General features: G+C 37.2%; 2 protein-coding genes across 8 annotated transcripts; one reads left to right on the top strand and one right to left on the bottom strand.

The window, feature by feature from the left end:
- Positions 1-40,037: 40,037 nt before the first annotated feature.
- On the bottom strand, positions 40,038-41,828 carry LOC128591151 (skin secretory protein xP2-like). Its single transcript, XM_053598475.1, has 2 exons — positions 41,280-41,828; positions 40,038-40,895 (listed from the first exon to the last, which is right to left on the bottom strand). Exons 1-2 carry the CDS (start codon positions 41,826-41,828, stop codon positions 40,830-40,832), a joined length of 615 nt encoding a protein of 204 aa, XP_053454450.1. The 3' UTR covers positions 40,038-40,829.
- Positions 41,829-41,853: 25 nt separating this feature from the next.
- SATB1 (SATB homeobox 1) lies at positions 41,854-139,709 on the top strand. Of its 7 annotated transcripts, none has more exons than XM_053598469.1 (12): positions 41,854-42,122; positions 66,619-66,853; positions 70,452-70,628; positions 71,396-71,522; positions 72,291-72,414; positions 90,735-90,846; positions 93,220-93,674; positions 101,179-101,391; positions 109,514-109,669; positions 135,439-135,642; positions 136,233-136,328; positions 137,953-139,709. In XM_053598469.1, exons 2-12 carry the CDS (start codon positions 66,643-66,645, stop codon positions 138,466-138,468), a joined length of 2,391 nt encoding a protein of 796 aa, XP_053454444.1. In that variant the 5' UTR covers positions 41,854-42,122; positions 66,619-66,642; the 3' UTR covers positions 138,469-139,709. The 7 variants fall into 7 exon arrangements, with proteins under 7 accessions (XP_053454444.1, XP_053454445.1, XP_053454443.1 ...); XM_053598470.1 differs by lacking the exon at positions 41,854-42,122 and adding an exon at positions 62,026-63,989; XM_053598468.1 differs by lacking the exon at positions 41,854-42,122 and adding an exon at positions 62,027-63,978.
- Positions 139,710-144,179: the final 4,470 nt, after the last annotated feature.

The following is a 144,179-nucleotide window of genomic DNA, read 5'->3' as shown; positions in this document are numbered from 1 at the left end:
TTTCTTGGTTGCAGTTTGGCCGAGGCTGGGTTTGAACCCGCCACCCTCGGTATATGGGGCCGGCGCCTTACCGACTGAGCCACAGGCGCCGCCCCAAAATTAATATCTTATGAAAAACTGAGTACGAATCACTGCACCTTACTCAGTACAATCAGATTGAACCTGCCATCTGACTATAAAGCTATCATTGCAGAGGCATTTATATCCTCAGGAAACAAATATTATTCAGGTAGGAAGATGAACACATGTGGAAGAGAAAAACATGCACATATTTCAAAAGGAAAACTATATTTTGAACGAAAAAAAACCACTTCAAATTTTTGCCTTACTTTCATTCAAAAATCCTTATATCACCTTGTATCATTCTTAGAAACCAAGAAGTTTTATGATTTCAAATATAGTCTAGGTTGAAATGTGAGTAAAGATACATGTCATCTTTTCAGAAGTATAATACCTGGTTTGTTGGTAATTTTATATTTATATAATTTCTTTTTCTATTAAGTCAAATACACATAAATCATGAATGCATTCGCGCATATGTGGGATACAAAGTGCTGATTTTTTTTTTTATACAATCTGACGTGGTTTGATCAAACCATAAAATTTCTTTTTAAAAAGAAGGGTACCTATATCTCGGATTCTGATATAAGCATAGACTAATGTGTTGATATAAATTATTCCAAAAGAAGAAGACATTCCTAGGAAAAGAACTTCAGTATATGTTAGGGAATACTTGTGGTGATACTACAAAATAATTTACTAATTTAAGTAGAAGACAAATTCAAATTTCCCTATATACAAATTTCCTTTGGTAGGACACTTAGGGGACTATTTCATAACCTTATTCTATGGTTTCATCTCCTTCTTGTCTTCATTCAAATGCTTCTTACTCAATGAGACCTACCTAAAGACCAATATAAAATTTAAAATCAAAATACCCCACTCACATTCTCTATCTCCTTCACCTTAGTTTCTTTTTCTTGCTTGCTTTTTTCATAATACTTCTTTCTAACTATTTAATTTATATGCTACATTTATTGCTTAATCTGTCTCCCCACGTGAAAATATTAGTTCTTCAAAAAAAGGAAGTTTTGGCTTGGTACCTGCAGCTTGGAGGTTAGAGTACCAGCCACATACATCAGGGCTGGCGAGTTCAAACCCGGCCCAGGCCTGCCAAATGACAATGACAACAAAAAAATACCCAGGTGTTGTGGCGGGCACCTATAGTTCCAGCTACTCAGAAGGCAAGAGAATCGCTTAAGCCCAAGAGTTTGAGGTTGCTGTGAGCTGTGACATCAGAGCACTCTACAGAGGGTGACATAGGACATAGTGAGACTCTGTCTCGAAAAAAAGGAAATTTGATCAGATTTGCTTAGTGTTGAATCCCACATGTCTAGAAAAGTGTCTAGTACATGGTAGGCACACCATAAATATTAGACTTTCAATTAATTTGTATACTGTTTGATAAAATAAATATGTCTTAGTAAAACCCATTTTTATCATTTTATAGCAGTTGCACTTAAGTATTATTTGACATCAACACATGGTATACATTTCAAGCAATTTTTAAATCCTACTACAATATTCAAAACATTTTTCACAAATACAGAGGGTGCCCAAAAAATGTATTAAAGAGTACACATTTTAAGAAAGAAAAAAACTGTATTAGAATTATAATACTAAGGTCACATTTGACTCCTGCAATTACTAGAGGTGCTCAACATGACTTGTATTCATCTTTTGTTATCAGAATATAACAATTTTAACAATAGTTATAGACGCATAATTTTAATACAGTTCTCTCCTTTCTTAAAAGTGTGTATAGCTTTTTTGGCACCTTATGTATACTTTTAATAAAATGAATATGCCTGAAATTTCTGTAATTTATACTATCAAACAATTTTGTTTGTTGTATAGACTTAGAGCTATGTATCTAGGGGGAAACTCACTTTCACAAGAATATCTTAACAAAACATACAAGTCTGACAAAACTGAAGTCAGGGATTCACTTTATGGTCAAAATTTTGAATCTGACAACTTTGCCTTAAATCTGACATTTTAGTCAGACTAAAAGGCATTTTCCTAATACATCATTTTACACCCATTTCCTGGATGGTCTAATCCATCTCCACTACTGATCGACTGCCTCTCTACTACTTATGCCTCCATTAAATTTCAACACCTGCTCCTCCTGTTCTGTCTTGTCAAAATAACAAGCTTTGTCATACATAGGACTATGCGTAGAGTAAGTACTTTTGTTGCTATACTTTTATTAAATTTTCCCATTGTCTATCTTTCTAGTTAAAGAGTATGAATTTGTAAATTTTACTGTAGTGATAGGATTATCCTTGACCTAAAATTGTCCTTGCTTTTCTGGGAACACTTTGGTCTTCAACCATGCAGTCCATATTTAGAAAGGAAAATTTGGAATATACCTTGGAGTTTATGGATGAATTGTTTCATCCTCTCAATATTACATCTGGCTACTTCAGCTTATAATTTTATTTTATTTATTTATTCATTTATTTATTTTATTTTATTTATCATTATTATTATTTTTTTTTTTTTTTTTGAGACAGAGCCCCAAGCTGTCGCCCTGGGTAGAGTGCCACGGTACGAGCTCACAGCAACCTCCATTTCCAGGGCCCAAGAGACTCTCCTGCCTCTGCCACATAAGCAGCCGGGACCACAGGCACCTGCCACAATGCCAGGCCATTCCCTGGCCTCAGGCGTCACTGCCATCAGGCTGGCCCGGGCTGGACTCGAACCCGCCGGCTCAGGTGTACGTGGCCAGCGCCCCAGCCACTCTAGCCACAGGCGCTGAGCCTCAGTTTATAATTTAGAATTGATGCTTCCTCACTACCAATATTCAAGTACCTGGACAACCCTAATACAGCTTTACCTAGTGGCAGCCCTTGTAGCATCTGCAGTAACAATGGAGACGTTAATCATGCGCAAAACAGCCTACAGTTAAGCAAAATCCTCTACTACAAAGCTCATTTTATAACAAAGTATTGAAGATCTCTTATAGTTTATTGAGTACTGCACTGAAAGTTTAAAACAGGATGGATTTATGGATACTCAAAGGATGGTTTCTACTAAATGTGTATCATTTTCACACCATCATAAAGTAAAAAAGTCAGAAGTTGAATCATTATAAATCGGGACCATCTGTATATCACTTTTCAGTTGGTACAGAGATGTGAAAGTATCAGTTATGAAAGTCACTGGATAATTCCACATAATCTCTGAGTTCTCACGTACAGATGCTCCTGCAAATGAGCTGACCATCCATCAGGTAAATGTGCGTACTTACCTACTATGTTCTCACATTGGTGACACAGCCACTTATTTTGCTTTCCAAAATTTTTATCTACCTCTATTCATCAATATATGAAAGGAGGTGAGTTTTTCCATTATTTTTTAAAGTTTTACAAAACAGTACAGTTGAAATGAAAAATTTTAACTCTCCATAAGGCGATCTGGTTTTATAATATAGATAACTGGTGAGCTAAAAGTATAAGCCTTGCAAGTTCAAACAAATCACATGATTGAGATAACTGTTGAAATACTATTTAAGGTAACATTATTATGGCTGGGTGTGGTGGCTCACGTCTGTAATCTTAGCACTCAGGGAGGCTGAGGCAGGCAGATCACGTGAGCTCATGAATTCCAGACCAGCCTGAACAAGAGTGAGACCCCGTCTCTAAAAATAGCCAGGAATTGTGGTGGGCACCGGTAGTCCCAGCTACTTAGGAGGCTGAGGCAAGAGACTCACTTGAACCCAAGAATTTGAGGTTGCTGTGAGCTATGATGCTAGGGTACTCAACCCCAGGGCACTCAACCCCTGTCTCAAAAAAAAAAAAATCAGATAAAATAAAGTGACATTCTTATTCACAGATTGGAGTGATACAGACCAGGTGTATTGCAAGTTCTATGAGTAGTAGAGTTTCTTTTCTTCATTTGACTTGCTCTTCAATTCCCTTTCTGAACACTGTGTTATGAGGTAAAGGCAAGAACACAGAGCATATTATGCAAGCAGGTTTTGTGCATTTTTATTCCATGAGCTTACCGATAATAGCATTATGAGAAAATCATAAATATAATCAGAAAACACACACACAAACACACAGAAAAAGACATAGAAAGTCATGTTACTCTACTCACAAGAAGTCTATTTTTCTTTTCTTGAGACAGAATCTCAGTTTATTCCCCTCAGTAGGGTGCTATGGCGTCATAGCTCACAGCAACCTCAAACTCTTGGGCTCAAGCCATTCTCTTGACCTAGCCTCCCAAGTAGCTGGGAGTACAGGTGCCTACCACTACGTCCCTCTGTTTTCTTTTTTTTTTTTTAGAGACAAAGTCTCTCTCTTGCTCAGGCTGGTCCCCAACCTGTGAGCTCAGGCAAATCACCCACCTCGGCCTCCTGGAGTGCTGGGATTACAGGCGTGAGCCACCTTGCCTGACAAGAAGTCCAGTTTTAAAAATGATTCTAAGAAGAGGTCCATAGACTTCACCAACTGCACAAAAGATTCCACGGCAAAGAAAAGAATGATCCCTTATCTAGATGAAGTAGATGTTTTCTATGAGAATAAAAATTTCCAAAACTAACCTAGAAAGTGGGAGAAAACTGAAATAGACTGATAATTACAGGAGAAACTGAAAAGAAGTATAATTAAAGATTTATAGACATACACATACACCCCTGTCACCCTCACTACTTCCTAAGAACCTATAGCAAAATGCTGCCACCAAACTTTCATTAAACAGATCATTTCTGTTATTTAAATTCTTGAAGCATCTAGAAAAGGGAAAAAAAAGAAAATTTTCCATTCATTCAACAATTCAAGAAGAATAACCCTGATAATAAAACTAAGAAAATCACATATATAGATATATGAAGACTACTAACATAACACTATATAAAAATGTGTACAGCGTTCCTAAATAAAATAAATAAGTTTCCTCCAGTGTAGCAAGAAGTAAGAAAGAGATAAAATTTATACAATTGAGAAGGTTTAAAAATTGGTATATGGAAGTTGAGTTTTCAATTTTCTCTAAATTGGGAGACATTATCAACCTGAGAGGAAAAGTTGAAGGAAATCAGGGGAAATCTGACTGTTGAAGGGAATGGAGACAGTTTGAAATAATCGTGGCAGGCGATGGGAGGGTGAATGAACCAGAGAAAGTGGCAGGATTGCCAGGCTGTGCCTAGTGTCTATTTAAGGTGGGACAGAGCTGCTTTATGTCCAGGTTTCCTTCAACAGAGTTTATCTGCTAGATTACAGGGCATCGAGACTGGTGGTTTTGCAGATAGTGGAAAACAGAAAGAGACTATGAAATATGCAAGCTGAATATGCCCAGCTTACATACTTGAGCTGGAAGGAAGAGCAGTAAAGAGCAGAAAGGAAAAAGGTCAATAATCTATTGTTGGAACAGAAACATTCGAAGGGTAGGAGTGGATAAGGAAGGAAGTTATATGACTCTATTGTGGAATACTGTGCAGCAGTTTAAAGAGTAAAGTAGATCTCTATGCACTAAAATGTAAAACATCCAAGATATACTTTTTTCTTTCTTTTTTTTTTTTTTTTTTATTGCTGGGGATTCATTGAGGGTACAATAAGCCAGGTTACACTGATTGCATTTGTTAGGTAAAGTCCCTCTTGCAATCATGTCTTGCCCCCAGAAGGTGTGGCACACACCAAGGCCCCACCCCCCTCCCTCCGTCCCTCTCTCTGCTGAGCAAACAAGACAGAAGTGAGTGTGTGTATGTGTGTGTGTGTGTGTGTATTTTCTACCAAATGATGCAATTGAAGGGAGAAGAGATTGTAATTTTTAGTTTATTTTCCTAAAGCTTGAGATTTCTATACCTACTATGCATTTCAATTTTAAGGACACACGAATCATTTGTGATCTATAGATCACATCTATTTCCACTTTAGAAAAAAATGGTAAGCATAATTCTGTGAACATTCTACTTGTTTTCATCCAATTTAATGTTTTTATGTAAATGTCTTCTTTTTCTTACAAAAGGGAGTCACATTGTGGATACTGTTTTAATTAGCTTTTGTAAACCTGCTTTTTCTATGACATTAAATATTTTTCTAGTATCATTTTAAATGGCTGACTAGAGCCCCCGAAGTTAAATATTTGTATTTTATCCAGTTCTTGTTTCTACCAAAAACACTTTCATAAAAATATTACAGCTATCATTTTTCCAAACATCTATGACTATTTTCTTAGTGTGAATCCTCCAAAGTAGAAAAATGCTGGTTTAAAGGTTTTCTGCAAAATTCTGAGGCATTCAATAGATATGGCCAAACTGCCTTCCAGAAAGATTTTAAAAATTTACACTCTCACCAACAGCATATGACAGTGGTACTTTCTATACTATTTTGCCAACACTGAGAATATGATTTCCTTAAAAATTTAGTATTTATATCAGGTACCTAATACTAGATTTATCATGAAGAAAATGAGTATTTTATTCTAACTCTATATTAAATTATATTTGTAAACTCAAATACTAGAGTGATAATGATCTGAAAGTCAGTTTGATTCTGTTGGATACAGAAATCAGGAAAATATTTGTGTACCAATTGCAGGCTTTTTCCGCTTAAGCTTCTGTTCTTTGCCAGTCAGTTACATTAAAAGATTGAGGATTAGGTTTTGAAAGTCTGGTTCTAACTGCCTCTGATGAGCAAAATTATTAAAATTTAAAGAACTTTAAAAACTATGCATTGGACCTTTGTGCCATGGGAGAAGGTCAAGTTCAAGCCCCTTATTTAAAAAGACCTCTTCCTAAGAGATCACAAAAGGAAGCCTATTAACATTACATCTTTCCCCTTTCCTCTTTGTTCTTTTTAAAATACAGCTAATACTGATTGAAAGGGAAAATTGGAGAAAACAGTCATGGCTTATATTATGCTGATGCCATGTCAAAATTGAGTATGCTTTCACTGAATTTACTGGACACGATTATTAGTGGAAATCCTCAATGAATTATCCTTCTAAACAAAGCCTCGCTGTTTTGTTTTCTAAACAATGCTGCAAAGGACCCGTTAAATATTGCCATCTTTGCCATTTTGTGCTTTTATTTTCAAACAAGAAATTCAGAGTTTGGTATGGTTAGAGTTTGGTTATTAAACATTCCTTTATTCCTACATAAGACAGTGATAAGTTTTCAAACAGGACCGCCACTTGAAATGCTTCAAAGCTAAATTTCAAGACACGAAATGGTCTAATTTTTAAAAAATTATTTTTTGGGAGAGACAATTGTGCCTGCTCCTGCTGTGGTTATGCTGAATACATGCACACAAAAAAATAAACTGAGAAAAAGATGAAGATGATGGTTGCAAATGGTTTTATTATATCAACACAGGCTTATGCTTCAAATTAATTATGACAGTGTTAACTTTTATTGTTTTCATTCTCACGTAAAAATTTCAAAAATGCTACAATGCTGAGAAAAAGAGTAGCTCAGGGAGATCAAAGAGGATCAAAAACAATTGAAACCTCTGGTGTCTTAGCAGTTATCAAAGAAAATCACACAGCTCACAAGACATTCAATACTTACTTATTTCACTAAAAACACTCAACTGAAGAAAAAAACAGGGGGAGAGAGAAGATACCGCAGTAAAACACTATTTTTGCTCTGTAGTTTCACCCAGGATCTTTTCAAACATGTAAAGACCTGCTTATCTTATGTAAAACATAATTACAAAACCCTAAAACTGAACTTTCACTTTTTCTACTACTTCCCTGGCCATTGGCCTATTTCTTTCTTTCACTGCCAAGCTTCGATTATACACAGTCCACATTAACTATTTCTATTTCATTTTAGTCCCAGCACAACATTTTATAGTATATCAGCTCTATGAAAGTTATTAAGTTGGTAGTTTCAGTTGAGTTACCACAATAGAGTGCTGCCTTGAGATGAAGGAGGTGCTAGACCTTGCGGAAATCTGCAAAGGCAACGTGCTGAAACCCAGTTACAAATTTCCTGGAACCCCTCACCCACCTCAAGGATACAAAAACGTCAGGTTTGGGAAATGAAAGTGGAATTTGTGAGGAAGGTACCTTCAAAACAAATTGCTCTGGAGTCCTGCCTTCAAGTGGGAGGGGAAGACACTGCTACCTCCTTCCCCAAACCCAACTGTGGGACTTCAGTGGGGCCTGTTTAGCTGATGTTTGTCATGTGTTCCTAGCAGTTGGGGAGCTCCAGGTACCTGTGTCTTATTCCCATGAGGGAAAGTTGAAGGAGGTTGGGCTGCACAGTAAGAGAAAGTATGGCTAGTGGGGTGGTGGTGGTGGTAATTGTACTCCCCATTAACAGAAGGTAAAAGGTGCATGAATTCCCTGCGACAGAGAGTTGGACTAGAGGACCTCAGAGAGTCTATGCGAAGCCAGGGAGCCAGGACTGAGGACCAGTGGCTGCCAAAGGAGACACCACCACCACAAGGGAGTTTCTGTGACAGAGGCCCAGCAAGGAGCACCAACCAACCTACCAGGATGTCTGTAAGAGACAGTGTCAGTTTTCTAAGTCTGTAGGGCATAGAGAGGATGTCACCATTTTTAAATGGTGACAAGTAAATGGGTGCCTGGCTTCCCTTCTGCCTCTCTGCTCCCTGCTGTGTCGTAAGTGGCTGTGGCAAGGTGGAGGCTAAGAAGTGGGGAAAGAAGGAAGAGTTAACTTTAAATCAAGTTTGATTCATATTAATTTCTCAGAAGAAATTGTGGCTAAAATTGACCAGAGAGCTTTCCATTATATAAAGACCAGAAAAGTCAGAAGCCTTCCCAAGTTTTTAGCCAGGGGCCATGGAAGGCTACCACCTGAGCATGTAGAGAATAAACATCTGAGTGCTCCATTGCTTTGCTAAAGCTATTTTCCTAAAAATTGCCACTACTCCTCAAAAGGCAATGTAGTTCATTGGGAAAATGAATGGACTTAAGAGCTCTGAAATCGAGTTCTAAAGTCATACCTAAATAGTTGACTAAGTCATTGTGCCTCTCTGACCCTCAGTTTTGTTTTTCTGTCTATAAAGTTAACAAGTTAGAAGAGTTAATTTCTAAAATTCTTTCCTGTTCTTAATGATACTTTGCTTGGTTCTCTGAAAACAAAATGTGAGACAAGATTCTAGTGCAAACCTGGGAGGTGATTGCAAGAAACCTAGCAGAAAAGCAGAAATATAAGACAAGAAAGGAAGCCAATCAAGAGGGTATTATCCATCCAGTTGCCCGTCTCAGCTGCAGCAGCTCAATCTCTGTGAGGAACCAGGGAGTCCATGTAGATAGGAGCTGTCCAATAGAAATACAACCTAAGCCCCAGCTACTTGGGAGGCTGAGGCGAGAGAATCACTTAAGCCCAAAGAGTTTGAGTTTGAGTTGTGACACCATGGCACTCTACCCAGGGTGACATAGTAAGAGTCTGTCTCAATAAATAAATAAATGCATACATACATAAATAAATATATACATACATAAATAAAATAAAATAAAATTTCTGGTGGACACATTAAAAAAGTAAAGAGAAACAGGTGTAATTAATTTTAACCTGTTCTATTTTATTTAACCCATTAAATTCAATATATCACATTTAAACATATAATCAATGTAAAAATGATTCAGATAATGTTCTAATTTTTTTTTTTTACTAAGTCTTCAAAATCAGCTGTGTATTTTATCCTTACAGCACAACTTGGACACTCAATTTCATCTTGATTTGTATTTACTTTTCATAAAATTTACAGTGGAAAAAATTCACATAGCTGAGATTTTTTTCGAGAACACTTAAAAGTTTTTTAATAACTGAAACAAATACCATTTTTAACATTAAAATTAGTTAAAATCAAGCAACCTTTGGAATTTCATTTTTCGGTCACACTAGTCACATTCCACATGCTTACTACTGTTCTGTGGCTAGTGGGGACAATATGGCACTGCACACATGGAGAATGTTTTAGAGCTACTCGACCCAAGGAGCAAAGAAGCTGGGGCATTTATTCTTCTCATGGACCATCCTTGATTAATGGTTATTTCTGGGGCTGTGGACAGCTGAGCACATGACCTTCATGCAGATGGGTGCAGGTGTTCACAGTAAGCAGCCTGTCACTCACAGAGGCAAGTGCCTAGGGCATGTGGCCAGAGTCTGCTGCATCATGTAACCTCCGTTTTGTCATATATTGTCATTCTTATTAAGTCTCTTCTCCTTGATTTCTTGGAAGCATATGACAAATCAAATTTTGTTTCAAATATCTCTCATAGTCAACTCTGTCCTTCCGGTGCCGTGGATGACATACTGTGTGAGAGGCCCTGCCTTACCTCACATATTGGCCACATTTGCAGCAATTCCCTTACGGCTTATGTCCAGTCATTCAGGCATGCTGCCAGATTTAGAGGCTGGGTATTTGTTACGTGGCTGTCCTCACCCTAGTCTTTAGAATTAAATACGATTTTGGGTAGAAAGCATAATCTCCAACTTAACATTGTAGAATCTGACATTTAAATATCTCTGCACCTAGTTCAGAGTTTGATCCTCAGACCGTTGTGTGCATGAGACCCGTTCAAATAAATGCCACAGTTTGTCTGATTAGTGTCTCCCTCCTAAGCCCAGGTTAGCTAATGTCTCTATTTCCTACTTGGAGGCAGAAGCAGTCCAGTCAGCAGACTTCCCTGGGCACTCTTCTTTACCTGCTTGCCCCATGGTCCTCTAAGTGCCTGTGCTCATGTCCCCACCCCTTTCTCTCTTAGTGCTCTTTTATCTCTACTGCCCACTGCTTTCTGGGTTGCATGAGGCCAACCCTCCTGAGCACCACATTCTGCCTGCCAGAGTGAACTTTCTCCCGTCTTCTTCCTCCTGGTCTATGCCACCTAACTGGGAGGATCTTTTTCCTGCGCCTTGTCTCTACCACCTTACGCTATACCACTGCACTTAACCAGGTCATATAATATCACAGCCCCAAATAGCAGAGCATCTATCTACAAGCCTACATTAATGCATAGAAGCTATTACCATTCTTCTTTCTTTCAGATCTGTTCTTCACTATGAAGTCAGATTTGTTTCCTAAAATTCTGTGTTTGACACATCAAAATTTGCTACAGAAATAATTCATAACTGGCCTACATGGAGTTGGATGCCAAGGATGCAAAAGAAGTCTAAACCCGACAAGGTGCCTGGCTTCCAGACATTTTCAAGCAAATGCAAGGAGCAAGATTCATATGCACGACAGAGCTAGCAAATAGTGTAGCACAAAGACTGGTGAACTTCATATGCAAAGTCCCAGGTAGTAAATAGTATTTCAGTCATTGTGGGCCATATGTTTTCTGTTGCAACCACTCTGTTGTAGCAGGGAAGCAGCCATGACAATACCCAGATAAATGACCATGGCTGTGTTTCAGTGAGACTTTATTGGACACCGAGGAGGCAGAAAACTTTGAATTTTTTGCCCTTTTTACCTGCCACGGAATATTATTATTCTTTTGATTTTTTCAACCATTGAAAAATATAAGCATCATTCTTAGCATGTGGGTTATTCAAAAACAGATAGAGGGTTTGTTTGGCCTTCATAGCTCCCCTACCCGGGGTATAGAACCTCATTTAGTCCTGAGCCAGGAAGTTCAGATCCAATGACACAGACGCAAGACAGAGGAGATCATCTCAGAGAAAAGTCAAAATGCAAACCAAATCTGGGAGATAGTAAAAGAATGTGGACAATGACAGCAGGAAAGTTTTATTTCCAGTCAGAGACAGCGTAATCCCAGAGAGATGAGTTGAGTGTGATAGTTAGTAAGTGATGAGATTGCACTGAATGGAGCAGACGGTCCTTATTATCCACCAACTGTTAGGTATCTACATCTATATCTATCTTTATCCATCTACATATATATGGCCATCACGTGGAATAGATAAAATATAAACATTGCTTCTCATTCTATCCTCTTCTTGTAGAATTGCTTTTAGAAAAATATTGAGCCTTCTTCTAGCCTCCATGACTCTTAAACTCTTTTCAAAATTTTCTCCTCTGTATTTCTTTGATCTTTATTCTGGACAATTTCCTCAGATCTGTGTTCTAGTATCTAATTCTTGTTCTTAATTATGTCTTCTCCACTGTGTGACACTTCCATTGAGGTTTTAATATCAATTATTATACCAGTTCTTCCTAAAATTCCGTTTTCCCCCAAATATTCCACTTCTAGTTTCATATACACTGATTCCTGAACTATAGTTCTATAATTTTCAACATTAAACAAATTAAACATACTTCATAGTGTATTTTAGATTGTTTTATTGTCTGTACCTTTTAGGGTGCTAATTCTCTAGGTTCATTGCTCATGACGGTTTTTTTAGGGGGCTATAAATTTTGATACTAAACTAATATTCAGTGGGGATTTTATTTAAGAGACATTGTGCTGGCTCGGTGCCTGTAGCTCAAGCGGCTAAGGCGCCAGCCACGTAACACCGGAGCTGGCAGGTTTGAATCCAGCCCAGGCCTGCCAAACAGCAATGACAACTACAACCAAAAAATAGCCTGGCATTGTGGCGGGCGCCTATAGTCCCAGCTACTTGGGAGCCCGAGGCAAGAGAATCACTTAAGCCCAGGAGCTGGAGGTTGTTGTGAGCTGTGATGCCACAGCACTCTACCCAGGGCAACAGCTTGAGACTCTGTCTCAAAAAAAAAAAAAGAGAGACATTGTGCTCAGGATTATGAAAGCATTATTACAAAGCAGTTTTGCACTTGCTCTTTTTAAGGATTCAGTATGTTTACATAAAACATTAAAATGATGATTTAATAATTATCCTTTATTAATATTTATTTCAAGTGAAAATTGGACAAGTGCTTAAAAGAAATATATACATCTTCCCATTTCTGCAGATAAAAGTCAGAAGAGCAAGGTAGACTAAGACTACCTTCAAACAACTTTTCAAACCAGTGATTAGGCTGCAGTTGAAAATAGTAGCCTACTTTGCTCTTCAAAGATCTGAAAGGCAGAGGATAAAATCAACCTACATTTTTTTTTCTGTACTCGCCCAGCATCAATCATGGGTGACTGAATGTCTACAGGGTTGCTTTAAATTGAACAGTCATTTAAACTAATACTGAATTCTTAAAGGGAGGTGAAGTTGGCATCTAGGAAAAAACAAACAGTTTATTGATCCCCAAAGAGACATTAAAAAAGCCACAGATCGCATAAGCAGTGCGTTTGGCAGTGGCAATCGCACAAAGAAAAGCTATTACTAAACACAGCGGCGCCCACCAGGGTCCAGGGATCTGCACACACAGTCTCATTTTGCTATTTGTAATATTATTTACATTTTTGGCAAATTAGACAAGGTATATTTGGTAAAACAAGCAAAGTTGGTCATGGAGGATGTGAGATTTCTAAAGTGTTCACAGGACTCTTGGGCAAGGCTTGCACTTCTGGAAAAATGCCTCACAGTTTAAAGGCTAAGAGAATGGTACTATAAACGCAGGTTGCACCTTGAAAGCTCCTGATAACGTGAAGTAATGACACACAGACACAAAATGCTGTATTCTCTCCTCATAATTTTCCAAATTTTAAAATGTGTCTTTTTGATTGGCCTGTTTTTCTAGCTTAAAGTTGTTTTTCGTTTGTTTGTTTGTTTTTGAGACAGAGCTTCAAGCTGTCGCCCTGGGTAGAGTGCCTTGGCATCATACCTCACAGCAACCTCCAACTTCTGGGCTTAAGTGATTATCTTGCCTCAGCCTCCCAAGTAGCTGGGACTACAGGCGCCCGCCACAATGCCCAACTATTTTTCGTTGCAGCCATCATTGTTGTTTGGCGGGCCCAGGCTGGATTCGAACCCACCACCTCAGGTGTATGTGGCTGGTGCCTTAGCTGCTTGAACCACAGGCTCCAAGCCTAGCTTAAAGTTTTGAAAGAGTTTTTGTTTGTTTTATAGATTATGTGTTGAAAATGTGAAATGCTATTTTTCAGGAACCATGATCTTTAGAAACTTTTGAAGAAAGGAAACTTTTGACATGAAACATATTGATGTAAATTGGCACTGTGCAACTCAGTAATTCTGAGAGCTCTAGTTCCTCCTTACTAGAAAATAAACTTTTCTTCTGAAGTTAAAGGATGTGACTAAATACAGTGACTCTTATTGAGAAGTTAAAATTAAACTTCAAAAGCAGCTTCAGTGATATCCTGTGAATGCATGGGGCGTCCATCCTTCCCTCCAACTCAGTGTGTGCACTAATGTCATATTTTGATTAATGTATTTCTTCATTGTTTTATTCATTAATTTTGTTTCTGGTCTTGTATTGTGCATTTCATGTCTTTTAAGTCTCTCACCAGTCAGTATTTTCCTTTTGCTGACTGAAGAGAGAGAAGATGCTTCTTCTTCTTACTCAGAGACCAGCAGCATAACTTTATCTGGGAACTTGTTAAAAAATCAGAAATTGGAATATTGGACCCAATTCCAAACCCACTAAATCTGAATCTGCTTTTAAACACGGTCCCAAAGAGATGCAAAATAAATCAAAGTTTAAGAAGCATTGTCTTAGAGTGCTGTTACTCCTCCTTGTTTAAATATTTTCTCCCTGACTATTCTTTCATTTAGAAAGAGATGCAGGTATGTGAATAGTGGTTCCTTTTCAGATAGACAATAAAGGTAATACTTGTAATACTTGTAATTTATATTAATCTACTTGGTTTGTGACCTCTTTCATTGTCTGGACATATCTACCTTCTGGGTAAGGGGATAAGAATTACTATAGCAGGACTGTGAAAATAAATAAAGGAAAGAAAAAAATAATGTTCAGCCTACAACATCCTTTTTAGATTGTTTTATTCTGCCAAAACATAAAAGGCTTGAAAGTCAAGGTTTATTAAGAGAAATAACATTTCTACCATCCTTATCTTCTCCCATTTATCGTATCACAAAGCAGATGATTATATTTTTTCTATGGAATAGAAAAGATATTCATTTCACCTGTAACCCAAGCCATAAACTTTTTACTTCATTAGTTTTATTTTGAAATAATTTTACATTTATAGAAAAGTTGCAAAGATAGTACAGAGAAAGTTCCTGTATACATTTGTGTAAAGTTTGTATCTTGTATGATCATGAATACAATGATTAAAATTAAGAATTGATATTCTTACAAAACTCAGATTTTCTTCTGATGTCCCCATTTTTTTCTACTAAAGTCCTTTTCTTTTCAGTTCAATCCACGTTTCATATTGAATCTAGTGCATCAGTCTTCTCCAAGGTGTGATTGCTTCTTGGTCTCTCCTTGGCTTTCATGGCCTTGATTGTTTTGAAAGAATTGGTTAGAAATTTCGTTCCTCAATTCTAGTTTGTTTAATGATTTACCATGGTTAGATTATGCTTCTAGACTTAGGGAACAAAGCCAGAAAGACCATGAATGTTTATCCTTAACCTATGAGGATAAGCTAGGGAGGAAATGAAAAGCCAAAATGTTTCTCCTCTGCTCCCTAGAGATGGTCAGAAGAGAAGGGAGACAGAAGTAGGGAGACAGAAGTAGGGCAAAGTAGATAAGAAGGTCTCAGTTTTCTGGTTTTCACTCCCTCCTCCATTCACACCTTTTGGGGATTAACCCTCAGGGAGAGAGCAGCTTTGTAACATCTGATAAGTGTTGGGTGACCTGAGGCCACTAGGTTAGTGGCTCACTTTCTCAGATGCAGACTCTAGGCAGGAGTATACCAGTAAATGTTTAACAAATGCTTTAGGAAGAGGGTTGGTGGTGGAGGTAAGGGAGGGTGGAGCCCTTACTTGTAAGGTGGTGCAAATATTCCTACCTCGGCTGATGTCAAGCTACCAAGTGACATCACTGAATGCAGAGTTGGGAAGAGCTGTGTTACCATGATACATGTGTAATATTTCCACCATACAAGCACAATAAACAAAGTGTAGAAAATAAATAAGTGATCATTTTTAATTATTATCTTTGTTTTTAATATAATTTGTTTGAATGTAAGTTTACATCATTTAATTTTCAAAATGGCTGTGTTTACTGATTCACAAAATTTCTGGAAGCTGCCTCCAGCACTCTACTGCTTCTAGAAGACTGGCCCTTTGCTTCAGCGCCATATACTGTATATCTCAGGGCGTGGCAGTGAAAGGTGTGTAGATATATAGGACTTAGAAAGCATTCTGGTCATGGCCCCTGTGTGGGAAGCAAGAACCCCTGGGGTTTCTCACTTTCCCACTGAGAGTGCTGGTAGACTGGCAGAGGAGGTCTGGGTCTTTGACCCCAGGGGAAATGTTCAGGAGCATGGTAGTAATGGTAAGAGCCAGCATTATCACTACAAAAGATTGCATGGGACCTAGTTTACATTTCAGTGGTTAGTTTATATTCAGTCTTTCTATAGTAGAAACCATTGTCTATTCAGAGGACAGCATATGATCCCAGGGTGCCACAGGAATACAGTAAGAAGCCCATCATGTACCCAGATGCTATCTTGGGAATGAGAATGAAGAGGGAGATAGAGAATCGGAGGAAGACGTATTTTCAAGAAAGGGGGAAAAAGAAAAAACTGGATCATCTGTACAATGGTACTCCAAATGTGGTCCAAGGGCCAGTGCCAGGACACAAACTGTCACTGGTCTTAGAAGAGACAAATAGGGTGAGAGTTAGTGTTCAGAAACTTGTACTGTAAACTGACATTGTCGTGCCATCCTAGTTGGTGACCAACAGACTGTTCTTGTTGAACAGGGTATAGACCAGTTCGGGTGTGTTGAACTGGCATGGTGAGCTGCTGGCTGTACAAGCTGAGTCGTGGTCATGCACAGTAGGACTCTGTGTTCAGTGCCTGATTTGAAAGATCAATTAATTTGAGAACTACTACTCTAAAAGATTTTTATTTATTTATTTTTTGAGGCAGAGTCTCAAGCTGTCACCCTGGGTGGAGTGGTGGAGTGCTATGCTGTCACAGCTCACAGCAACCTCAAACACTTGGGCTTAAGCAATTCACTTGCCTCAGCCTCCCAAGTAGCTGGGGCTACAGGTGCCTGCCACAATGCCTGGCTATTTTTTTTTTTGTTGCCATTGTTGTTTTAGCTGGTCCAGGCCGGTTCAAATCCACTGGTGCCCTACCCACGGAACTATGGGTGCCGCCCATCTAAAAGATTTTTAAATCCTTTCTCTTTTGCATGAGAAACCTGAATAGTTTGATTCAGAGGTTCTCAGAATGTGGTCTGTGGGCCAATTATACTAAGTATCAGCATCACCTGGGAACTCATTAGACCTGTAAATGCTAGGCCTCCACCCTAGATGTCCGAATCAGAAACTCTGGGGGTGGACCCAGTAATCAGCCCTCCAGGTGACTTTGATGCATGTTTATATTTAAAAACCACTGGGTTTAAATGTTTAAAATAAAAGAATTATGTTCAAGCTAGAAAAGAACGCAGCACTATTAGTTAAGTGTGAGGTTATCCTTGCTGAAGTGCAGAGCTGAAGCCAATGAAGAAGACCAGACCAGGGAGAGAAAAGGAAAGACTAGAGTTGATCAGCATATTGTATGTGAATGACACCAGAGGTAGTGAGGCCAAGATCTAAAGTTGAAGACTTTTAATGAATGAACATCTTTTATTCCTCTGCACCTTTGCTGCTTGTGGCCCTTATTGCTGGGTTTCCTCATAGTCCCTACAACTACTACTACCATTAATAGTTCAGGAGCCCTCCTCTTGCCTAATTTGTGTCATCCATCCTTTCTCTGTGCCTGGGGTGCTCTCCCTACCTTGTATAATCTTCCTCAGGACGTATGCTCCTTCCCTGATGAGGCTGATCTGGTTTCAACTTAGAATATGGTCGACCCGGATGTCAGCCCCATTATAGCCAAGAAGATATTCTCTCTGCTTTCTAGCTGTGCTAGCGCTACATTACATTACTGGAGGATGCCGCTCAAGGCATCTTCTAAGCCTGGCTCGTTCTTAAACTCTAAGATGTATACAATCACTCAGGTCTCTCATTGACGTGCAAATTCTGACTCAGTTGGTCAAGGGCAGACCTGAAGATCTGCATTTCTAAGGAGCTCCCAGGTGAAGCCTGTGTCCGCAGTTTGGCATGATATTTGAGAAGCAAAGTTGAGAGCAGTGGTACTTCTATTTTTTTTGTGGCTTCTCCCAGATATTGAACACAGGTAAGTGGGTATCCTTTTAGCATAACCAACTGCCCTGGTTTGACAAGGATGGTCCTGAAAATCCTGTATCTCAGGATACTTCTCAACAGTGAGCAAACCAGCATGACTGGTCATCCTAACAGCCTGAACAGCTCACATCCTGACCCTTACCTGACCTCCTTCCCAACTGACCTACTGTGCTTTGGTGTCCGGATTCTTTTCCTTTAAGATAAATGTTTCCCTTGACATTTTTTCTTTCTCCTCCATGTAAAGTTCTTCCTTTTGGCAGACTCAGCTGTGTTTGTGGCCATGCAGTTTGCCTAGTCTTAGGAAGAGCTGCCCTCTCAAATTGGTTTGGAAGGTTCCATTTCATGTTTTCCCACATGTGGTCAGAATTAAGAAGCCTACTCACTCTTCTGTCTGCAGAAAGGTTGGGGTCATTATTTGACAATTTGCACTCATTTTTTCACATAAACACTTTCATCATGTCTGGTCTCTGCCGACCAAGTGGGTTTCCTTAGTGCTTGGAGCAATGCCTTTCCTCTTAAGTGGACATCATCTGGAGTTAGGAGAAACCCAAATCTTCAACTCTGGAGCTTGGCAAATATAGTGGATTTTCCAGTATTTCTAATTATCCTTTCTATGCTGGAGTTATACGTTTTTTCAGGTACAATATCTGTCCTCATCATCCTGGAGATATGTCTCTGATTATGTCCGTCCACAGTAGAAAACATTCATTAGCACAGAATTTACAGCAGAAAAATTTTCCAAACTCACCTTACTACAAAGTCTTTGCTCTCAAAACCTTACTATATATCAAACTGACCTAGACAGATGGTTAAAAACACAGCTTCCTGGGCTCCACCCTGAGTTTCAGATTAGTTGGTCTGGGCTGGAGGTGGAGGTTTGGGGAGGCTTTTGCATTTCTAGCAAGTTTCCAGGGGGCACCGATGCTGCTGGTCCCCAGAGCGTGCAGGGATAACCACTGGCTTGATGCACCTGTTCCACTAGCCACACTCACATTGCCAACACTCAGTGCTGGTCTGTTCCCTGTTCATATCATATGTCTTCCTGCTCCATGCCTACAAAATGTTTTGTTTCATTCGTTTATTTGCTCATTCACTTGATCAATGATTTATTATTATTTTCATCAGACATTCTTTAAACACTAAAATGTCTGGCTTTGGCAAGTACCATCAAAAAGTTTATGGTACAAGGGAGAAAAGAAAAAAATATATCCTTTTCATTTAGAGTGTTTCATGGTTTCCAAAGAACTTCGACAAGCAAACTCCCATTTAATCTTTTCCAGGGTCCAGAAAAACTGAGAGGCAGGGATTATTTTACTCCTCTCACAAGTAACGGATGGAGGCCAGGGAGGCAGAAGGGATTATTTAAGGTAATGCCAACCCATCTTTCTAAACCCAGGACAATGTTTTCCTACCCAGTCACACTACAGTTGTCCCTCCCTTTGGCAACTATGGGGACTTCGTTCCAGGACCTGCACAGTATACCAGAATCCAGGCATGCGCAAGTCCATCCGTCAGCTCTACAAAGTCACCTCTACAAAATATTGGCCCTCGCTATCCTCAGGATTTGCATCCCAAGAATACTGTATTTTCCATCAGTTATGAAAGGACCTTTTCAGTTCCTCTTTCCTTACTGTCCAAATTACACCCTTTCTTTAAAGTCCAATAGAACACTACCTCCTCCATGAAACCTTCCCTGCTAACCCCAGTTATCATAGTTTTTCTTGCTTGTAAGTTACAACAGCACATTGTTCTGTCCCTTACTGATTTGTAAAAATGACTTCCCTTTCTAGATGCCAATTTTCTTGAGAATAGGATTAATTCTCCTTTTTGTCTTCCAAAGCACCCAAGTTCTTAGTTTACAGGAGAAACTTGATAAAGAAATGAATGAAAGAATAAAAGATACAGAGGCGAGAATTTCACCTCTTTCCTGAATTTTATGCATAAGACAGTCAAATAAAAGTGAAGTTGTCTGTTAACTCTTTCCTTTCTATCTCCATGAATAGGAATAGGAAGAACCAGTAGAAATTGCTTGTGGGATGCCGGTTGTTTTATGTTGTGATATTTTTACCCTCATAACATAAAAGGTAAATACTGTGATTTCAATTTTCAAGTGGAGGTACTGAAGCCCAGAACTGTCTAGAAACTTGTCCAATTTAGACAGTGAAGTCATGTGAGAATGGACCAAATCCAATTCCATTTATGTGTAGCAACAAGAACACATGAAACTGCATAAAATTACACTGTGACAAGAAGAAACTGTGCAGTGTCTACCTGCATAAGAAAGTAATTCACATATAATCATCACCTTGAGCTCATCTATCAGTAACATTGTTTCTCACCTTGTTACGGCTTGTCATTGATTCACCACTTGATGACTGAATCCTCTGATCTGTTTTTTCCAGAGAGAACAGGAATTTCACTACTGTCTTACTCTTCATGTGACTAGTTCTCACTGGTTGTGAAATGCTGACTTGAGTCTTAGGTGGTAAATCTGTCCTAAGGAGCAGTATTGTGTCATAACATAACAGGCCTGTTAAAAAAGAGAGCATAGAAAGTTGGGGGTAAATCCTGAAACAGGGTGGAAGATAAACCCAGAAATGCCTCCACGATCAAGGCTGAAAGGAATAATGACTTGACAAAAATGGAAAACTCATATATTCATGTGTTAAACATTTATTACATGATAGAGCAGAGAATTATTAGGGAATTTAACCAAAGGACTTTGCCAGTGGGTGTCAGATGGACTGAGAAGAAGCAGTTAAGAGGCTGAGAGCATCAGGGAAGTGGTGAACTCACCTCAGAGGACCCAGAAGTCCTACCCCTGCCCTCGCAGAAGAACAGAGGCCTGCAACACCCTGAAAAACAGAGGACCCAGGAGTCCTACAACTGCCCTCGCAGAAGAACAGAGGCCTGCAACACCCTGAAAAACAGAGGACCCAGGAGTTCCTACAACTGCCCTCACAGAAGAACAGAGGCCTGCGACACCCTGAGAAACAGACACACCATAATGGATTGTTTTCACAAATGGATGAAATGCCAATTCCTGTCTTTGTATCTTTTCCTCTTACAGGTATTGCCGTATCCTACCTGGTGAACACTTTTCAATCTAACTGGCAGGGATTTTTACAAGGTCTCATCATTTCATTAGCCATTAAGACAGCTAACCAAGTATCTTAACAGATTTTAAAAATATATGTATTTTATCTTACAATTTTAATGAAACTATTTCAAGTAATGAGAAAATTCAGCAAAAAGCTTCCAAACGTTTTGGATGGGACATGTGGCAAAAAAAGGTTTAAAGAACATTTTCTGGCTCTCGGGGAGCAGTGGGAGGGGAATGGATAATTCAGGAAAATCCCTTCACAGTAAATGTTCTATTTCTTAAATAGCTTTCTATTGTTATTCAGTCTGTTAGATAAAAAAATCATGTGGAATCAGGTGGAATTGGTAAAGTAAATAAATACATTTTCTCATTCAGTACTGACGATGTTCATGTAGTATAGCTTCAATGGGCAGCTTCAATCATTCATATCAGAAATGTGACACAAGCAGGGAGTCTGAACTTCTTGAAAGTAAAAAAAATGCATCTGGTACTTTAGTTTTGTCACTGCTTCTGGGAAAGAATTCAGAAGTGATTCCTCAACCAATAACAGTAAATTCCTAGAAACCTCTGTATTGGGGAATTCATTGAAAGAACTAATTAAGGTATACACTTAAAAACAAAACTCATTGCTAATGGGTGTGTCTTTCTGAGGACCAGCTGGAGGGAAGTGTCATTTTGCCCAGTTGCCTCGTCACCTAAAAGCTCTAAAACAATGAAGTCTGGTAGTAAAATAAGAACACACAAGCTTGTGCTTGCATATTTTCCAAGGATTGAGTACTATTCTAAATAACATTTAAAGCATATTCAATCTTCAGAATCATCTTATTAGATTATTATAACTACCTTTTATTTTATTTATTTATTTATTTTTGAGACAGAGCCTCAAGCTGTTGCCCTGGGTAGAGTGCTATGGCATCACAGCTCACAGTAACCTCCAACTCCTGGGCTCAAGCTAGTCTCCTGCTCCGCCTCCCAAGTATCTGGGACTACAGGCACCCACCACAACACCCGGCTGTTTTTTGGTTGCAGCCGTCATTGTTGTTTGGCGGGCCTGGGCTGGATTCAAACCTGCCAGCTCAGGTGTATGTGGCTAGCGCCTTAGCCACTTGAGCCACAGGCACCGAGCAAACTACCTTTATTTTACAGGATAAATATAGAAACTTATAGAAAGAAAAGGTAATAACTTACCCAAGGCCATGCATCTGAAAGAAGTGACATAGGCAGTCCAGCTTCTGAACCCATGTTCTTAGCCAATATACTCTACTGCCTTTTTATATATGGATAATGATATACATTTTTGACATTACTAAAAATTTGAGAAAATGAGAAAAAAACTATTATGCTACTAACACATAATTACTCTTAGTCTTTTGGGATATTTGCTTTCAATCATATTTATATGCATATTTTTTCCAATCATTGTAGTTCTATGATTTTGATTTTTTTTCCTCTTCACATTATATCAGAAGTACTTCCCATGTTGCTAACGTGTGTAGAATGTTCACTTTTAATACCTGCAAAATATTATGTAGACCAAATATACTATACTTATGTGTATTTAGCAGGTTTCTAGTGTTAGTTATTTATGTTGCTTCCAAATGCCTACAACAGGTTAAAGTGAATGTGGAACCAGAGAGCCTGGTTAAAATCCTTGCTTTATAATCTTGAGCAAGTTACTTGGTGTCTCAATGTTTCAGTTTTCTATAAGCAGAATGGGGATTTTTTTTTTTTTTTTTTGTAGAGACACAGTCTCACTTTATGGCCCTCAGTAGAGTGCCGTGGCCTCACACAGCTCACAGCAACCTCCAACTCCTGGGCTTAAACGATTCTCTTGCCTCATCCTCCCTAGTAGCTGGGACTACAGGCGCCCGCCACAACACCCGGCTATTTTTTTTGGTTGCAGTTTGGCTGGGGCCGGGTTTGAACCCACCACCCTCGGTATATGGGGCCGGCGCCTTACCGACTGAGCCACAGGCACCGCCCCAGAATGGGGATATTAATAGTAACTACCACCTTGGACTGTTGGGGGATATTAATAGCAACTACCACCTTAGACTGTTCGGAGGATTAATTGAAACAAAGTACTGAAAACATTGCCTGCAGGTTGTCACTACTATCAGAAATAAGTCTGTAGTCAGTATTTCTACACATGTCCCAGAGATGACAAAATATTTCCAAGAACTGTTATACAGATATATATGTCCCCAGTTATGTAAGAAGAAACCATTTTCAAAGCACCCTTTAAAAGTCCATTAGGTATTAACATTGTATTTTCTATTGCTTTGCCTTCCAGTTCATAAATAAGTTCTTCCAACTGTTTCTAATTTGCTCTGATCTCCATCTATTAAGTTTTAATTTTTGTCAGTTTATTTCTCAATTCTGGAACTTTTATTTGATTGTTCATCATAGTTACCAGTAATCTGCTGAAATTTAATATCCTCTTATCTAATTTTTAACTTATTAATAATCATAGGTATTTTAAAGTCTGTTACTCCTATATTTGAATCTTCTATAGCTCTGTTCTGAGTCATTTTGTCTTCTGGTATGCCTGATAATTTTATTGACTGTTAGACATTGTGTATAAGATACTGTAAGGGCACCCTGAGTCTCTAGATGATCATATTTTCATCAAGAGATATTTTATTTTCACTTTCGACAGGTTGTTAGGTTGTCTTGAATTCCCTGCTCTGAGGCCCTCTCCTACTCGGAGTCTCTGATGCCTTTAAACAAATTTTTACTAAATTTTATCCAGCTTTTCTTTCCTTTCTTTTTCCAAATAAAAAAAGAGTCTTGGGCAGCGCCTGTGGCTCAAGGAGTAGGGCACGGGTCCCATATGCCAGAGGTGGCGGGTTCAAACCTAGCCCCGGCCAAAAACCAAAAAAATAAAAAGAAAAAAAAAAGAGTCTCTCTATGTTGCCCAGGCTGAAGTGCAGTGGCTATTCATAGGCAAACGTGGTGTGCACTACAGCCTCCAATTCCTGGGCTCAAGTGATACAGCCTACTGAGCAGCCCCACCCAACTACCAGCTTTTCTACTTGTCCTTTGAGTGTGCGTTGATCTGAATGTAATAGCTAGGAGTGTTCGTCCTTGACATGAATTTAAAATAAATGATTAAATCTAAATATAACTTATTTATAGTCATTTGATTATTTAAGGCTAGGTGTTTTTATGTTGGCAAATGTGTTTAATCTTTTGTGAAATGTGATTCTATTCTTTTTTCACGTATTGGTTAAATGTGATTCTATTGTTATTTCATATGAGGGTTGGATGCTATTATAAGTTTGTATGTGTGCCTGTGAAATAATCATATTAACTCTGTTATTAAGTTCAAATAATTGCTCCTAGGCTACTGTTTGCTTTTTATATTGTTGTTTTAATATAATCAAATATATTTTATTATTTACTTTGCAATTTGTTACAATATTCTAACCTTATAAAGTAAAATCCTTTTATACTTCCTATGGTTTAAGTTTTGGTAATTTGTTATGTATGTATAATGAGTGTAAAAGTAGATTTTTCCTCCAAACTATTAACCAGTCCATATGTTGCAAAAAGTTTTCTCTTTTTAGTGATTTGTGCTGAATTATCAAATAATTTATTTTACATTTTTTATTGTTTGGGGTTCATTGAGGGTACATAGAATTAGGGTACACTGATTGCATTTTTACGTAAAGTCTCTCCAAATATTTTACTTTTATCTATAATGTAGTTTGACCATATATTTTGTCTCATTAATCTATGTATCATTGATTTTATTTATTAATCAGTATCTCTAACTTTATTTATTATAACTTTATAATTTATTTGATACGACTAGTCTCTTCTCATTACTCTTCTTTCTGAAAATCGAATTTTGCTATTCTTGCCTACTCTTTCTTCCAGATTTATGATGAAATCATGACTACCTCAAAATATAAAATACAAAAGAGAGATTGCTATTAGATTTTCATTAAACTTATACTTTGAAAAGAGTTAACAATATAAAAATGTTATATTTTAAACTTTAAACCAGTCTTTTTATTATTAACTTTAGATTTTTTTTTTTTTTTTTGGTTTTTGGCCGGGGCTGGGTTTGAACCCACCACCTCTGGCATATGGGACCGGCGCCCTACTCCTTTAGCCACAGGTGCCACCCTTAACTTTAGATTTTTAAAGCTCTCAAAAAGTTTTGTTTAGATAGGTCATATTTTTCTGGTTTAAAAACAATAATATATCGCTACATATTTTGTTGCTCTTGGGAAATGAATCTCTTTTAAAAGTCTATGTTTGAGTTAATGTTTGCTAATATTTAGAAATACTGTTGATTTATGTTGCTTTACAATATTTTACTAATTTATTAAGTTCACTCGTGTTTTCATTGACTCTTTTGGGTTTTCAAACTATAAAAATATTTTTCCAATACATTCTGATAATGTTGTGTTCTTTCCTTTTTTCATTGTATGTATGTATGTATGTATTTAATTTTGAGACAGAGTCTCACCCCATCACCCAGGCTGGAATGCAGGAATCATAGGTCACTGCTGCTTCAAACTCTTGGACTCAAGCAAGTCTCCCACATCATCCTCTCGAGTACCTGGGACTATGAGGCCTGTACTATCATGTCTGGCTTTTTCCCACTCTTTATAGCTCCTTTTTCTTTACTATATATATATTATTATTTTTTTTTTTTTGTAGAGACAGAGTTTCACTTTATTGCCCATGGTAGAGTGCCAAGGTGTCACACAGCTCACAGCAACCTCCAACTCCTGGGCTTAGGCAATTCTCTGGCCTCAGCATCCCGAGCAGCTGGGACTACAGGCGCCCACCACAATGCCCGGCTATTTTTTTGTTGCAGTTTGGCTGGGGCTGGGTTTGAACCTGCCACCCTCGGTATATGGGGCCAGCGAACCACAGGCGCCGCCCTCTTTACTATATTTTATTACATTAATCATGGTTTTAAAAGTACTATTAAAAAACATCATTAAGGCACCAACATTCTAGCACTTTTCATCTAACCCTGTTTTTAAATATGTATATGTTTATATTTGACATCAAGTTCAATGTTAGTATAAAATATTTATTATCATATTGAAGAAATATCTTGTTTTTGCTATATTTACCATTTTATCAGGAACAGGTATTACATTTTATCTAGTTTTTTTTGTTGTTGTTGTTTTTTTGTAGATACAAGGGTTTCACCTTAATGGCCACAGTAGAGTAATGTGGTGTTACAGCTCACAGCAACCTCCAACTCCACTGGGTTTAGGTGATTCTCTTGCCTCAGCCTCCCAAGTAGCTGGGACTATAGGCGCCTGCCACAACACCCCGCTATTTTTTTGTTGTAGTTTGGCTGGGGCTGGGTTTGAACCTGCCACCCTCAGTATACGGGGCCCGTGCCCCGCCCACTGAGCCACAGGCACCGCCCTATCTAGTATTTTTTTTTAAACCTATTAAATTAATGATTTACTATGAACTATTTAATCAACTAATGTTAAGGAATCCGTAATGTTCCTGATTTTGTAAGCTTCTGTACTGAGATACACATTATTTTGCTGTGATAAGTTCTATACGAAAAAATAGAATATTCATATTAAAGTTATTCAATTCATAATCTTTCAGTATCGATTATTTCCTCAGTACTGTTATACTAAGAATGGTTATAAAATACTCCTTTTTGTCATGTTTAGTGCTTTTTGACAAAAGAAATTCTGCCTTATTTAATATTCACAACACTATATCTGATTTGGACATGAATATGTTAGACTGGAAAAATCTTTGCCATTAAAGAATATTTCTGAGTCATTTTTCTTTAAGTGTGATTCATAGGCACCACCAAATCATTAGACGTTCATTCTAATTTAATCTGAGAATCTTTCTATTTGAATAAGAAATTATAAGCCATTTATATGTCATCATTTTTAAGCATAATTGGACTTATTTTATACTTCTTTCCTTTACTAGTTTATTGTTTCCTTCCATTTTGTCTTTTGCATGAACTGTTTTGCTTATTTTTTATCTCTGACAATTATTTAGAAAATAAATATTCTGTTTCCAATTCAATTAGTGCCTATGTTGAATAGTCCACAATTATCTTGATATGCGTATTTGTCTAATGATTTAAAAATAAAGCAACAATGCATCATCTTCTAATGAATTTGTTTTCTTCACCTCCTCTTCCCATATTGTGATCATTAGGCACAGATACTTTATTTTAAAGTATAAAACCCCCCTTTTCAGAAATCTTATTGAAAACACTGCTCCCTAGCAAAAAAGTATTTATCTATCAGCACCAATTCTTAATTCACTTGTACTTCACTATATTTATTTATTGCTTGTCTTTGCCTTCAGTGCTTAGTACTTATTTTTTTCACTTAAATTTCTTTTTTTTTTTTTTCTTTTTTTTGTAGAGACAGAGTCTCACTGTACCGCCCTCGGGTAGAGTGCCGTGGTGTCACACGGCTCACAGCAACCTCTAACTCTTGGGCTTACGCGATTCTCTTGCCTCAGCCTCCCGAGCAGCTGGCACTACAGGCGCCCGCCACAATGCCTGGCTATTTTTTTGTTGCAGTTTGGCCGGGGCTGGGTTTGAACCCTCCACCCTCCGCCCTGGCCTCCACCCTTACTCACTGAGCCACAGGCGCCACCCTCACTTAAATTTCTTATTCTTGAGTTTTTATGCCTCATCTCTAAGGGATTTGGACATATGTTTCTGCAATTTTTGCAGAAAAGTCTCGATTGTCATATTTTCTGATACCTGGAAGATTTTATTATTCTGTTGCTTTTATGTATAAGCCAATAATTGGTAGGCATAAACCTTTTTATTCCTGCATAAATAGCCCTAGGTTTAAATGTGCCATCATTTAAAACTCATAACGATTGGTACAATGCAAATGATGCAATTTAGCGTATCAATGGTGTTATCTGCAATTCTATCTATCAAACCTCAGGAAGAGAAGTTATCGAACTCTGATACGAAAACAATCAGAGTTTCTGGTTGTCCTTTCTTCAGATCTGTTTCTCCTAAAATTTATGTAGAAATCTACCTTTTTTCCTTTTTTTAAGTTCTTTTTCTATGTAACAAATATGAGAATAATCTATAAAAGTACATGTACTTTCTTTCACCTACATGAAGAAATTTTATTTATCCTAAAAATTGTAAAACTTATAAATCTATGTCTGGCACTTCTTTCTGTTCCTTAATTTTTCTCAAAAGAAAGTTTACAATGTCAGGCTTGGCGCCTGTAGCTCAAGCGGCTAGGGTGCCAGCCACAGACACCTCAGCAGGCGGAATCCAGCCCCGGCCTGCCAAACAACAATGACAACTACAACCAAAAAATAGCCAGGCGTTGTGGTGGGCACCTGTAGTCCCAGCTACTTGGGAAGCTGAGGCAAGAGAACGCTTAAGCCCAAAGTTGGAGGTTGCTGTGAGCTTGTGAGCTTGTGAGCTGTGGTGCCACCGCACTCTACCCAGGGTGATAGCTTGAGACTCTGTCTCAAAAGAAAAAAAAAAAAAAGAAAGAAAGAAACTTTACAATGTCAGTGTAGTTTTCATATATGAAAAGTTTTCTTCTATTATAACTTCAATTTTTACTTCTGATCCATCTGCTTTATTTTTTAGAATAACACCCATTTTATTTCTAAATTCAGGAAGTGTTTTCAGGAAGTGTTTATTTAATACTGTAGTATAAAATATGTTAAGCCCTCTGTTAGAAAAAGGCATATAATAAGATATTTATTGCCCTTAAGAAGCCTACATAATAAATTATAATTCTATAATTTCTCCATTCAATTTCTTCTTAACCATTTAACTCCTATCCATTTATTTAGATGTTTAGACTAATTATGGAGTTTTACATCTGTGTCTCTGATTTCTATTTCTGCAAATCAGAAATTTCAACTACTGCATTTTTTCACTGGCCATGATCCATTCTTATTTTCACATGTTCTAGTATAATTAAAAACAATATAGTCTGTCCTGCCATATTTTTACAATTACATTCCTAAGAAGACTCACTCATATTATCAAAAGGTTATTATAAAAACAATTATTTCAAGGAGAAAAGAAGGCTGGGGCTAGTTTCACATGAACAACATAAGATAATTTTTATTATACTACATTAATCTTAATGATAGATGTGTTTTTATATCTCAAGGTTTTTAACTCAAATTACAACTTATAAATTGGTCTATCAAAACCAATCAATACAATCCTAACCATTGCTGATCAAGTAATATAATATGAAGTAAAGTTAAGATCAACTCTTAGACAAGGAGTTTCTAGGATCATAAAATACATTACATCAGGGCTTGTAGCTGCCCATGCTAAAGAAAAGAGTATACACTAATTGAGTAACCAGCCATTCAAACAAATCAATTCCATATTTTTAAATGGAGGAACTTCACTGTTTCACTGAGTTGTTTTGTTTTGTTTTTGAGCAGAGTCTCATTCTATTGCCTCGGGTAGAGTACAGTGGTGTCATTATACTCACTGCAACCTCAGACTCCTGGGCTGAAGAAATCCTCCTACCTCAACCTCCCCAGTGGCCCAGACTACAGACATGCATTTCAACACCTGGCTAATTTCAGGTCTTGCTATTACTCAGGCTGGTCTCAACCTCCTAGCCTCAAGCAATTCTCCCACCTCAGCTTCTCAAAGAGCTAGGATTACAGGCATAAGCCACCATGCCCAGCCAGAATCTCATGACTATATGAATGGCTCTGGTTCTACATATGCCATCATGTTAAAACTAGGAATAGCTGGCACAATGCAAACAATGTCTGTTAATCTATCAATGGTGTTATCTCCATCTCTAAAAACCTCAGAAGCAGAAATGACTGAACTTTCACATGAGAAGAAAAAAAGTTTCTGGTAAACTTTGTGTATTGAAGAATGTTAATTGCTCCACCTCTAAAAACTGCAAGAAGACTCAAACAAGTGGAAACACAAAAGTTGCGTGTTTTGGGGTGCTTCCATGAAACATCCCTTTTCCTATAAGCTCAGGGAGTCAGCTTCTAGCACTTAGAACTAGAAAGCAAAGGAAAAACAAAAGACCCAAGAAAAATATATTTTTGTGGTGGTAACCTATATCTTTTTCTTTCTTTCTTTTTTTTTTTTTAAAGACAGAGTTTCACTTTATCACCCTCCATAGAGTGCTATAGCATCACAGCTCACAGCAACCTCCAACTCCTGGGCTTAGGTGTGTTTGAACCCACCACCCTCCGTATATGGGGCCAGCACCCTACTCACTGAGCTACAAGCTCTGCCCATCCTATTTCAAGTCACTGGTGCACAAGGCTCAAGTAGGCATTAGAGGAGGAAGCTTTTCATGTTTCACCATTAAAATGCAGAAATAAAGTTCTGACCAGAAACAACTTTCACTCTGCTAGCGCAGAAATTCCCATGGTATGTCAGGGCCAGCAACATAACAAGACCACAAGAGCGTGTTAGAGAGCAAATTGGAATTGAAACAGCAGACTATTGTTTCCAATAAGTAGAAAATGCCTGTTTCTTATATTTTTACTGTTAATTATTTTTCAGGGGGGGTCTAAAGCGTTTTAAGAAGTAATATGGTGGAAAAGTGTTCTTGCACTGCAACTCACTTGGTGTCTTTTAAGAAGTTCCCCAGATTAGAACCTTAAAATATGCATGTAGAGATGGAAAAAAGCAGCTTAAAAACAGTTTTGTTAAATAAGTCTGTTTTTTTAATTCAATGAATGATTTTAAAAATTAGCTTCATTGTTTTTTAATTTACCATCTGCTAACTCAATAAATTTGAGTTCTTAAAGTTAACCTAATTGTCTTGGAATTTGCTGTTTTTGAAGTTGATTAAACTTATTTAAATTAATTTTATTGTATATCCAGACTAGAACAAAGAATGTCTGCATTTGAATAGATCTTGGCTAATAATTTACAAATAAATGTGCCTATTAATAAAATGAACATTTTCGTTTATGGCCCTTAATATATATTAGTTGATATGTAGAATTCAGAGAAGAGATGCTGATATTTAAATAATCAGAGATCACATATAAACACACAAAATTGCAGCCACTAAAAGCTATGCCCATGTACAAAATTTTCACGAACTCCATTTCATGTCTAAGAAAAGGAAATACAGAATGGGCATCAACAGGAATGCAGTTTCTCTTCACCCTACATTCCCACGGATGAAAAAAAAAAAAAAAACCCAAAAAACTGCTGTTTCTTTAAATACTATCCTGCCTCTGATCACAGTTATTGGACTAAGGGTGGTCCCTGGACCTAAGTGGGCCAATCAGAGTCCACCCTGAGAATTACGAAAAGTAGAAAGATGGTGCTTTCCCTGGGTGGCTTCACTAGAACATCCATAGCTCAAAGACAACTGGAAACCATAATTTTCTGTGTGAACTGAGGAGAGAAGGGAGCTGAACTACCATGGGGAAGAAAGACAAAGATATGTAGAGAAAGGTTTGACTTGGTTCCCTTTAGGTGCTTAAATACTTCTTCTATTCCAGAGGTCCCTTTGCATTCCTAACTTTGGATTGCATAAAAATTCCCCCTGCCTTTTTTTCTGAGACAGAGTCTCGATCTGTTGCCTGAGCTGGAGTGAAATGGCATCCTCATAGCTCACTGAAACCTCCAATTCTTGGGCTCAAAATGATCCTGCAGGCTCAGCCTTCCAACTAGCTGGGACTCATGTACACATCACCAAACCTATCTAACTTTCTTATATTTTATAGAGACGGGGTCTTGCTATGTTGCTTAAGCTGAAAAATCTCTTTTTTGGCTTAAGCTTACAGAGTCACATCTATCACTTGCAAGTCAAAATAACTAGTTTAATCAGAGATTTTCAGACATTGCTCCTCACTCTGTTTTCCTTTAGATAAATATACATTTTTATTTTAGCCTTAATTTACCTATTTTTTTCTTTTATGGTTGTTTTCTATTGCTTATCTGTCTACAAGTAACATTATGTTTCCCTTTAACAGCTTTATAGTTTCAGTTTCTGCATTTAGTTCTACAATCCATTGTAAATGAATTTTTGTGTATAGTGTAAGGTAGGAATGAGGGTTATCATCCCCTAACCCCCGAGGAGATCTAGTTATTCCAGCATCACTTGTTGAAAACCCTACCCTCTGCAGATTGGCTTACTTTGGAGAAGATAAGTGGGAGGAGGAAGGAGATTTTGAGAAGCCATCTGAAAGTAAACTGATGATGTAACACTAAAAAGAAAAGGGAGATTCATTGTATCGATTAAGAAAATGATGATAGCTTCCTCACATAGTAAAAATCAGTTAATAACGCAGTCTTCATAATTTACTTCTGTGAACTCACATATAATGAATGCACCTAAGAGATAGCTAATGTCCAAAGGTCTGCTCAGTTTTCTGTTCCACACTGTTGCCTCTTACCACCCCTTTTCATTCTCTGTATAATGTGCATCCATGTGTTTTTCACACATTGACAGGAACCCACCATTACACCAGGATAGACTTCATTTGCCCACGATTATTAAATAAAACCAAACCTATAACCAAATCAAACCAGGATTTACTGCTCTTCCTGCTAGTTTGTTTCTCTTACCTTTCTGCACGATAACTGGAGCTATTGTTTTCTTTTCAGCTGCATAAACCAATATTCAGGTTATCTCATGAAGATCCTAGAGTAATGATGTTAGTGTATGTTTGGAATGACCTCTATGAGTAAATGGTTCCCCAGATCCATTGATTTCCAAAGCACAAATCACCCATATTTAATTTACACAAACAGAATGCTTACTATTTGTCCCAGACATTGGGGTAAATAAGAGAGGCACTTGGCTCAGAAACTGTGACCATCTTAGGCATTTCCCACCTCCTACCTGGTCACCTTGAAAGTTGAAGTGCTTAGTATCTTGGCACTTTGGTTATACTTTTGTAACATAATATTAGGACACTCTCACCAAAGTACTTCTAAAAAATGCATAGTAGTAGGTGGAGATCTATATCATCCTTTTCCTTTATTTCTTGAAAAATCACTCCAAATTTATCTTGAAGAACCATCCCTTTCTCACTCCCACCCTACATGATTTGCGGAGGGTGACTGTACTCCCAAATCCGGGGGTGGGGGGAGCATATGACCCAAGGCTACTGAGTTGGAGAATCACAGGTGCTCACTCTGGTAATGAATGCAGGTGTGGGTACATGATACAAGGTGATGCAGGCACAATCAGGCATAGTTCTTTAGTTGGAAATTTTGAGAATGAGGAATATTCTTTCTGTTTGAATTTCTTATGTCAGAAGAATGGAAGCCAGAGGCCAGCCAGACTAAGAACAAAGTTAAAACAGGAATTAACACAGAAGAAAGCCAAATCAAGAGATGATCAGTGACATTATTTGAGCAGCTAGAACTAATTATGCCTGAAGCAGTCCTTACATTGTATTTTTCCAATTTATGTGTTGAAAGGGGAGAAATAGGACAAAATGTGAAGCAAAATTTAAAAAAATAAAATAAAACTTTCCTTTCTGAGTTGGATTTCTGCTCCTTACAACCCAACCTCCCAAATCCCTGCAGATTGCTGAATCCTTTCTGGTTCTACCAAATCTGTATTTCTGGGCATGGAGTCAAGGAATCTGCATCTTACACAAGTATTTCACTTAATTCCTATATACACTCAAGTTTGATGTCAACTGATACAACCTCTTCATTTTATGTCTATGGAAATTGAAACTTATAAATACTAAGTGTCCTTCCCAGGATTATTCACCAACATCCATTTATTCTAGGTGCGTAGGGATTATGGGTTAACACAACAGAGATCCCTGCCCCCATGGACAACAACAAACCTGCTGGCTAGTAGCAGAAGAGGAACTAGGAATTAGTTCAGCTCTTCTCTGTGGTGACTCGGTTTCTCTAAGGTCATGCTCTCTAATACTTTTCTTCCTTAATCCAAAATATTTCTGGCTTAAAGTCTGAACGTGTACTAATGGCAAAGAATCCACATTTGGTAGTACTTACAGCACAGGAAAATAAAAGGTACCTTCACAATCGTTAAGGGAAATGTTACCAGTGTATATGGTCTGGTATTCACTTCTCCCAAAGTGAAACAGGAGAGAAAGTGGCAGAAGGAAGCAGGGGCAGTATTCACCCTTCCCCCAAAGTCTCAAATAGACAAAGATCATTACAGGGTTTTTTTGGTTAAAATTTCATGCAAAATGTTGCAGTCAATTCCATTATAAGTGTAACTGTTTTAATAGAAAAATGGTTTCTTGTAAACCCTTTAAGTAAAAATAGAAATATTCCCAACAATTATAACCCAATAAATAGAGATCAATTGCTATTCTTTGGCTCATATGATCCCCATCACACCAAGACATCCAGGAGTACTTATTCATGCCCCATTTGTATTCCAAAAAATTCATTTTCCTCTTCTTGTTTACCTCCCAGGAGTTCTTTTTCATTAGAATAACAACAACAATAATAATAACAAAAGAAACAATTGCTAGTCTTTAATGGGTTTTAACTCCATGTTGAAGACCTGTGCATTTACTAACTCCAGGAGCTGGGTGCTTTTATTATCCCTGTCACATGGATCAGGAAAAGGAGGTGGAAAGAAATTAGGAGACTTGCTCAAGGTCATGCAAATAGTAATTAGTTGAAGCAGGGATTCGAATCCAGGTAGTTACACACACAGGTTGCTTTGCCTACATATAACTGTGCATTTATTTACTTGAAGTTTACTTGAAATGTAATTTGCTGCTCCTTCATATTCAAAACTCATGTAATATGCAAAATGGAAGCATTTTATTGTAAATGATATACAATAAAAAGTCAAGAAAGTTGACTTTCTTTTAGTTAAGAAAATTGAATGAAAATTTATAACCTGTCAAGCCAAATTGTTAAAAATTTGAAGACCCAATAATTCAGTGAATTGAATGGCTTTAGGAATATAGATGTACACAACGAATCAAGCCTGCAAGAAAATGGTCAGCATAGGCTTTATGAAAGGACCTCATGTTTCCAACATTTTGAAAGTTCATAGGATGTTGTGCATTTCCGACTATTGAGTAGTAGGCAAGCATAGTATCAAAGCGAGAGGGGAGCTAGCATGAATAAGCAATTAGTAGACTCCATTTTCAAAATGATGACAAAACTTAAACATCTTCAAGGCAGTCTCTGGCACCTGGCTAAGGGGTAGACTGAGTTAAATTATACAGCAGTCCTCCGGTTTCTACAGTTTTGCTTTCCAGGGTTTCAGTTACCAGAGGTAAATATGATCCAAAAATAGGTGAGTACAGCACAATGAGATATGTAGCATTTTGAAAGAGATAGACCTAATTTACATAAGTTTTATCACATTATATTATAGTTCTTCAGTTTTATTATTAGTTATTATTACTATTAATCTTACTGTTCCTAATTTACAAGGTAAACTTTATCATGGGATAAGTATTCACAGGAAAAAACAGTATGTACTACTTATACAGCTTGGTACTATCCATTGTTTCAGGCATCCATTGGGAGTTTAGAAAATCTCTGTCATGGATATGAGGGATACTGTACTCCGAGGGATACTAATAAAGATTTTGGCTTTCACTAGAAATATACATACATAAGCTATATAAAACACGTCTGCGGATCAAAACCAGGTTAAGGACTTGAATTGCACTTTAAAATGCAGGTATGTCATCACATTTAATATTCAGTTTTTCATATAAGTCTGAATTTCTGGCTTTTCTCTTAAAATTGTAAAAACTGCCATTTTGTACCACTGGCATTTACCATCCCAGTTAGATAGAGAATCTATTCTTCAGATTGCTGCAAACCTCACCACTGCTTGTAGTATTTACTTGGTCTACTTAGCCACACATATCCATGCCTGGCCCAGGGTAGACATGAGAGTTTGCAATCCCCAATGAACAGGATCATATTCAAACTCCAAAAAATGTCTGCAATGTTCTTCACAATTGTCAGCCTTTCCAAAGACCCCATGTTCCAGTCTCATTGAATTCTTTAGAGTTCTGTAAACAAGCTTTGCCATGTTCAGTGCCTTTGTCCACGCTTGTCTTCCTGCTTAAAATATCCTCCCTCCTTCTGCCCTTTTGCCTGGAGAAGTCTCACTCGTCTTCAAGATTTAGTTCTTGTGTCAGTTCTTCTGTGGAACTTTCCTAAATTTTGCCAGCTAGCTGTTCGCTTCTTCCTAAGTGTTCGCATGATACTTTGTGCCTCTATTACCAAGTGCATGGAAAAAGTGTTTCTTGAAAACTCTTAATCATCTCTATCTGCTCAGTCCTTAACAGAGTGCCTGGCATCTACAAGGGATGCAATGGCTATCTATTGAATGAACAAGTAGGATGAATGAATGAATGCATTTTAAAAATGTGTGTTAAAAGATTATGTAATGCACTTGATGTTTGTGGTAAGAAAATTAACTACTTAAGACCAACTTACAAATTTTGGTAATAATGATGACATTTTCAGATATCAGTTGTTAAAAGTTCCTATTTATTATGCCCTTGCCAGGAAAACAAGTCTTGAGAAAATAAAATCTATATAATATTAGGAAATATAAGAGTGACTTGGGGAGATTGTAGTGCTGCATTCAAAGAAAGCAGGTGGTGAAAGAAGTCATAACATGTCTTTCTTTAAGCTGGTGGCCACGTTGGCAGGGTGTACCCTAAAGAATAGAAGACTTGGGCCATCGAGTGGCAAGAAGGGCTTGTTTAGCTGGCAGGCTATCGCATGGACAAGGATTACCACCAGTATAGCAGTCCTTGGGCACAAGGTAGGCTGTACTATCTGACTCTCTTGTGATGATTCTTTTTTTTTTTTTTTTTTTTTTTTTTGAGACAGAACCTCAAGCTGACACCCTGGGTAGAGTGCTGTGGCATTACAGCTCACAACAACCTCCAACTCCTGGGCTCAAGTGATTCTCCTGCCTCTACCTCCCAAGTAGCTGGGCCTGCCACAACGCCCATCTATTTCTTTTTTGGGGGGGTGGGGTAGGGTTGGGGGTTCAACCGTCATTGTTGTTTGGCAGGTCCGGGCTGGATTTGAACCCACCAACTCAGGTGTATGTGGCTGGCGCCTTAGCCGCTTGAGCCACAGGCACTGAGCCTCTTGTGATGATTCTTTAGAGCGACACAACCAGTTTAGTTGTGAGCTCAAATGATGTGTGCCATTTCTGGGCCATAGCATTTTGAATGTTAGCAGGAAACCCTCCACAGTGATCTTTATTTTTCCATAGCAACATGAAATACTAAAAATGGTAACTCTTCCATTAGCCAAGAATCTAGAATGAGAGACATGGAGCAGACCAGCTGACCTCTAATGAAGTTACAGCACAACTAAGGAAACGACTCTTACTACATTAGGCCACTAAAAATTGGAATTGTTTGTTATTCACCATAATATAGTATATCCTGATGGATAGAGTAGATGTGCTCTGTTTGGTTATAAATGGGAGAACTAAGACTAATAGTTGGAAGACCAACTCTGTGTAATATAAGAATACATGTAATAAAGTGTACAAAGATGGAATAAACTGCTTTGGAAATTTTTTATTCATTCACACAATCCAGCCCAGACCTGCCAAACAACAATGAACTTGTGGTAAGCATTCTGTAGATAAAATCCCTGACTTTTTGGAAGTAAGTGGGGAGCTCTCCTTCACCCAAGACATCTGTGTTGAATGGCCCTCCCCCACGACTTCTGAATGGCACTTAAAGGTCAGTTTGACTGGCCGAATTAACTTTATTTATTTATTTATTTTGAGACAGAGCCTCAAGCTGTCACTCTGGGTAGAGTGCTGTGGCAGCATAGTTCACAGCAATCTCTAACTCCTGGGCTTAAGCAATTCTCTTGCCTCGGGCTCCCAAGTAGCTGAGACTACAGGTGCCTGCCACAATGCACGGCTATTTTTTTGGTTGTAGTTTGTCATTGTTGTTTGGGAGGCCTGGGCTGGATTCGAACCTGCCAGCTCTGGTGTATGTGGCTGGCACCTTAGCGGCTTGAGCTAAAGGCACCGAGCCCAAATTAACTTTAAAAAGACCTTCCAACCCAGAGCTTCAGAATCTTAACTTCCTGTGGCCTAAAAAGAGAAATAAAAACAATTTTCTCAAGTATTTCTTTGATTCCAATAATTTACTGATTGATATATAAGTTAGTTGTCTTTTCTCATTTTAACACCATTGTCCTGGCAAATAAGTTCCTTTAAGACTAATACTGTTTTATCCTTTCCATGACATCTTTCTCATAGTTTATTGTCCATTCTTTTAGAGAAATAATCAATGTAGCTTTTGATACTAGCTATGATTATTGCCCATTTGGTATGTTTCAGATTTATCTTTCGGCCATTTACATTAGATTTGGACTTGTTAAAAAATACAGTAGTACAAACATTATTGTCTACAAACATTATAGTGTCCTTCTGGACACTATAACGAAATATCTCAGACTAGATAATTTATAAAGAAAAATAAATCTATTGCTCACAGTTCTGGAGGCTGGGAAGTCCAAGATCAAGGCACCAACATATTCCGTGTCTGTGAAGGTTTGCTTTTTGCTTCATAGATGATGCCTTGTAGCTGTCTTCATATGGGGGAAAGGGCAAGGTAGATATCTCAAACCTCTTTTATAAAGGCCCTTCTCCCATTTGTGCAGCTGGAGCCCTCATGACTCAATCACTTTCCAAGGGCCCTACCTTTTAATACTATCACATTGGGTATTAGGTTGCAACACATGAATTTTGAGGGGGTGCCAACATTCAAACCATAGCAAATAACTGAACACCTTTCACGCAATTTGCCTTTTTCTTCTGCGGAAAAAAAAAGTCTTAGCCTTGTGCTATTTATATTTGTGGCCAACTACACTATTTTATTAATATCTTAATATGTATTGAGTCCCTACTATGTACTAAGGCTTACATAACAGGAGTCTATTGAACTATTATGTAATGCAGTGTACCCAGAATTACATAATTCTGTATTAAAACAGAGCCTAAGCTCTCTGTATAAGACAATTTGAGAGAAAAAAGTAAATTGAAAAGGTTGGGGGGCAAATGTTATCTCAGTTCAACGCAGGGAAGCATATCACACCTTAAATTCTGTGGGCTTAGCTGATAACTTGGGGAAGAAGATAAGTAAATAAGTGTGTAAAGAAGAAAAACTTTTTCAAAATATCAAATTTCTGTTAAGCTTCATTTAAGGCATTGAGAATTAGAGAATCAGGCATGCTACAAGAAATTATTATTAAGCAATAATTAAAGAATGAGAATGCATTTTTTTCCATTTCAAACCCGATGTCTTTCTCAGATGGAGATACTGGTACTGGTTAGACAACTCAGCATTTTGGTAAACCGAGGAAAGAAGCTTTGCTATTTCCTGGGACCTACTGGGGCAGAAAATGATCCTGGAAGGAAAAGTTGTGTTGTACTTTGTTTTGCTCATTACAATTATTTATAGGTTTTTGCTGTGCTTTACAGAACAAGCAGTTGAGGCAGGCATTTGTGTCTCCACCAAGGGCCATAAAGTGAGACTCTGTCTCTACAAAAAAAAAAAAAAAAACCAAGGGTTAGTTCCCTAAAAGAACACCAATTCATACATGTTTTAAACATATTCTTGTGTCTTTGAAATTGCATAAAATGATGATCAAATGAAAAAGATGGATAAATTCCAGTGAATCCAATATCCATTGACATAAAGGGGGGAGCATATAGAAAGCAGCATGGATACACACGCCATTCTCTTTTATTTAGAAAAACCACACAAAAATACAGCACAGTTGATGTTTGTTAGCAGGGCTGCAAAGTTGAATCAACCACTGTGTAAGAGATAAAATAAGACTGCACGGATATCAGGATTTTCCCAGCATGCTTTATTCATAGCCATCTGACACAAGAGGACCTAACAGAGCTTTTAGGAAAAACTGAATTCTCAGCCCACAGTTACTTTCCAGGAACTTCCCTGTAAACAGTGCTCTGCGCTGGCGGGATGAAAATCTTAGCAATCTCCCTCCTGCTTCCATAGTTTCCTCCTCTCTAAATACAATTATTTATGGGGACTTAATGAGAGAGCGAGCCTGGTGTGAAAGGAACTCAAAAAAGTGCGGCTTCTAAAAATACACCTAGGCAGCTCTACAGTCCTTACTGTTACTACTGACGTTCTGCAGTTCTTGCCATAACCTAACTACACTCTTGCCAAGCACACACACACACACACACACACAAAGTAAAAACCGTTTTCTCTTTCTGCATCTCCTTATCTTTGAGTAAACAGTAGTGATTTTCTGTTGTCATCCTCAATGCAAATTTCCCAAAGGTGACAGGCCACAAAACAAAAGACCTGTTAGACTCCCCGGAGCTGGGGGCAGGGTGGTGGGAGGAGAGGAATAAAGTTGATCAAGTTCCAGTTTCTCCTTAGCCCGGGGTCCTGAGCCTCCAGTCACTCTGCTCTTGTAGAGATTTTTGGAGTTTCAGTCTCCATTGGGGAAGGTTCTATGGCCCTTTCTCGCCCACGTCCCCGTCCTCGAAATCCTCATACCCCCAGCTTTTTGGAGAAATTGGACCTCAGCTTAGGAGTCTCATTCCCAATGGCAGCTGCTGACACGAGGATAAATACTGAAACAACTGGGCTGGGTCACCGCGTGAGGGTCTTCAAGAGAGGTCCCCTCCTCCTTCCGCGCGTTCCTCAGTTGGGGTGCAGGGCTCCTGGATGGGGGGCTGAGAGGGACGAGGGTGAGATGAAGGAGATGGACAAACAAGGCTTTAAACGAAGAGGTCCTCTGGGAAAGATCATCTCAACCGAACATTGACGAGGGGAGACAATTTGGCCCACACACCTCAAGTGGGGGGCCATCCACCCACGCAGGCTAGGTCGAGGTGGGGGTGCTCCGAGGCCTCTTACCTGACTTCCTTCTCCGCTGGCACACACACTACAGTCACCCTCTTTACTCGCCCCCCCAACCCAGCCAAACAACGAACAACAAGAGGAAGCCGCAGGCAGCGAGAGGAGGGGTGCGTGTGGTGGGGGCCCCGGAGAGGTGAGGGGGCAGGGGTGGCGGGGGTCGAGAACCGCGCCGCGCACCCCTAAGCGCCCACACTTACCCTCGCATCCGAGAGTTCGGTCTTCAGCGCCAACTCCAGTGCGCGCCCCTCGCCCACCCTCGCCCCTCCGGCCCGCCGCCCCCCACACCCGGGCCGGCGCTCTGGGAGGGAGCCCCGGGAGCAGCGCGCGGCGGCGGCGGCGGCTGCGGCAGCGGCAGCGGCAGCGACAGCGGCTCGGGCTCGGCTCGGCTCGGGCTCCGGTGCGCCTGGAGTCGCCGGCGGCCGCCGAGGCTCCCACCGCCAGGGGGAGAAGCCGGGCGGGCGCTGGGGAGGCGGGCCCGGCCCCGGCCGCCCCGCCGGCCAGCCCGCGCCGCACAACATCTGAAGCGGCGGCGGCGCGGGGTCTGCGGAGCCCCCGGGCGCAGCGTGCCCGGCTCCAGGCGCCACGGCTGGATGCGCGCCCCGGCTAGCTGCGGACTCCCGCGGGGGGCGCCCCGGCCGCTCCGGTGCGCCTCCAGACTGCGGGCGCGGCGACCGCCGAGCGGAGAGCAGCTCCCGCCGTCCCCTTCCCCCTCCCGCCCCCGCCGCCCCCTCCTCCTCCCCCCACATCTCCTCCCTCCCCCTCCTGCTCTTCCTTCCCTCGGCCCCGCGCGCTCGATCGCTCGCTCCTCGCCTCGCTCTCCCCTTTAAACGCCCACTTCGGATGGGGAAGAAGACAACTTGAAGTCAAGTTGCAATTAACTTCCGCGGCAGCCGCAGCTCCGGCGGCGGCGGCGGCAGAAGAGGCACAAGCCGCCGCCTCGGAAGTCCGACGCCGGCGCGCCCGCCCGCCGGCCCGGGGAGCCGTGCCTGGTCTCCAGCCGGCGCTCGACAGCCGCTGCTGCCCCCAACGCCCATGCCTGAGTGAGTTCTGCTCTTTTGCCTCCCCTTCCCCAGCTACAATTGCCCTTTTATCTCCATCTCTCTTCCTTTTCCGGAATCAATCCAAACTTCTCTGTAGCGCCCTGCGCTCCTGGTTGGGGTGGCTCGACTCCCCTCTCCTGGGCGCCTGGCGGCCGGGGTCTTTCAAGCCCTTCTCTCGCGTTCAGAAGGATCTGGGGGGAGTGGGATGGGAGAGTGAGGGAACGCAGTCGGGACGGGGGACTTGAAGATGCCGTCCCTTATCTGTCTTGGTGTGGACACATTAACACGCCTGCCCAACAGACCCTGGCTGAGTAAACTCCTCTGGTCATCGCTATGGCCCCTTTTTTGAAGCGAAAGGGGAGTGGAAAAGATCGAAAGAAGCAAATGAGGAGAGAGGGAGCCTGTGTGTGTGCCCCAGCGCCGGGCGGGAGGTGAAGCGCCCGCAGAGTGGGCCCGAGGAGTGGGCGCGCTCCCCCGCCAGGTCTCCAGTCCGCTCAGCATCCCTCCCCTGTCCATCTCCGCCTTCCTCCGCTCCCCGCCGGCGCGGCTGGTGTGAGCGTCTCCGAGAGGGGCCTGGGAAGTTTATGGCAACTTCTCCATCCCGGGAGCCACTCGGGCGCCGGGGCGCACAAGTTGGAGCCCGGAGTTTGAAGGCGGCGGCACCCGAGTTTGGAGACTCGCCGGCTGCAGTGAGGAGGTCGGTGCTGGCATGCATGTGCCTTTCGAGTTGGGTTGGAGGCAGAAAGAAGGGCTGCCTTCTTAGCGAAGGCCGGGACATCGCAGGTGCAGCCTCAGGTCCGCACCGCAACTCCTCCTGCGGTCCAGACCCGAGAGCGGTGGCCTTCCCTGGTTGTTCCGAGGCTTAAGGCTGCCCGGGCGGCGGAGCCGAGGCTGGGGAGACTGTGACGAGAGGGACAAAGCAGGTGGATGGCAGGTGTGGAGAGTGCCACGTGTGTACGGGGAAACGCATTGATGGGATCCCTCTTAGGATGACCCCAGAAGACCAAGGGAGGAGAGGAGAGGAGAGGGGGACTGTTGGAGGTTTGGCCTCGGCCTCCCTTAGGGCTTTGGAAATTTCAGTTGCGTAAGTCAACCACAGGGTGGTCTCTCAAAGTGTCCTGGTTGGCAACTTTGACCTCTGCGCCCTTCCTTAGCGAACTTTCTCAGCCGCTGGATTTCCAGGCAAATGTTGTAGGACTTGGACTCCACATGCTTGTAAGAGAGACAGGGAAAAGAGAAAGATACCCTGTTCTCGGGAGATAACCTTTCTCCCCTGACTGACTGAAGTTCCAGGCTTGCATTCTGGGAGGCCAGGGGACCTGACTTTCTCAAGAGGACGGGGGTGGTGGTGGTGGGGGTGGTGGTGGTAAGAACGAGTAAAACGCTACTGCTTGGTGTCAGGTTTTGTCCTAAGCAGTCCCTTAAATTTATGGTGTTTGTGCTGCTGACAGAGTAACTCATCCCGTTGAAACTTAATTGAAATTTACACCCTATCTAAAGTAGATTTTTCTTAGATGTCAGGAACGTTAAGATTTATTCTACAGACAAAGGTAGCTGCAAAATAAATAAATAAATAAAATAAGAAACAAAACAAAACCCCATACTTCAAGTCTGGAGAAGGCTAAGGTTGAGGTGTGTGCCCTAAAAACCTTTCGTCCCATGTGTAGTACTATGTGCTTTGATTTAGCAGCGGTCCTTTATTTCCATGGCATATTATTTTGGTAGAACAGTAGTACATTGATATACTGGCTGCTCCAGTCTGCTGGCAAACATTAGCATTCAAGCTTACATTTTTGACAAATGTGCAGACAGGAATAGCATGAATAGGCATCTTAAATATTAACAACCTAAGCATCTGTTGTGAAACAAATTTAATATATTTACTCTGTTTTTCTCACATTGTTAGAAAAGGTTATAATAAGTGCATAATTTCAACTTTAGTTAGCAGAAGTAACTGGCTGTATCTTTCACTACCTCTCCAAGTGTTTAACACAATCACTAGACATAAATACTTTAATTTACTCGGTTAAGCACATTATTAAATACACTTTAGACAATGTGCATACTGTGTAAACAGTAGCAAAATATGTATCCTATTTGTGCACATTTTAAATGACTATGCGTTTTATAAATATACCAAATATGTTTGTTCTTCATCTCCATTTGACACTTATTACTTTGTATTTTTTCTAGTGGAAACAATATTTTAAATGTAGTGTTGTTCAGTCGTATGTAATACATAATATGTAAACAGCAGCTATAAAATACAAAGCATTGTTAAATTTGAATATGACTACATGGACAAGATTATACAAGAGAAATAAAATCACTACTCAATTTTGTATTCCTTTCTGAATAATGAATACAAATGATGGATGAAAAAAGAACATATAGGGATTTCCCTCCTAAAGTACCAGCTCCTTAAAATGTGTATGGGGAGGGGGAGGTAGGCTGAAGTGACAGGGAAAGAAGACCTAAAGAACTTCCAAAAGTCTGAATAGTTATTTCCAGAATCAATGCATTCCTCACTTTCCCACAAGCTGAAATATGTAATAAATAATAGTGCTTTGTATGTAAAAGTATTCAAAAGGAATGCCTTTTGTTCAGTTGTTGTAATAAATTAATATATTCTTTGGTTGATAATCTACAAAAGTAGTTCTTTTGTTTCCCAGCATCTTAAACAAGAACAACAACAAAATGAATATTGGTTGATTTCTGCAAACAAATCTGTTGCCAGCTCTGTGAACCTGGGATTGAATAAGATATGATATGCTGCATGACGGTTAAGAAATACTACATTAAATTAGTAAAGACTGAAATGTCTAGAGGAGAATTTCGATTATTCTTTCATGTGACAGGTTGTGGATTGTAAATTAGGCCTAAAAGGTCAGGTGACAGGCACCTGTTCCTCATTATTGTAAAAATCTTTGGTTACAAACACTATTAAGCTAAACACAACGTAGATATACAGCAGGGATTGTATATAGCACTCTAGTGGTTTTTCATCTGCTCTGTAAATTTTCATAAGGGCCATACATAGATATGCCCTTTACACAAATACATCGTTTCTTCCATACATCTTGTTTTAGATAACTGTAACTAATATCAGTACTTGGAATTGATGCAGTATATAAAATAAATGCATGTGACTAAATCAATCTTCAGACTATGTCTAGAGTCAAATGCAAAAATTATTCTTTTTAAACACTCTCTTGTTCCTTTTCAATATATTAATTATTAGAATTTTGTGTTTTAAATAGAAATCTCCTCAAATTGCCTTTTATACTTCTTAGATGAGTTCCTATTTTAAATGATGCCGTGAAATATTTTGCTTGGTACTTATATGTAAAAGAAAATTAGCTATATAGTGTTATAGCTTTATGGCACACATAAAATAGAAATGAACCCCCCACATTTTGCATGAATGCTGTTAGGAAGAATATCATCATTTGCTCTCCAAACTTGCTATTTATCTCAGGAGAGTTCACAGTATTTCTATTAGAATTAAAGTGAGTGGCTTTATTTTTATGGATGGTTTACTTTTAGATATATCAGAGAACAGAATAAACATACATATTGAAAAGATTAAAGTAGCACAAGGTTGCAAAATATTAAAGGTGCCAGTTGCTTTTAATTATCAAATGAGGCAGATTTTGAGTAAATTAGATAACTCAGATTATTAAATTCTATGTTATTTAAACATGCTTTTGTCTTTTTGGTTTTGTGTATCTTATGCTTATTATATTAAGTATTCATTTTTAGCATTTGTGATCAGATTACAGAATAGTCATTACTCTTGCTTTTCAAATTGATTTGGTTTTCAAACTCCAAAACTCTCGTGATGATTTTTACAAATTGGTTTACATTTTGACAGAACAGAGTTAAGTTAATTAATCGATCAGGCACAAAAAATCATCCACAGTGGGGTATATTTTCTGGTAAAATGAAAGTTATGTTTCAGCATGATGAGCATCAGGCTTCAGTAATCTGTTCCTTGTATGGAATGAACACTTCCTACTTCGAGCTAGCAGGCACCTACTGTTTATTTACGCTGCATTAAACTGACAGCTCAGCAATCAGAGGAAAAATATTACTTACCTTCCTGAAGTAAATACCAGTTTATAGGTTAGTGCACGTATTTATATTCCTGTCACCATTAAATAACAGCTCTGTCTCTCTTTTAATATCTACTTGTGCTATAATCCAGGGCTTCAGACTCATCCTGCTTGGGGATAGGGGTCGTGGGGAGTTTTTCTTATCATTTCCCAGTGGCAAAACTTTAAAGAAGAGTAATTTCATCATCTCTTTTCTGTCCTGTGAAATCAGTTGAAAGAAATGTTACGCACTTTTACTTTGCATACCTCAACTATAACATCAAAACTCCAAAAGAATCTGCATGCCACTTACAATAGTCACCATGAAGCAACCTCAGGACAAATGTGTTCACACATATTCAAGTGTGTGTTTGCTGAATTGACTTTCTACAAAGTTCCCAGTAGATTAAACTATTTGTTTCCTCGGATAATAACTTCCATGAGGTATCTTCCTTTCTAAGCCTTAGATGCAATGTTTGAGTTTTTAATGGAGTTCTGAAAGCAAATACAAAGTGGGGCTCATGTTTGATTGATTGATTCTCTTATCTTTTCTCTAAAAGTATTCTTGTCTCCTTTGTCTCATTAATCTGACATCCTCAAGATAAGGGACATTTCTACTTTCTTATAATACTAAATATATTTGTTTTCTTTTAAAAGTCTCTCATTCAAGACCTCCTTAAGTATCAAAATACTGGTAAATGAACTCCAGAATTCATTATTAGCTTGGGAGAATGTTTATTTTAACTTAAATTATCTGAGAAGCTTTTATACTCATCATCTATACACAGTTGTCAATCTCCAATCATATATTCTGCTGACATCAGAGTAGAATATGGTCTTAATACAGCACATAAATCAAATCTGTTACACAGGGTTCTTCTCCCTCACTATAGCAAAGAGAAAGTGTCTACTATGGTAATTTGTATTTCATTTCTAACAGCTATTCTCAATGGTAAGTCTATTTAAACTTGATGTCTTTATAGAGTGTGATCAACACATTAACACACATTATTTTGTACTTTTGAACTTATGCCAATGGTACCTTTTGCTGTTTATTTTTTTAGTCTTTTTTAAGATCAGATATTTCATTTCAGAGTAAATAGATACAGATTGTGTGTATATATATTCGGGGTGAGATTTAATAGTGTAGCAATTCTCTAGCATATTGGCCTATTTTTATTCTTTTAAGTTATTCTGTATCATTTACACAGTTGTTGCTATCTCAAAGTTCATAATAGAAATTCTGTTACCTTTTTCAATGGACTTTCAAGGAGATAATCCAGTTTATGTGGTGATCTACTTTATTTACCAGAGATGAAAATTAGTTAACTGGTACTGTAGGATTTATGTCCCTAGTTTCTGCTGAAATTTATCCAGTCCAGTTGACATTTGGTAGAGTAGTGTCTTGTAACCAAAAATTGAGTTGGTTCAGTTTCTAGGGAAGGAAAGATCTTGCTGGATAAAATACTTAACTGTGCAATATTTTATTACACTCATCACTCATTTTAAAGCCTGCTTATTGTTGCATGCATTTTTGAGTACCTAGAGGTGCAGGTCCCCCAAATGAGGCTGAAATGCTTGCACAAGAAGCAGATGTTAGGCTGCACCTGGTTGTTCTTTTACTAGTAAGACTGTGGACCTAAGCTGGCCCCCTATTTGCTCCCCTTCCCCCCAGGTGTGCAGGAAGTAGAGGGTGTTATACTGGGTGAAGTGGGTGGACTCTTCCCAGAGCTATGACCTGATTTGTGACGTACCTTCAGAACTGCAGTAATGGTCCAGCTGCTTCACAGGCAACTGGTAACTACCTCATTTGAGGATGTTGCTGCCTTGCTAGCAGTGCCAGAGAGAACTTCATCATTGTCACTTCATCAAAGACTACTTTTTCAGACCTCTCCTATAGGGCTGGATTCAGAGAGCAGCTTGTGATACTTGGAGGGTAAGTGCCAGAAAAGTTCCTACAGTTAGTTCCTTATAGAGAATAAGGGATCCAGCCACAGTGAGAGGTAGGCATTTAGTGTTCCGGGGAGGACTCTCTGTTGGGATATTACTTTTAGTCAGCTATAGATGATTTGAGACCAGATACGTAGAAAAATTCTTCAGTGGGTATTCTTTTTTTTTTTTTTTAGCTATGGAAGCAAGCACCCAAGGGAAATTATCAGACCTTCTTTCCTTGAGATACTTAAAGAGAACATAGTCAGTAAATCTGTGTGAGGAGGACTTCCTTAGATGCAGTTTTCCTGACAGCAAGGTGTATAGTAGAGTCGATCGCCAGAAATTCCTCTACATCTTATTCCATGGTTTCTAATATGCCGTAAAGACCATATGAATGACAATTTGGGCACTTAATGTTTATAATGTTAAGTAACGGAGGTTTTATGTAATAAATATTTGATTGTAATAATTATTATAAATAAAATAGAACCTAGTGTATGCAGATACCTTTGAAATAGAGATAGTCATGAATATAGCGTATCCACAATTAGCTGTTTGATACTGAATGCAATTGAGTTTTCCTGTTCCAGTGAACCAGACAATGGAAATCATTGAGGATTAACAAAAGAGCTATGTTATTCTTGATAGAACAAGTCTTTCTTTCCCCTAGAAAATATTTTATCAGTGAATGAAGTACTAAATTAATGCTTTTAATAAATTAAAATGCTTGCAGTTTGAAATTTAAAAAATACGTCTGTAGAGTTGATAAAATAATCTTACGTTTTTCTCATTGTATTTTTACCAACTGAAATGATACTTAGATGCCCTATTTAATGATAGACAGATTTCTCAGGGCTGTGGGAAGAAAGAACAATGTTTTGATAACTATGCTTTAAAAAAAAAATTCTTAGAGATGGGCTTCCTTTTGGGTGGTTTAAGAGGACTCAGACAATTTAGAACATTGTCTTAAAAGTTTAAAAATGACAGCCTCAGTTAGTATACAGGTTGTATTATATTTTAATAATACTGTATGCTTATTGGTGTTATTAGAGCAGTAGACAGTTAATTACAGCCTTTTCTGAGACATGTTAACTATCTATTAACAATCATATCTAAAAAAGAATGATATATATACTCTTGCATGCAAGCTGCTGCTTGCGAGACTCTTAAACAATTATTTTAGAATGTATGGAGTCTGATTTTTGGTCCAGATCATCAAAGGTTTCCTAATAAAAACAACTTAATTTTAAAACTTTTCACTGAGTTATACATTTTTTTCTCTTTTTTCCTTTATAATTAATGTTAGCTTGATACCTTCTTCCATTGTTATTAGAAATTGTACCCCCCTCAGTGGTTTTAGCTTTCCTATATTGTATTTTGAAATGACCACATTTTCTTGTTTTTTGATGACTGGCCAACACAAACCATTACTGAGTTGACTTCGCAGCTCTTAATACTTCTTTTTGTGGGATGATTTTGGTTGCTGATTTTTTAGTCAAATCATGTTTACTTAAAATTCTAAAGAACCTAATATTTAAAATACAGTTGAGCAGTTGATCACAGTGGTAGTTCTAAGATTATTTCATTATCCAAATCTCAAACCTGGGTTTTGGCTTTGTCATGGCAAAACAATGGGTGACTGACACTATAAAGATTTAAAGCTGGACTTAGCTTTAGTTGGAGATTTCTAACAATTTACTTAACTATTTGAATTCCCATAATTAATTTGAATTTGTTGACCTTGTAACATTGTAATAGGGCACTGAAAAATGCATCAGTAGTCTTACTTTCTAACGTTTGTAAATGCTGCTCTTATTTCTACAAGATGTTAAATGACAGAGAAAAATTAATTATGAGATACATGTCTGTGTATGAAGTAGTAGGAACTCACAATCTTCTGTGCCTTGCACATAGTGAACGCTCATTAAAGAATTGCTAAATTAATGATAATGTATTAAATGTAGTTTGTGCTGATAAAGATTTATTGGGAAAGGAGATTTTTCTTTCTAATTTGCTGTCTTTACTATGGTTATCTGAACACGTAGTCTACATAGGTATGACCCAGTTTTCCAGATAAACATTTTAGAACATTGTCTTAAAATGTTTTTCTTTTTTAACTAGGTTTTATTTTTGTTTGTTTGGCCAAGTGTTTTGTTATTGTTCTCTGGTGTTTTTAAATTTATTTTTATTTTTATTTTTTTACTTTCAGGGTTTTGGGGGTATTTTTGGCAGTGGCCACCAGGGTCTCTGTTTTGTTGTCATTGTCTGGCCATCAGTACTAAGTTAAGTACCTCTGTTCAGGTTCATGGCGCTTTGTTGTTTGGTTGTACAAACTACAGTACGTTGGAGTCGACACTGAGGATTCCTTGCACTTCACAGTCATGTAGTGGTCTTTCCCACGTTCCAGAACCAAAAATTCAAGCCTCTACTGACTCAAGACTGATTGACCTCTACCCGTTCTTCCCGATAGTTCTTTGCTACAATTGTCTTTAGGATCCCGTTGAATAAATATCGACAGTGTTTATGATATAGAAAGACATTTTCTATGGTCACTATATACACTGTTTAGAAAATAGTCCAAGTTAGGGTGTTAATATTAAAAGATTGCACTCCATTCCTTAAAACTAATACGAGAGTTGCAATAAGATTATCTACATATAAAACATCCTGAAAAGTTTGGGTCATTCTATGAAATGTTATCTAAAAAATGACACTTCCTTTTAAAACTATTTTCTTTTTAAGATATGTGTGGGACTGTGTGCAAGCCAGTCCTATTTAGTTACACAAAACAAAACATTCCTTCAGCAGTGCACTGCTGTGTGACCTGTTACATTATTGTGCACATTCTGTCTCTTTAAAAACAGTCCCCTCTATTTGCCCTATTAATTGTTGATATGTTGCCATCCACGAGACAAAAATTAGAGCTGTAATTAAATAATCATGTGATGCTCCTTAGTGCCAGTGAGAGCAAACTCATTTTTCCAGGCCTTGATGGTCACTGGTTATTGTATTACTACTGGCTTGCTTTATTTTTTTTAATGATTCTCTGTCTGTAGATTACCTAACCCCTGTCCTTCTTTTTGAAATTAAAGAAAGTAGAAAACATTCAGCCAGTTAATTGGCGAGAGGTCCTCAGGGACGTAAGGTAGGCATACCTTTTCTGCTTCTGGTCACCTGGTAGATTCTTTAGGGAGGCTACGTCAGTGGTGTGGTTGCCTGCCATTTAATTTACACTGGTCTTTTGGCTGGGATGGAGGCATATGGGGAATGCCAGGAGAATTACAAAAGGAGCCGGGTATTAAAATTCAGAAATGATTAAAATTGAAATAAAAGGCTGCTGCTTCTTTGCCAGTACTCTGGCAGTCATAATGACACATAGAGATTAGTTTCCACCTTCATCTTTTCCTTCTTTCTCATTTCCTCTTGTTTATTGTTGACACATTTTCCTTATGTCTGTCTCCTGTCTCTGTATCTTTTTGCCCCATTATGCATTCCTACTTCTCCCTCTTTCCCTAAGCATGGAGAAGCCTACTTAACCTTATTATAACAATAACAGAATAGGTTATTAATATTTAATATGCACATGATTAAAATTTTTCTCTCTTAAACATAGGTCAGCTGTATTATTATTAACCGGCATGTAATTTTTCATTTAAAATATTCTTATTCTGCCCCTTGCTGTTTCTGAAATGCAGTCTACTTTAGTAGTGATTTAATACATAACATTTAGAAAACTGGTCGGCTAGTGAGAAAAGAACTTACCAGTCATGGATAATCAATTATGCATGAACTGAGATGTAACAGATGGAATCTGGTGAGTTAAAGTTTCTCTTGCCTTAGTGGTTTTTTTTTTTTTTTTTTTAATTTGTTTGTTTGACACCTGTCTCTTATATATAGATAAACATCTAACATAACACATGAGAAATGTCCTTGTCTGTTTTGTTTTTTTCTTTAAAGTGAACTTAATGTTTGAAATGTAAAAACAAAGGCATTTTTAATGTGGTCTTAAAGATTATCAGATTCTGACCCATAATCTTATGGTTACAGAACCTGATCTTGCTTAACTAATAAAGGATCACTCAGCTAGCAAGCAGAGTAAGAAGCAAGACCCACATCTACTTTTCTCCACTACTTTTCCCACTAAGTCTTTCCTCCTCTCTTTTGCGGGAGTTGCTTCATAATAGGTGTATTAATACTAACTCTGGGTTTTAAAGGCTTTCTAACGAAAACTGTGGTATACTGGTTTTTATTTGTATAATACCCTCTTGCGTGACAGGCAGATATTACCTCTGTACATATATCACATTATGCTATATGTATATTATATATACATTTATTCATCTTTGGATGCTGGCCAAATAATTGGATTTCTTAAATCTATTAAGAATGCCAAAGATTTGGTTTTACATCCTAAACTACAGCATATGCCAGCCTTAAAGATGCATTCACACTTGCTGACAGTGTTGTAAATTTTTAGTGACAAAACTCCTTTGTGCAAAGTGAAGTAAGAAGTTATTTTTGAGAGCCTTCTTACCTCCAAGGAGAGATAAGGAGTTTAATTTTTATTAAATATAAGGTGAATGTGTGGTATTTTGTTCAACTGTTAAAGTCATAGAATAGTGGGTATTTGACCATCTTTAAGGCAACAACAGTGTCAAAACAGTTACAAGCTGGTACCTTTCAACGTTTTTCAAAAATATGCTGTTTGTTTCTCTTGCAAATGTAGTATTTATGTATTTAAAAATACAAATGAAAATAGTCTTTACAAAATAAGTGAAATTAAATGATTAAAAGATAGCCTCAGAGCTCTCTAGTTCTTTTTTTATAGTTATACTATAGCATTATTTGTCAAGTTTTTGCTTCATATCATGTGGAAATCTGCATGCATATTTATAGTTCATGTTAGGTATCTAATGAATTAAATGTCACAATAAACAGACTAATAAAGAAAAAGGCACCTGCAAGATTGGTAACTATAACTGGGATGCATTAGCTGCAGCTAGAAGCTTTTGGGGGGTATTTTATTTAATGCTTTTACTCAGGATAAATATATCCTTTTAATGTGGCTTTGCTATGTATTAATATTCCTTAATCATGTGTATCAAAAAAATTCATATATGTAGGTATGAACTTTAATAAAATATGATTTATACATGAATTTCCAATTCATTAAAAACTCCATGCCTGTGGCTCAGTGAGTAGGGCGCCCGCCCCACATGCCAAGGGTGGCGGGTTCAAACCCAACCCCGGCCAAACTGCAACCAAAAAATAGCCAGGCGTTGTGGCAGGCGCCTGTAGTCCCAGCTGCTCGGGAGGCTGAGGCAAGAGAATGGCGTAAGCCCAAGAGTTAGAGGTTGCTGTGAGCAGTGTGACACCATGGCACTCCACCCGAGGGCAGTACAGTGAGACTCTGTCTCTACAAAAAAAAAAAAACTCCATTATTAATATAAAAGCCCTTAATGTAAAATCAGTAGGAATAGAAGATGTAAAATAGAATATAGAACAGTATATTGTAGGAAAAGATATTTCAAATTGTGATATGTAGAAGTAAATACCTTAATCTTTATTATTATCACTGAAGAATTACTGAAAAAATTAAATTTGAAAGCCTTTTGATTTATGTAACAAAAATTACTTTCTTTTATTTAAAGACAATGGAAGCTGAAGTCTTTATACGTAGACAATTTGTAAATTATTACTGTATACAATTGTTGCAGTTGCAGCTATGTACCATGTGTGTGACACTCTAAGTACTATTTAACTGAAAGATTCTACTATTTCATTAATACAGTTAATTTTTACTATTTTGAAAAACATCCAAAAATAATTTTTGGACTTATGGTATTCTTATTTGTTTGTTTTTGTCTATGCTTCTTTCTCTCCTTTTGCTAAGATATTTTATTGAATCAAACACGAAAAAGGAACCATTTTCCTACAATAGAGGGCCCTCAAATCGGGTGGGATCTTGGTCTCTAATTACCAATCCATGTTAATTATCCTTGGGTCAGGTATTCATCATATGAATTAATTATCAAGCATAGACTGGACTGTGTCTGTTAGCAGGTAAGGACAAAGCAATGGAAGGTTGTGGGTGGAGAGGGGTTTGTTCAATGTATTATAGCTTATTGTTTCTCTGAAGCCTGGTATAGTATTTTCATGGTAATATACATGTACCAATCTTAGGAACAGATAAAGATTGTTTTTCTCTAGGTTTTTTTGTTTGTTTTTAGAACAGTTTTTATTGTGGTAAAATAACATATTCATATATAACATGAAGTATGTCACTTTGACAATTTTTAAATGTAAAATTCAGTGACATTAATTGCATTCACACCTTTGTACACTGATCACCACAGTCCGTTTCCAACTCTTTTCCATCAGCCCAAATAGAATGCACTTTAGTTTTGAATTAAACTTCTTCGCTACAACAGATTTCAAGTATTATAGTGCTATTTAATCATTGTCCAGGTGTGGAGCATTTGTTTCTAATGGTGACTTTCCTTTCCAATGGAGAAGCCTTGGTCCAGCGCTTCATGGCAGTGGACATAGTAGTGCGATATCAGATATTGCCTTTGGCTGATGTTTCCACAAAGATGACCTGGATTAGGATTCAGGCACATTGTAATCTCAAACCCTTTGTTCCTCCAATTAAGCTAGGAAAGATTAGCAATAACTTTCACATTACTAAGGAAATTTGGATGATATGTACATCTTGGCTAAAGCTTGATTAGGAACAGTTGCTGTTTGACTTCGCTGGAATTAAAAATCAAGGAATTTTACCCTGAGCTTCCTGAGAGTATTAAAGGCACAGTAGCTAGGACTGAGAATGTGCTGCAATTTGCTCCTTGGCATGGTCAATCTGAATACTTTGTGTCTGCTTAAGCACAGTGACTTAGTCTGGAAATAAGTTGTACAGTTTTCAGCTGTTCAAGAAGCCTACTCAAGGTTGGACAGTTTGGGGGAGAAATATGATGCTCAACTATGTTTAAAACAGAATTAGAGGAAACTCAGATGGTTCTGGCTCCAGTAAATAATACACTGGTTTCAGAAGTGGAGTTCCATGTGTAATTTTGTGGTTAGTTGCTTATGTCTGTGATGGTAAATCATATACCTGTACAGGATTTCTGGCACCCAAGCAAATCTCAAGCATGTGCCCAAATGCTAATTTATTATGGTTCATCAAATATTATACCTATGTTTGCAAAATCAATGATTTAATAGCTTACCCTACCCCTCTTTTACTCTGTTCGTTTGAAACAAATGGTTTGCCTGCACATAAAATTTTTAAATTTGGGGCCATTTCTGGTTCTTAGAACAACCTTAACTATTCCAAATGACTCTAGGATTGGGTTAAGAACTTCAGGAGTGTCCTAGCAGGCATATTTGATTCCCTATATCAAAGTATTACCTAACTCACTAGGCAATACTTTGGTATATAATACAGGGTATATAGAATCACCTTGGGGGCTTTAAAAAATTAATGCCTGCCCCCCACCCTAGCTGTTCTGATTTAATGGGGTGCAACCTGGATATCTGGATTGTGATCCCAACACCTGGTTTTACTTCCTAAGATTGTCAGTAAGCATTCTTAGAAACACTCACTTATCAAAAAAGTTCTTGAATTTCCTCCCCATGATTCCAGGCACATGAGAGACTCCCATATAAGTAAACCTTCAAGATGCTTACAGTCTTGGAGTTCAGAGGGACAGACGTATGAATATGGAACGTCCCGTTGCATGCAGGACAGGTGGTGTGACGGAGCACCAAGAAGGAAACAACTAACAGCTTTGGCTAGAAGAGGTGCAACTGAGCTGCAGACGGGAGAAGGCAGGTCTCCAAGTCCGAAGCACAGAAAGGGCACCCAAAGAACCAGTGGCAATTGCAGAAGTCCTTCTTGCCCCTATTCAATTTTGAATTTAGGTCTAGATTCCTATTCAATTTTAGATCTAGGTCTAGATAGAGGTACCAATTTTAAGGGAATCATTACCATTGTGCCCTGTCAAAGAAATGATCCCTACTGACATCTTTGAAAGGAAACTTTTTTGTTATTGTTGCAGTTTTTGGCCAGGGCTGGGTTTGAACCCCCACCTCTGGCATATGGGGCCAGTGCCCTACTCCTTTGAGCCACAGGCACCGTCCTTAAATATTTTTTTTCAAATAAATTTTTGCTAATGAAACAGTAATATTTCTGGGTAAAAGGCCTAGATACCCTGTCAGTTTCTAAACACCAATTGCAAAGGTTGCTAATGTCCCTTATTCACATCTCCCAAAACTGATGTAAACATGGGCTTTCTTTTGGTTCAGCTATAATAATAACCTTTGTCTATTAAAACTATGTTATAAATCACCATTGGGTATTTATATACACCCCAAAGTAATTAGGAAACAACTTTTGATCACTATCAGTCTGGCTATAACTGAAATCCAACTTATTAGGGGAAGAAAACAAAAACAAAAAACCTAAGTCCTATATTTACAGTTCATTATCATTACTCTTTTATCTTCCCTGCAACCTTTTGAAGCATTTTGCCATATTTTCTGTAGTACATTATTTTTGTTTGGTATCTGGTTGCCCTCCTAGTTCGAGTAGGTATCTGCATTAAGGCTTCCAAAAGAACCATTTCTGAGGGTAGTTTTTGCTTATTTAATGTAGGGAAGGGTGGAGAATGACTGTGGTTTTAAACTTCGCCTATGAAATACTTAAAATGTTCACGAAAAGCAGCTTTTGGAGTATATGCATAGTATTCCAAATGTATAACAGAACTCTTTCAAGTACAGACACGTCTGTAGAGTTGTCTTACTTAAATTTGTATTCAGCAGTAGACAAGTCTCATTCCATGAAGCTTTACAGATCTATGGGCTAATTCTAAAATGGAAAATTATCTCAATTCAGACATCATTAGAATGTCTAAAAGCCATTCAGCACCTCTAAGACTCCTCTTGGCCAGATCTTCGATTCCCTTAGTCATCTTTTATAGGAATTTTCTAGGTAAGCGCTGTCCAGTGGAACTTTCTGCAACCGTTAAGTGTTCTGTAATCTGCACTGTCCGTTATCATAGCAACTAGCCACATGGGGCTATCGAACACTTGAAATGTGACTGAGGAACTTAATTGTAAATTTTATTTAATTTTAATTAATTCGTATTTAAATGATATAGCCACCATTTCCAATGTTCCTTGCTCCTACAATCTGTTAAAAAAAAAAAAAGTCAATGCAATTAGTAGTGGAAATTGGTTGCAAGTGATACTGTAAGCTTTTTGTTACCATTTATTTATTGATAATATAAGTATTACAGTGACATTGTATAAGTTCCTGATAATATGACAGTGAGTGAGACAGAGTCACTGCTTTCAAAGGGCTCACAGTCTAGTTAGGGAGACGGTTATTAAACCAATAATTATCTGTATTGTTGATTGATTAAGACTGTGATGACTGTTCCAAAGGAGAAATACAAGATGCTATGAAAGTATATGATGGGGGCCAGAACTTCTTGTATAACTAGTCATAGTGTTTAATCAAGGTTCTGATTATTAACAAGAAAAGCATGAGGCAGCTTCTCTTTTCCCAAGTTCAGGGCTAGGTCAGGTTGGCTGCAAGACCCATATCCCTCAGAGTAGGGCAGCTAGCATGTGCCATGCCATGACCTCCAAAGACACGGGATCTGTTTAAGACGTGGGATCTTAATCTGATCAAGCTGCATGCACACACATACACTGCAAACTTCTGAACTTGAGCAAGTAGATTCTTTCCTAAACTGCATGCAGTTGTGATGATGTCGGTCACAGATAATATGTGAGAAGAAGGGTGCAAATGTTTACAGGATATTGCATTTCCTTTCTGATACATATTTTGACAAAGTTGTTTGGGCTGAGCCCTAGTTTTTCCTCCCTGCTTTTACAAATTGGTACTTGGTCCATTCAAGAAACGATCAGAAATCAGTCCTGACATCCAAGACAGACAAAAGCAGACACATGGCAGCAAAACATATGGCTTGAATATAGATATCTTTCTATGGCCAACGCAGACCATATTCCCAGAAATTCATATATGGAAAACACTACCTGCAACTAAAGCCAAAAAACAGAGTTGACATAACAAAAAGAGCAATATGTTACATAAATTGTGTTGCTTTATAAGAGTAGAAAGATAGCCAACTGTATTTGAATTAAAAAAAGATGAAAAAAAAAAAAAGCATGTCCTTAGAAAGTGTTATGGTGGTAAGTATTGCTTTGCTAACATAGTCACTGACGGAGCTGCCATATCTTAAAAGCATTCGAATTCTAAATGCTTTCTCTGTTTATTACAAATGTATGTGCTATTCAGAACTCTGAATGTGTTTTAATGCTTTTGGGTATCTGTCTGCATATTTATCTTAATATATTGCCATCTGAAACATGCAGTAGTCCATTCATTAAGTTTTTAAAAAATCTCGTGTACAGCCAGTATAATGCCTTTTCATGTGATAGAAAATTGATGCACTTTGTTTTAAATGTATGTCCACATGTTAAATAGTTTGTGTATTTGAGTTGCCATATTTTATCTTCTTGAGAGTTTCTATTTTGACAGCAAAGTTTATAAAGTTTATCTTAACTTTTTTCAAAACTTACTTATGTCCTCATTGCTAAATACCAGATGCTCATGTAGAATCAGTTGATGTTTTGTTCTCTCACCAGGATAGTTTATGGTCAGGTATGCCTAGGAAGGTGGTCTTTTCTTAATTATTGCTATTCCTTGAATATTTGTCCCCTCCAAAACTCTTGCTGAAATTTAACCCCCAATGTAGCAGTATTGAGAGATGGGGCCTTTAAGAGGTGCTTGGGTCATGAGAGCTCAGCCCTCGTGAATGGATTAATGGATTAATGGGTTAATGGATTAATGGGTTATCATGGGAGTGGGACTGGTGGCTTTGTATTCAGAGGAAGAGAGACCTAAGCTCACACACTCAGCCCCCTGGCCATGTGATGCCCTGTGCCATCTTGGGACTCTGCAGAGAGTTCCCACCTGCAAGAAGGCCCTCATCAGATAAGTCCCCTCAACCTTGGACACCTCAGCCTTCATAACTGTAAGAAATAAACAATTTTTCTTTATAAATAATCCAGTTTCAGGTATTCTTTTATAAACAGAAAACAGACCAAGACAATTATTTTTGTTATTATGGTCTTTATTTTGAGTTTGGGTTTATATGGCCAATATTCAGCAGCTATAATGAATATCCTAAATGGATATATAACATATAGGTAGTAGTAATTAAGTTTATCAGTGTTGTATACCTCCAGGGCATAAGCCTCTGTGTGCCATTTTACTTGTATCATTTCTTATAATCATATAGTTCTGGAAAAAATGTGCTTGAGGGAAAATTAATATATATACACGTGATTACTACATTCATGATTGTACTATATTGATATTCTTTAACTTAAAGCCATTATTAGATGCTTTTACTGTTATTCATTCTGTTTATCACTTTCCAAGGCCATGTCAGTTCTTATTACCTATGTTCATGCTTTGCGTTTATGAATAGGTTTATGATTCCTGGATAAAAGGTAGCATTCAAATTTAAACATTACTATATTCTTTGCATGTTACATTAGCATTTACCTGGTCATTAGAAAGCTTAAGTAGTCAGTATGCATTTTGTCCTGTTTGTGCAAAATGATAGGATAATCATAAATTTTATTCCAGTATATCTTAATATTGATACTTTCAACAATCTTTGTTTAGTGTTCTTTTCTCTTAACTCAGATTTCATTTGTATAACTTTTTTTTTTTTTCTTTTTAAACATTCAACTTGAGGGGAAGTGGCACGGGCAAGTGACATTTTTTGTGTGTTGTCCACTCTAATTTTTATTTTTAAATTTTGCTGTTTTTAGCAAATTTGCACAACATGAGACGGGAGTGCATTGTCCTTACTGAAAATAAAGGCAGGTTTCAAGGAAACATGTCAGATATCACCAGTTTGAATCAATTAATAGACTATCCATATTGGAAAGTTTTAATTTAACCAATTATATTACAAAACTCATTGTCACTGAGATAGTTATGTTTTTTCTTTTAAATGTCAAATACCTTTTTAAATAAATATAAATACCTCCATCCACAGAACTGGCATAAATGCTCCATTTAGCCATATTTGCATATTTCCTTATCAATTATATTTCTCATACTTTAGTTAAAATAGCTTTCTCCATATTTCCTCACATTTCAATTTTTTTTTTTTTTTATTGTTGGGGATTCATTGAGGGTTCACATTTCAATTTTTAAAAATGTAGTATCATTTGATATTTTTTACTTAAGATTGCCTTAAATTCCATTTTTTACTTTTGATGCTGTGTTTTGTGTTTAATCATCACACGTTCTTTCTGTTGCTCAAGGCTTGGATTTCTGTGCCAACATTCAAGGTTGCCTTCCTCAAATTTTGACTAACCTTTCTGGTTTGTGGGTGAAACTCGGATACTGTTAGAGTGGTGTATTTTCATTGTGTTTCTCCCAAACTTGTCCTCCCCTAGGAGGCCATCATTTCCTATCATCTATCTTCTGCTTTACTTTTGCTTTTCTTAGATTTTTAATGTAAACAGTGTGCCTAAGAGCATACCCGTAGCCTTAAAGAGCTTAATTTGCATATTTCCCTCTTATCTCAGTAACTTGTGCGAACTTGTTGCTTTTTTATCTGCAACAAAATGTTTACCTGACTGTTCTCTTTTTCCTACCAGTGTATCCTGAAAAAATAATTCTTATAACATTTTTTGTTAACGATTAACTGCCTTCAGTGTGCCAAAATGTTAATACTAAAACCTAAGAGATAAATGATGCACTTCTATTTTGTGCGACATTGTAATGTTATTTTTACGTGAACTATATTCAATAGATTATCTAAATAAGAGGATCATACTCACGTGCTAATGACCATTTATCTAACTGGGTAGTTTACTACAGTTTACAGCAGAAGTATTTACTGCTACAACTGACGAGTTTACCATTCCAAACTTTTCTTTTGCCCAGAGTAAATCAAGAATGATGACATCTTTTCCTTTCTCACAAGTCAGGTCTCTTTTCAAGTGACCCACATTTTATTTAACTCGGCCACTTATTTCTTCCTCCAAAGTGTTCTATGGCTCAGAAGTGAAGGCGTTTTGAACCGAAGTCTGATAAGTACCAGAAAGCTCTTACTCAAGTTTTTTAATGTTGGCACATAGCAGTTTAGGGACCACTCTTCTCGGAGGGTAAATATTAGGGAGAGCGTTTCAAGGCTCCTGGCCTTTCTGGCTCTACACATGTTTCTGCAGCTTCCGCGCTTCTCGGGAGAGATCTACCTCCCGACTACCCAGTTAGCCACTTCCTGAAGTCTCCCTACCTCAGTCCTGGAGCCTGTCACCTACACGCCCGGGCCCCTCTCCCGTGGGGCTGGGGTTCTCTCCTGTCCCCCTCCGCTGCTCCCCCTGTCCCTCGGGTGCCCGCCTGCAACGCTCCCAGCGTATTCCTTTTTGTGGCTTTTGTGGCGTGTGGGTGGTTGGTTAGTTTTCCCCCGGCCCTCGCCCCCTCCTTCCCATCACTTTCATTCCCCCCGCCCGCCCCCACCTCCCGTGCCAGTCCTGCCCCTCCTCCCGCCCGGCTCCCACTCGCACACCTGCCCCTGCCGCCCGCGCGCCGCGCGCTCCCCTCCCGCGCCGGCGGCCGCTGCCAGGGAAGCCCCCCTCCTCCTCCCCTCTGCGCCCTCCCTGGCGCGTCTGGCGGCGGCCGGCGCTAGCCCTCGCGCAGCGCCCTGTTATTCTGGGTATTGTGTGTAATAAATGTCGGGCCGCCTCACTCTAATCAAGCTCATTACAAATTCTTGCGCGCCCGGGGCCGGAAATCGTGCGCTCCCCCCCTTCCCTCACTCATTCACTAGTTACTTGTCTTTCGGCTTTTTAACTCGCCACCCCCGCCCCCTCCCCCAATCCTGGCCCTCCAGCCCGGGTTTTAATCCCCATCCCTTTTCCGCCTTCTCCGTGCACCCTGCACCTCCCCCCCCACACCGTCGCCTTCCTCCTCTGCTCCGCACCCCCTTCCTCCTCCTCTCCCTCCCTCCTCCTCCTCCGCCGCCGCCGCCGCCACTTTCTCGCTCGCTCCCGTTCCCTGGACGCGGCGGATGAGCCGGCCCCGCTGGGGAAGGCTCCGGGCGGCGGCGGGCGGCCGGGAGGAGGCTGCGTGCTCGGGGCTGGGGCTGCGAGCGGGGTGATTTTGTATTAAAATGAGGAGGAGGAAGAAGAGGCACCCACAGCGGCGGCGGCAGCGGCGGCAGCAGCAGCAGCAGGAGCGGCGGCGTAGAGGGCTGCAGCCCGGGCGGACGCGCGGAGCCGAGCTGGGCACGGCGGCGGCGGCGACAGCGGCCGGGATGAGTCAACTAATAATTTAATGGGGGCAGAGACGGCAGCGAGGGGGAGAGCGAGCGAGGGAGAGAGAGAGAGAAACAGCCCCGTCCGGGGACTCGCGCTCACACGCACGCACACACACACAAACACACACACACACACACCTCTCCCTGTGCCACCCAGCAACAACCGGCCTCGTCACAACAACAGCAACAGCCACCCTCTAGCCTGCCCGGAGACCGCGCATAAAGCCGGGGCGACTCCAGAGGACGCTCTCCACCCCCCTCTTTCATTTCGGGAAACTCCTGATCAGTTTTGCCGGGGTTTCTGGGTTTCTTTCCCCCCCAAGTCCTAGTGCCATTGTGGTGCTCGTTGTTTACCTCGGACTCTGGCTGAGTGAGCGCTTGGCGACTTTTGGGGGGAGGGGGCGGGGAGTTTGTCGCTGCCTAGGCGGTGGAGGTGGCTGGGGGTGCCGTCTGCTCTTCTTCCTCCTCCCCCTCCCCCCCCGATTCCTCTTTCTCTCCCTCACTCCCCGGGACCCCAGACGCTCACAGCCCCGTGTCAATGGAAAGGAAGAGGGTCCTCCGGGCTGTTGTCAGTGAGGACGGAATCAAAAGTGGCATTTTAGTGCCTTGCCGGGGCTTTTTTCGCGACTCTCTGCCCCCCACTCTCGCTATCCCCCAGTAGATGCCCTCGTTAGGGGTGCCAGGCTGTGGGGAAAAGTTTAAGGTTTGTTAATATTAGTCGCAGTTGTCGGGGAGGCGGTGGGAGTGATTGGAAGGGAGGCGAGGTGGCCTTCCCCTCGCTGCGTTCTCCGGGGTTATTGGAGAATAATATTGCAAGTGACAGCCAGAAGTAGACTTTCTGTCCTCACACCGAAGAACCCGAGCGAGCAGCAGGAGGGAGGGAGCCTAGCGGACCTTTTTATTTCCTTTCTGGAGACCTTGTCAGCAGTGATTTTTTTTTTTCTTTTTATTAAAGAGAATCCTCAGTCACCACCTCGCCTCCCCAGCACCACCACAGTGTACAGCTCATAACGGGTTTTGCTTTGTTTTTACGATCCCCCCCCCACAACGAATCACTTGTCAGATCAATTTTATCTTCTTCCTCCTCCCGGCTTCCCACTCATCCCTCCTCCCCATTGAAAACCCCGTTCTCTGAGGTTAGACATTTTACAAACCCCATATGTATTGTTTTTTCGAATGGTGATTTTTTTTTTTTTAAACCCCTCTCTCATGGCTACTCTTCTAGACGTTTATTTCTGCCCTTCCCCCGCTTAGGGGGGCGGGGGTAGGGGAAGGGAAAATAATACAATTTCAGGGGAAGTCGCCTTCAGGTCTGCTGCCTTTTTTTTTTTTTTTCTTAATTAAAAAAAAAAAAAGGACATAGAAAACATCAGTCTTGAACTTCTCTTCAAGAACCGGGCTGCAAAGGAAATCTCCTTTGTTTTTGTTATTTATATGCTGTCAAGTTTTGAAGTGGTGAGTTTCAGGTCGGTTTTGCTAATTTCACTCAGTAAAACTGCAGTGTTTCTGTTTCTAGATAGTACTTTGCTTCTTTGTCTCTTTAAAAGGTCACAATGAAAGCTTGGCCTGGATCGTGCCGGCCATATGGAATGGATAAGGGCACAATCTTAAAATGTGATTATAGGCTTCTGTGGGGGCGAGGGAGGCGATCCAGCTAGAAACTCATTGAAAAGGATCCCACGTTGCAAAAAATAGGTTCTTGAAGCCGGAATTTCGTTCTTTTCTTTCATTCTTTTTAAAGGAAATAATTGCTATGACTGAGTTCACTGTTTTATTCAGTAATTATCATGTATGGTCTTAGTTTATAGGCAGAGAAATGGGATTTTCAGAAAGTAGCTTGCATCTTGTGTGCCAACCAGACGTTACACTAAACGGATTTTAACATGTGTAACTCAAAAGAAACTCTTCAGCTGGCAAATGTTGAGACCACAGTTAGTTCCTGCTGCTGTCAGTCGGGGCAGGCCTGTTGGAGGTTGCTCTTTTCAATCCCAAACTGAGGTTTGGTGAACTTTAGCCTTGGGCATAGAGTTTAAATGAGGAAATTGGGTGTTTTATGTGCATGTAATTTTGCTTTATAATGTAAAGCTTTTTACGGGGGGGGGGGGTGACATAGTGTTTAATAGATGCTTGTAACTGGGTATTCAAAGGACAATTTTGCATGACCTGTATGATATTTTGATTGTCAATACAGTAACTAAATTATATCTACCACTTTCATTTGCTGTACAGTTTATAGTGCTGTTAAGCCTCATGATTACTTAATATGTTTTATAGCATTAACTTTGATGCTGTTTACTTTTTCTCCTTTTTTCCTCTTAAATTGCCCCAAGGGTTAAGGATTTCCTTTTTCAAATCACGTGTTTTAAAATTCATCTTTTGCTCTCAGATAAAGCAACAAATTTCAGAAAAAGCAGCTCTGTATTATAATCCACATAAAACATTGTAAGGAGTGTTTTGAATGAGTTAATAGTCATTGCTCTCTAATTTTGGCTTTACACTACAATTTAATATCATGGAAAAGAGTAATCTTGATAAAAAATGGTTAAAAAAGGCACATTTATTGTTAATGAACCTCATAACCAAAAACAGATGGGACCTCGATCAGCGGTAAACCTTTAGTTGTGTGTGCCACTCTGGAGTACAAAGATAAATAGCCATTATTATTTCTCAAACTTTATAGTTCTTCAATTGGCATCCTTAAGGATGCTTTTAAACCTCCAAATTAACATTGCTACCCCTCTTTTCTTGATTATATGCAAAGAAGTAGACTGGTTTAAACAGAAGAAAAAGTGTTTATAGAAAAAACTATGCTAATGAGAAACTGGCTTTGAATAAATCCAAATCCAACTTTGGTATAAATAATTTTTTTTTTGTTTGTTTTAAGTAAGAGCTATGTCAAATTACTAGGCAACTGGAAGAAATGGTAATTATCATATTCTCTCTGGTTTTCCTAAATATGGTTGATCCCCTTAGTTTGGAAAGCACAGTATCTCAAGTACCATGAAAGTTTACAAAATAATTCTTACCTGTTCTTATCAAAACTGTATTTTAGAAGTAACTTTGATATTATACTAATTACTTTATTATAAACAGTATGAAAATTGATGTCTAATACATTATAACTACAAATAATTATCTGTTAATTTTTTCTGAAGTTAATTACCATGTTAACTTCATTGCCTACTGAGATTATTTTTGAATACTGGAGATTGTGTTTTTCCAGTATGATCAAGGATTTCCTTTTAAAAGTAAGCCTGGCACTTCAACTAATGTGCATGTCACAAAGTATTTACGAGTTTTTTACTATTTAAATTGTCAGCAGCATTCTATTACTAATGGACACCTAAATATTAATTATAAAACACATGAGTTGTAATGTTTCTGCACCTGGGATATTTGAAGAAACTCTCCACTTCTTCCTTTTTGCCTAGGGGGTGAAATGATCCAATCATGTTTGGGCCAAGACTTGACTAGATCTTTAACAGGTCACGTAATCCTTGAAAACTTAAAGAGTTTTGATAGTAGAAAACTTTTTCTGTACATTAACTTACAAAAAGCCAATGGGGAATTTAAAAAGCAGGTAGATGTTGGCTACCTTCTTTTGAGATATTTTATGTATTTTTTTCTCATAGAGATTAAAATAATGTAAAAATTTAAACATATCCATTAAGTTTAACTAATATTTGGGGCTATGATAATCTTTTCATTCTTTATTAAAGTGATACTGTTGTATTCTGTAATGAGTTTCTAATTTTTTAAAATGGGGATACATAAATACAATTTATTTTCTTTTTAGCTATACTTGTTATATTCATGTTCTAAAAGTAAGCCCTTTTCTCCCAGTTAATTTTGTTTATAGATTAAAAATTACCTTTTTATTTATGTGTATTGGTATAATTTCCATAAATTCTGCTAATTTGAATAAAAATATAGTACTGTTATCTAGTGACATCTGTATTATATTTAGGTATGCAATTTTGTGAATACATTGTATTTGTGGAGAGAGATTTCTTAGAGTTTAAAACATTTACAAGGGAAACATACATAGATCCCTACCCAGTTATAACATGTCTTCTTCTTTTTAAATTCCGGCAGGTGATCTTTAGACAGTGACTGAGTATGGATCATTTGAACGAGGCAACTCAGGGGAAAGAACATTCAGAAATGTCTAACAATGTGAGCGATCCAAAGGGTCCACCAGCCAAGATTGCCCGCCTGGAGCAGAATGGGAGCCCGCTAGGAAGAGGAAGGCTTGGGAGTACAGGTGCAAAAATGCAGGGAGTGCCTTTAAAACACTCGGGCCATCTGATGAAAACCAACCTTAGGAAAGGTAAATACTATTGAGCCAAATCCTGGAAAGCTGCAAGTCCTGGTGTCTACCCAGGGTCACATTGTGTGAGGGTGGCGTGACAGAACATGCTTTTGTGTTTTCCTTGTTTCTCTTTTTTGGGCTTAGTTATGTTCTAGGTTGTCAGTATTAATCACGTTTTGAAAGTACGGGCTCCATACTTGGGTGGAGCATCTTTACTACAGACTGGACTCAGTGGATATTTTTGGAAAATAAGCACTGAATTAAATATAATGGTCTTAGTTAAAGGAAGAGTCCGTACTTAAGGTGTTATTATAGTGGAAGATATGTAGGTAGCTATTGCTTAAAACTCACCCTGACTAGAAATGAGACAGGTTGTTTAAGAAATGCCCTAGCTTTGTTGTGATGTTATTAGCTGTAAGGCAGTTATAGAGAGTATGGAAATCTTATATAAGATGATAGAGAAGTTTTTTTATCTCATTTTTTTTGCGGTTCATTTTCTCAAGGGTAAATTTATTAGCTAACAGTGGAAAACCTGAAGAGTCTAGTTTTTAATTTTTGCTATAATTAGGTATTTTTGGTAAAGGAAGGGCAGTTTAGACAAATTTATAAGGGGAAAATGTGTTAACTATGTGACTTTTTTCTGCCAGTATTAAAATGGTAAAGTTTAATAACTTAGTGGTCGACACTGTGTAAAGCAGTGCCTATCTTGAGTATAATGCATGTGCCTCTTAATGGGCTTTATTTTGTCTCTGAATAACATGTATAGGCATCAGATTTTCCTTACATTTGCTAAGCAATGGGTAAAAATGCCATATTTTAGCAACCAAGAATATTAAGTAGATAAAGTTAGAAGGCAGAGGAATTTCATTGTGTTTGATGCATAACATTTATCATACAATCATTTATTTTTTCCTTGGTTTGCCGAAAACAAAGAATATATTGATCCTGAAATGAACAGACACAGCAGTCCGTATTGTTAGATCTTTATCTATTAAAAATGGAAAAACAGCACTTCAGCAAATTCTTTGGCCTCTACTCATGATTACCCTATTTATTGATTGTTTGCCAAGAATGTATGCATCTTAAGAAAGCCAGGATAAGAGCATTAAAAATATAATTTATTATGGCTTTTCAAACAGAGTGCATTAATATTGTACTGTGAAGCGCTGGGGCTCTATAAAAAAGACTTTCTGACGCCTGCAAACATATAAGTTCCATAAATTCCTAAATAGGAGATTTCAGCTGTCTCTGGTATTATGTGATATTTGCACAGCAAACTTTAATGCCAGGACAGTTTTAGACAAGGATTCTACAGACTTCACTGCTCCTTATGGCAGACGTGCTGTTTACACAGGCTCATAAACCTTCAGCAAAAGCTTCTAAGACTGCCTTCAGGTTTAAATCATGTGATATTTTTAGCATTCAACAGTGACCAATGCTCTCCCCTTTAAATGCTGGAAGGTTATGAAGTTGCTATAGTTGGAAGTCTCGCCAAACACTAGCAGGAATCATCAGTTCAGAGAAAGGCTTCTGTTCAGCATTACTCTCAGTAACAGGAGGGCAGCCACAACAGTTTGCTAAGATTTAGCAGCTAAATTCATAATTTGATGATACTGTTGTTACTTTATCTGTAGCTGCCTTTATTATGTTCAGAGTACTCTAAATTTGATCAGTAAAGTCCAAAATAAATGCAATATATTTCAATAGTTTTAAAAGCACTACCGTTATTTCATAGGTCTGAGGAGCAACATATAGTTGAGCACATCTGTTTCATCCTTTAAGAGAAAAAAAATCATCGTATATGTTTTTGTTGTACTAACCCAACTCTTTGAAGACATCAAGATGGGGAAAAGGAACCCAAGTACAGTAATTTCACTTCCTGTTGCAATGCTCCCCCTTTTTGATGTATTATTTTCATAGTGAAATATTTTTAAAATATACTTTAATTGTAAAGGGGCCTCTGCTTACTCTAAACAAGAAAATTACTAAAGCATTTTGGTGTTTTGTTTTTTTCCATCTTATTTTTTATGTGCATGGTTTCTATTTGACAGGTGCTAGATAAAAATTGTTGCTGAGATGAGAAAGCATCTAAGAAAAGGGGGTTGAATGTTTTTATTTGTTTAGGAAATTTTGCCAAAATACCTTCAAGCCAAGGAAGAAATCACTAGTTTGCATATTGCTATTTTTGCTATGGTCTCCCCAAGTCGTCTTCTGATCCCTGACGGGTTCTCTCACTGGTATAAAACAGCTGAATGAATGACAAAAATATTGGCAAGCTCTGCGGCTTGTTTTTCATTCCTAGCCTGTTGGTACCTCCGAATGAGTTTGTGAGCTTTTCTAAGTAAACCTAAAGGGGTTTGTTTGTCAGAGCCTGAATCTCTCGTGAACAGTTCACTGAAGCTTTGGTGAAGACACACATGTAGAAAAATGTAGCTGTTTTATTGCTGGCTCTTGTTCACTAGAAGCAAGCAAATAGAGAATTTTTAAAGGGCCTCTCTGGTGTCAGTAAGATACCCTGATTTTTAACTGCGGTTGGTATGCACTAGACATCTTCAGAAGTTGGTAGGATTCTGTGAGTCCAGAGGACAGAGCTTATAGAGGCATTAATGTTGTAGGACTAATTGGGGATCCTGGGTGCCCTGTTAAAGTAACCCTTGTCATCATTTATGCTAAAGATGATGCCCTCCTGGCAGTTTGCCACAGTACAATTCAGATGCATCTGCTTTTAACCCTTTTCTGTTACCGTTGGAAATCTGACAGTACACTCACTGCGTAAACACCTTGAGTACCACAGCATTCCGCGATTTCCGTTTCTAGAAGCAGCCTTTTTCTAATTGTGGTATACCCTGTGCTTATTAATCATCTAGCTACTGAGTTATTACATTGGATTAAAGTAAATAAAAAGAGAACACATCAAATCTATACAGATTCCTTTATCCTAATATGTCCTGATGAGACCAGTTTCCTTTTTTTCTCTCTCATTTTAACCCATTTACTGTAACAAAAAATGTTGATTTCAAAGGTTTACCGTTTCTGGGATATCTCTTTCGCCAGGTAGATTATATGAGTTACCATAAACCCAAATGTTATTTATCTACAGTTTGCACATATTGAAATTATCTAATATGTGCATCAGTTTTATGGTCAAAGATAATTTAGATACAAATAGGAAAAGTTTATTACTAACAAAATTGTATAGGCAGCAGGAAGGTGGGTTCATCTGAAGATAACTATAGTGAATTACGTTTGCATGTTGTAGACCACTCACAGCAAATCAGAGGAGACTCACTTCTTTTTCTCAGTGGTCTTATTTGATCAGAGAGGCAATTCTGCATTCATTGCTTTTGGAAAATGCACTGTTAATATTAGAGCAAAGCCCAAGTTACCTTAGGTCCAAGTTTACATTCTATTTGCATATTTCTCTTACAGCTTTATAAAATAAAGTATGTATTTGTGTGCCTGTGCTTGAGGTTCTGTACCCAGTCTGCCTTGGAAGCAGTCTCCCCTTCTCTTACTCTTGTGAAAATTTATTTTCATGGTGTAATTTTCCCTCCTCCTAGATTATATCTCTAAAGATTGTTGATTTTCTACCTCTTTTTCTCTATCTTTTGGATAGGAACCATGCTACCAGTTTTCTGTGTGGTAGAACATTATGAAAACGCCATCGAGTATGATTGTAAGGAGGAACATGCAGAATTTGTGTTGGTGAGAAAGGATATGCTTTTCAACCAGCTGATAGAAATGGCATTGCTGTCTCTAGGTTATTCACACAGCTCTGCTGCCCAGGCCAAAGGTAAATAATGCATATGCGGGGTTGGAAAAATTGCTTGGCATTCTTTGTTTACCTTGTAGAAAAAGCACTGAATATTTTTTATTCAAAGAACTGTAGCCTGTGTATTACATTAGTTCTTTATAGACTGTGGCTTTAAAAAATTGGCTTAATTCAGTTTGGTTTAGTTAACACACATTTTGCTCATGTGGAATGTCGAGGTAGATTTTTTTTTTTAAATTACTTCAGCTGAATCATTAGTATGCTTATTGACCTTAATAATCTGCTCCACTGAGGACCCACAAGGAAGTGAGGAGCGTATTTGAGCAGATGGACTGTTGAGAGTCAATTTGCATTTATGACTGAATATCTAGTTCTGTTTCTTTTATTCTGTTTCTGATGGTTTTATGGGCTGTAAAGTATTTTTCAATGCTGATTCCCACTGCAATAGAGAATCTTATCTAAATCGTAAAGCTATTTAGAACTGGTTCAGCTATGTCTTATTAGAACTTCCTATAAGTTAGGAAAATGTGGCCTTTTGCATAGGTTTTATTGATGGGGTTTTATTTCCAAAATAATAAACAACCCTACAGTCATTTACATAATTTCACAATTTGGAAAGCTAAGCTGTGAATATTTTCATTGACCTGCCTTTTAGAGGGAAGGGAATCATTCAAACAAATAACAATATTGCTTGTGGTAGGGGCAATAGAAAAAAAAACCCAACCTTCTACTAGATATATTATCTGAGGGTGAAATATTTAGTGACTTATTCTCTTTATCTGGAATAGGGCTAATCCAGGTTGGAAAGTGGAATCCAGTTCCACTGTCTTATGTGACAGATGCACCTGATGCCACAGTAGCAGATATGCTTCAAGACGTGTATCATGTGGTCACGTTGAAAATTCAGTTACACAGGTGAGTCAAAGCAGCAATTCTATGCAAAATGTTCTTCTTACGCAGTCTTTTGAAATACAGTGTCTCTGGTCAGCCTTTGATTTTTAATTACCCTATGTTTTAAAAAGATTAATCCAAATCAGTTTTGTTACATTATCTATCTCTTCTGCTTTTTGCCCCTAACTTAAATATATAATTTAAAAGCAACCCCCCCACCCAGATTTGTGGGTTTATGTAGGTTATCAAAAGGCAAGACTTTTTACATTTAGTGAATTAAATGATGCATTACAAGAAGGCATTTTACATAAAGTTTACTTAAGAAAAAAATATTTTTGCATATCATGAACATTGCCATCTGTGTACATTTTCTGAAAGAATGTCTTATTCACTCTTTCCACGATCCTATTTATTTATATAAATTTTTTTTTTTTGCCATTTTAATTCGTATGAACAGAGTAGTGAAAGGAAATCAGTTAATACATTAATGCTTTTCACGATGGCTCGTGAGAAAGCGGTACACCTTAAATTGTCTTCCCAAGCGCATCAGAGCAGGAAGGTAGAAGTAACATGAAAAAATAGCCACCACAGGCAGCTGATGTATAATTCATGCATCGATACAGCAGATGTGTTGTATAAAGTAATTAACTAATCGGAACAATCAGGAGACCGAGAGCAATCTCCAGATGCATCTGTTTGATGCGCAAAATGAAATCTGTCTGTCTTAAAGGAATGTTCTGCAGCGGGATGCAATCTTGTAATAATCCCCTTTCTAATCTATGTCTCCAATAGTTGCCCCAAACTAGAAGACTTGCCTCCAGAACAATGGTCGCACACCACAGTGAGGAATGCTCTGAAGGACTTACTGAAAGATATGAATCAGAGTTCATTGGCCAAGGAGTGCCCCCTTTCACAGGTACTTAGCATAGCATGTAAGAAATAACATGACTGCCTGGGCAGCCCTGATACCAGGTTTGATGGGGCTCCCTAGTTTAATGCAACTGGTATCTGAAGCAAGAATCTGCCAAAAATGCAAAATGACTTGACCACTGGTGACCTTTTAAAATATGCCTGATTCATTCTGAGCAGAGCTTATACACTTTTTCTCCCTTGGGGGAAAGAGCCAAAGGACTATTTACAGGAAAAACAGTTAAGCAGAAGACTCGCTTGCTAGTTCTAGACTCCTCATTTCAGTGTTCTGAGCATGGTAGCTACATACTCCTGAATGTCCTTATTTAAGGAAGAGTCAAGGTGGTTCTACTTTGTGAAGCTTCAGCAACTGGGAATGGCAGTGTCAGTGTTAACATGCATAACTTCAACATGCTATCTGATAAAAAAAGAGTACAGTTCTTGGATACTTTCTTCCTTACCCCCCAAATTGAAAAGTATTTAGTAAAAATAATTATAAAAATAATCTCTTACCTGTCATTAAAGGTTGAGTAGTTATTATTTGTAACCAGTTTTTTGACATTGGTTCTCTTTTCTGTTTTTAAAGTGGAATCTTATTTTCTTCCTCTGAGATGCCTATCATTTCATTGGGGATTTTTGGAATGAGACTTAGGTTTATTATTATTGTGCTACATTTTTTAGAATGAATTTTGGTAGAGGGCTTAGGTAGAGACTACCTACCTGTTTTTAAATTTAAAACCAAACACCATTTTCAATAAACCTTAGCTGATTTCAAATAAAAAAGAAAGAAAACAGAATCTGTGGAAACATGTTCTTAATGGGCCACTTATGTGGTCACGACGTAAATGTGTTGTAATGGTGTCTATCCCCTCAGTGCCCAAACCCATCTTAAAGCCATTCCATGATATTGTATAATTGAAGTACTGGTCTAACTATATTTTTATTAAAGTTTTAAAGTTTTCTTTTAAGTTTTAAATGTAATTCTTGAGTATTAGTCTGTCAGTCATTTGAACATGAATTATATGAGTTTGCTGTAAATATTTCTGCAATTAAGAGATTCTCAGAGTGTTATTTCTACCATATTTTGAGTAGTAGATATTCTCAAAATGTATTTCTTTTCTTTTTTTTTTTTTTAATTGTTTGGAATTCATTGAGGATAGAGAATTAGGTTGCACTGATTGCATTTGTTAGGTAGAGTCCTTCATATAATCGTGTGCCATACACCATGACCCCCCTCACCCCCCGCCAATCAAAATGTATTTCTAATGTGAGGCTCATGAAGATTACTAGGTACCTTTGGAAGGAAACTCACATGCTTTTGTGCTACTATGTTATAGAAACCCCACACATTTCAGGTTTGCTATATTGCAGTCCAACAATGTTACTCTGATGTTTGCTTTAGCAGTTTTAGGAATGAAGAATTAAGTTTATAATTAATAGCTTTCTATATTCTTCTAAGTAACCTACAGCCACAGTTTAAATATTCTCTGTATTATTAAGTGTCCATTTCTTGCAATTCAGAGCAAACTCTTTTTGTCATTTCAGTTATTCCTTCAGCTAATCTTCTTGTCTTTTCTCTCTGGCACTTAGAATAGAGAGGTTATGAATTTGTAACTATTGAATAAAAGTCAATTAATTAAACACAGTTAAATCAATAGGAAGATGCAGTAAAGCAGGTGACTCTGTGTTTTGTAGACAACTCCAGGTAATAGATTACTTGGTTACTAGTATCTGAAAATTTGAAATAACACATAACACATTTTTTGTTGTTCAATTAAAACATAACACAGGAATCTTTTATGTGCCTTCATGTTACTGAATATCCCATCGATTTGTAAATTCAAAGACTTGCACCATTCTCTTTGAGCTGGAGAAGAGTAAGATAGTACAAATATTTATTGATACAGTCAGTGAGAACTAATTGGCAAATGACATCAACATTCAGCCAATAAACTCCACCTCACTGTAGCTTATAAATGTAATTGTGAATTTACTTAATGTTATCATGGAAATGAATTGCGTACAGACAATTATAACATTAAATAGAATGACAAAATGAAATTCGGGACTTGGTTTTGGAGTCATACGTTGGTGAATTTATGCCGAGGTCTTCAGAAAAACACATGGTCTCATGTAGCTGGAGACCCCACAGTAATCATTAAGTGATAGAAGTAGGCTATAATTTCAACATCAGTTATAATTACAGTCTTCCTTTCCTTTAAAAAATCTTTTGAAAAAAATTACGCATAGTTTAGCAGTGGCAGCAAATATTTTAAATTAATTTAATATTTAATAGTATGCTGCCTATTTTTTATGTCCAAAGTTACTAAAGATGAGAGATGTAGGCTCCCTAAAACCTATGCCCAAAATGTATACTAAGTTTGACAAAACTACTCTTTTCTTTCTTTTTCTTTTTTTTTTTTTTTTGTAGAGACAGAGTCTCATTTTTATCCCCCTCGGTAGAGTGTGTGGCGTCACACAGCTCACAGCAACCTCCAACTTCTGGGCTTAGGTGATTCTCTTGCCTCAGCCTCCCAAGTAGCTGGGACTATAGGTGCCCACCGCAACACCTGGCTATCTTTTTGTTGCAGTTTGGCCAGGGTCAAGGCTTGAACCCGCCACCCTCGGTATATGGGACCAGCACCCTACCCACTGAGCCACAGGCACCATCCTACTCTTTTCTTTGTCTTGCGGTTGAGATTTGGTGATGAAGATGTTATGGTAAAAAAGCTAGGAAATGAATACTGCCCCAGTCTTCTATAAAACGGGACCTAACACTAAGAAATGCTAAATGGTAAAGGATTTACTTCCCCTGTGGAGTTCCGATTCATTCCTGTGAGAATTTTTAGCATAGAATTCAACATGAATTGCAGTATTTTACTGTACATTAAAGGTTTGATTTTCTTTAATATGGTAATATATGCCTGATATAGCCAGTGTAGTTACAGGGTCTCTAAATATTTTGCTTAGCAGAAAGTTTCCCCTGTGGGCAAGGTTTCTTCTTTACAGAGTAGAGGCTGGTGGAGTGAGATTGAAAAACCACCAGGAATTTTCCTGGAGTTTTGACAAGCTCTGCCTCCAATGCTGTTAGGAGGATTGTTTGACACTCGCTAAACTAATGTTCATTTGGGTTTGGATCCTTAGAAGGGATTTTCCTTCCCAGGTTCTTTCTTTGACAAATAAAGGAGCCAGGTTCCTTATAGAAAAGTCAAGATAGGGCAGCACCTGTGGCTCAGTGAGTAGGGCGCCAGCCCCATATACTGAGGGTGGCGGGTTCAAACCCAGCCCCAGCCAAACTGCAACAAAAAAAAAAAAAAAAAAGAAAGAAAGAAAAGTCTAGATAGGTGCTAGTAAATGACTGACCCAGTGTTCTGACTTGCTTAGCCTATGTCCTTGCTCACTGATACATCTTAAAGTAAGTGTTGGTTTTTAAATGAATGATTAAGTTTTGGTGAAAAGGGTGTTCTTTGATAATAGTTGTAAGTTCCAGCAATTGCAGAAATCCCATAAGTGGGCATATGCTTTGATTTTCAACTCATACCTTTATTTCTGTTACCTCTTTTTTTTTTTATCATAAATTTGCCCAAATTGATGTTCATTTATTCAGTTCTTTGTAACATGCGTTCATTTTTGTAAAATGTTCCACGACCTGAGAAATGCTTAGCTTATCATAGATCTGAGGCTGGGTGTCTTGTTAACTTTTGCTTTCTTCAGTGGGTGTGGTTAGGAAAGTTGGATGGTGCATTCTGAACTGCAGCTAGGGAGGAGAGAATGAAGTCTGACTTGGGCACAAGGAAGTCTACAGTCAGGAAAATTTTCAGAGTGTGAAAGTAAATTGGATAAACGTTAAATCATGATAACTAGTTTTCCCTGGAGTTTTAATAATTAAATTTAAATACTGGATAAATATACTGATACAGGGATAGATTCATTTTGTTAAAACTACCATAAGTAAAAGGTCAGCTGTTAATTCTGCCAGTCTAACGTCTTCCTTCTAAAAATGTTTAGGTCAGATATTCCTGAGAGATTTCAATGTGGTACGTGCATTCTTACCTACCGTCCCTCACCACACCTTAAGTGCGTGCGTGCGCGCAGACACACGTATATACACACACACACAGAGACACAACTTTGACATTTTAAAGGCACTGGATTGTCTTCTATTTTATTTTTCACATGGAAAAGGTATCTCCAAGCCACAATTTGTGAGAATTGTCATTTGTACTTTCAAGTAGCAAAATATATATATGTATTTTATGAATACATATACATATTTATATATAAAAAACATAAATTGTAACATTTCGTTTAAAAGTAATTTAGAGATAGATCTTTCAATTTTCCTTTTCCTCATGGCCTCTGAAGATCTATATGTTAGCTTTCTTTATTAATTACTGCAAAACAGATTTTAAAAAGAAACTTCCTTGCTTTCCTGAAGCTTGTCCTTTAACCATAATGATTCCCTGTAACTTGACAGTCATTTCCATAGGCATTTAATATACTTATGTGTTATGTTGATTTCAGCCTGTGTTATAAGTAACACTGGTACAGCAAAATCTATTATGTTACAGATACATTTTTTAAAAACCTATACTTGCATAATTTTGGACTGAAATGACATTTCCTAAAAATTTTAATGAACATTAAGATTCACACTCTCCCAGAATATTCAGCATTAGTATCTATATACTGTACTTCCCATGCAAGTCTAACCTATGAGTTTGATTGACATGTTCATATATTTATTCATTTAAAAATATGTATTGGAAATTGAGGGTCAGTATGAAGTCATCATATGTAATGATGATCATTACATATGATGACTTCATACTGACCCTCAGAATCAAAGTATTCTATGATAGACATATTTTTATCTGACAATGTGAATGTTACTTTTTTTGCATTATTATTATTAGTATTGCTCAATATTTCATTGCAGCAATCATCTGATTTCTTTTCCGAATGTATTTATCTTCGTTCTTTACGAAGTTTTTGTTTCTAGTCCTTATCTTAAACTTGTTATTTTTATTAAATTTTAAGCCTCTTTAATTTTGTGAAGGCAAAAAGTGGAAACCAAATAAACACATGTACATGTATAGAGAAAATAAAAAAAGAAATGTATTGGAGTCTGCTGTACGCCAGGCATCCTAAGGAGAGCACACCCTCATAGTTGAAATAATATTTAACTTTCATTTAGTGTTTTTGATATATTAAAAGTGCTTCTATCTCCCTAAGTAGTTGATAATTTTGTATTCCTATTTTCAAATGAGGACCCCGAGGCATAGAATGTTTAAATGCTACATAGCTGCTTAAGAAGAGTGAGGGGTTAGATTTCCTACCCAGAGCCTGTAAGTTTAAATAAGGCTTCTTGGTCACACATACAGACTAAGGAGGTTAAACAACAGAAAAATTAAACTCTATTCTCAAATTAATTTATCAAGTTTCCTAACATACTTTGATTTCTCTGCAGTACTGATAACTACTTGTAGGTTTTAAATTATTCTCACTACTGAAAATTTTCTTTAACATGTTTGGTTCTGTGCTTTGGATGTGTTGTTTGTATACTGACTTGTTTCAAAATGACAGTACTGTCATTTCACTACCCCATGTGGTGATCTAGACCCTGGGGAGTGAATTCTGGAATAACATGAGCTTTCGGAGGTTCCAGAAGATTTTACTGTGCAGCACGCTCACTTCTTGGCAGTCAGTCCTCTTTCCTGTCCTCTCAACATCCTCAAGACCAGCAGGTAGAATTGCGCTAACAGCCCTTTGTTTGGAACCCCAAGGTAATGATAGGCATGTTCATTGGTAACAGTGGGCAATGAATTTCTTGGGTCTGTTTGCAAATACAGACCTTATTTATCAGACTGTCCTGATCCTGATAGATGAAGGTATAACTGGCAGCTCCCGTTTGAGATATGCATGAAGGTATCTGTACTTGCCTCTTCCCAGTATAAAATTATAAATTGTGTGGTTAAATAGCATGAATTTTGAGGAAAAGCTCTACAGAGAATTTTCTTTCCTTTTTAGACTTACTGAACTTTCCCCAGTCCTTCCCCTCCTGACAACAGGCACCCTAGGTTATGAATATCGGCTCTGCCAGGCGCTGAAGTACTTGATAATAATTGAATATTATTACTGCTTTCAGTGATTGTATTACTGTAGTGGCGGGATCCATAAAGGAAATGCAAACCAGTCTTATATGGGTAGTTGTGTGACTTGCAAAACTTATACCAAATAACTTTAGTTTGCCTCCTTTTTTGAAGCAGTCATGACATTCTAGTTCCTCTTTTAACTTAGTGAAATGCTGCTTTGTGTTAATGTTGTATATCATCAAGAATAGAAGTGTCCTTCAAATTGCAAGTGTTCATTTTTTAAAGTTAATAAATCAGGCTCATTTTTAGGTGACTTAGATACATAAAGATTTTATTGTAGTTTGATGTTAGCTCCTTATAACCTTTCAGATATATTATTCAAAAAAGCCAAACTTAATAAAGCATCTTAAAATGGATTGATCTCAAATATTTTATAGCCACTATCTTTTCACAATAGTAAAACATGAGCTACTTTAAGCCATGCCAATTTAGAGAGTGCTTACAATATGTAAGTACTTTATTTTCACTTAATAGATTTTTACCTATACCTTGTTTCAGAACTGAACAGGTTTCCTTTGACCTCAAAATCGCTAATGCAAGGAAAATTATCATATCATGAGAGTATTGGCCCCCTTTTTTCTTCTGATGCACAGAATGATAAATACACCCAAGGCTTAGGCGTGGACATGGCTTAAAAGAAAGCCTATTTTCTAATTTTTTTTTTAACTCAACCAAATTACACTAATCAAACTGATTTTCTTGCTGAAGCAGAACTAGTTTTAGAGGACTTTTTGAATGTCCTTTCTTCTCAGTTACTACTTAAATTTCAAGTTGGGTTCTAGTTGGATTTGCTTTCCAGATCTGCTATAATTCATGTCAGATTTGGGCCCAAGACAAACTCATAAACAAACAAAACCCCTCCAAATTCAGATGATCAAAACAAATGGATACATGGACCCAGTGTTTCCCTCTTTCATTGGAAACTGCTTGATTGTAACATGCTCTGAGTATAAAAAAACATAAGAGAGCCTTTAACATAACAGGAAAGAGCCGTAGCCCGAGTTCTGCAGCTCATTGCCAATTGAAGTAAGGAACGCTTTGGCTGCTGGGACTTTTAAATCTAGGCTTAAAAGTTATTTGTTCTGTTTAGCATTTTTAAAATGATTCTACTAGGAATTGTATGTGCTTCAGTTTTAATTTTAACTCATAATGATTGTAAAGCACCCTGGGATGCTTGCACGAAGGGCGCTACAGAAATATAAGATTGTATTGTGTTCTAATATGCAGTATTATTCCGGGGTGCCACAGTTTCATCATGGACAATTCATAAGGTTGCAGAATTTTTCACTGTAGAGAAGGTGGCTGATTTCCTTTAGGAGTCTTTTTTCTTTCGCTCATTCTTGCTCTAAAACTTTATTCTCTTTAGTCATCATTTTCTTTAAAAAAATTGATTATTTAGAATTATAATATTTCACATAGAAATGCTAACCTAATTTAATTTAATCAGATGGGTTAAAGATGCAAACAAAATGATGAGTTGGAAGTTAGGAAAAGATGAAAGCTTTAATTGTTAGTGCCATTTAAGATCACATTCTTATCTGGATAACAAGAAGGGATACACATTATTAGGTACCACTGACTATCCCAGGCTTGTCCCGTTTTACTGTCAATCTGGTATTTGTTCCAAGGCAGTTCAAAAACGTGGAACTAAACAAAACAAGTATTAACTTTGTGAACTCTGTCGCAATGGGAATTTCCCTTGTATTGAAACTTCTGGGTTATGTTAACATATGACAGAGCTTGATTTCATTATTTTTTTGGTTTTCTTTTTTTTTTACTTCTTAGCAACATTATTTCTTGGGGTTATGTATTCCTTCAAAAATTTCATTTCATTGCTTTTAGCATATGTTTTTGTGTGTCATTGGTCTTTACCGACACTTTAATTAATTTAATTTAATTTAATTTAATCCTAGCATCACAGGAGTCAGGAATGTGAGCTGTGTCATAACCAGCAGTATGAATTTGGGTAACTGACTCAGTGCCTCAATTTTCTCATCCCTAAAGTAGGGGGTACCAATTTCTTAGTATTGTCATGAAAATTAAATGCGTTAATACTTATAAAACATGTAAAATAGTTCTTAGTTATAAAATATGCCTTAACTTTTTCTAAAATATGGGCATTGAGAGATTGAAATTTCACTTGTTCATGCCACATGGTCTAAGAAAGTTTGTGTGCTTAAAAGATTTTGATTTAAACTTCATTTCTAGTAGAAACAACCAAAAGCTTATCATTTGCAAAAAGATTAAAGGACCATATTAAGGAATATTTTAGCACTACGTTTATTATAAAGCTACAACGTATTTTAAAGTGGAAATGGAGGCAGACTCAAGATTTGTGCTTTTTTAAATAAATTTCGTTTGCAAGCTTACCAACTACAATACGTTAGACTAGATAATGTCAAACAGAATAAAGATGTTTTACAGGACTCTCATCAAGATGTGAGCCTTTCTCAATGTCTTTTCCATTAACCACCTTCACTTTATAAAATATTTTCTTAGTCTGCATTTTTAGCTTACCTGACAGAATTACTTCCGAATTTTTCTTTAAGAAAACCTAGTGATATTCTAAGCCATCTTACACAGTTTTATGTTTTATAATGTTCTTCAATACGCACAAAACTTAGGTTTGTAAGCAGAACAGTCATCTTGAAGGTATAAGGGACCTAGGGATCTAAAAAATACTAAAAAGATCCAATTAAACATCTTAGTTAAGCAAAAGCTTTAATAACGTATTTCTAGCACTTCTATGCACATTTTATATTTTCCTTCCGTAATTACAAATGTATTTCACTTGGCTAATGCTGTTCATTTTTGTCTCAATTGTGTTACATTTGAGAACCATACTTTTTCACTGTTGCTTTCATTTGTCCATTTCTTCATATATTTAAGAGTTAAATAAAGAGGGAAATTTCAATAACAAGGTCTAATGAGTTAATAGACAGAGCTGTTGATCTTGCCAACGTGGAAGTGTTAACCATGTTTGCTTATGGTATCCATTCTTCAGTTGAGGTTTTAAAGTCCACATTCGGCCTTGAAGATGACACCATTTAGGACTATAGACCTATAGTGTTTTAAACTCAGCTATATGACGGCCCCAAATCGCCTGAATTTAGAGAGTGCTGCGAGTGTAGATAACTGTTTAGCCATTCTAGAATGGGCCTTAGGGACCTGGTCTGTCCACCTGTCTGCAGGGTCACCAGCTGAGCCTACAGCGCACACATCTAGGGATGGACAGAGCTCTTCATTTCATACTGTACAACCCATCCAAATTTATTTTTTAGCATTTCATTATAACTTCTAAAGAGATGATTATTAGCGGATGGCATGCTCCTAAACTGTAAAGAATTTTCATAATAGAAATAGAGATGAATTTTCATAACATTGATAGAAATGAAGCCAGATTAATCTGATTTTTCTTTATGAACTGATCCACAGATGACATTGGTTTATAGTTATCTAGTAGATGGGGAAGTCTTAGCTAAAAGCTGTCAATGATGAATAAAAGGCAGAAATCATAGCCTTAGTCTCCCATGAAGCCTTGGGTCAGATTTGAGGGTCTTCCACAGTTTGTGCAGACCTTGAGGATAGAAGCCACTGTTTGGGAATGTATGGGGACAGTTTCTGTATGGTTCATGAGATTCCCAGAGGGAGTTCTGTGGCTTCATAAAATACTAAGAGGCAGGACTGTGTTTCTCCCCTAATTTTTAGGTAGTATGGCTTAAAATCTGATAGTGTTCATATAAAGAGGGAATATAAAGTCTCCTGTGAAGAGTGGCAGCCTAATTTGTTTTTGGAAAAATGAATTGTTTGAAGTACCTTAGTTCTTATTTTCACTTTGAGTTTAAAGTTTTTTTTCAAAATGCCCTGTTTAAGATCTCTGGAACTCAACACAGTTCTGGTATCTTTTTCCTTCTGTGTCTAAGCACAAATACTACAAATTTTAATCTCTGGAGAGGATGAGAGATTGAATCACAGAAGGGCGTCAGAGAAGGAGTAACCAAGCATTCCCCCAAATGTGTACGTTGGTACAGAGTACCTAAGATTTAGAATCTTAGGAAACAAATTTTGCCATAAAATACAACTCCTTGGATTTAGATTTATCTTATGGAAAACTTATGAAAATTATATTTGGATTAGCATAATGTTTAACTTAATAATGAATATATTTTAAATAATCATATTATAAGCAAGATGCCAAAGGGGTTTAACCTTCCTAAAAATAAAAGTCTAGTTGGAGATGTTTGCAGAGCAAGGGCCTGAGAATGAACGATGTGCATTATAATAGGATCTTCTTTATCACTGTGTTTGGAAAGACATACAGATTTCATAGAATCTTAAAGCTGTTAGAAGAGACGCTGGAGATTATGTAGCTCAATTCCCTTATTTTATAGCCTCTGTGTACAGGTAATTTGAAATACTATATGCCCTTAGTAATGATGTACTTTTTAACAAATATGATTTAAACTCTTCATTAGCATGTTCAATTGGTTTGAGTAAGCAGGTGCAGTGTGGTAAGAAAGATCTAGATAGATACTTATACGAAAGGGTAGAATAGAGAAGCCGGTCAAAGCATACTGTCTAAGCATTACGTCAAATTAATTCTATGGAAGAACCTTATAAACTGTACGCCAGCATTTTCTTTAAAAGTTATGAATTGAGTATGTAAAGAATTAAATGTCTGTGCTTTGAAATAATCCCGTTTTCATCTGTAGGACGTTTAGTAGGGAGATGAAAACAGAATTGGATGTATTCTTCTGGTGCTTCCTTTTGTATTTCTTTGTAGCTTTGTACTGTGTTTCCATTTTCAGCAATGCGCCGGGGTTACTTTGTGAGAAAATGCCATTTTCAGGCACTAGGATTGATCAAGATGGCAAGAGCCATAACTGTGACAACTGGAGTTTAAGTAAAATTTAGAAGTGATTAGTCTCTTCTCAACAAATTGAGATTCCAAATATGCCCCAGTTGTATCTCCCAAGAGAATAGCTTAGAAAGCAATAGAGGATCCAGAGGGAAAGATTTGGGAAACATAAGCTAATAAGCACAAACAGAACATTGCACTTAGAATTCCTGCCATTTGCTCTCATAAATTGAAGCCCATTTCCTGTCCTTCCCACCTCCAAATACCAGATGGGGACTACCTGTTAATTTTCAGCAAATTTGTTTCATGTCAGTATCTCATAGGATGCCTATTAGAGTTTGTTTGTAATGTTTGGTATCCTTTGGGATTAAAAGAAAACCTGATTTATGGAGAATCTCTACTAAAATTGTATTTGTGGAGTTGATCTGAAGTTAAAGTTTGACCTTTAAATTTTCAACAAACACATTTAAAAACACTGCTATAAAAACTCAAGCCGTAGGTAATCAGGACATACACAGATGGGAGGGAAACCAGAGTATATAAAATTGTACTTTTCAAAAAATAAAAATATAAAATAATAAAAGCCGGTAGTTTGACAGATTGTTCAGTAAATGCTCATGTTATTAAAAATTACAAAAAGGTACTTAATGTCTGTGTGCCATTAACACAGTAAATAAAAAGGTTATTGTCAAGATTAGTGTTTTGTCCCTGAAAATTAACTATAGGGCATTTTATATCACTCTGCATAGACTGAGATGTTAAAGGTATTTTAGATAGATAGATAGATAGATAGATTTTGCATTTGTGAGCATTTATTTAAACAATCATTTTAGACTTTCCACCAAAGACATTAGCACTGATGTGCTTTCATTTAACAGGTATCTATTATAAATGGGGTAGAACCATGAAATTTGCCTTATAGAATTAAACCTGTGTGAGATTATGTCTCTTGCTCTCTCTCTGGAGTATTCCAATTCAAAACATACATTCCTTCCTACAGAAAAAGATATTCAGATTCCTTAGTTGAAATTAATTAGCATTCAGAAACCAGATAGCATGTTTTTGGGTATTCATGAGATCTCTGTTTGAAAAAAATGTTTTTAACTTGTAGAAATGTGTTGCAACACACAGATGGGAAGAAAAAGAAAAAAAAAATCTCTTTAGCAAGCACTGTGTGTAAAAGGAATATTACATTTTGCACGCTCCTGATTGCTCTGTGTAAACAGTTTTTGACATCTGTCTTTATAGTTTTCGAGGAGAGGAAGACTTTGTTAAAAGAATCATTTTTATACAGCAGTCACCATTTCAGTCTTGCTTTACCTGTATTATGAAAGCAGATGGTCTGCATGTCTTTTGAATATTTATAACTATCAAAAACAATCTCTTGCTATTCACCCTTAGGCTTATGAGATGTCAGGACTGTTCTGGTTGAAAAAAATCATCTTGGGTGTTTACAGAAAGAGGATTACATTAAGCTGAAATGACTATACATTTTCCAGTTTAATATTTGTCCATCAGCTGTTTAATCGTATTTAGATAATTGTGTAAATAAGATGTTGTAGCCCTTGCCCTCTCTGCTGGTGGAGCCTGAAAGCTTTAAACATGGGTGAACCACCATTTTGTAGATGCTATTGCTACCTCCTCCCACCTCAGTTAAACCATCAGCAAGTCCTCAGCAAGTTTTGATCATGATATCACAGTCTCGTTTAAAAAAGAAAAAAAAAGTCATGTACAAAAGCCAGTGTGGAGATCATATGAAATACTAGGAGCTTCTGGCTTCCGGTACAGGCTGTTTAGTTTATTAGAGTATATTGTAATATGCAAATATGGTAAAGCACTCCAATTACCCTTTAAAGCTGACATGGTTTTCTCTTTATTCTCTACCAGCATGCAGAGCTCTGAGGATATTTTGGAAAACTTTTGGTATAGTGGGGGTTAACAGTTTTTTGACTGGAAGCTGAGCAATCAGAGATAACAGATTTTGCTGTGGTTGGTTGATTTGGCAGAAAAGCATGAACAGTTTTGGTTTAAATGATTGAATAACCTGATTAGCATTGTTTTGGGGTGGGTTTTTTTGGTTGTTGTTAAAGGCACAACAAAGCAATTTTAAGGGTAATCAGATCACTGTCTTTTCCTAGCTGATGAGTCTTTTTTTGAGAAGGCCTTACCTCTCCTAAAACCTCTTCATTGACTCTTAAGATGACCAAGTAGAAAAATAAAACTGTTTTCTTTCATGTTCTAAATTTGTTATAAATGTATACTTCCAGAATATGTGATACTCTAGCATGAATTTGAAAGAAAATAATATTTTGAAGAAATGTGTTGCCTCAATCAGTTCTTTGTGTTTTTTTTTTTTTTTTTTTTTTGTTAAATTTAAGAGACCTGCAGTATTTTAGAGCAAAGGTTCAGAATGTTCTAACTATAGCTAAGTTAGGCTTTAGAAAAATTCCACCCTTACCTTTTCACAATTAGAAAGGTTATAAATAATGTATTTGGCTGAAAAGGAAGCTCAGCCTGTGGCAGATGGTATCATTCTAGAGTACCGGGGTTTCTGTGAAGATGGCATTCTTTCAGATCGGAACTTCAGCAGACTCTCAGAAAGAACCGAAGCTCCTCGTAGGGAGTAGACATGTGCTTTATGGATCTTAGAAAAGCTTACAACTTGGCTCCTAGGATGAGAATATTGTGTCACACCGGGGTTATGAGACCCACAGCCAATTTCTGCCTACTTTGAGATTGTATTTCCCAACATTGGAAGCTGTGGCCTATTTATTGCTTGCTATAATGTATAGCATTTGAATTTGGGATTTCAACTTACTGAGTTTTGTTAGTTGGATTATTTTATGCCCTGAACATTGATGTTTTATACAGACCAGCCACTGAATAGGAAACTTGCCATACAAGTTGTGTCTTTTTCAAAGTGCTTTGGAGAACTCATATAAATAGACACTGGGAGAGAACTGGAATAACATAACCACCGAGCACTGCAACTTCCGAGACATCTGTGTGGATGTATTCTGAAAACCTGGGAAAGGATTTCTTGCAAATTAATGAACAAGGGTTCTTGAAACTATGATTTCTGTCATAACAGCTAAAAGTGATGGATTTTAAAGATTCGTGTGACAAGTAAGCTGCCGTTCCCTTTGACCTTTAAGGCATAATAAAGAAAGAGGATTTTTCTGGTAGCCTGCAGTAACGCCTTGTTTCAGTGACCTTTTTTATTTTTTATTGATCACTCAATACATGTCCAACCCTGTGCAGAAATAATACCTAAGGCAGTCTAGTAGAAAATCAACAGCATGACAGCAGGACCAGAGCTATGGTGGCAGTGTGTGCAGGATGTTGGGACGTTAGGAAGGGCCTCACAGAAGTGGGCATACTTGAGATGTGTCCCGAAGGATGAGCACCCGTCTGCCAGAGATGGGCGAGGGCAGGGTCAGCCATCCAAGTGGTGGGCCTTCCTGAGGCCTCCCACCAGATACAGACCAGCTGTAGAAAACACTTACCAAACTGGAATATCGGGAAAAAATGGAAATACTTTCCCTCGGTGTTTTCTCTTGCTATTCCTTGGCCTGACTTACAACTTAATAATTTAATTAATGTACTCTTTGTTCTACAAAAATTATTATTCGACTTAACATACTGTATATCATTTGAAAGTTTTATCTGATAGTATTCTGTTATTTAAAGCATAGTCAACCAAAGTGAAATGGGATCATATGAGAAAAGCTGGATAAGGAGGAGGCAGAAGGTTGTCATAGTAATTAACATGTCTTAAGTTTATACTTGATATGTTCCAGGCTCTGTGCTAATTGCATCACATCCATTATTTTTTTTATTGTCTGTCTACAGGTAGATAGTATGTCTCTTTAAGTCATTAGTTTCCTGGTGACTTGCCCAGTGCTCGGCACATAGTAGGAGCGCAATAAATGTATGCTGAATGAAAGGAAGATACATGTGAAGGAGAGGAACAATCCTATGCAGTGAATGTACTATCATTCCTATTTAGGATGGGAAATTGTGATCGATTTTGACCCAATTGACCAAGGTCATACTCCCAGCATGTGACACATCCTTGCACTTGAATGCAGATTTATTTCTATTCTATTTTGTCAGGTGAACATTTAGTGTATTTAATAGACACCAGGCATTGAGCTGGAAAATAACATGGAGCCCCAGACCTGCATGACCCACAGTTCAGTGCAGTGTTTTTTAAACCAGTGTCTCCTTTTGATTAAAATATAAATCCTAACCCTTTCTCCCTTGAAACATAGAACTTGGTCTACTGTTTATATATCCCTACCGCCTAGAAAAATGTGTTACCAATCTAGACTTTCTGTTGTTTGTATTATCAAAACAATAGGTTTTTTCCTGATTTTCTAAATTTAATATTGTGGGATTGACTATGCTCTTTCAAATGCTACATGCAGCACACAAGATTCTGCAGACTGTCTTCCCTGCCATTGACTCTCACTAGTTTACTCTGATACAGCTTCAGTAGGGATTACCACCAGACCCAAAAAGACTCATACCGTGGCCATGTGAGCAATTTAATTGTACAGATTATTTCATACTATTCCAGTAAAAACAGAGGTGACTCCAAGTTACCTAAATTATAGACTTTTTCCCAGGGCCCCAAAATACCAAAAGGTAGGAAATCTAAAGGAGTAGGGTTGCTGGCCCCATATGCCGGAGGTGGCGGGTTCAAGCCCAGCCCCAGCCAAAAACTGCAAAAAAAAGATAGGAAATCTAAAGTTACTTTGGCATGCATTATAACTTACAGATTATTAGCATTTTGATTTAGGCCTTAGGCTGATATTTGCATTAATCAGTGTTTCCTGAGCACATACCACATGACAGAAAGCATTCAGAAAAATCACAGGCAGAGCTTACCAATTTGGGGTTAAACAAGGGAAGCTCTGATGATGATACATACAGACATATGGATATTATTTATCACATATGGATAATAATGAACTATATAGCACTATTACATGTGGGCTCTAGTTTTATAAAAATATTTCAGACTTTTTTTTCATACATCTTGTAACCTCTTCTACCCTTTCCATGTTGGTGCACTGAATGACATTACATTGGAATTATCTGTTTATGTATCTGTTTTCCTAATAGATGTTAAACTTCTTGTAGGCAGAGGCTGTGTCCTATTCATCTTTTTGTTCTTAGTACCAGGCACATAGTAGGTGTTCAGTAAAGAGCAAATTCCGTATATAGAACTGCTGGCAAACTGAAGTAGAATTTAGATATCCCATATAGTAAGACAGAAATGATGTCTAAAACTTAATACATACCATTATCCTAATATTTAAGAAACTGCCAGCATGTCTGGGTAAAAAATAATTTTTTAAAAATTGGGTCAAAGTGGAAGAACATCAGCTGTCATCCATTTGCAGAATCACCATTACCCATCAGTGATCTCAATAGTTTTATTAGTGTCTGACTTTATCGATCCTTTATTACAATAGAGTAAGTGAGATTGAAGCTGACGGATTGTTAACTGGATCAGGTAATCTTTTGGCTCTGTTTCTGGCAACCTTGCTAAGTGTCTCTGCACTGTGGACTGTGGGAGGCTCTTAGTGAAATTGCAAGCTATTGGATTAATGGCAGAGTATCATGAGCACATTAAGAATGTCTTTTTAGAGAAATAAAATGTGAAAATGACTATAAAGTAGAAAGTGTCAAAAAAAGATATCATCACAGTGCCTCTTAGGAAAGATAGCCACATTTTACATAAATAAGGTGACTCTAGCTATCCTTCCCTGGAAGTTCTTCACAGATCTCTCAAACTTACCTATTAAGGAAATGTGTTTATGCTACAAAATTAACACTGTAATAGATGTTGGGAGTATTAATAATAACCAAAAGAGCTTTACATTAGAAGTAGCTTAAAGAAGATAATGATATAAAAATACTTTTGTCCCCAAACTGGCTTTTCTGGTTGTTCACTGTCTCTGAACAATGCTACCTTCTGTAAACTATTTCACCCTAGACTGACTGAAGTCTGAAATGAAAGTTCTCATGTTTCTACACACAGGGGTGAGGAACAAATTGGTGCTACAAAGTCTAATTGTTTCTAAGACTCAATAGGAAATTAATTTAGCTGCTACTAGAGAATATGGGTGTTAGGGTTAAAAAGGACCATGAATTAAAACTACCTTTGAAACTACCATAACCAAAATGCGCTCAGAAGAAAATAATTTTCTTTGTTGAAAATGAGTTTTTATTGTTGTTGCAGTTTTGGCCAGGGCTGGGTGTGAACCCACCACCCTCAGTATATGGGGCTGGTGCCCTACGCACTGAGCCACAGGCACCTCCTGAAAATGAGTTTTTAAAAACCCCTCTTCCTAGTAAAAATTAAAATCGTGTCTTTCTTCATTTTTGTATGTTAAATGGTTGACTCTGTTTTCAGGGCTATTGTTAAAAGCAGCATGAGGAAAATGACAAAATAGGTCATTTTCTTATTTTGTGATATCCTTGAGAAATTTAGTAAGCATGAAGTGTATATATCTAAAATTCGAATGGTCAGTTTGAAATTCAGAACTCCAGCTTTACTGAAAATGAAGACAGTAATAAGTTTGCAGAATGTTTTTCTCCTGACAGGAGCTCTGTTAATAGTTTGTTTCTTCTAAATATGGTCACTTCACCTTTGAATGCTGTTAATGCATCTCCAATTGAAAGCCATATACTAGGATGGAAAGTGCAAGTGGTGTTTTTCAAACTTTAATGCACGTGTGAATCCCTTGAGGATCTTGGTAAAAATGCAGATGTTGATTGCCTAAGTCTGGGGTAGGGCCCAACATTCTGTATTTCTAACAAGCTTCCAGACAATGTCTATATTGCTGGTCCCTGGACCATACTTTTGAGGAGCAAGGATGTAGAGTCCAATCACTAAACCGCAAAAAAACATAGACTTGTGAATTGCAATTATTTTTTTTATTTTTTATTTGTGAATTGCAGTTTTAAAGCCGTGTTCACATATTTAGATTTATTGGGATCAGTGGAAGTTTGTCAGCCAAGAAACAGGTGACATTGATGGGGGGGTCAATAAATGCTAGAACAAAGTCTGTAGGTTTGATAGCTTTATATAGGTCTTAGTGGGCTGTTGAATTCTACTTAAATAAGGTTTTGATGATGTACTTAATTGAATTTTAAGAAGTTGAGGCTTTAGGCTAAAGTGTGAAAAATGTACTAAGGTACTCAGTTGATTAAAAAAAGACAGTTTCCACAATTGAAATCATTTCTGCATTTTGTCTTGTGCAGCTATTATTACAAATGTTCTTTCCCCCCTTCATGCAGAGTATGATCTCTTCCATCGTGAACAGCACTTACTATGCAAATGTCTCAGCAGCAAAATGTCAAGAATTTGGAAGGTGGTACAAACATTTCAAGAAGACAAAAGATATGATGGGTAAGCAAAAAACGGTTGCAGTGGGGGCTACATACCATTACATGTCATTTGGGGGTTTATCAAAGTCACATCTAAAGCCAGGTCTTTTGATTGCCCAATTAGAGATCAATTTAGAATGTTTCTTTGGGGGTGGGGAGTGGGTATGAGTATAATGAGATAATTAAATTCAATAAATGTTTGTGTTTAAATCAGCTAAGCTGACTTGGTTGTCAGACATGCGGGAAATCGAGGTGTGAGGAGGGGAGCTGTCATTTTTTAACATCTCAGTGAAGACCTAACCAGGCCTTGAATAACTAATATTAGCTGTGATTTCTCTCAGAGAGAAATAATGCTTTTAGGTTTTTTTGTTTTTGTTTGAGAGAAAGGGAAAATGCCTATTTTTAAGGAAACAAAACTGTATCAAACTTAACTAAATATATCTATTTATAGTTTCCACAACTGAGATCAAGTGATTTTTGTAATTGTATCCCCCGGCATCCTCAGATAGACACTGTGGTGAGCATACTGCTTTACCAGGAAAAAAATCAGTGCAACATTTCCAAACTTTAATTCCAGTATCACACCCTCTCTTAACATGTAGCTTTAGGTCAATATATGACATGCATGAAATACATTTAAATATATGACCTGCAGGAAATACATTAAATACATTTAATCTGCAGTGTAAATGTAGATTAATTACCTGTAAATGGCAGGTAAAAGTTGTATGTTGTACCTTAAGCGTTTAGATTATAGCATGTTCTCCTTATTGAGCTTGTCAGTGTTCACAAAAGCAAACACTATGATTAAGGTGAATGTTTTAATTTCTATTAGTGGTTTCTTTCACGTATTTATAGCTTCTATATTTTAAAATAATATAGGAATGGGATGTTTAATATGCATAGCATTATGCCCTGTTTGAAATCTATCTCTGTTACCTTCATTATATTCATTTAATAATAACAACGATAATTTTTCTTAGAGATTTTAAGAAACATAAGAACCCAAATCTCAAGCATGTTTTAGCTTTTAATATTTGAAGAAAAACCATCCATCTACCCAAACAGATTCTTTGCCTTTTATAGCTTAGGGCTGTAATGAAGACAATGCATCATTTTTGGAATAATTGCTTGAATTACTATTCTACGTGAATGGCCCACTTGAGCTGGTATCACGGTAGAAATGGAAGGTTTTTTCCCCCCCCATTTCTTAATTATATTCTGCATATACTACATACCAGTGACTATAGCAATATGATAAGTTTCTCTGAGTATAAAACCTGCATATTTAATAATGAGAAATAATGATTTAAACCAAACCAGCATCTGTCTATACATGGGAAGTCAGTGTCAGTTTGGGAAGACCTCTAGACATGCAGCTTCATGTTTGGCCTTGCCAGTCTAGAGCATCAAACCAGTTTCCTTCTTGTAGCTGCAAAGCATTTACACACTTACAGCTGATGCTCAGATAATCCACCTGAGTGATTGAGCAAGGGGAAAAGCATTCATCCTGGGTAGGTGGGAATAAATTGCAAAATCTTAATAGCGTCATCTACCAGAGAAATTTCCCACCCCTTTCTCGAAAGCTTATCTTTAGTATCTGGTGATAGCAGTAGCTTCTTGAAAAATATGTGGGTCTTTGCAACACTGGGTATACTGATTTGCCATATTACAAATCACTTGCTTTATTCAAAAAAATATTTTCAGGTGCACCTACTGCTCCTGATGGTTAAATGAAACAAACTATCTAATATATTTAACACAGTGTTCAGTGTACACTCAGTTATTATTGCTCATCATTATGCTCATTTTTTAATCCCTTTATTATATTGACTATATGTTTATAAGTCGTTGGTCGGTAAAAATTGAACATTCTGTGTTATCTTTTTTCCTTTCACAACTTTTGCCTGGAGTACTAAATGTAATATATATCATGAGAAAGTATTTGTAAATTCCTTTTCTTTAGTTTCTTATTATCATAAGCTTATTTTCTTAGCTCACTGTTTCTTGTTTCCATTAAGCAAATGACATTCTTCTAGAAGCCATTTTAAAATAAACATCATTGCTTATGAGCCTTCTCAGGGTAATAAGTGAGAGTGAATAACTAGGAACAAAGAATTCAAATATAATTGATTTTGTGTCTTAAATTTAAACCACATTTGAAAAAAATGAAATCAAAGGTGGTGTCCTGCTTTCAGAATTTGTGGAATTATTCAGAGGAAAATAAAAGTGCAGTCTAGTGAGTTTCCATCTTGAAATCCTCTTGGTTTCGTTGGACCTTTGGTGGGTCCTGTACCTACTGTGCTGTCTGTTTTTTTTTTAGGAAGTGATCAGAAATCTTCATCAATGCCCATCATTGTTGACTAAATATAATTTTACTTTTTGTTCACTTTAGTTGAAATGGATAGTCTTTCTGAACTATCCCAGCAAGGTGCCAACCATGTCAATTTTGGCCAGCAGCCCGTCCCAGGGAACACAGCAGAGCAGCCTCCATCCCCCGCGCAGCTCTCGCATGGCAGTCAGCCCTCTGTCCGGACCCCTCTTCCAAACCTGCACCCTGGGCTTGTGTCAACGCCTATCAGTCCTCAATTGGTCAACCAGCAGCTGGTGATGGCTCAGCTGCTGAACCAGCAGTATGCAGTGAATAGACTTTTAGCCCAGCAGTCCTTAAACCAACAATACTTGAACCACCCTCCCCCTGTCAGTAGATCTATGAATAAGCCTTTGGAGCAACAGGTTTCAACCAACACAGAGGTGTCTTCCGAAATCTACCAGTGGGTACGTGATGAACTGAAACGAGCAGGAATCTCCCAGGCAGTATTTGCACGTGTGGCTTTTAACAGAACTCAGGTCAGTTTTGTTCTATTCCTAAACGCTTCTGCTCTCTTTTCCCTTTTATCTCTCTTCTTTTTTCACTTGCATTCATTCTAATGCTCATTCTTTTGCTGTGTACTGATATTTTATCTTTCTCTTCATGTGATAAAATTGCCAACCCCTGGTGTTGTCTTAAATTTTATTAATCCTTCCTCTGTGAACGTCCTCCTCTATCAAAGGAAAACTATGCAGATTGATCCATTTGAGAGACATTGAAAAAATAAATATAAAAAAATGTTTCAGGCTGGCATTACTTATGCTTTTATATAATGGAATGAAGAAACTGTAGAAGAAGGTTAAGAAAAGTTTTCATGCCTTGGGCAAGGCCATTGGCAGGGATTCCAGGTTTCTAGCCTAGTGTCTTTTTCATGTTACCGCCCATCTCAAACCTAAGTATGTAAATGAACCTGTTTGAAATTTTTCTACAATGTTTTTAAAAAAACACCTTAGAAGGCAATTTCTGGCATTTAATTTTAAGCAGCCATTTTGAAAAAAATTATATGACTTATAAAATGTTTTTAGCTTTTTCCTCATGTTACTGATAATGCTACTCTTATTCTCTAGACAAGAGATTAGCAAACTTCATTCTGTAATAGATCAGATAATCAACGTATTAGTCTTTGAAGGTGATAAAATCCCTGTCACATTGTAGATTAACAAGTATCCACAAACAATAAATGGTGTAGGTGTGCTGATGGTTCAATAAAACTGTTGACAGAACAGGCCATAGACTAAGTGTGCCCTACTGGTCTGAGTTTGCAGATTCATATTTAGGCTGCTAACTGAGATCTGCATAGAACCCTAACATTTATATCTTTGTCCTCCTGGGCAAATTCCTGTGACGATACTATCTGTCAACTTGGAAGATGTTTGAGAGGGACGTAAAGAAAATGTGATACATGATATGAGAAAAGTCATAAGAAAAAGATTTTTGAGAAACCCTAAACAAATTGATTCTCTTCAATCATGAATGAGATGAATTTTTTTCTTTGTTTGGAAACTGCTGTGATATATATCATGTTTATTTTTGGCGTAGGCACACTAAAGAAACAAAAACATGTAGCTTTGATTTGTACAAAGATGTTCTATCTTTTTAACTTTCTTGTTTTACCACTGTTCTTTCTTTTGTCAGTTTATTTTTGGTTTTTGGACTGACTCATACTTTCCTCTCATATTTAAGTTATTTTGTTTATTACATGATTATAAGAATAAAATTCTGGTACAAAAATAATCTAGTATTAATTCCTTGTTGGCAGAGTTTCCATACCTAGGAGAATCCCAGCTGTGACTTATTTTTGGCTTGCCTTAACTAGACTGGGAGTTAGGAGACCTGACAAAGCCTTTAATTCAGTGTTTGTTTTCAGTTTCTTCATCTGTTTTTTGTACATCATTTGTCTATTTTTAAAAAAGGCAGTTGTACAAGGTTATGCCTCAGGTTAAAATTGTATGATTTTACCTGGTTCCTTATTTTTACAGCTGAAAAGCTGTCTTTTTCTTTAGCTGGTAAACTTAATATGACAGCTATATTCGGTTGGGTGTAATTATCGAAAAAAAATGAATGAATCAATAGCTTTCTAGATATTCCTGTATCTGGTAGCATTCTTTATTTTTGTAAATACAGTAACTACTAGTCGGTCTTAGCATTAAGCAAACAAAATAGGTCTCTATTTAAAACTCCAATAATGCTTGTTAAATTGAGCTCAAAAGTCCCAAAAGACTAGGTGTGGTGGTTCACTTCTGCAATCCCCATATGTTGGGAGGTTGAGGTGAGAGATTGGGAGTTGAACTTAAGAGTTCAGGGTCAGCCTGGAAAAGATAGCGAGACCCCCATCTCTAAAAACAAAAAAATTTTTAAATTAGCCAGGTGTGGTGGCACTTGCCTGTAGGCTATGTGGGAGACTGAAGCAAGGACAATTGCTTGAGCCTGGGAATTCAAGGACGCGGTGACCTATTATCACACCACTGCACTTTAGCCTGGACAACAGAGTAAGATCCTGTCTCTATGAAAAAAGGAAAAAAGGGCCCCAAAAGACAACATAGACATAGACAAAAATGACATATGTGTTTACTGATAAGTGTTTTTAAAATTGAGGAAATGAAAGGCAGGATTTTCTCTCTTTTTATACCACATTAGTCTCTTTGAAAAGGATCATCTCTGTAGGTTAATGGTTAACATCATAAACGGTGACTTCATTTTCCTGAGGGTAAGGAAAGAATAAAATCTGGTACAACTTGATACAGATAGCTCTTTATTAATAATAGCAAATTTAGAAAAAGGTCATTACCAAAAATTATTTGGAACTTTTGGTTACAAATAAATAGTTTTAGTTTTAAACCTTTATATTGATAATTAGTACTCATCAGTAGAAATAGATGCTGGGCCATATTTGAAGATGTTTTATTTAAATAAGAGTAATTTTCTATGTATATTTAAATATTCATTCTCTGAGAACTAGCTTTTGCACATGCATGCATGTGTGTATTTTCAGTGGTCATACTTAAAAACCACACACACAGCTGCATTTATTTTAATGATTATGCATTCATATGAATGCATGTAGTGTGTTTATTTCAAAGTGTACGCATTTCAATAAAAGCAGGTGCAGAGTGAGAGTATGGTGTGAGTGTAGGGTACGAAAATACACATGCTAATGCATATGTATGGACAGGGAGCTTTGCGAAGTTGAATTGCACATCACACATTTGTGTGCACTTATTACAAGGTGCAATCCCAAATCCAAGTTAAAAAAAAATTCATATAAAATGTGTACATACAAATGCAAAGTTTTGTGATATGGTCAGATTCAAGACATTATTGAAATAATAGATACCCCTGTTAGGAATTGAGAATTATTTTTTGTCATTGACAGTTATGTATAACTTTAAAATACCGTGTCTTGTATTTTAACTCTCAATTGAGAATTTTCTCATATTCATAGGGTCTGCTAAATTAAAACATACCCTTTCTTAAGACTGTCACATCTATTTTTTTAAATCTACCTTTTCTGAAAATTTATGGTGAAATGTATATAATTACTTGTTGTAAGAAACTTTCCCTCTTCTGAATTGATGGGCATCTGTTCTTTTTTTTTTTAACTTTATTTTTATTTATTTTTATTATTTTTTTTATTATTAAATCATAGCTGTGGGCATCTGTTCTTTAATTGCTATTGAAGGTTATCAGCTTTCAGCATATGTCATTCATTCAGTTAGGCCTACTTGATGTCTTTTTAATGGAAACCTATAGCTAAAAGTAATTGCCAAAGCGTCTAGATTTATACTTTTTCATTCACCTCTCTGTATTATTGCTATTTAAAGGTTGTGATACATGAAGATATATTCTTTAATGCCCTTTGGTTTTTAAAAAGATAAAACCCAGAGGTTTAACTCTGATCCTTCTCTGTAGCTTTCCCCCCTTTTTCTCCTCCCTTCTCTTGTGTTTGGCGCACTTTATTTTCCAGTAAAATAAAGAATGAAGATGGATTATTCAAAACTGATAACAGTAATGGACCATCATGTAATGTTTTATTGAATTTGAGTTCTGTAAATTATGTGGTGGAGAGAAATTTGCCTGCTTAAGTATAACAGAAATTGCCACTGTCTTCCTATAATTCTTCACAGTGTAATTTAAGGAAAGTCCACTATCCATATCACTATTGAATAAAAGGTAAAAAGGTGCTATTACCCCAACATGACAGCTCTTGATTAGCCTATCAAACGACAGAGATAAATGTGCCTACTTACAACTTACTTGGCATGAGTCCAAGGTAGTGGGTGGAGTTTGAAAATAGTTTTCCACCTGAATATGTGATTAAAAATTCACCAAACAACAGAGGCAGGTAGCCTTGAAGAGTATTCTATGTATTTGCTTTTTAGGAGGAAGGTATCATCAAATCGTATTTTCTTTCTGAGGGCTTTGAAGTTCCATGAAGCTGATAAAATCTATTTGAATCAGTGATTATGTTCAAAGAGGAGACAAACGGGAGGCCAGACAGGCTTTTTGTTCAGATTGGCAGTCTCTTTCGCTTATCTGCTGTTTTAAAGAATTCATAATTAGCTTTTGGAAGTACTGATAATATTTATTGAAGGTTTTTTCTTTCTTTTATAATTACTAATGAATTTTACTTGTAATAACTTGTAAACTCTTTTTGGAATGTAAAGAAAAAGCTAGAAATCCATCAGTAAATTCATTCTTTAATTGAAGAACAGGAGAATTCACACTTAACCACTATGTAATGACCACGCAAAAAGTTTTATGTTTTGGTATCTATAGCATGTATATAATTTTTTGGAGGATGTGCAGTCCCAAGGAAAGGAAGTTTCTCCTTTCCAATAAAATTTAACATTCATGAGGTACTAGTAACTTCCTACATGGCTAACAATTTTGCTAAAATTTAGTTCAACAAATTTATTGAGCACCTATGATGCAAAATATCCATGGTATGTTTTAATTCTGGTGGTTCAGCATATTTTAAGACATAATAAGTAAGGTACGTGATGGTCTTGATGTACTATTTTTTTAGCATGAAGGAGAATTTTTGGTTAGAGCCCCCTTTTATCATCCAGTATGGGAGATGACTACAATTCATCTTGGTAATTCTGTACTATTTATTCAACTGTATAAAATAGGAAGTGGGGGCCACATCTTGAATCCATAAATGCAGCTCTTCAAGTAATAATGGCCTGAACAGGACTGGAACTTGCATACCTATATCTAAGTTCTGAAAGTAGTCACTTTGCATCCAGAATTATTCTAAAGTGACTTAATTTTTTTTTTTTTTTTTTGGTAATTAACACTGATCAAATGTTTTCTAACAATATTTTCAAGCATTTCCACCAGGGGGCACTCCCCTCATTGAAAGCTCTGGGCCAAAAAAAAAAAAAAAAAAGAAAAGAAAAACAAATGTTTTTTAAAAACACCTGAGTCTGTCTACATTGGCTGCTTTAAAGCTCTTTGAGTGCTTCAGGATTTGAAACATCACTTCAGACCATCAACATGTTTCAGGCAGAAAAACTGCGCTTGTTCCAGTAGAATAATTAATTTAAATGGAAATAAAATGTTTTGCCCCTAAAACACTTCTATGCTCAAATGGGACATTACACCAACATTGAAATTCGGGTAGAGAACTTACTAAATTCTCTCCTAAGTGACGTGCTATCTTCTGCTTCAAGCTGTCCGCGACTTGAGAAAGAATATTATGTGTTTTTTCATGTATTTGATTTTCTCATTATAGATCTTTGCTGCCTCAGGAAATATTTTTGATAGAAATATGTGATATATTACTTCAAGATTTTTAAATGCCTTATTTCCAGTTTCCCAAGTATAATAACATCCTAAATGTTTATAGGATATCTTTTGCCCTCATCTATTTTTTTATTGCTTAAACAATTAGTGTAGCGAAACATTTCACAAAATGCCATATAACTTTTCACTGAAGTTTTACCATGAATGCCAATAATTACCATTAGACTTTTCCCATGAGTAACATATCTTGTTCTTAAGTTTCTGTTACCTGTTTGTGAATTTTTTCCTTTTGTGGTTCAGTACACATAATCTGTCGAACATTTTCATGGTAAGCATTGTGCTGGGATGACAAAAATAAATATTAGGTTATACTCAAGGAATTTATAACATTTACGTATACTGAATGTTTGTATCTATGTCACTGTCTCTTTGTATTTGATATTTATTGCTTTGCCAAGAGCATGTTTTTAATACATAACATTTGGTAGAGAGGGGTAGAGAGAGCAAGGGCTATTTAATTACACCTGTTTTCAGAATTTTTTTTTTTTTTTTGAGACCTGTATATTTTGGTTCCAAAATGACACATCAGGAACACAGTCAATCTAATTAGTTGGCCTTGTGCAAATTAAATAGCTGGATGATCGACTGCCTGTTTGACTGAATTTTAGTTAAATTGACTCAATGTTTCGCTCTCGTGAGACACAGTTGGAGCATCACTCATTAGTACCGTGAATGAAAGGGCCTGTGTCCTTCATTCTTTAGTCACATTTCTTAGGATAAAACCCAAAAGTTCAGGTCCAATTTCCCCGCTTTGATTTCAGTAGACCAAGTGAGAGACCACTTTAAAATTGACTGTTAAGCCTCTTGCTCTTGTCGGAGGTTCTTTTTAAATACCAGCTATAAATCATTTTAACAGGCAGAGCTTGTGTACCTTCTGCACCCACTTGTTATATTTAGGCAGAATGATACCTTATCCTTGAGGAATTGGAAACCAAGACAGGTTCTAGGAAACCATGAAGAAAACCAATTGTTATAACCTTGGAGATCCATTGTTTTGACATTGACACCTTACCTTTCTTCCCCCAATGTACCCTTTAATCATTTCTGCAGGTGATTGGAAAGCGGATTCAAAAATTATATGGAAATTTTCATAGAATTTTATTAAGAGCTATATTGTGAGAAGAAGATGTCTGGCTAAGAAACCAAATGTGTCTTGGTATTGCAAGTGTTATGTCATGTACAAGATTGAATAGATAAGAGCTGCTTTGCCCTCAGAAAATGGACCAAAAAAATTTAATACTTTTCGTTTTATATTATTCCTTAACCATGTTGGGGAAGACCACCCACTTTTGAAAGAATTCTTCTAAAATGTATAAAGAATGGTTGAACATTAATGTTTTATTATTTGTGGGGGAAAAACACCTTAAAAGGGTTTTGTAATGATTTGTAAATTTCTTCTATCACTGTAATTTTTAATCCCCAGGAAATGTGATAATCACAGAATTTGACAACACATATATTTTTTTCCTTGGCATGCTGTATTGGATTTTTGCAACATAGAAAAGTGGTTATGTATTTCAGATTTTTCTGTGGCTTCTGAAGTTCAAAATTTTAACCTGTTACCCACCAGTGTCAAAAAACGAGAGTATTTAGAATCATTTGGAATAGTCACTGTGGTTTCCTTGAAATGGTAAATTGAAAGGGTCAGCTGGTGTCATTTACTTGGATAATTTTAAAATTAAAGAATATCTTGAAACATTGCCTAGGTAATTATAGCATAAATCTTAGGTAATGCTTTAGTAGTAACTCTGTTACGATTTATTTTTCTGGTATTTTGTTCGAAAGCTCTACTCACTTCTCTAGAAATAGCTTTGTATCTTTACATATCGGGCTGTTGGCATTCCACTGCCTTTGTCTAGGCAGCTTGAGAACTATACAGTTCAATACTGTTGTATTATGAGGATTTCATTTATTCCTAACTTCCCCGGATCTCTGTGAAAGATTTCATGGCATGTTAAGCTACTCAAAGGAAGTAGACCAATTAGGCAGTTTCAGTTTATGTTATATGTAAAGCAGATGCTTAATAAAATTAAGAATACAATTGAGGCTCTCTTCTCCACCACTTCAATTGTAACTAATATATTCCTATGCAGAATTAATGCCTCTGTTCATTTTCTAAACAGAGTGGAGAAGAAAAGGGAAGCAGGCTCACCCTGTGCCTCTTATTCCCTGCAGGGCTTGCTTTCAGAAATCCTTCGAAAGGAAGAGGACCCCAAGACTGCATCCCAGTCTTTGCTGGTAAACCTTCGGGCTATGCAGAATTTCTTGCAGTTACCAGAAGCTGAAAGAGACCGAATATACCAAGACGAAAGGGAAAGGAGCTTGAATGCTGCCTCAGCCATGGGACCTGCCCCCCTGATAAGCACACCGCCCAGCCGCCCTCCCCAGGTGCAGTCTCTTTTTCTTCCTTGCTGTTCTTCTGTTTTTCCTTTCCTTATTTTAATGTTTGAGAAAGAATATCAAGGAAAAATTAGATGATATATAGATTTAGAGTTTTAAAAAAATTGTAGAGTTGCTTGAGGAAAATTTGGTCCCAAATCACTAATTCTGATATAAAAACAATAAGCTACTAATTAGAGGAAAGAAAATGGCTTTGTGTTGCTTCATTCTTTGGGTTCTGTGGGGGTGAAAGTCGTCTTTAAATGGGGTATTTGTCCCTAGAACAGTTATTAAGTAAAGAAGTATTTTAAGTTCAATAGGAAAAGAAAAGAAAAGAATAAAGTCAGTTTTATCCTGACCAGTTTTAAAACTGCTATTTGAATAGTAAATAAATAAAAATAAATAATTGCATTTGTATGTATGCTTTCCAATACAAACTGCAGCTGGTACCAATTACACATCATCTCATTTGTAATCTTTCATAATTAAGTTTAATACAATCCTTGAAGGCAGCTTTAAATGGGGCTGATAAGGAATTCTGTCCATATTCCCAGAAATGGGCACATTTTCTATTTCTCTAAATTTTTCACTTTTTAGGAAGGAAAACAGTCACCTTCCAGGTAACTGGTATGTACATCTGAATTTTATTTTTTTTTAATTAAGTTTAAAAAGAAGCTTCATAACTATTGTGAGAAAAAAAATCAAGAAATTAATTTTCCATACAAACCATTAGATAAATGGTAGTTTGTAGATAAGACTCAAAATCCACAGATATATTTTCTTAAATGGTTAACTTATAGCATATACAACTCCTAAAAAATAAGGTCAGATAAAACTGGGTAAAGACTGAATATATATGACAAATTCAGAGTATTCATATAACATAATGTCATAATGAAATTATATGTTGATGTTAATTTCTTTTCATCAGTAGTAAAAAGTAATCATGTATTTCCAAATTTAGAAATCTAGAAATAACCTATTAATACTAAAGAAAACTGCTACCAATATTTCATAAATAAGAAATAGATCTTCAGCCACTTGTTGAGGGTCTTAAACTATTATCATAGTGTTCTGAAATAATTACTTTTTAGAAACATCACAAAAATCCATTTGATTTTATGAAAATCAATCTGGTCTTGATGTTTATAGGAACAGACTGTAAGGAATCATTGATGTAATTGTGAATAACAAAAGTCATGTTTCTGTAGGAGAAAAGAATTCCATCTATATACTTATACGCATCTGCCTGCTTATGCACACACAATTACTGAGTTTGATCTGTAAAGCTGCCTATAAAACATTTCCTAAGATACAGAGTGAGGAACTCTTTATGTTTATATATGACTTGTAAGAGTCATTATACAGAAAACAGTATACTTTGGATTTGGTTTAATATTTTTTGTGCTGTGTTTAATTTTAATACACACATCTTTATTAGTTAACTTTGCTACTGTTGTCATCACTGACCGGGTCTCCGGGCAAAGAGTTGTTTTACCTATCACTTAATCTACAATTCTAATAAAAGAATGGCTAACTTAAGACCTATATTCAACTTCAACATCAAACTTTTTTTTAATCTATTGTCTATGGTTCCTTAATATAGCTTTTGTTTTCTAATTTTCTAGAATTTCAGTGGCTTTATTTGTTTTCCAAATGGCTTTTTCTATCCTTATTCATCAAGTTTTTTCCTGAGCCAGAGTTATACTAATTCTTGATATTAAGTGATATACTTCTTTTTATATGCTGTTAAAATACTATTGGGTAGCTTACCTGTGCTCAAAGGCCTTATCTGCTAGTAAGTTGGGCTAGAAAGTACCTATAATTTATTTTGGCTCCAACTATTATTGATTAACTGGTTGAACCACCCTTAGCCATATTTGTTTTCAAGAGGAATTGAGACCAAACCTTTGGGTGTTCTGCCAATAATGAACATATACAGTAGGTAGATACTATATATTGTTAGTGAAACTCAAAGAAATTATTTCTGTCAGTGCCGTATTATTGACCATCTGACCATATTCTAAAATGATTATCTGTTGTATATATGTGTATTTTATTTCACTATGGTATTATAAATCTTTATAAGGTATCTTACTTGCCTCCCAGAGTATCTCTTTGCATTATCTAGTATTATATATTATAATTATATAATAATATTATATATTAATACAGCTCACTACCAATTTGTTCCCATTTTACCCTTTAACAGTGATTTTAAGAAATTCTTACTGGGGCGGCGCCTGTGGCTCAGTTGGTAGGGCGCCGGCCCCATATAGCGAGGGTGGCAGGTTCAAACCCGTCCTCGGCTGAACTGCAACAACAAAAAAAAATAGCCGGGCATTGTGGTGGGCGCCTGTAGTCCCAGCTACTCAGGAGGCTGAGGCAAGAGAATCGCTTAAGCCCAGGAGTTGGAGGTTGCTGTGAGCTGTGTGAGGCCACAGCACTTTACCGAGGGCCATAAAGTGAGACTGTGTCTCTACAAAAAAAAAAAGAAATTCTTACTGTATTAAAGGTATTGTCAATGCAAAATGAGTACTTTAGATTCAGAAAAACATGGTATAGAGCAGTTGAATTAGTACTGTTTTCTAGCAATTGAAATCAAATGCTTAAACTGGAACCAGTACACCACACGTAAGATTTTAATATGCTTCTTAAAAAATTAAAGGGGAAATGGAGGAAAGCACAGATACAGAAACAGACTGCAAAATTTTGTCTTATTTTATATTTTACCATGGAGGATTCTGTGTGAAATTACTATGCTTTGTATTTTCCCCGAAATAAAGAGATTTGAAACATATTTTGAGGCAAATCTTGAGCTTGGGCTGGACTTTAACCCTGATGTCTTTCTAAAGAACTGCGCGTTAAAGGCAGTGGTCCTTTAGGCCGGAGAGACTGGATTCTCTTCCAGCTTTGTGTAGAGTATAAATCATAACAGACTGAGGACCCAAAATATTGAAAGACTTGGATTCTAAGTCATCTTTGAAAAGGGACTTACCTGACTCTACCCTGTTTCCCTGAAAATAAGACAGTGTTTTATTTTAAGGTGTGCTCCCAAAGATGCGCTAGGTCTTATTTTCAGGGAACGTCTTATCTTTCCTGTAAGTAGGTCTTATTTTCGGAGGATGTCTTATTTTCGGGAAAACAGGGTAGGTAGGCCCCAGGTGTAGTTCTAGGAATACCTCACCTGGGGACATCCAGACCAGCTCAGGAAACACAAAGCTTGCGGCTGCTCCAGCCCAGGTGAGATACCTCTTAGGCAGAGGTGTCCCTTGTACCCACTAGGGCAACCATGCCATATGCTTTGTCCTCTGGCTGAGGCAGTAGGCTTTGGGCCAGACCCATTTGATAAAAGCATATTTTCACAACTTTACATGCTCTAATTTGAGCAATAGGAGTATCTTTCACTTGGTAATGGTTCACAGTTTTCTAAGCACTTTTATATATATTTATTTGTTGAATCCTCATAGCAACCTTTTGCTAGAAGAAAAATGAGAAAACAAAGTCTAGTGTCCACTCAAAGTTTGGAAATAAGTCTGTTGCTCTTTCCTGTACCTCAAGCAACCTCCTCAAAATACAAAACTTATTTAGCAAGGGGGAAAATGAAATGGGCATTTTTTTTCTGTTTGTCATAGAGGACAGGAAGTTTTATTGTTAAATTGGAGAAGAGGAATACATACGAGTTGTTGTCCTGATGAAATAAATTTGACAGATGATCCACTTGGTGTTTCTGGGATTGTGGATAAAATAGCCTTGTCCAAACTTTGGTCATATAAAAATATGTGAGAGAACTCAATGCCCCCAAAGTTTTCTGATCTTCTAAAAGGTTTCTTTTCTAACTGTACTTTGCAGATTTTAGTTAGTATTAGATGGGTTAGTAAAAGAATATTATTTTACTGATGGGTTAGTAAAAGAATATTATTTTTTTTTTTTGTAAAAGAATATTATTAATAGTAATTAATGATTTTCTGAAAATGATTTGTTCTACACCACAGTTTTAAGCGATGATTCCACCTTAGGTATATGCTTCTCTTGGTTTTATTTGTGTATTTTAGTATGTGTGACTTTTGGAGTTAAATTAATTTAGCAATTTCTGTTTCCATAAGGATTGTTTGAAAGCATGTAATTATCAACTTCGAATTTTTACATGCATTATACGATTCTTTTTTCCTTGATTTTTTTCACATCTCTATATGTGTTTAGTTTCTTCTAAAGTGAGATATGTTGTTTTATAACAATACTTTAGAAAATTTACAAAGTAAGGAATATATAATCTGGTAACTGTACTTCACAGCAAATCTGACTATAACATAATGAAGCATAAGTTCATCTCGATTTCAAGTTTGGTTATAGGCAGGAATTTCAGACCTGATAGAAGTTTTATTACCAGGAATCTTTGAACAAATATTTTAAGATCTAAAGAGCTTGTGAAATGGCTTCCCATTAATAATTATCTTTTAAAAGCTAGAGGACTCCTAAACTCTAGATTTGGAAAATAATTAATATTTCTCCTAAAAACGTGAAGAAATATCTCAGAAAATTAAACTATGGCTCTAAAGACAACGTTAATACAGTATACACAAATTTTAAGAGTTAGAAATATTTTCCATCACCAATGAGTATTCACAGAATAGGACATTTCTTACATACCATTACTAAGAAAACACACATAGTTTGCATACTTCGGAAAATAAATTCAAGTTGGATCTTAATATTAATTAAAAACTATTAGCTACTAAAAATTAGACATTTAGGTGCTAAATTTATCAAAGGGCTGCCAAAAAGCAAGTCCAGCCTATTTTCAAAACTAAGAATTTTTCCAAGTAAAGAAGGCCTGTAGAACATGGACTCAGTACAAACTTTGTGGTTTCTAAGATAAGTCCTACCGTCTGACAAATTTAAGTTCATGTCTCAGCCTTGCTGCATGGAAAAATAACTTAACCTGTTTAAGAGTTTTCTCAATTTTAAAACAGTGATCATAGTACTTATTTAGGGTTGTTATGCAGGTTACGAACTTAATATACATTACTACAATGCCTAGCACATAACAGTGTCAGCCTTTATTATCATAATTATTGATAATGTACATAAAACTTTAATTTTATATGTTTGAGAACAATTACTTGCAGGCAATTCTTCATGCATCATTGAGTAGTACATTCACCAATGAAGGCCAGAGGGGAGTTCATCCTTTGTAACCTAAAAATTTAGTAACCCATGAAGAAACAAAAGAACTTTCATGGAAGATTTGTGTTCTACTGCAGGATTTTAGTGAAATAAAAGGCAGACTCTGGTGCTGCACCCTGTCCCCACGTGGAAGGGTAAATGGTAGAAACTCCAATTCTTAACTGCTTCCCGGCGCCGCCTTAATAATGGAGTAGTACACCCCACCTTGATAAAAGCTATTCTGAAAGCAACTGCATTCATTTTACCTCCTGAGCTATTTGCGGAGAAGAGCTGAAAAGTAGTTTGTTTTGCCTGGAATGAACTACTTTATGAATTTTAATGTGTGATATAATATTAAAAGCTAAACCAGGATTAAAGAAGATTTTTTTTGAACTAAGCTAAAATAGTACTTAGTGGAGTGAGGTATAAAAGATTTTTGTTTCCATTTTTACCTGGGGGAAAAAAATTCAGCTTTCATATTTTTGAAAAGCTGTCCAAGTCAGTTCCCCTTAAGCAATGGCTTGTGTTTAAGGGGAAAAATGTGATTCCAGAATCACATTTAATATCTTATCTCTGATAAGATGCATATCTGCGCCAACAAAATGGCAAAGAAGAGCTTTTCTAAATATTTTTAAAATGAGTAATACAGGGGGACTTTTAAACTTTACATTTTTTAAAGTTTTGCCCTTTTTCAAATATACTTGTTTTCCACTTTTGTTTTGACAGCATAGGCTATTAAGAGATGATGATTTGATTTTTTTATGATTTGGGATTCTTTTAGGTTTAAGTTATCATTGTTTATAATAAAACTGAAGAAATTTCTAGAAACAAAACCACAGGGTTGAAACAAATGATTATAACCCACCTCAAACATAAATTCTTCAACATAATTTTTACAAAAGAATGAAAATTATTTTAAAACCAGACAGAAACCCCACTCCCCAAAGCCTGCCCTCTTAGCTATTGCTAAGCAGATTGCTACCAAGGAACTGTTTGCTTCCACTACTGGACTTGGTGCCCCCATTTCCATAACATTCAATTTTCAAAGTGATTGAAATGGCTTTTCTTTTCTCTTTCATTTAAGCAGTGAGAAAAATAGGTATTAAATGGGACCCCATGGTGTGATCAAATCTATCCCTCTGCCTCAAAGCAAGACCACCCCAGAGCAAAGTTTCGAATCTCACCAAAGCAACTTTGTGGGCAATTTATGGTAATGCCTTAACTCCTCTGGCTCCTAAAGTGCTGTTTAGCAGATTATTACTTCAAAGCCCCGTACGTGTTCTTTGTGGCCTCCAGTCATTAATATACCTCTGTGTATGCCCTTGCTTACCAGAGTCACCGAGCTAGAAAGGGAACTCTGGAGATCTAGCCTAGACTCTTGCCTTTCCTGTCTCCAGTTGACAGTTTAAAGGAGGCCATGGGGGGTGGTCACTTGTCCTGCCTCACCTGCTGTGTCCTCGTCAGGCCTGTGGTCCAGCCATCTCACGGCATGATCTTTCTAGTGCTTAGAAGGATAGTGTGTGTAATCATGGAATAATCTACCTCCCTTTTCAACATAACCAAGAGGTGAATTATTTTTCTAACTGGCTAGAAGTTAGAAGGATTTGAAAAGTACGCTTTAAAGGGAGCTCATATTTACCCACTATGTACAGAGAATTAAATACAGTAACTTTTCTCTTCCTATCAAATATTGGGGATAGGGTGAAATAAACTTGGAAGTCTTGCAGATTGACAAGAAGGGCATGTCATGTAATACCAGGAAATTATTCGTCCTAAAATGCAGTTCATTTTCTATTATTCACAGTTTATGTGAGAGATTGTCCAAGGTGGTAAGTTTCTAGAGGACAAAAGCCTGAGTTCTGTAAAGTACCCTAAGAAGTGAAGTCTTTAATGGAACATTTTGCTGAGAGAAGCATGGTTCTGCCTCTGTAGTAATTTTTCCTTTATATTTTCATCTATTTCCCAGTAAAAAATTGACTACATAGTTCATATATAAATTTTCCAGGGCTCATACACTGAATAATAAAAATTAAATTTGGAGTTTTAAAAATTAAGAATAATATCAATACATTTTGAGTTCTTTTTATTTCCCCCCTAAAATTTTGTGGCATGTCCCTGCTATTTTTGGTAATGCTTTATTACCAAAGGCATTGATACTAATTTTTTACTCACGATTATACATTTTGAATATTTTTGTAAAGTCACTGGTTATATATTTTGTGCAACTTCTTACAGTGTTGTTCTATTAATATTGTGAAATATTTTCTCATTGTGTGATTCCACAAGTCAAAAGGAAATAGTTATATACGAGGATGCCAGGAAAAGATAAAATAATTACACAGAACAGCTTGGACATGCACGTGTAAAATGCAACCAGGTTTTATGATAATTAAGCAAGGCAGTCTACCTGTTTCATGGATGGATAGAAGATTTAAATATGCAGCTTTGAAAATGGCTGTGTTATGAAAGATTTTTTTAATGAAACAGAAGAGAAAAAGGCATAATAAAAGAATCTAAAATTAAAAAGGCCATAGTAATAGCTATTAGTGATACAGTTGTCTATTAGGCACTGGGTACCCAGTGAAGATACAGAACGGTACATTATGATCTTAATTGTGAATTTCCTTTGTTAGGATTGCAATGGAAGGTAATTGGGAGACAGTTAGTTTAGGGTTTCAAGTCTTTGAAATTATTTCATTTTCCAGAAAACTTACTTTATGGCATTATAATTCCTAGCTGTCAGCTGGCAGTTGCTGTCCTATTACAGATGCAATCACCTGTAGCAATGTAACTTCCTTAACTTAAGCAATCTGATCTCGGGGCAATGACTAATGTTGAATGACTGCACTGTTGATCACCTTGATCGTAAAAGGAGCAGCAATGTCCAGTTTGGATGCAGAGCCTGAGAAGCTTCAGAACCATTTGGCCAATGAAAAATGACAGCCGTGTTCAAAATGTTTTGTAGGTGAAAACAGCTACTATTGCCACTGAGAGGAATGGGAAACCAGAGAACAATACCATGAACATTAATGCTTCCATTTACGATGAGATTCAGCAGGAAATGAAGCGCGCTAAAGTGTCCCAGGCACTGTTTGCAAAGGTTGCAGCAACCAAAAGCCAGGTAAGAGCCTCTATTAGGCATTGAGTATGTTTATCTGTGATGCCAGTAGAATTTTCATTAAAAGAGGTGCCTGTTTTCAATGTGAACTTATATCACTGCAAGGTCAGTGTCTCCAGGATTAGGTACAGAGCTCTAAAATGAAACCATGTTCACATTCAGGTTACACTTGGTCAGCAGCCATTCCCCAAACCAAGGATTTCTTGAGAAATCCCTGAGACAGTTAATAGTTATTTTAGAAGAAGGGTTCTGCAATGTATAGAAAGTTTCTCAGTCTGGTCTATTGTAATAGAATAACTTGAATTAATATTGTTTTATTATATTTAGATGGCCTTGACTTGCATCCTAAAGTACGGTAAATGTACAGTTTCTTCTGTTCTAACTTGGCTGACTTAAACTACTAGGTGCACACAGGACGACTGGGCACACTACTTATACCTTTGTATTGTAATGCTTTTAGTTTCTCTATAGATGTATGTAAGACACACAAATTGAATTGTGCTTAGAAAAGTTGTCCAACTGGGCGGCGCCTGTGGCTCAGTGAGTAGGGCGCCGGCCCCATATACCGAGGGTGGCGGGTTCAAACCCAGCCCCGGCCAAACTGCAATAAAAAAACAGCCGGGTGTTGTGGCAGGCGCCTGTAGTCCCAGCTGCTGGGGAGGCTGAGGCAAGAGAATCGCGTAAGCCCAAGAGTTGGAGGTTGCTGTGAGCTGTGTGACGCCACGGCACTCTACCCGAGGGCGGTATAGTGAGACTCTGTCTCTACAAAAAAAAAAAAAATGAAAAGTTGTCCAACTCTGATGACCATAACTGAATAAACTTGAATTGGAGAAGTTACAACTTTCTACAAATAAGATAAAAACAAAGAATAGATAATGCGATCTTTTATCAGCATAATCAACTTATATTGATAGTTTATATTCCTCAAAAATAGAATCATCTATATGAACAAACTTACAAAAACATCTATCTATAAACCCTACTCCAAAGCCGAGAATACTTTTTAAATGTTCTGAAGAACACTAAAACTCTTTTCCCCTTCAAAAAGGATTTGATAACATTATCAAGGTGAGATTTAGAGGCAATCAAGGGCTCCCGGTGAGATTTTAACAACATGAAATTTTACACAAGTGTGTTTTCATTATCATTAATGAAACCTCTTTTATGAAACAACCTGGCTATTGTAAACGTCTGATAAAATATATAATCCTGGGAATATTTACAACATGATATAGTTATAATATGGTATCTTTTTGGCTTTCCTAAAATTTTACTCTGTCAGCATGAATAGTGTTACTTGATGGGAGTTTTGCTTTAGTTTAGGAAAATGTTGTTCTTGTTTAAGTTATAGGCTGGATGAAATACTTCAGGGATATCTTGGAAACGTTATATAAAAATGATTAAACTCAAGCTGTGGACTGTAAAAATTATAGCTTTATAGGGCACATGCCTACCTACCCTTCAATCACTGTCAAAGTGATAATTTCTACAATAATATGTTTCTTTTATTGTGAGATTCTAAACATCAAGTGCTGTTTAAACATTAAACTGAATTGTTTATGTTAGTACCGTACTCAGCGTGTCATACATCAGGCCACCGTAATCTCTCATGGAATGTAAAATTCTGTCATGAATCATGGCTTGTATATCGGAAATTACTGTAATTTTGATTGGAAATTACAGGGCTCTTGAAATGTTTCTAATTATGATAGAATGTTAGAGCCGCTTTAAACCTGTGTGCTTCTTCAGATGCCTTCATTTACATGCCAAGACTATGCATTGAGGAGAAATGTCCTGTTCTCACTTCACCCCACCCACACACCCTGCACATTCTTGTTTTGGCTATTTAGTCTAATTATGATGAGGCTCTCAGATTTAAATATGTATTTTCTTGCCTGTCTTTCTGATCCTAGATCTTTTGTTTCTTCTGATGTGTCCAATGATCAATAATAACAGATTACATTCCTACAAGGACCAGACACTTTCCCCAGAACTCCAAAATGGATAAACTAGACACATAATTATTATAGTAAGGGTCAGCTTTAAAACAAATAAAAATAAATATTAAAAATTTTCAGTAATCACCATTTCATTTCCTGTCATCTGTCATTTAATTCAATCAACACCCGCCTCCCCCCACCGTTTTCTTTACTGACTGTTGCGTAGAGTCCTGTGGTTATTAGCTGCTTTGCTACTTTTAAATTCATTATTTTAAATGATACCCCCAGCTTTTTCCCTCCTGGGCAGAATTACTGCTTTTGGAACTATCCAGACACTGGCAGCAGTTGGCTGATAATGTCATGTGAGTGACATTCTGAGGAATTTTTAAACATACTTGCTCTTTGTACCTTTCTGAAGCTCTGTGTCAGCAGTGTCAGCAGAGGCTTCTACGATCTGCTGTCATGGTGTCTTTACCAGAACCCCCAAAGGTTTTAGCTAATTTCCTCTTTACTAATAGAGAGAGAATCCAAGGTCCAGTTCTAAGCTATGGGTCAGGCAAACCTTTAACTTACTTCCCTGGACAGATTTTCCTCAATTCTCATTTACTCTAACTTCCTGGCAGAGCATTTTTGGAGTCTTCACTTAACCATTCAGTATAGCTGTTAGCACTACCCTCTTTTGGAAAATATGTACAAAGATCAGCAATTACTTAAAAACGAAACAGCTCCAAACCTGTATGTATTACTAACAGAGGAAGCCTGGCTTAATAAGGAAAGGTGGTCGTTTACTTTTTCTGTTCTCCTACCGTGATGTTTGTGAAGGAAACAGAAAAACTAACACTCCCCCCCAAAATCTTCAAATTTGTCTGACCTTTTTTTCATGGTCAGAATTCAAAAACAGTTATCTATGCCTTAGATGTGCATACTGGGGCTTGTCAGAATGCAGCAGCAGCCCCCCAGGAGGAAGTGTGTGTGCAGCGGGAAGGACCAGAGTCACTCTGTCTCAGCCCATCTACCTCCAGCTCACCCTGTGTCTGGGTTGTGTCTCACCCTGGTTGTCTGGGTTGGCTTAACCAGCGTCTTTTTCATGCTAGACCCTATCATGCATCATATATTATCTACATTTAATTTAGTAACCCTATCATTATTTTTCTCATTTTACACATGAGTTTCACTCAACTAGTCATTACTTGAGCTAACTCCAAATTCTCTGCATTTCTCTTCCTATTTCTGTATTTCTTTAGGGTTCAGGGCACCATCCGTAGTAAGGTTATGGTTATACCCTGCTCCAGGAAAAAGGCATAGGGATGCTGGACTAATGGAAATAGTAAGGGTTTTCCTGTGTTCATTGGAACACAGGTTATTGCCAACACAGCGTCCTCAGAGTTCTTGATGCGTGATAGCATGGGTATATGTGGTGGGGGAATCAGAGGAAGCTAGCTATAATCTAGGCTCTGTCACTGATGCTATAATATTAAGAAAATTAACCTTTTTAAGCCCAAGAGTCTTTCAAGATGGGATGAGGTCACTTGCTATAATGTTTGCAAAGGAACTTTTAAATTATATAGCACTATATACAAATGGTAACATTTCATAATGTGGTAAGCAAGATGTTCAGTCCTCCACATGGATAAGGGTGATTTATTTATCATGTATTTATGAATCTCAGATACCTTTCATTTTAAAAGGTAAAGAACACTCTGCAGTGACTAATGTACGAAGAATTTTCAGGGAAAGAAACCAACTCATGTAGATTTCACCATTTCACATGTATTATATCGTCTCTTCTCTTCAATGAATAATAGATATGAGATTGTTTTTAACTCTAATAGAAACGTCTGAATAAAATATGCAGGTAAAACCTGGAGGTAGACTACTTTTTGTGCTTGGTTAGGAAAGCAAGCTAATGCAAACTTTAAAAAGATGATATGCTTTAGACATAATGTGAATAGCTACAAATGAATACACTTTATATTCTGGGTATTCAAATAAGCAGCAGTTTTTCCAAGTGAATCATATTGGAATTTTATCAAACATTTAGTCTGATAACATTCAAATAATTATGAGAGCAGAATTTGCTAATTTTACTGTTTAAAAAAAAAATAGTTGATTTGGGTAATAACCATTATGGTATCAAGGTTCAGTTACTGTTCATTGGTTGTAGTGTTTTCATATGGGAGATGGAAATGGAATTCTTTCCTTAATGGTGGCAGATGTTGAAATCTAATTTTATTCCACAGCAAACCCCTGGAGAGCTCTGAGACTTAAGGTGTATGTCCAGCAAGGGGACGTTAGCAGCACTGTAGCCCTTGCCTTGTATATCGAATTGTTACATTGATTTTTATGTTTGCATAGGTGCAGCTTACAGATAGAGTCGTGCAGTAAGAGTAAAGGGCTTTTGCAGAGCTGTACTGCATTGCCACTTGTATTTAGAAGATGATTTCTCTCTACTTTATTGAACAGGGTATTTCTGTTAGGTAAAGCGGCTAGAGGATGAAAATTCTATTTGAACATACTTTCGGTATAATTGTTTGCAATCTCTACAAGTTACAGGACACTTTGGATGGTACAACCTCAGCTGATTGATATAGGTAGGGTTTTAACACTAAAAAGAAAAGAGAAAGGATTTCTGACTCTGCAAAAATAGTACAACTAGTAGAAAAGACCAAATAATTTGAAATATTTTTCTTCCATCTCCTTCTGATTTTTATCATTGAGTTTCAGGGCTGCTAGGAATGAGAGAAAAAGGGGAATAGACAAAAAAAGAACACTCTGTGTTCCTTGGGTTTGTAGGTTAAAAAAAAGCATGATTCTGACCTTTAGGTTTTGAAATCCTTAGATGGTAATTGGATGTCTTAAACACGAATACAACATATGTCACAAATCACTGTGGCTAGAAATAGGGCTAAAAATGTAATCTTCACTGCTGGCAATAGGAATCTATAGTGACAAAATCCAGGAATAAAATCACGAAACCAGTGACATTGCATTCTGTATTTCCAGCATGTTAGCGAAGACATCTTTTATTTTGTTAGAATTAAATTGCATTTCATGGAAGCTACAGTTTGAAACTCTGTGCTGACTCATTCTTTTGGAAGGTTCTTGTAACAGACTTTGCTACAACAGGATTTCACCTGTGTTGCTTCCTATTTAAGGCAAACAGGAGGGCCTGCAGATTTGAGAGTCACGGTTTCTGTTATTCTTGGTGCCACATCCTTTTGTAGCCGTCTGTGGAAAGATCTTTGCATTGTGGCCTCGGAGCCGCCTCTCTTAGGGAGACAAAGCTTTCTTCAGCCAGTGTCTGAAGAGAGAACTTTCCCTTTTACATTCTCTAGTTAGTTCCTTTCCGTTTTCCTCAGGAAAAACTGAGTAGAGGAAACTCTGAGAGGGATACAGGATAGGTTTCCCTGGATCTTCTTGCCCTAGAAGAGGGAAAAGTAGGAGGAGAGAGGTAATACGGCCCAGCGTGTAGCCCCGGCATCTCACCAGTCTGCCCATGATAAGTTTCACACATGGTTTTGGAGGCCCATGTGCTATATTCTTAAGTAAGAAGGATGTGGAATTCATTAGTAGCCATCTCTAAAAATCTCTACATCTTAATGTTGGGGATCCATATTAGATTCAGTTTTCTAAAACGTTGACCTATTTTTATTTTGTATTGCAAGTTGAAAGGCAGACAGAACTATTCAAATGAATGGTTTTATATATTGACGTAATCTAGTTTGAAGGTACATGATTGTTTTATAAGATTTTTTAAAAGGTAGTTAAATTGGTGGATCTGAATATATGTCCTTTACAGATTTCTACATTATAAAAGGAAGCATATGTTTTAGAAAAATCTATGCTTTGATCCAGGAGGCCCAGAATTATTAAATAGAACACTTGCCCAACACAGTTTTGGCTATAAAGGTCACGTAAAGAGGTTTTTAGTCCCCTGGGCATTTGATATTATCCATTTCAACACGTTTAACAAAGGATCTTTGCTTATCTTGTTACTACTTTCAAATAATTTAAAATTTCCACTTTTTCCCCTAAATGAAAAATTGATTAATGTAAGGTCATAAATGCATTTTCCTCTTTGATCCACTTGATACATTTAACTATTACAAATATAGTCATAAGCTAGGAAACATAGTTTCTCCATCTTTAGTAAATGTCACAAGAAAAATTTCAAGTAAGATTCAAGGGAATCAACTTGTGAATATTAGACCAGTTCTTTAGGTCACCATTTGAGGAAATGCAAGGAAATTCACTATAGGAGGGGCCACTTTACAAACAGTTCAGTCAGTATATGTATTCTGAAGCATGGGTATACCAGTTAATGTCTGCAAGACCTGCTTTCTCTGAGACTACCTATTGTCCTAAACTGAAAAGTATAAACTAAGAATATTCTATGGTTTCTCTTTTTGCAAATTCTTGTATATTTGGCTTTGACGGTTGAAGTGTTAGTTCTTTAGGACAAGATCAGGTAGAAAAGAGAGCAGACCAACAGGGTTTCATTCTTAATAGGAATTAATCTTAAACCCGAATGTCATTTAATTAAACTTAGCACACAACGATAACACTGATACAATCATGTAACAGTTTACCCAGTTAAAAGACAAAGTGTTTTCTCAGAAGTCTCAATAGTTTTGTGTTTTATGTTTTTGATATTGAAGGTAGGTTTTATTTTAACTTCTTTTTTCCTCACATGAGAAAAGAAAATAAAGCTCATCCTTGCAAAATGGATGAGCTATGAAAATACATTTATGCAAAATGAAAATAGAAAAATATCTTTGGAAGAAACTATACCATTAAAATTTCACATCAATGAAAGGTGCTAAGACAAGGATGGAAGAACTTACGTTAGTAATATGACTCTAGTGTAGGTTTTTTTCCTGCCCTGTCAAGAATGACTTCAGTATCTTAAAAAGTAATATTAGAGATTATCCATTTTTTGTTGTGTGCTTGTTACACTTTCAGACATGCAATGTTTTTGCTTGTCAAAAATGACACAGTTAAATCATAGAACACCCATTTGAAAATATATATCTATATTTCAGAGATTAATAGACATATAACTACTTATAATTTATAATTAATACCTTATAAAAATGTAAGTTCCAAACCAATTGTGGAGTTAACATACAACTGTTGAATTGATGAAGTTGCTTTTTTTTTTCTTAAGTCTCAATCTACTTCTGTTGTATGTTAATAGAAAATCTCTTCTTCTTTGATTTTGTGGTTCAACTATTCTGGTTGCCTTTGTGTGTGTGTGTATATATATTATTATTATTATTTTTAACAATTCCCTTTTCAACTAGTATGTTTCAGGAATTGGGTTTAAACACACTGTTTCATAAACTGCCAGACTCCTCGGCCGCCTCAGTGCCTCTGATTCCGTAAATCAGATCATAGGCAGCATGCTGTCATATAATAAGGTGTCTGATCCTTATTACCAGTTTGTTGATGCACAGACTCCTTCAAATTGACCATTGCAACACATGGTTTCCCCTGAAACTAGCTGTGATAATTAGCGTGGTTCTAATGAGACAGAATGTCACTGATCTTGTGCTGAACTGTCGAGTATCGACGCTACGGATGGGAACTGTCAGAGCCTGCCATCTGTGACAGTGCTTGGCTTATTCCAGTGGCAAGGTAGAGCATGCTCAATAGAGTAGTTTCAAACAAATGGCCCTTTTCTTGACGAGGAGGACTGTGTTTTCTGTTCAGCTAGAAGAACGTATTCCCCAACTTCATCCAACACTAAACCCATTTTGAGAACCAAATTGGAATAAATGTTTAAATCTCTGTTAGGTGTTACGTTAAGAGAGGAATCTTTTGTTTCACAGGTGAATTTTAAGTGGCATTTCTCTCCTCATCCTTTTTTTTTTTTTTCTTCTCCCAGTTGTCCCATCTTACCAGTTAACAGTAAAGCAGTCATTTAAAATACTTTTCCCCAATTTTAAAATTGCCTTATTTAGAAGAGATTTGTTGGGGAGTTGGATATGGCTTTTAAAGATAAAGCAGTCTGATTTAACAGAGGGAAAGGGGAAATGAAGAAATAGTTCAGAATGTGTATAAGAATACCCAAGTTGAATAGAAGAATTAAAATGGACAGGACAATTAGATCTGGAGGCTCCAGAGGGAAGTAGAGATTTTTTTTTTTTTTTTCTGGAGTAAAAGTCTAGCGCTGCTTATCATTCCAAAATATGCTTTGTTGCTTTTTATTTCCTCCTCTCTGGCAGACCACACAGGGCTTGTTCTGAAGAACATTTTCACTAATCTGATCAGGCAGCCAAATACGCCAGGAAAACTGCTTTAATGATCCCACTAATTACCTCAAGTCAATATGAACTGTATTATTAGACTGAGGGAAAATATTCCATTAGGTCTCCCCCTTGGGAGTTTCTCCGCTTTGTGATGTCACTGAAGCCTTCACCCTCTCGCTTGTAATTAATTTTATTTACACACGCAGGCACGCACAAGGTCACACCTGCACAACCGGCGCTGGCCAGGGAGCTTGTGGCACTCCGGCTTAATCAGATCTGTCATAATTACCATTCTGCATGTTTCTGACACACGCTGTGAAATATTTCAATTTAACTGCCGCTACCAGCACAACCAGATGTAGTGCGAGTGTGGCTGCATTGGAAATATTATTCCTCAGGATAAACTCTCTCCTCCTCCTCTTTCCTCCCACCCCCCCCTTTTACAGCTAATGTGGCACAGAAGCTGATGTATCCTGTAAATCTTGAATGCAGTGCTAGATTGATAACAGGCGATTAGACAGTTTAACCACAAACAGCTTGTTCATTTTTCACAAATGAAAACCACATGTGGTGTAACTAAAATTTCGGGCCTTTTTTTTTTTTCTTAAGGGTTGGGGTATGTATGCGTGTGTAAGATGTGCTTAAATAAAAATAAAATGGAATCAAAAGAAATTAAGTGTCTGGGAAAATAGAGAAGTTGCTTAGTTTTTTCCAGGTTATTTTATTAAAACCTTCATCAAATTCCTTTTTTGCACTTTTACCAAAACTGAAATGGGGGAAAGATTGTATTCTTCATAGGGCTTCCTTTTTTAAATTTTTTTTCATTTTTTTTTTTTTTTTCTGTCAGATCTTTCTTTTTTTTCTTACTTTCTTTTTTTTTTTGGGTCCGGTAGAAGATGTCATGTCCTTTTGACCTTTTGTAAGTAAATAAAAAATGTCTTTTTATTTTTTCAGTGCTAGAACTTCTATTTGAGTATAAATTCTGAAACTATTTCTATGATTGAGTATATGTAATTTTCTAAATGACACCCCCCCACTCTTTTTTTTTTTTTTTAATGAGAAGTTATTACTTTAGGCTTTAGGCTTGATAGTCAGATCCTAGATAATCCCAAACCAAAATTGGCCCCAATTAGGAACTTTATTTTATAGTGAAAGTTTGTTGATTTGTAGAATTATTTTTGAAAGGTAAAGTTGAAAACCACTGAATTCTGCTTTTATAGAAACGTCAGAGATACCTGGAAGGATGTGCAGGTACCATACCTAATTGCAAGGCCAGCGTTATCACCAGTCACAGAAGACCCCAGTCATAAAAATCAGGAGAGTGGTAGAGCCATAAGAAGGCAGATAAGCTAGTGGAAGCTAATGCGAGGAGACAAGAAAGAATTAGGATCAGTAGTGATCTAGAATCAAACCTCTGGAGAACAGTCACAACAGTTCACCTTAGAGTACATTTAAAACATAGATTTAGCGTAGTGTCTTTTAATGCCAAATAAAAGACTCTCTTTTTCTCTTTATCTTTATTTTTGTTTTACTGCTTCAGTTATGAACCTAGACGTCTGTGGTAATGTCTGTTATCTGAGAAGAGGTACAATTTTCCAAAGATGGTGGTTATTTTCCTTTTGTTTCCTTACTTTATTCATTTTCCCACTTGCTTAGTAATTTTCTCATGTTTTTTTTTTTAAATATTTACTTGCCTATTTTTTTTGTGGAACTTTATTCTCTCTTAGCCTGGCAGTTTTTTATGTGTTTTGTATTTACTGCATGGTACTTACCAACCTTAAAATCTAACACTTTTCTGCTATTCTTACATTCTTTTATCCTGATTATCACTTTAAAGGGAAAATAAAGTATGATATTTACCTTTTAGTAGAACCCTTCCCTTCTTCCATCTAAGCTGTTAACAAAATACATGGTAATTTAGGTCATTTTTTTTTTTAAAAACATAATCTTTAACTTTGTAGTCATTTTATATGATACAGTTACTGTAGCAGATTTGGTTCAATCCCCACATCTATCACAACACTCTCCTTCTGAGTACAGATATCACCACAGAATCCTTTCTACATGAAGCCACTCATTGTTAATCTGAGATAAACCCATCCCTACTTGTAGTGACTCATATTTTAGGGTCCCCAAGAAAGAGTTTGCTGTCTATAGCATAATTGTGTGGGGATGAGTCTAAGAGATAAGAAAAGTGGTGGTAAGTAAATCTTATGACTGACTTGGAATATTTAATATTCTGAGTACAAGGGAAGAACACAACTTTTCATTAAGTTTTATTACACTATGAGAATCCTGTTTTCCAAAGGAAATATTTAAAATTTCCTTATGGATCCTGCTAGGTCCCTAATAAGGGGACACTTACATGTATGTGTTAAGAAGTCATAGATACAAGATTCAATAGGGACGGCGCCTGTGGCTCAGTGGGTAGGGAGCCGGCCCCATATACTGAGGGCAGTGGGTTCAAACCCGGCCCCGGCCAAACTGCAACAAGAACAAAAAAAAAAAAAAAAATAGCTGGGCATTGTGGCATGTGCTTGTAGTCCCAGCTGCTCGGGAGGCTGAGGCAAGAGAATCGCCTAAGCCCAGGAGTTGGAGGTTGCTGTGAGCTGTGACAGCACAGAACTCTAGTGAGGGCGATAAAGTGAGACTCTGTCTCTTAAAAAAAAAAAAAAAAGATTCAATAGACGTGTAGTTCACAAACTTTATCCTACCCCAACCCAATGCTTTGTCCTCATCCATTCTACAAGTGTTCTTCTCTGGTGTTCTCAGATACTCATGAAAATGTACAGGTGGGAAAAGTGCTTCCCTTTAATACGCTTTATTCTTTTCTTTTTTCCGGACCCATTATCTTCATTTTTCATCATCATTGTTAAAGTCATCAATATCATTTGCAGTGTAGCTTACATCATATTCCAAGCTAAAAGGAATTAGAGGGCAGGGCTCCTGATTATCTACAACTGATAGAAATGGAGTAATGGTACCTAATTTACAAATTCACAGATGATTTATTTGACAACTTATGCATGTACTGTGTCTTTCAGAGAAAACATTGAGAATTGCAGATTGGTTGTCCCAGTTCCACTGCTAGCACTGTGTAGCCCCCAGGCAAATTGCTTCAACCTCTAAGACGTTGAACTTCCCTTTCAGGAAAGTAAAATAGGTTGGCTCATATTAGTCTAATGTACCTTGCAGTTTCAAGTTCTATGAGTTTGTGACTGAAACAGGTGCATAAGTATGGGAGATGCTACTTTTGATTAAAGGTACAGGTGTTCTGTACCTGAGAGTGAGTCATGGAGGAGGAAAGGTTTAAATAATGGGGGCGTGGTAAAGTGCTATTTGGGGTTCTATAAGAGTTATTTATGAATGTCATATAGTTAGTAGAATTGGTTGTTGGAATCTAATGTTTGAGTTCATGTTACACAGTGTGAGATGAGCTCAAAATTGGTATGTTCTTCATCTGAACTTGTTAATAGATGACTGGAAGCTGTCTTTTTATCTTGCAGAGATCTAACAGGGTCAGTACAGTGTAGAATATGAAATGAGCTGGATTTAGTTGGGAAATGGGTTTGGCGTAATATGTGGGAGGGCAGTGATTGTCAGCATGGATGGTTTGCAGATTGCTAAAGAGTCTCCTTCAAATGAGTCTTTTTTGCTTTTTAACTGATGCCTGAAGGTCCACCCTTAACTACTTTTTAACTACTTTTTAAAATTTTTTGAACTTTTCCTGGCACATTAAAAACCTTAATAGCACATTAAAGAGGAAAGAATAGGACATAATGAGAATACTAGATCCATGAGAAATCATAGGTTTGCAAGAGGTCAACAAAATACGAAGTAAACACGAAAGGAAGCAGGGAATGACCCCTCATTTGAGAGAATATCTTGATTGCAGGTTTATAAATGGGCACCTGTGACATTTAAGAGCTGTTGAGAAGCGTCCTTCCCCAAATGTGCCCTGTAAATGTTTACCCATTTTACTTATGGTACCAACCCAAGTATGCTACTTACCATGAGTGCTATTTGACTGGTTCATTGATGGAGTATTTGGTGGTTTAAATGAAATGCAGATTAGGTAAAATAAGTAAAGGCCAAGGAAGTGAAGGCTGTAAATAAAGTATACATTCACAAACAGACTATTAGGAAATCCAGCTCAGTCCATGCCAAGCTGTTAGCATCTAAATTGCCATCTTTCTTTCTGGCTTGCAATTAATTTTTGCTTGTAGGTTTGGAAATTGGGGGAAGGGTAATAGCCTAATGGGCAAAGATTTCATTTTAGTATTTTGATTAAAGAGACTACCTTGGACCCTGTATAACCATAAGGACTAATGACTTATCTGTCAAACTTAACTTCTAGACAGAAGTTTGTGTTTAGATTTCTGGATAAGTTTCGCATTGAGCCCCATATATTGTCAAGTTATATGCTCAGTTATTTTCTACTTCTCTCTCCTTATTCACCTTTCCTACTCACTTTCATTTCCTTCATTTAACTACTGCCTTCTGCTTTGTCCTCCAGTCTGACAGGCAAATACTTCATAGCCATTTGTTCTTTGAGAAGTGGTGATGAGAACAAGGCCAGTATATTTGGGCTGGTTTCCAAGCATTGGCAGAGGCACTTCCATTCCCCCCCCCTGCCTGGTATAGCCCATGCCACTGTTCTGCTCCTTCTCTGCCTCCATCCTGCATCTGCCCTGCTATCTTATCTCCTTGTATTTGGGAACCTTCTGTGTCCATGGAAAAACTTACCAGTGTTCCTCTCCTGGCCAATAGCTGTTTATCAAAGGATACTCTGCCAATTTGATTTACCTTTAAAGTGACTTGTATGGTGTAGAGTTCATAACCAGGGTAAAATTCAGTTGCTTTATTCAGAGATTACAAACACATTCTCCAAGTTTGTAACAGGAGTAAGGAAACAGTGAGGTATCTATGTTTGGCAACTATCAACCAAAAAACTTTAAGCTGTAGAGCTGTTGTTTAATGAATTAAATCTCATCTAGAACTGAAATACGTAAATCAGATGAACGTCTTCTCCATTTTGATTGACCTGAGAATCAGGTTGTGGCAAGGACCTTCTTATCAACGCCCCACCCTACATTTATATAACCAAGGTACAGCAGAAACAGGGCTGAGGAGGACTGGAGCTCCTCAGGACACGGTCTAGGTAAGGCTCCTGTGCTGGCAGTGAACCGTTTCCTCTAGTTAATACATTTCTGAGAGGAATGATCTTTTAGTACCTAAAAGACAAAAGGAAATTTGTTTCACAAACCCATAAATACTCTGGTTTTCTAATCTAAGAGTTATTTAAGATAGTTCTGGAACAATGTTTCAAATGTGAGTGTGTATGTGTAAGTATGTATATATTTGGTATGTATGTATGTAGATACCCACATACATACATATGGGAGAGCAGGGAGGCCTTCGGGGGTTCTTAACCTGTGGACTGCCTTCCCCAAGGGGACCATGAACTTGGTTAGAAAATAAAACACATCTTTATTTTCTCTAGCCTCTTAATGAACATTGGCATTTTATTCAATTATCAATATAGGCAACAAATCATATTAGTATTAGCAACACCTATGAATTGATCACTAGTAACAAGCACAAATCTTTTCGTATCTCTTTAAGTTTGTTGCAGATTATCTTAAAATGTCATTTATGCTCATCACTATAAAATTATAGTAGTTACTAGATCTGTTGCTACATCTTGTTATTTAGTGTGTTAATAAAGAAGCACATATATTCCTATATCACAAATTTTTGATAGCCATATTTCAGCATAACTGCCAAAAGGGTCCATGACACACAAGAGATGAGCTCAGTGATGAATTTTGCAGAGGGGGAAAAACATATTTTTTAGACTACATTAACTGAGAAATTCTTGATTTTACCTGAGAAACATTTATATTTTGTTTGCTTGATGTTCAGAGTACTTACTTTTCATGGGGCCTTTTCTCCAGAGCACCTAAGCAGAGGTTGCATTAATTGCAATAACATTTAAAAAATCAAAACCCAAAACCTTGTGGACAGCATTTTCAGCAGCCCACAAAAGTGCTAGCCTTTGGGAGAGAATCCCTTTGCCTCTGGATTAGAAACATTTTGCCAAATTATGCTTTTAGTATCATCTTAAACCGGATGTTAAGAGGTTCTTATGTCACTAGACAAGAAGTTTTGGAGAAATGAATCTCCGTTGTGTCCACCCCCTCATCTGCTGTTAGCCTGCATAGTAGCTGGCACATAGATGGCACTTGGGAATTATTTGTGGAAGGTTGGAATGATTCAAAAGCAGATTTCCTCTGCTCACTATTTTGCCCTCAGAAAAGCAACCATATTCCCGAGGGAGCGAGGGTGGGGTGGTGGGAGAAGAGGCAGGAGTAGCTCAGAGGGATAGGGTAGGGTTTGCTTCACTACTGCTGTTCTCCCTGAACCCTTGTCTGAGGTCGCTTTCCCCAGCTGTAAACTGGGGTCAGAGGACTGACTGAGATGGCCTGTGCAGAGCCCCAGCCTCTCTTATCTCTATTTTTCTTGGTAAAGTTATAACCCAGACATCATCCCTTGGACGTACATGATGCTTCTAGAAATATTTATGCTTGCTTTTTTTTAATACCTACTTGTGAATCATAAAATTTGGGTCTCAAATTAAGCTAACTTCTGATGAGCAGGTTTGCATTATGGATAAAATGCCGTGGTTTAGGCCACAAAACGGGAACGGGTGTTACTTTACCAGCAAAATCACAAGCAAGTGGGGAGCTCATAATGACCCTGTTCACTTGATTGTTCATCTTAGAATATGATTCCTATAACTTTTAGAATCCCAAATTGCCTTTTCCTGGTTTTAAAAATTCTTTGTTATCTCTCCTAGAACATCATAGAAGGAAGATTTAAATTTTTAATTCCCAACCCCTAAATATGCATAATAGGGAATATAGCTCATTTTAGGAGATAACTGTAGTATTGATAAATTTTATATAAATCCATTAAAATGCAGTGCCAGAAATATTTGTCTAAAACAACCTGTATTAAATTACTTTTTAAACAAATAAAGCACCCTATTAAGTAAATCATCACCTTAAAAATATTCATTTTATAAGTTACTTTTGCCTACTTTTGTGTTTTTTTTTTTTTGCACATAGTATATTCAGTTATTTAGCTACATGTTTCTTCTTAATGATCTTCATTATGGTGAACAGGAAAATGAATATTTAGGAAACAATATAAGAAATTTATTTCATAAATAAAATAACATTACAGTATAAGAACACATTTATTTGGATTGAGGGATTTGGGAAAAGTGAAGTTTGCTGTCATAAGTTTCTTTTAAAGGATCAACTGTATTTGTATTTGGCAGAAAACTCCGTGATGATTCCCTGCCTTCTTAAACCTATTTATGCTAAGCTCAGCTTGAACCTTATTTCTTTAAAATACACAGCATCATTATGAATAAAAATTGTTGGACTTTTCATGAGCCCTCAGGTATTACAGAGGTGTGTAAGTTTCTTACCACTCAATGGTCCAGACTATTCGGTCCTTTTTATAGCTTTCTCTGTCTTCCCATTTTTCTGTCACTTTAGTTTGTTGTGCTGAACCTCTTGCCATATTTTTCACTTCCTCATTAAACTGTGAGACTCAGGGTATTTCTAGGCCCTTTGGGTGAAGGCAAGTGGAGAGTTTACCACTGAAAGGGGTATTCGTGTTTACCTTTGTTTGTGACAAAAGCGTACTGAGACAGCAGAGTTGGAGGTAAACTGGTTTGAAGAAACCCGTCAGTATCAGATCATGAAAGAAATGCTGTGGGCACCAGAGCAGTAGGAATGGAAAAGAGGGAATAAATTCAAGACTTATCTGAGTGGGAAGAAGTGACAGGAATTTATGATTATTTGGCTATGGAAGAAACAGGCAAGAAAAATTAGATTTTTAGCTAAAGCTGATTACTATATATATATTTTTTAAATTACAAAAGAGGTACATACAGCCACTGTAGAAAAATCGGAAAAGATAAGCAAAAGGAAGAACATAAAAATACTCCCAATTACCTAGAGATAGCCACTTTTAATATCCCAGTTTATCCTTTTTATATGTATACATATTGCACATGCATGGATATTTTTCACATTCATTGGTATCTTTTATACATACCATTTAATTCCCTATTGAGTTACATTTAGGTTGTAGTATTTAAATTTTGCTATCACAGTTAATGTGAATTTAAACATTATTATAGTTAAATATTTGTACCTATCTTTAGTTGTAATTTCCTTAACCTATGTACAGGGTACAACCACTTACAGGGCTGATAAGTGGTTGAGTGCATGTTCAAATTAAAACCCAGTCTTCTTAACAAATAGATCATAGAAGTACAGTCAATGGAGGATATGAGGTTATAGTAACTAAGTTGTATTACCAAGAAAGTATGTTAAAAAGTTAGCAAAAGTATGATAGGCATAGTCAAGTTAAAAGCAACTGGTCTACCTTTTGTTCCCAGCATTCGGACAACAAAATTCATTCCATCTTTTATTGATTATACATCCAACTTCTTTAAATAAGCATAATCCCCATTCTTCAAAGCCAAGCCAGCATTACTCTTATCAGTGAAGGCGTTACTGACTACACCACCCCTCTTGACCTCGCTGGAGGTCTGCCCATCAGTGACCTTTATCATGTGCTGCTTGCACTGATGTTGAGCTTCGAGTGCCAGGTCTTTAGGAAAATACCAAGATGCATTTAAGGCAAGTACTTCCAGTTATGTTTATTAGACCTTTCTGTAGTTATCTTAGACATTGGGCCGAATGTTTTGTATGTCGTGTACCAGCTGCTGTCCTCTGAGATTAATGCATTATTGTCTGCATTTTGTAGACGAGGAACAAAATGAGGCTGAGGAAGGTCATTTGCTCAAGTTCACTTAGAAAAATGCCTCTACAGGATGTTACCCTTTATTAGTGTACGAAAGTGCTTGAGCCTGTCTCAAAGAAGTAGTGACAGCTGGATGGGCAAAAAATAAGAGAAGAGGCTTCTCCCTTAGAATTCTGTGAGGAACTGAGAATAGAATATGGGGCAGGGTTAGCCAATAGCTAAAAAGTAGTCCAATGAATTAGGATATAAGTACAATTGGAAGTAACCTTGAGTGCAGCCCTCAGGAATCTGAACTTTTCTCCCTGGATCGGGAAGTCACTGAAGGTTATATTGAATGCTATGGTAACTGTAGTCAGCTTGAAAGTAGAAGACCAGTGTAGTGATTTTCATCTCCAGGGTCATCACGAAGATGGTTAAGGATATTTAACAACGTTTAATGAAATCTGTATATTTACCTGTCAGGGAGCACCGTAGACTAAATTAAATCAGATTAATTTGCTTGTATGGTAACAGTGGTTCTCTATGCTTCGCCAAAGCTCTGGTCATTATTAATGTACTTTTCCCCCTAAGAGAAGAAAAGGAATGAGTGCTTCAAAGTTTTTTGTTCAGAATTCAAAACGTCCATTGGAAGTAATGAAAAAGAATGTTGTTTAAATAGTAATTCAAAGAAAAGGTGCCCCCAGCTCTGGCCAGTGTTGGGGAGACTGGAAAGGAATAGACCATTCTGTAGGATAGAAGTGGAGATTAACACTAGTGAAAAAGGAACATTGACTTTCTGTTTTTAAGTGACACTGGCTACGAGGAAATGAGGAGAAACTTAAAATTTAAAGAAAGAGTGCTTAAGAGTTAAACACAAGTCAGATCATATCACTGACGTTTACGTAATGTTAAACATATTTTAGGCTAAAGGGTTAAAAAGGGTAGGAAATTATTTCTCAAAAGTCCTTATTCTAGTATCAAACACATGTATAGTCTAAGCCAGGGGTCCTCAAACTTTTTAAACAGGGGGCCAGTTCCCTGTCCCTCAACCATTGGAGGGCCGGACTATAGTTTAAAAAAACAACTATGAACAAATTCCTATGCACACTGCACATATCTCATTTTGAAGTAAAAAAACAAAAACGGGAACAAATATAATCACACCGCCGCATGTGGCCCGTGGGCCGTAGTTTGAGGACCCCTGGATATTTTTGTTTTGTTTTCCACTTTGAAGAAACTGTACTGAAAGTAAGTTTAAAGTGTCCATGAATATTAAACTTTTAAAGTATGTGTTTTCCAAATCTAATGTGGTAAAAATGAATTCAGGCCTTCTTTGGCAGTTATCTATTTCAGTCAAATTAAGAGATCATCTTCTTGCTAACTGTTTTAATAGGTTATATAGAATTTCATACTTTTATCTTCATTTCTCTTTTTTCCCTTCTCAAGTTCTTTGGAAATGTTCTTTAAAATATGAGATCTCCTTGCCTGACAGCCTTTTAAAATAAGAACCTTTATCAACTCTGGCCAAGTTGTCATCTGATAATTTTGTTACGGAGCAAACAATTTGTAGCAAAAGAAAACCACCACATTTATGTGTTCCTTAAAGTCAGTGGCTTTGAGAAAGTAGGAAGGAGATAAACTTACAAAAACCCTAGAAAAAAATGATTCTTCACTATTGTATCTGATGAGATTTTAAATAAAATTGAAAAAATAAAGATCATTTACTAGTGATTTGTAAGTATTCCTTCTATGTTCACTAAATTTTAATAGAAACCCAGGTTGTGTAAACATTATTTCTTTATGCTAATAATAACAAGTCTCTAGAAACTCTGTTGGAAGTGCTTAACCTCTTAATGTCTTAAGTGGCAAAAATTTACTCAAGTGAGAAATTTCCTGATAGCTATTTCATATCCTATTACTACCCCAAGATGGAAATCCGTAAAGTTTCAGGTGATATGGAGAATCTGGAGAGAATTTTAAAACAGTAACAGTTCTGGAGTTTAAAAATACTAACCATTTAAAAGATTATTATGATAAGTAATAAGAAGCATACCTTGAAAACAAAGGTATTGGGAGGTACACACACAAACACAAATGCCCTTAAAAATATATTTCTTTTTAAAACCTATCTTCAAATAAAATTAATATGATCTGCTACTGTTAGAATGGAAAATGTGTTGACTGACAAATCGCTGTTCTAATTTATCTTCCATGTTTTCTCTAGCAAGACCAGTGTTAGCAGAAAAAGTTACTCATAGTGCCTGCTGAAATTCCCTTCACTTTACACAGGGTAGATGTTATGAAGCTGGAGGAAGATTAATGCTTTTTCTACTAATTCCATGGAGAAGAACATGTATCTTTATTAATGTTAATGGTGGGGGCCTCTCATTATGTTATAGAATAATCTGTTTTAGCAAAGGTTTTTCTTCTAAAGAACTTCATAACATTTAAAGGTTAATATGTTAGGTAAAGAACAATATCTTAAGACAAGCGTTTTTATTACAGGACATGATGGGATGGTTTTTATTAAATTAGATGATGATTTGAATGAGGAAGAAGAAAAAGTACATCGCTTCTTGCCCTCAACTTTAATGCCTTTAATCAAATAATGACCTTCTGGAAAATAGTTAATTTTAAGCATTTGGAAAGATCAATACCACTTTGCCACCAAGAAATGGCCTAGATGATGAAATTTGATGTATTTAGAGTATCATTTCACCCTTTTAACCTAGTAAATAATTTAAAATGCTTTCAGTATTGCTTTGCCACTGTTTTGTTTCTCACTATTCAGAGTGTTATGATTGTTCATGAAAATCAGTGGGAAGTTGGTATGTGAAGCATTCAGGCCTCACACCTAGCAGTGGTGTTGTATTTCCATTAGGTCTCAAAAATGTCTCTGTCTTGGCCCTAGGGCTCCCTAAAAAGTGATGTTTTAAATACTGCATTTGAGGTAGAGTATATATAAAGCATAAAAGGTATGAGAATAGAACCCTTCTGTAAGCTGTAATGTTAAATGGGTGAGGTTTTATTTCACGCAGAAAAAGGGGTGGTTTAAAACATCTCTCATGATATCTTTAAACCTTTATGCTGAAGGTGAGGGATTCAGTAGGTCTGACAATTAGAACCCATTCCCCCTCTCCCCTTATAGAACACAGATATGAAATTACCCTTGAGTGCCGACAGCTTTGTAAATAAAAAAAAAATTGCCCTCTATTAGCATGTTTGTGGGCAGATTAAAAACTGTCTTCATTAGCATAAGTAACACTTACAGATTCTTTTAAAAGTAGAAAATTATTTGCTGAATGATAAATTGCTAGCTTTATAGTTAGTTGTTGTTGAAAATGTACTCATTCAAAATGCCTGGTGTAGTTGAGTCTACAATACTGATTTTTTTGTTAGAAGTACTATTTAATGGATTATGTACTTAATCCTTGTTCCTACTACTTGCTAAAATGTAATTCATGCTTCCCACTAAAATGTTTGTATCAGATGCTTTCCTATTTAGATCGATTTCTTTTAATATCATATATTATTATACTATATGCCCCAGAGATTGGAACAAAATACTTCTGCAAATAACACATAAGAGATGAGGGTGAGGAGAAATAAATACAGTCTTTAAAATGTTTTGTTTTTTAGAACTCAAATTGCCATTCTATTTTTTTAAATGTATTTTTTTCTTCTTAGTTGCAGCAGGAATTGTCATTTTCTTTCTCTTTTCATAGCTCTTAGTTTTAAAATGTACATGTATATAATGATAATATACACATATATGTATATTGCATTAAATGACTTTTTTATTTCTCAGAGAGTACTGAAGTCTCTTTTCTCTTAGAAAACTAGTTTCATTACATAACCCCGGCTTTATCACAGGCCTGGCTTGTAAGGATTCTGTTTATGTGTGAGAGACTTCATAGGTACAAGAAATTCACTTGAGAAAGGAGGATAGTTTCCTGACTCAATTAAAAACACGGTGCACCCTTTATCCGTTAAAATGTTAGAAGTGAATTGACTTGAATTAACTGTTCTAAAAAGAGTGGAGTGGAAATCAGAGATTGAGTTTGGTTGGAAATTAGCAGCTGAGAGATGAAGGTGCCAGGATTTTTATTTAAATGTGGTGCAACAAGATTCTGTCAGTAAAGCACATCATTAGAATATTGAGTTTAGAACTGCTAATTTTTCCTTTAAAATGAGCATACAGTCATGTGTTTCATGGACCATAATAAATTGCCGTTGTGTTGCCATTGAATTTGTTTGGCTTTTTTTGCAGTACTGATTTGGCAGTTTTTCTGCATTTTCTTTTCTCCTTTTTTTCTCCCCCTCATCCTTGTATTTCCTTAAGAGATCCCTCACCAAAACCCCTCAAAAGAATGTTATTTATTTCATGCATCTTAGGGTTAGCATCTTGCACCATTTTCTTGCTTACGGTAGCAAGACATTTGCAGATGGTTCTTGGTTACTATAAAGTACATAACAGTATTTCCTTTGTGGCAGATGGATTTAAGACTTTTAGTTCTCAATAAATGTAGGTTTACAATACATAACTTTACAGGATTTGTGTTGTATATAACAGGTTTGAACATATTATCTCAGAATTCATCTGCATGGCATTTTCAGCTTATTCAGAGTCCATGCCAGTTTTTTTAAGTAATAGGGGAGTGCTGTGATTGATAGCAACAGCTCAAGGCGTGATTTTGAATAGAAACAAAGGGTTTAGAACAGAAGGTGTCAAATTAAACTTTGTCAGTTTGAAAAGTAGTAACATCCTGAAAGTTTTACTAATTTATTTACATGTGGCTACTGTTTATATTTTGCCCTCTTTGTATGCAGTGTAATGTTGCTTGGCAAATTTACTACATTTAAAGTTTAGGTTGATCTTTGTACCGTTTTAGTTTTCTGAGAGTGGATCGGTCTCATGAGGCTGTTCATCCTATCCTTTTTACTATTCAGAACAGTTGTGACCTAATTTAATGTAAGAGTAGTTTCCTATTCTTGCCTATGGTCTTATAATACATCAAGCCCCGAAGACGACCTCTCTTAAAAACATAATTATGTTCACATTTTGCAACAAAGCAATGCATTTCATTTCATCATCACTCTTCTCCCCAGTAAATCTATACAGTTAACAATTTAAAAGCCAGTGTGGCATTTGGGGAATCATTATTTTTGTTTGTCAGATATTGCATATATTCTGACATACTCATTGTCTTCCCAAGTTTATTTGCTGTAACAATATCGCTTATAGAAAACTGACCTGGAAAGAGGTATTGGGTAATTAGAGAGCATTTGGCTTCTTTAGTCACTTTTCACAAAATGTAGATCAGCTTACTGTCATCATTAATAGAGTCACAATCAATAGGATTTGAAGTAGTCAAAATATTCCAAGGTATTTAAATAGTATTAGAATATTTTAATCTTATTTTTGCCAGTGTAAATTGGGAATGAGCCCTTTCTCTCTGCACTGACAAAGAACAAACATGTCCAAATGTCTGTTTTCCATTATTTCTTAAGAGATAAGCACAGTCCCCCTTTTTGCTTTTAGTTTTTTTTTTTTTTTTTGGAATACCCTTGCAGAGCTAACAGTTCCCAGCTGCACCGTTAAATATTTTTCTAAGAAGCATCTGATTTTAGTCTGTTAAAAATCATCATGTGTCTTGAAAGGCTAGCGGAGACATGCTTCAACTTATAATTCATCAAATTATTTTTAGATAAGGAATTAGAAGTATTATTTAAGGGCAAAGGTTAATAGCAAACTACTGGAAATGTTATGTTAGTCATGGGCAATTAATAAAAATAAAGATCCATCTCGTAAGTATAGAGACACAGCAGTGACAATATGAGCAAAATATTTGTTGAATGAGTCAGGGCTCTTTCTGAAATATTTGTTAAACCAGCATGAGTGTGATTGTTTAGGAATTAGCTATCATTATTAGCCATTTTAAAAGAACTAATGATTTTCTTTTCCAAAGAACATCTGTGATCCACATGTTTTTCACATCTATCCAAGTGCTAACGGATCTCTGCACTACTTTAAAAAGTTTCTAAAGGATGTGAAAAATCACTGGAGTTTTTCAGCTTTCTCCATGAGGCTTCTCTTATATGAATCATTCTTAATTTAACTTTTAGCAATTTTTAGTTACAAGCATTTATTTCTAAAAAAAAAAAAAAAATCTTAAATGCTCAGTGTTTAGCACTTACTGCAACAGTAGAATGCTCATTAAGTTGAAAATGTCTTCTGCTCATTTCTTTATGAACCTCTTGACTTCTCTTGAAAGGTAAATAAAATTGTGTGATTTACTGTGTTGAAGAATAGTTGTCCTGTCAGTCGATACAGCTGAAGGAGACAAAGGGGAGAGAGAAAGTAATCTTACCCACAGTTAATATTCAAGCCCGTTGAAAGATATATATTTAAAGCCTACACAGCAACAATATTTAGAGGTAAATATTATAGCTTAGATGTTGAAAATGTATAATATTTTCATGGCTTAAGGCAGATAGCAAATATTTACCAGTAAAAGATGAAGTAAACATCTCCAGGGTACCATAAGCAGGGTCTCAAATACTTCAAATACTCAGTACCATTTTGTAGTTAATATTATAGTCACATAAACACAGCTGAAATGAATAGTATTCTGGAAGTTAGCATAGAATTGCCATGGTTAGAAGAGAAGCATGTTCAATGACACTGTGATCACAAGGATGATTGTTTTATTTAGCTAATATTCTTTCAGGTAAATATTCAGTTTATTGCCTGCTCTCTTACCCTCAAATCATGCATTCCGTGGCACTGAATGAGTGCATGAGTGCATGACCATCCCATGTATGTATTTGTTTAATTAAAAGACCTACTGAGTAGGGTGGCGCCTGTGGCTCAAAGGGGTAGGGCGCCGGCCCCATATGCCAGAGGTAGCGGGTTCAAACCCAGCCTCAGCCAAAAACTGCAAAAAAAAAAAAAAAACCTATTGAGTAGAGAATCAAAACTCTCTTAGAAAAATTAGTAGAACCCACGAGATTAGCATCAGTCACTATTAGCTGGTTAGAAGGTCTTGGGAAGCTAATGTCTCAGTTCTCTATCTTTTCTTTTAAAATCACTCAAGTAGACACTTTTGGAGAGAACAGGACAGGCTTTGCTACTTTTCACTGAATTTGGCAATCAGAAGAAGTACTTTCTGTTTAATGGTTCAGTTTGAGAAGGGAAAGAAATTCATGCCATCCTCTGGTTCCACCCCCAACAAAATAACAAAACCCTCCTTGGCTACATCTAAAAGTCACATAGTAAAGAAATGTATTCTTTTTATTCCTATCTTAGATAGTTTACTTGAAATTTCCAAGAAACTCCTTTGTCTTAAGTCAGAACCCCTCATAGCAGAGCCTGGGATGGGGAGTCAGGTTCCTCAGGATTTGGGGAGGGCCCTGGAAGGAGTGTGGAGAGGTGGAGACAAGGAAGGGATTCAGTCAGAATACGGCTTCAGGCAAAGTCTTGCCCTAGATGGATGAGGGAGACAGCAAGAAGAATAGTGATAACCTTCTCTAGAAAGGAAATTGAAGGGTATAGACTCAGTTGGCCATTTCGAGAAAACAGGGCAGGACTTTGCACCACTGGGTCACCCAATCACTGGCCTCCTGGGGTGAGGGGGTCAGTGAGGAGGTGGTATAGACTTTTAAGCCTCCAGGTATGATGGTTCCAAGACATTTCTCCAGAGGAGAGAACAGCTGAGAGGTGTTAGTCGCCAGCACAACAGCTAAAGGGTGGCTGCCTTGGCTGGGGGAGGAGGATCTGAGTGGGACACCCTTGTTCATCTCCCCCCATCCCCCCGCATTGCTTAGTGTTCATCATGGCAACCGAGGTGATGGCTAGAAAATGTATTCTGATGGACCCACAAAATCTGGGCATGGGGAGGGCATTTCCTTCCCTCTTAACTCAACCCAGGAAACCTACTAAAATTCTTGCCTGACAAATGCTCACATTGCCGTAGGCAAAAAATAAACCTCCAGGATCTTTTTTTTTTTTTTTCCGAGAATTCTTTCCTAGAGAATTCTTACCATGCTCACTCTGGTTATTTATTATGCTGACACAATTGCACGTGCCCTTTCTCTTTCATACACACACACAAATATTTGTACGTAGTGTCCTTCCTAATGCAAAAATGACAGGCTTGGGAAATCCTTTTAGAAAAAAATGTATTTCTAAAATCTGTCTTGCTCATTCTTAAGTATCTTCAGTATCCACAGATAGTCACTCATTAGACCAGAAAGCACACTCAACTTTGTTTTTCTGTTTCATATATTGCAAAGTCCTGATAAATGCTCTCTAGCCCTTGGAATCTGAAAAATATATTCCTCCTTTAAGATATTAGAAGCACTTACTAGAAACAGAGCCTGAGCCGGGCGTTGTGGCGGGCGCCTGTAGTCCCAGCTACTTGGGAGGCCGAGGCAAGAGAATTGCTTAAGCCCAAGAACTGGAGGTTGCTGTGAGCTGTGATACTACGCCACTCTACCCAGGGCGATAAAGTGAGACTCTGTCTCTAAAAAAAGTAAGAATAATAATAAAAAAGAAAAGAAAAAGAAACAGAGCCTGCATCCTCAACAGCCACAGCTATCTTCTTTTAACAAGTTTAAAAAAAAGTATTTGGAGGAGATTGGAGCGTTTAGAGTTTATGAAAAAGTTCATGGCATCTTTCCTTCTTAGCTTCTCATGGGAAATGCTTGCCCCCCTCACAGCCAGGAACTGACCTATTATGCCCTTGTCTCTAAGGGATGGTTGTGCGAGCTGTTGCGCTGGAAAGAAGATCCTTCTCCAGAAAACAGGACCCTGTGGGAGAACCTCTCCATGATCCGAAGGTTCCTCAGTCTTCCTCAGCCAGAACGTGATGCCATTTATGAACAGGAGAGCAACGCGGTGCATCACCATGGCGACAGGCCGCCCCATATTATCCATGTTCCAGCAGAGCAGATTCAGGTTCGTTTACCTTGGCCAATTCAATATAGCAAAGCTTTAAATAAAGCTTTAAACTTAATAGGGAAATTAGCGTTTCTCTTGTTTCTGCCCGTCTGAACATAGGCTTTTTAGTAAGAGAGAACCATGCAAAGCCATGTTGCTGGGGGGGATAAAAGGAAACGAACATACCTTTCCAACCTACTATTGTGTTCTTCTCCTCCCACCACCCTACCCCCAGAGTGATAGGAACCCCCCCTTTAAGACTTCTTGATTGGCATGCGTGTCTTTGTTAGTATCGGGTTTATGTGTGAGAACTTAACATTTTTGTTATTGTTCTTTTTTTTTTAATTGAGGATCGAAAACACCACCTACACACATTTTTTAATTAATACCATATTCCCCCAAGGAAAAGAATTATTGCTGTTGCTGTAGAGGAAATTTGTAGAATCACAATTTATTTTGGTTCCTGTCCAAAAAACAGAGGGGAGGGATACCTCATTGGAATCTTGCTTTATACTCATGGTGGCCCTTCTTGCTCCTTGTAGCTGTCCCCCCACACCCTCACAGAACACAGGTTAGGGGTGAGTCATGTCTGTTTGTCTTTCCTTTAGAGCCCCTCTCCCTCCACCCTTGGGAAAGGAGAGTCTAGAGGAGTTTTCTTGCCAGGCCTGCCGACCCCTGCACCATGGCTCGGTGCTGCTCCTCAGGTGAGCGGGCACAAGTTACCTCTGCCAGCAAGAAAGGGAGACACAGAGGGGGTGGCGTAAAGACCTGGTCCCTGGGTCACGATTTTCAGACTTGCCAAGGATGTGCTAATCAGACCTGTGGCCAGACACCACTGGCCATGTGTTTCCGCCTTGCACTTGGGTTGGCATGTCACAGGCTTTTCTCTATTCATCCATTGAAGGAACTCCCTCGTGAATTTAGTTTGGAAAGTTCTGAGATCAGGTAGTTTGTTGGTGTCCTTGTGGCCTCCCTGAATTGAACTTGAGCCGTATTACTTATTTCTATTAAATCTAAGGGGATGTTGTAGCTTTCTCTTTCAAAGGAAAATGCCATTGTCTTCCAGAGTCCTAAAATTCTACCATCTTTGTTGAATCACCTGCATTATTTCTTGGTATTGCTATGAAAAGAAAAAATATATATATATATACACACTTGTATACAGCTAAAATAATAGTAGAGTTATCTATCTACCAAGACAAAAACATTATGGAGTGTGAATTGAAGATAAAACAAATTGACAAAGCACATTCCTTTAGGATATCCAGTACTAAAATCATTTTGAAAGCCTAGAAAACTTAACAGTTTAACAAAACAAGAAAGAGAAAGATATGTAAGTAATAAAAAATAGTACTTGTTTGAACATGTAAATTGTTTTTACTAAAATTGCTTCTCAGGGGGATAGAAGGAAATGCTCAGGCACAGTATAAATGTTCTGATATTTTGCCGTGGACTCAGGTTGATTTGCTTTGCTGGTAAGAATTACGGATATCGAGTACACAGCGTGTGCATGTGTCACACATTTGTTATGTATAATTGTGTGTGGAAATTACTGCACATGTACAGATACTAATTATGAAAAACTGTCTGTATACACTAAATTTAAATCCTAATCACATCTGACTTTTCTATAGACAAAACAATCACTCGCCGTCATACAGCAGATTGAACCTTTATTTTGGGGTAAGAAAAAATCTTGCAGCATCAGCCTAGTGCAGTTTGGTAATAAGAAATTATGTGTGTATTAAATTGGAACTGCCTGATAGCAAATGCGCAAATGTGAAAATCTCAAAAACCCTTTGGACTAGAAGAGATAAAGCTGAAGAAGACCAGACACTCATCTTCTATTCTTGGTCCACATTTTAACCATCCGATGAAAAGGAGCAGAACACAGGTTTCTACACTGTAGCTCACCTTTTTGAAATGTCTTTGAAATCTCTGCTCTTCAAATCTTCATTTTAAATCTTTGTTAATTATTTACATCACCATTTGATCTGCTGTCTTCGCCTTTGATGCGTATCCTTCTGATGGGGTTTATGGCTTGTTTTCAGAGCACTGAGTTCTCGCTTCCTCCACTGATCACTGATAAGTCAGCATGGTAACCACCCGCCCCCCTGTCCCCCAGAGCTGTATCAGTTCATACCTCATTTTTATTTTTTATTTTTCCTAAATGCTGTGGGCCATTTAGCTGGCCTGCCTTTTCCTTCTGAATCTCTGTCCCTATCAAAGAAGCCATATGTGGGATTGGTAGTCACGGTTCTAGCCCTAGAGGGCTTTGTGTGGGACCCCGAGAAAGCAGAGCTGATTGTCTTGTTTGTTTCCTTTCAGCAGCAGCAGCAACAGCAGCAGCAGCAGCAGCAGCAGCAGCAGCAGGTGCCTCCCCCTCCGCAGCCGCAGCCACAGGCACAGGCCGGCCCCCGCCTCCCCCCACGGCAGCCCACTGTGGCCTCGTCCGCAGAGTCAGACGACGAGAACCGGCAGAAGACCCGGCCACGAACAAAAATTTCCGTGGAAGCCCTGGGAATCCTTCAGAGTTTCATACAAGATGTGGGCCTATACCCGGATGAAGAGGCCATCCAGACTCTGTCCGCCCAGCTTGACCTTCCCAAGTACACCATCATCAAGTTCTTTCAGAACCAACGGTATTATCTCAAGCACCATGGCAAACTGAAGGACAATTCCGGTCTAGAGGTGGATGTGGCAGAGTATAAAGAAGAGGAATTGCTTAAGGATTTAGAGGAGAGTGTCCAAGATAAAAATGCTAACACCCTTTTTTCAGTGAAACTAGAAGAGGAGCTGTCAGTGGAAGGAAATACAGACATTAATGCGGATTTAAAAGACTGAGATCAAAGTATTATTTTCACTCAACAGTGCCACTGGTATTTGCTAACAAAATGAAGAGTCCACCTTGCATTCTCTCAGAAGACCTTTGTCATTCATTGTTTGGCCAATGAATCTTCAGAAACTTGCACAAACAGAAAAGTTGGGAAAGGATAATACAGACTGCACTAAATGTTTTACTCTGTTTTACAAACTGCTTGGCAGCCCCAGGTGAAGCATTGAGGATTGTTTGGTATTAAAATATGTGTTCACGGGACACACCAAGGTGTGTACCCCGTAAGCATGAAACCAGTGATTTTTTTTTTAATTATTATTATTCTGGAGCCTCAAACAAGCATTATAACTTCTGTGATTATGATTTTCTCTCCTTTAATTATTTCTGTAGCACTCCACACTGATCTTTGGAAACTCGCCCCTTATTTTAAAAAAAAAAACAAAAGAATAAAAGAGTTTGTTACTCTATTGTATGTTACAAAAGAACTATAGACTGTGGAATGCAGTTTAAAGATGACATATGCCAACAAATGCCTTGTATTATATGGCACTGCCGTAATTCAAATTCGTTTTTATTTTGGAAATAAAAGTTCACTGTAATTTTTTTTTCATTCTCATTGTTACATTTTTTTAAAAAAAAAAAAAAAAAGGAAAAGAAAATGTGAAACACAATTTAGTCCTCATTATTTATTTGTAGATCCTGCAGCATCATGTTATAATTAATTTTTTGGAAGTTTCCGTTAAATGTAATATTGCTTCTCTTGTTACCATACTGATTCTTTTCTATTTATAAATGTATTTTGATGGGCAGTAAAACAAAGTGTCTTAAAAGTTTTAAATAGAGAAAATGTGCTTTACACAGTTGCCTATAAAAAGTGCTCTATGTTATCCAAGCAATTCATACTATAAGCTTCACTCTTATTGTTGTATGCAATTTTTACTATCATGCAAATAAGCTTAGGTAAATAAAACTAATAGATCACCTTAGAAAATTATGCAATTAATGTGAAAATAATTGATGTTTGCAATGTGTCTTCCTTTGGTTTACAATCAATTTTAAAGCTACATCTGTATAAAATTTCTGTATAAAGGTGTATTTCTTTTTTATGAGTTTATGGCTATGAAAACAGCTATTTTGTTACAGCTGGCTGTTTTTATAAGTGTATCACAATTTTCTTTATGCAGAAATGTTCTGATTAGGAGTGGTTATTGACTGTAACTACACAATTAAAATTGTTTGTATGGTATGACATGGTAGGGTTTGTCTGCTTATGTGAAGTAACTTTAAAAAGAGTCAAAAGATGGCCCTCTCATGTAGGCGCATGTTAATATTTTGATGATAGTTTACTGATTATAAAAAGAGCAATTGAGAAGTCACTTGAAGCCCTGTAAATTTAAACCACAAACACATGCTCATTTTTAAATAGGTATGAAATTTCACAATGAAGATGATAACCTGTTTTTGGCTAACATTTTGCTTAATGAACAAAGACAGGATGGTCAAAAGACACTCCAACAACAACATAAATCCAGTCTGTAGCAGTAACGTGCTTAGAATGGATTCATCTATATTTATTTCACAAATACTTTGATTTTGGCAACACGTTTCCTTAAGCTAATGTACAAATACTTTTAAAGGCCATTAATCATAATATTAAATAAGTTGGGGGAAAATGGACCTTCTGTATAAACCCCCCCTTTAGTAAGCCTCATTTTTTAACAAGTTGTAGGTGGAATAAGTTAATAACTCTGAGCTCATTTGGTTGTGTATGGCATAACTCTAAACTACATGAAGAAAACACACCTGGAATTTACACACAAGTTTTCAGAATTCTTGCATTTTAATACATGCCTGGTATAAAATGAAGTGTGCTAATAATCACAGAAAGGATTGAGACCAACGTTGCAGTTTGGGGGTTTGTTTGTTTTTTGTTTATTTTCGCTTTATTTTTTGCTTCCTCTCTGTAAATTTTCGTAGATGTTAGTAGGGGTGGGTATCTTGGTTCCTTAAGATCTTGTTCTGGAATTGTTTCTCTTTTCTGCCAGCCATTTCTTCAGACCCCAAGAACTCACTGGTAGGCACCAGGGTAACTTAAATGTTGAACTTTTGCTTAAGAAATTGAAATAGGATCATTAAAAACTCCCAGTAAAGCTTTAAAATTGAACTTAGTTTCAAGGCATAGCTAAGCTCTAAAGGCAGCTGGTTTGTCGCAAACTTAAAATTGTATTGAAAAAGTTCCCAGTTCTTTTTATTAAATGAGAAAATAATTTTAAAGTGCTTTTGCTTGGTAGAGTTCAAAACTAATCATTTGAGCCAAAGAAATTTGAATCGAGAAAATAGAAACTATATTTCATGTATTAAAAGATAGAAAAGAAAATAGAAACTATTATAAAACCATAAAATAAAAAGTATCTTCCTCTTCCCCAAATTTAAGGAAAAAGACTAGGTACAACAGAGAGTAGAATTAATGTCTTTAAAAATAAGACTAACACTTAACATAAGGTGTCAAATAGGTATGGCATTTGATGATTTTTTTTGGGGGGGGGATAGAGAAATGAGGTTGTGAATTTCTAATTCTTGATAACCTGAATTCTTTTGAAATCATGTTTTTGATGAAATGATGAATGTGTGTTGGAAATCAACATAACAATGTTAACAGAATTCTCATTTAGATCTTTTAACTTTTCAAAGTCAGCATGGTTTTGCTAATTTGATATTTTAACCCCTCTTTGCCCAACCCTGGCATGTGTGATGGAGTGAGCAAGATTGTTTTCAAGAAAGCACATTTTTGAAAGACTTGCCCAGGTGATCTTCCATATCTGTCTCCCAAAGTCATTTCTCTCTCTGTTCATGCCAGTCCTCTTGGTGCCTGTGGCTATGGTAAAATTCCTGTAAAAAGTCCATTGTGTCCAAGTATTTCAGAGACTTCAAAAGCTGGGCATGACACAGTGCTTTGTGCTGTTAAGACCTTAGCAGAGTCAGGTAGTTTACGGGTAATATTCAACCTTGTACATCTGAATCTGTCATGGATTCTTTCACTCAGCGCTTTGCCACTAATTTGCATTACACTCTGTGGCCATATAATACTTGCACATTATGCAAAAAATAATGTTGATAGTATCTCCTTGCCACACAATATGCAGAGTTGACACATAACGTTTGAAAACCAAGGTAACTGATAAGTGTGACCTAGTTGTGTGGCACTTGATGACAAAGTCTGTACATACTGTGTATAAAATGTGTATTGATTAGCATTTAGTACTAAGGAATTCTGAGTTTAAAAGAAGTGTTTTTTTTTTCCCAAAGTAATGATATCTATATACGTGTTTATCAAAAAATACATAGCTTGAGTAGAAAACATCTTCAAATGGTTCAAGATTAAGTAAAAATAAGAATCCTATCATTCCATTATTAAATTCCACCCTATTCCCAATTGTTAGCATCTGGCTGATATTAAGGTCCTTGACTGTCACAATATTCTGAATAAACGAGATATTCTGAACTGCCTGGTGATATTTTCAAGAAAGAGTAATTAAAATGTGTATTCCCTATAATAGAGCTCATAGAAATAGGACTATTGTGTTAAAAGCAAGTTGGAAATTTGCATGATAGTGTGAAAACCAACAGAGGACCAAAAAGAATAACTATATCTAAAATGTCAGAAAATATCAAAATATAGTCTACCTTATAAATAAATATATTTTACTTTTTAAGGGAGCATATGATGGATTTAGTGTTTCTTCTGAGGCAATCCTTTTAATGTAAATACTAAATGCTTGCATGTCTTTTAACAAAGGCTAAACTACAATCTACTAATATGCACATTTTTATAAAATATATAGTACCCTAATTAAAGAAATGTAGTAGAAGGTCTATGTCCAGGATCCCATACCTGTTTAACAAATGTTAAATAAAAATAGTTTGAAATTAATGCTTAAAAGATGAGCAACATTGTTAAGACTTTCTTACATTACCCTATTTATGTGGAACATATATGTCCCAAATTTAATTTGATCAAAAGAACAGTTGCGGTTTCTCGTCCTGTACCAAGGTTGTGTACTAAGTCACCTTTTCTTGTCAATTATTCTCAGCTGCTAATACATCCACTTTAATCAAAAGCACTTGATGTGGGCCCTGTTCTCTATGGTAATGGTTGATGAGGGAATGTGGTACAGCAGTATATTGTATTTGTTGCCTTGCAAAGTAAACATAAACTCTAAAGTGACGTATTTTGCACCAAGTTAAATGTTGAACAATATTTTCTACTGTGAGTTCAATCTGAAATACTTGCTTTTGTGTGATACTCAAATAAGAAGTTTTCATTACAGTGACTGAGTCTTTAATTCATGTCCTTGCACACATTTGGTAACTTTTGGATAGAGAAATGGGGTGGCGAATTTCTCATTCTTGATAACCTCCTAAATTCTTCTGAAATAATGTTTTTCATGAAATGATGAATGTGTGTTGGAAATCAACATAACAGTGTTAACAGAATTCTCATTTAGGTCTTTCCACTCTTTAAAGTCAGCATGGTTTGGCTAATTTGATATTTTAACCCACACATATACTCCCCCCCAAAATGAGGTCCGATGTGCTGCTCTGATTTTCCACTCAAAAAAGAACCAAAATGAGAATGTCGAAGAGTGTTCACACATTAAAATATGTCCATTAATTTGTTGAGTATGTGGCAATATATGATGCATAATGAGCATTTGTCCAGTGCACAAACCTGTCCAAAAAGCATCTTAATGTGGGGGCAGGTTTCACCTACTCCACCCTGGTTTCCAAATGTAATTTCCAGACATTTGTTTTGCTAGATCTAGCATGAAACCTTTCTCCTTCTGAGGCCCCCTTTCTAGCATCGGCCTCAAACATGTTTTAAATGTAACAACATCTGTAGAATGTCACTTCATAAGGCACTGCCACAGACACCCTGTTTAAACCTTCCCATTCCTCTATGAGAGACTTAAGGCGGGCTCTTAACATTCTCACTTCAAAGAAAAGGAAAGGGAAACCAGAACAGGTTGACTGATTTGTTCAGCTAAGTGGCCACGTTCATCTCCAACCCAGGTCTTCTATCTACACATTTCTGTCTCTTTTTTTAATCCTTAATTAAAGCTTTCTCAAATGCAAAGAAAAAACAAAACCTAACTCAATTGCAGTTCAACATTTTCAGAAATATATTGTAATGTGTATTTTGCTAATATGAAAATATTGATGACTAAGTAATTGAAATGAAGTAAGTGTATGGAATGTTTTATCATGAAATACTAACCAACTGTTTTTTTTTAAATCTTAAGAAATTTTTCAAAAAAACACAAAAGTAGAGATAATAAACTCCCGAGGATGTTATCACCCAGTTCAACAATTGTAACATTTTTTCCTTTAAATATTTTGTGAAGCATTAAGGTGAAATGACAAAATTATTTAAACCGTGTAATGTCTTTTCCCTATTTTTTGCAAAGTTATGAACTTTGTGATTTCTAGAGAAAACATTAAAACTTGAAATTTTAATGAGCTCTCTGAGCATTTTCAAATAGCCAAGTTTTAGAAGGAGAATGTGAAAATTCCACAAATATTTGTACTATAAAAAAAATAGAGACAAACCAACCTCTATTTATTTATAAACAATACATGCTTTCATATCATTGTTGAAACTAAAGTACATAATTTTCAGTTATGCATAATAAAATATGTAATTAAGCAACATTCCATGGTG

The sequence above is a fragment of the Nycticebus coucang genome, chromosome 8 (genome assembly GCF_027406575.1).
Source record: "Nycticebus coucang isolate mNycCou1 chromosome 8, mNycCou1.pri, whole genome shotgun sequence".
NCBI classification, from domain to species: domain Eukaryota; kingdom Metazoa; phylum Chordata; class Mammalia; order Primates; family Lorisidae; genus Nycticebus; species Nycticebus coucang.
This window is presented reverse-complemented; position numbering and strand designations above follow the sequence as displayed.

What these genes read in the sequence shown, in the direction of transcription:
- SATB1 (XM_053598469.1), top strand. Translation starts at nt 66,643, where the DNA reads ATGGATCATTTGAACGAGGCAACTCAGGGGAAAGAACATTCAGAAATG. An exon ending in CTCTGCTGCCCAGGCCAAAG is followed by an intron (nt 70,629 to 71,395) that starts GTAAATAATGCA and finishes TATCTGGAATAG; the next exon opens with GGCTAATCCAGGTTGGAAAG. An exon ending in TTGCAGCAACCAAAAGCCAG is followed by an intron (nt 109,670 to 135,438) that starts GTAAGAGCCTCT and finishes CTTGTCTCTAAG; the next exon opens with GGATGGTTGTGCGAGCTGTT.
- LOC128591151 (XM_053598475.1), bottom strand. Translation starts at nt 41,828, where the DNA reads ATGTGGGGGGAGGAGGAGGGGGCGGCGGGGGCGGGAGGGGGAAGGGGA. An exon ending in CCGAACTCTCGGATGCGAGG is followed by an intron (nt 40,896 to 41,279) that starts GTAAGTGTGGGC and finishes CGTCCCTCTCAG; the next exon opens with CCCCCCATCCAGGAGCCCTG.